At 38.4% G+C, this 109,145-nt stretch overlaps 9 protein-coding genes and 1 pseudogene across 17 annotated transcripts; 6 read left to right on the top strand and 4 right to left on the bottom strand.

The window, feature by feature from the left end:
• Nucleotides 1–5,181: 5,181 nt before the first annotated feature.
• Nucleotides 5,182–14,429, top strand: LOC127969155 (guanine nucleotide-binding protein subunit alpha-13-like). 2 transcript variants are annotated; one of them, XM_052570925.1, is made up of 4 exons: nt 5,183–5,507; nt 9,436–9,662; nt 10,743–10,793; nt 12,645–14,429. In XM_052570925.1, the coding sequence occupies exons 1-4, from the start codon at nt 5,228–5,230 to the stop codon at nt 13,215–13,217; spliced, it is 1,131 nt and encodes a 376-aa protein (XP_052426885.1). In that variant the 5' UTR covers nt 5,183–5,227; the 3' UTR covers nt 13,218–14,429. The 2 variants fall into 2 exon arrangements, with proteins under 2 accessions (XP_052426886.1, XP_052426885.1); XM_052570926.1 differs by lacking the exon at nt 10,743–10,793 and having other exon boundaries at nt 5,182–5,507.
• Nucleotides 14,430–14,767: 338 nt separating this feature from the next.
• LOC127969153 (archaemetzincin-2) lies at nt 14,768–41,813 on the top strand. Of its 4 annotated transcripts, none has more exons than XM_052570920.1 (9): nt 14,768–14,915; nt 15,324–15,606; nt 15,695–15,868; nt 16,736–16,864; nt 17,603–17,766; nt 18,256–18,432; nt 18,569–18,739; nt 18,941–19,792; nt 34,661–41,813. In XM_052570920.1, exons 1-7 carry the CDS (start codon nt 14,796–14,798, stop codon nt 18,695–18,697), a joined length of 1,176 nt encoding a protein of 391 aa, XP_052426880.1. In that variant the 5' UTR covers nt 14,768–14,795; the 3' UTR covers nt 18,698–18,739; nt 18,941–19,792; nt 34,661–41,813. The 4 variants fall into 4 exon arrangements, with proteins under 4 accessions (XP_052426880.1, XP_052426882.1, XP_052426881.1 ...); XM_052570922.1 differs by having other exon boundaries at nt 18,569–19,792; nt 34,661–34,861; nt 35,832–41,813; XM_052570921.1 differs by having other exon boundaries at nt 18,569–19,792; nt 34,661–35,969; nt 39,101–41,813.
• Nucleotides 26,672–30,205, bottom strand: LOC127969147 (uncharacterized). The gene has a single exon (XM_052570909.1). It carries the CDS (start codon nt 28,858–28,860, stop codon nt 27,052–27,054), a length of 1,809 nt encoding a protein of 602 aa, XP_052426869.1. The 5' UTR covers nt 28,861–30,205; the 3' UTR covers nt 26,672–27,051.
• LOC127969160 (monocarboxylate transporter 7-like) lies at nt 35,724–44,406 on the bottom strand (annotated as a pseudogene).
• A 637-nt stretch (nt 44,407–45,043) lies between these two features.
• Nucleotides 45,044–52,431, top strand: arsg (arylsulfatase G). Of its 2 annotated transcripts, none has more exons than XM_052570918.1 (12): nt 45,044–45,149; nt 46,739–46,969; nt 47,046–47,233; nt 47,433–47,480; nt 47,969–48,080; nt 48,187–48,321; nt 49,961–50,157; nt 50,247–50,327; nt 50,536–50,644; nt 50,721–50,841; nt 50,943–51,033; nt 51,824–52,431. In XM_052570918.1, the coding sequence occupies exons 2-12, from the start codon at nt 46,746–46,748 to the stop codon at nt 52,099–52,101; spliced, it is 1,584 nt and encodes a 527-aa protein (XP_052426878.1). In that variant the 5' UTR covers nt 45,044–45,149; nt 46,739–46,745; the 3' UTR covers nt 52,102–52,431. The 2 variants fall into 2 exon arrangements, with proteins under 2 accessions (XP_052426878.1, XP_052426877.1); XM_052570917.1 differs by having other exon boundaries at nt 50,533–50,644.
• A 345-nt stretch (nt 52,432–52,776) lies between these two features.
• LOC127969149 (uncharacterized) lies at nt 52,777–62,634 on the bottom strand. 4 transcript variants are annotated; one of them, XM_052570913.1, is made up of 7 exons: nt 62,349–62,634; nt 60,316–60,370; nt 59,979–60,065; nt 59,373–59,473; nt 56,683–56,778; nt 56,314–56,544; nt 52,777–56,226 (listed from the first exon to the last, which is right to left on the bottom strand). In XM_052570913.1, exons 2-7 carry the CDS (start codon nt 60,337–60,339, stop codon nt 55,185–55,187), a joined length of 1,581 nt encoding a protein of 526 aa, XP_052426873.1. In that variant the 5' UTR covers nt 60,340–60,370; nt 62,349–62,634; the 3' UTR covers nt 52,777–55,184. The 4 variants fall into 4 exon arrangements, with proteins under 4 accessions (XP_052426873.1, XP_052426874.1, XP_052426871.1 ...); XM_052570914.1 differs by having other exon boundaries at nt 62,453–62,634; XM_052570911.1 differs by lacking the exon at nt 62,349–62,634 and adding an exon at nt 60,469–60,854.
• Nucleotides 62,635–62,686: 52 nt separating this feature from the next.
• On the top strand, nt 62,687–69,027 carry LOC127969148 (tubby protein homolog). Its single transcript, XM_052570910.1, has 13 exons — nt 62,687–63,706; nt 63,781–63,824; nt 63,908–64,064; nt 64,161–64,400; nt 64,491–64,610; nt 64,740–64,874; nt 64,966–65,150; nt 65,954–66,112; nt 67,268–67,380; nt 67,454–67,568; nt 67,667–67,765; nt 68,279–68,450; nt 68,568–69,027. Exons 2-13 carry the CDS (start codon nt 63,783–63,785, stop codon nt 68,699–68,701), a joined length of 1,671 nt encoding a protein of 556 aa, XP_052426870.1. The 5' UTR covers nt 62,687–63,706; nt 63,781–63,782; the 3' UTR covers nt 68,702–69,027.
• Nucleotides 69,028–69,233: 206 nt separating this feature from the next.
• LOC127969157 (syntaxin-4) lies at nt 69,234–77,440 on the top strand. Its single transcript, XM_052570927.1, has 11 exons — nt 69,234–69,570; nt 70,204–70,311; nt 70,516–70,615; nt 70,734–70,808; nt 70,901–70,971; nt 71,089–71,197; nt 71,425–71,498; nt 74,696–74,833; nt 74,992–75,102; nt 75,192–75,273; nt 76,387–77,440. Exons 1-10 carry the CDS (start codon nt 69,541–69,543, stop codon nt 75,270–75,272), a joined length of 897 nt encoding a protein of 298 aa, XP_052426887.1. The 5' UTR covers nt 69,234–69,540; the 3' UTR covers nt 75,273; nt 76,387–77,440.
• A 554-nt stretch (nt 77,441–77,994) lies between these two features.
• Nucleotides 77,995–84,000, top strand: LOC127969151 (calcium-binding and coiled-coil domain-containing protein 2-like). Its single transcript, XM_052570915.1, has 14 exons — nt 77,995–78,163; nt 78,517–78,719; nt 78,818–78,920; nt 79,945–80,105; nt 80,272–80,397; nt 80,917–80,997; nt 81,102–81,217; nt 81,294–81,363; nt 81,565–81,720; nt 81,831–82,016; nt 82,148–82,234; nt 83,155–83,317; nt 83,402–83,427; nt 83,507–84,000. The coding sequence occupies exons 2-14, from the start codon at nt 78,543–78,545 to the stop codon at nt 83,666–83,668; spliced, it is 1,614 nt and encodes a 537-aa protein (XP_052426875.1). The 5' UTR covers nt 77,995–78,163; nt 78,517–78,542; the 3' UTR covers nt 83,669–84,000.
• Nucleotides 83,350–87,001, bottom strand: LOC127969158 (vacuolar-sorting protein SNF8). Its single transcript, XM_052570928.1, has 9 exons — nt 86,972–87,001; nt 86,702–86,782; nt 86,566–86,616; nt 86,337–86,475; nt 85,614–85,718; nt 84,693–84,765; nt 84,477–84,618; nt 84,326–84,400; nt 83,350–84,243 (listed from the first exon to the last, which is right to left on the bottom strand). Exons 2-9 carry the CDS (start codon nt 86,753–86,755, stop codon nt 84,106–84,108), a joined length of 777 nt encoding a protein of 258 aa, XP_052426888.1. The 5' UTR covers nt 86,756–86,782; nt 86,972–87,001; the 3' UTR covers nt 83,350–84,105.
• Between the last annotated feature and the right edge of the window lie 22,144 nt (nt 87,002–109,145).

Raw genomic sequence — 109,145 nt, 5'->3', positions numbered from 1 at the left:
ATTATCAGAGATGGAATCATTTATATTTTATTTTGAATTTAGTAATTATTTTATTATTTATACATTTAAATGTATGCATTTATGACATTTTATGTTAATCTCGAGCATTTACAGAACGCTATTATTTAAAAAAGTATTATAGAATGTTTAGTAAAGAGATCGAAATTGAAGCAAAAAAATGAATATAATCGAAATAAAAAAATATAACCAATAATAATAGGCTAATAATAATAATAATAATGTACACATATTACATGGGAAAGACTATCAGTTAATGGACTTACAAGACTGTAGGATGGATAAAACATGTCGTTCCCTCAACATAAGAAGTCATGGCCACGAGAAATGGATGTTGTTGTAACGATCGGGAACACGGGAGACGAGAGATCCAAAAGCAGTGTGAGTTTATTAGGGTAATCCAAAATCCAAAAACAAGCAGGGTTCAAACCAAATATCAGTCCAAAACAAACAAACAGGAAACAAGAAACTAGAACACAAGGAACGTGAGGAAACTGGGTGACGGAAAGTAAGGACTCCATGACACAAACAGAAACAGACCGGTTTAAATAGGCAGGATAATGACTATGAAGTGAAGACACCTGAGTGCAATTAACAGGAGTGCAATTACTGTGATGAAGGGACAAGGCCTTGTGGGAATTGTAATGCCTGCGGTGAGGTGCCTATGGGGAAGTGAGACCACTAGTGGACACCCAGGGAAACACAGACCAGACACCGTGACATTACCCCCTCCTCTACGGAGCAGCTACCAAATTCTCCACCCGAACACAAGAACAAACCAAGGAACACAGAGACCAGGAGGGAGGTGGCCTGGAGGAGGACCAGGGGGAGGGACGGAGGGCTAGGCAACAGAGACAGGAAGTGCAAACAACAACAAAAAGGCTCGAGGGTCAACGGGTACCTGACCCGACTCTGGAGCGTCAATGGGAACCTGACCCGACTCTGGAGGGTCAACGGGCACCTGAATCGACTCTGGAGGGTCAACAGGTACCTGACCCGACTCTGGAGTGTCAACGGGAACCTGACCCAACTCTGGAGGGTCAACGGGCACCTGAATCGACTCTGGAGGGTCAACGGGCACCTGAATCGACTCTGGAGGGTCAACGGGCACCTGAATCGACTCTGGAGGGTCAAAAGGTACCTGACCTGACTCTGGAGCGTCAACGGGAACCTGACTCGACTCTGAAGGGTCAACGGGAACCTGACTCGACTCTGGAGGGTCAACAGGTACCTGACCCAACTCTGGAGTGTCGACGGGAACCTGACTCGACTCTGAAGGGTCAACGGGAACCTGACTCGACTCTGGAGGGTCAACTGTGGCTGTCATCTTGTGCAGAGGCGCTGGACAGGCGGCCATCTTGTGCCATGCCTCTGGGCCAGAGGCCAGAGGCCAGAGGCCATCTTGCGCCGTGGCGCTGGGCTAGTGGCCACCTTGTGCTGTGGCACTGGGCTGGCGGCCATATTGTGCAGTGGTGCTGGGCTGGCGGTCCACCTGTCTGTAGACCCCGGTCTAGAGTCGGTGTGGCTGGGGTATCCCAGGGAGACCAATGTTGTAGGTAAAAAATGAACCCCCAAAAATCAAAGGCATCCAGCTGACCCATTTCCCTTTCTGGAACTGGGTTATCCAACGGGATAACCCCTCAACATAGCATCTTGAGGCCACAACATAAGGATGTCATTACCTCGGCAAAATGATCTAGTGGCCACGACATAATATGACATTCCCACGAGTTAATATGACGTTCCCACAAATTAATATCTCGTGGCCACGACATATTATCACGTTCCCACGAGTTATTATTTCGTGTCCACGACAAAACTAAGTAAACTGAACAAGTCACTTTACAGGCACCTTAATATAAAGGTTAAACTCATTGTTGTATGAGACGTTGCATGAAATTGCATTTGCACTAAATGGAAGTGAAAGACTACTAATGGGCTCATTCAACTAACTTTAACACTAATGTTATAGGTTTGATGGAATCATGCATAAATATTATAAAATCACTGTTAGTCTAAGTTTAACATTTTGTTCTTACATACACATCAGTTTTTACAATTATGCCAGAATATGATTACAGTGATATCTGATAATGACATCAAGACTCTTAAAAAGAGAATACTTGCACTAAGTTTTGTCACATATCACTTATTTCAAATATATATTAGGGGTGTAACGGTTCACAAAATTCACGGTTCGGTTCGATACGATACACTGATGTCACGGTTCGGTTCGGTTCGGTTCGGTTCGATACGTTTTAGATACAGCAAAATGTAAAAACATCTCAACTTTTCAGAATGCCGCAAGCGCACCGCGGGTCATGTGACAAGAACCAACCAATCAGCTTCATCCTTTCCCGTAACAACGTTGAGAGCTCAGCCAAGATGAAGGATCAGCTGATCATAGTTGTATATGGATTGCAATTTTGAAATAAATTTAGTAGCAGAGCTACTGCAAGCGATTTTTAGAGCTGCAAATCCATTTATCCTTCGCTGAAATTTCCGCGTCTCATGGAGAGAGCACGTCATTGTTGCTTAGCAAAGACAGACGCCTCATGAGCGCTTCTGCCCGAGCGCTTTGGAAAGGAGGAGAAAGACGCGCTTAGCGTTTTCCATGCGTTTTTAGGCACGATATGTGAACGGCCCCTAAGGCGCTCGCTCACTCAGCACGCGCTGAAGGCTCGTTGCAAAATGTCGAATGCATTTAACAGACCAGAAATATAAGATCCTAAAATAACCAACAGGTCTGGTGTTTGGGTTGGATTCCCTGTAAGCTATAGTGTCTAAATGCTGCAGGGATAGTTTGCTGCGTGCATGTTTCTCCTTTTTTTTCGTCTTTTCCCAGATAGTACTGACGCATATATCCCAGATATTCCCGCTGGTGTTTTTTTTATTTTTTTGTATTCCCGCTGGTGTACCCTGTCATGTTGCAGATGCGACATACCGTTGTTTTTTTATCCACCACTCTCTTGCCATCACCATTATAGCTTAAAGGGAATCCAAAGTGCACCCAAACACCAGACCTGTTGGTTATTGGAGGATCTTCTCATTTCTAGTCTGTTAAACGCATTGGCTATTTTGCAACGAGCCTTCAGCGCGTACTGAGTAGCCTAACATAAACATATAAGATGGTGTTTTTTTCTTCTTCGGGAGTGTCAGGGGCGTTGCCTGTTACGTTGTTTGGGTTATTGGGCTACCTTGTTGAACGCATATCATTATATTTCTATCTCTCTCTTTTTTTTTTTTTTTTTTCAAATATAATTAATTACTCCAACGAACCGTTCGGTATACATAATGCGTACCGCGTACCGAACCGAAAGCGTCGTACCGAACGGTTCAATACGAATACGCGTATCGTTACACCCCTAATATATATATATATATATATATATATATATATATATATATATATATATATATATATATATATATATATATCTGAAACAAAATGTGTGTGTATGTATGTCTGTGTGTGTGTGTGTGAACATGCTTATAGAGTATTAATATACAAGATTAATCATTTAATTTCAGTGTGTGTACCTGGTTCAGCTCAGCTTCTAAATCTGACTTCATAAGACTACAGAGGGTAGTCCGGACTGCTGAGCGAATCATCGGTACAACCCCCCCCCATCTATTCAAGAACTGTACTTATCCAGAGTGAGCAAAGGGGCTGTCAAAATCACTCTGGACCCCTCACATCCAGCACACTCTCTCTTTGAACTGTTGCCATCTGGTCGACGCTACAGAGCACTGAGCACAAGAACGACCAGACACAGGAACAGTTTCTTCCCTCAGGCAGTCCATCTTATGAACAGCTGATAATAACTGTGGAACACACTACACTATTTATATACACATACACTTATTTATCTAACACACATACTTAGAGTACACTTAAATTTTGCACTTAATATACATGTACATACATAACTGCTTTACCTGCCATACAATTGTCAATTTGTATATTGTCATTCCTTACCTACTTATTTGTATTTTTTATTCTTTTATTATGTGTTTTTTTGTTCTGTCGCTGTCATTCTGTTGCACTGCGGAGCTTCTATCACGAAAACAAATTCGTTGCATGTGTAAACATACCTGGCAATGAAGCTCATTCTGATTCTGATTCTATGTGTTGTGACTCTGTGAGCCTATTCTCCATTTTGGATGTATTTTACTGTCAGCCATACATCCAGGTTGAACAAGACCACCTCAAAGGCCTTAATGTGCTTGAACACTGCTAATCGCTGCTTGCAGCTATATTTTCTTATTGTGATTGTCGTATATAAAAAGTTTTTACTGTGCCGAAAAAGAAAATCTGCGTGTGTAAAATGTTACTCTTCTTTTTGATCATTAATAAGTTTTAAATGTCTTCTTTGTTACCGTTTTGAGCTTTAGTCAATATTAAATGATTATTAAATAAGTTGAAGAATAAATTGTGTGGATTTCTTTAAAATGTGTGAATTCTGTGTAATGCATGAATTCTTTAAAATGTGAACTTTTGATTGGAATTGATTTGCATTGAGATTATTTATCATAGAAAATAATCAGTGTTTTTTCTTCTATATCAGAATGCCATCAGCCAGAAAAGAGCGTCGCATCATATGTGTCTGATATCAAAATGGGAACAGTGACTTTGAGATGGACACTGATACAAGTGATGAAAGTTCCACAGTCAAGTTATGAAAGTTCTTCAGGTTCTGTTGCTAAAATATAATCTGAGCATATATATATTATTTTTCATAATAAATAATCTTTTAATTCAAAAATGACTTACTGTGTGGTTATTATTGTATATATTCATATAGGACACTGATTTACACAGGTTACAGAAGCATAGGAGCCTGCAAATGAACTTTTAGATGTCCTCAACATTTGCTCAGATAGTGAGAAGAAACACTGAATTTCTGCTACCCAAGAGCCCAACGTTGCAGTATTACAACATTTCCCTGTATCTTAATAAAATGTAAAAAGAAAAGAAAAAAAAAGTAAAACACCATTTATTTCTGCATTAGAGACCTCATACAACAACATTTTTAAATGTGAAATATATATTCTAAGTATCTAATAATAATAAAAAAGAACTGATTAAACAATAAATAGTTGTCCATTTTTAAACCACACCCGTGGTATCCGCCTATTTGTAAAGAACACGTGAACGCGCCTCGCGTGGCAGTGCGACTGATGTATCCATGAAGTCGTTACTACAAAAATGGCGGATTTCCTGTCCTCCCGGACTGCTATAGTTTGTATTCCCAATTGTCTTATCTCAAGCGGCGACATTGATCAAATTAGAAAGTCTAAGGAGATCGACAAAAGCCTGTCTAAGGATAAGAAGTATGCGAAGAAACTGGTGAAGATCTTGCTGTTAGGAGCAGGCGAAAGTGGCAAGTCAACTTTCCTCAAACAAATGCGCATAATTCATGGGCAGGACTTCGACCAGCGGGCCAAAGAAGAGTTCCGGGCTACAATCTACAGCAATGTTCTCAAAGGTACCAAGCCCGTAGTTTGAAATCGAAAGAGACAAGTGCATTATATATAAAAAAGCTACACTTCGATAAAAGCTCAGCTTTATTTTAGCTGTAGGTGGAAGTGTTTTATTGATTTCTCTCTCTCGTAACTTTCGATTGCTCACCCAGCCTTTAGACGACGCGAAGGACAGGCAGGTTTAAATGTTGGGTTTGTTGAAGTCCATTTCTTCATATATCAGATAAAGTATTTGGACTTTATACGGACACGACGATTTCGAAAACATTTACATATGTTACCTATGTTCAAATCTCACTTAAAACTTTCAGTAAATTGGCGTCTCGAGAGAAAAGTACACACTGTACAGAAAGTACAGCGCCTTCTTTGGCGTTAGTCATCTGGATATGTGATTGCTTTATAACATTATTCTGATATATGCATTTCAACTGATTCTTGAGACACTGCTGACAAAACGGATAAAAAATTCTACAGATGTTAGGAAGGAAACGTAAGCTTTTTAGTCTTGTTTAGGTTTGATCTCCTGCTTCCACTTTATTATAAAATCCTTATTTTTCCTCAAAATTAGTCAACACCTTTCAATATAAATATTTATTTAATAAGTATTATAGATATCCACATGAATTAATATAAGTATGAGTTCAGGGGTTAAAGTGTAAAAAATTCCTGAGCCTGAACTGTTTTTTTGTGGTGGTGTTGGAGAGAAACTCCACAGACAGGTTTAATTCAAATATTGACGATAATAAAAAAAAATACAGTAACAACAGCTTAAAGCTGCAGTAGGTAACTTTTGTAAAAATATATATTTTTTTTACATATTTGTTAAACCTGTCATTTTGTCCTGACAGTAGGCTATGAGACAGATAATCTGTGTAAAAATCAAGCTCCTCTGGCTCCTCCCAGTGGTCCTATTGCCATTTGCAGAAACTCCATCGTTCCCGGTAAAAAACAACCAATCAGAGCTGCGGTCCGTAACTTTGTTTGTGTTCAAAATGTAGAAAAATGTATATAATAAGCGAGTACACCATGAATCCATTTTCCAAACAGTGTTTTTAGCTTGTCCTGAATCACTAGGGTGCACCTATAATAAGTGTTTATATTCGGACTATTTTAGATTGCTTCGGGGGTACCGCGGCGGAGTAACCCCGTACCTTTGTGATTCTTCATAGACATAAACGGAGAGAAGTAGGTCCGGCTACGATGTTCTTCCGCAAGAAGTTCTGTTTATTAACCGCTAGAGTGTCAAAAGTTACCTACCGCAGCTTTAAGTGCTTAAAAAATGATAAAAAGACTTAGATAGACATGAATCTCTTCAATGATTATGTTTGGCACCATTTATTTAAAAGTACTATGTCAAATAAAGTGTTTTCTTCTAAACAATAACAAGTGCTTAAAGTGCTTAAATAATTAAGTGCTCAACGTGCTTTAAGAACTGAACGACTAAACTGAAGATTAGAAGTGAAATCAAGGCTATTATCACTTTTTTTCTGCGATGTAACTCGCATGTTGATTTGAAATCAACAGGCTTGTTAACACTTTTTTTTTTTTTTCTGCCAGTTTTCTACACAGGGTGGCCAGTGGCTGCGAAATTTTGCATGACAAATCATGTTCTGGTATAAATGTGCACAAACGTATTTTTTAAATCGCAGACATGGTCAGTCATAGACAACGGTGTGTCAGCTAATAGTTGCTCCCGGCTCGGCGCCACCGAGTGCGGCTCGGGACAATATTTGATGGGTGAATGCGGACGCGGGCGGCAAGATATTATTGTGTGCTGGTTGCGGGAAAATAAAATTATTTGCGGGACTCCCGCAAAGTGGAAATATCTAACAAAATAAAATAAATAGAAACACATATACCTTTATTTATAATATGATACCATAGACAGCGACGTGTAATTCGATTCCGAAATAGCGAGATATTTAAGGGTCGAATTGGAAGCACGCAAACCGGAAGATGTCCTCCAGTGGTGGAAAAGACGCATTTCCGAGACTAAGCAAACATCGCCATGTACTTTGCATTCCAGCTAGCGCAGGGCTTTCAGTATTTGCGGTTCCATACTGGAGCAGAGACGGATTAAACTGAAGCTCTCAACAGTGAACGACATGATATTCCTGCATGGGCACAAGTAGTCGTAATTTTTTTTTTTTTTTTGTAAATTCAGTTTTTATTTATTTATTTAGCTAAATATTTAAAATTGGTCTATTTTGTTATTGAGGAATAAGGATATTTTTTTGTTACGTGTTTGAAGGAATTGCGCAGGCCCCATAAACTACTTTTCCTTTGAACATGAAATAAATCCAGGTTTATTATTATTATATAATTTATTAGGCTATATAGGCTAATTATTATAGGTATATATTTTTTATTTACATTTCTTGCTTTTTTACTGTATTTCTATGTTCTAATTTCCTTGTTCATGTTTATACTTTTAATTAAACACACATAAAACGAAACATTTGTTTATTTTCAGTTTATTCTTTTAATTTATATTCAACAGGGAGCAAGTGAAAAAATAAGAGTAGCAGGCAGAATATGAAATGTATTAAAAAAAGAAAAACTGTTATACGTTTACCCGCGGGATTTTTCGGGCGGGAGAAAACAACACATTTTTTTGCGGGAGCGGGACTGAAAAATCCCTCCCGCGCAGGTCTCTACTCCCGGCAACGTCATGGTAAGTTTGAGTGCACGGGCAGCGGCTCTATGACCAGAGTCTGGTGCTGCGTTCCAGACAGGTTTTTGAGCTCCTAAGTCACTATTTCAAACCACGAGTAACGACTTTGTACCGTTCCAGGCAAGTCACGCCAAACTTTCTGAGCGCAAGGAAATTTAGCTAATAATTAATTTCATTGCAACGTTACATTGTCCTAAAATCTATTTTTAACGTGTACCACGTGCATAAACACTGCATCCGTAGGCAGTGTTATCTGTAGGGGCTGTCACTGTTGTTTCACGTGCTGTGTGACGTCAGAACTCGGAGTACATCGATCTAGTACGAGCTCACGGGTGGGAAGTCACGGGTTTGACTGCCGTTCCAGTGCACTTTCACGGGTTTAAGGTTGGAAAACACGGGTTGCCTGGAACGCAACATAAACATAGCAACATAAATCACTTTCTTACCGCTGCTGGCATTCAGAAGCTTCCTCGAGCAAATCATGCAGAAACAAGCCCAGAAACAAGCTCTGTTTCTTGCACCAACTGCCAAAAAGTGCCATTTATTTTTGAGTCCTTTATCTATTGCTAGGAGTCTAGGACATCATCCCCAGGCTTCATCAATTTGCGCTCCATTTTTTTTCTCCAACAACCCTAACGTGACATTGACGTGTGGGCGTCAATCAAACGGTGTTGTCACAGGCCCTTCTCTGCTTCTGATAGGCTTGTAACGTTAGTTAAAGTTGCGTTCCTCTCATATGATTGGTAGAAGAAATAAATTGGCTCGAAAATATTAAACTGCATGCGCAGGCTCTCAAATATTATTAAATATGGTCAAAATAATTTTTAAAACTATTAAATTTCTGTTTTTCTAGCTACTACATAAAATTCAGGAAAATTAGCTCTTAAACAATTTCTTTGCCATTTGGGTGCTGCAGTCGACATGCATATTATTACAATAACTTCATATAATAAGTAATTTTTGTTCACTTTATAATAAATTTTTGAATGCTGTATATTACTCTTAGTTATAGAACTCACAGTAGCCCATCTGACCTCATTGACCTCATAAAAAGGGGATATATATATAAAAATAGGCTAAGGATTTTCATTTTTATAAGTTTGAAGTTGACACAAAAATTACTCATAGTAAAAACATAGTAAAACAATGCCATTTAATTTTCTTTTTAAAGTACATCATGTCAGCAGCTTCGTATATTTTTATAGTAACCTGATTAATGTAATATGCCAATATATGTCATTTCTGATATTTCTGTTTAGGTATCCGAGTGCTGGTGGATGCCCGTGAGAAGCTGCACATTCCTTGGGGAGATCCTGAGAATCAGGTTCACGGGGAGACCGTGATGGGCTTTGACACCCGCTCATCCATGATGAGCAAAGGGATGGTGGAGACCAAAGTCTTTCTCAACTACCTGCCCTCCATCTGTGCCCTGTGGCAAGACAGTGGTATTCAGAATGCTTATGACAGACGGAGAGAGTTTCAGCTGGTAAATATAAAATTATTACTCATTTTATATTTATTATTAATTAATTTGCATCGTTTGACATGATAATTTCAGCGGTTCATGGTTCTAAAGTTTTGGATATAGAATCCACTAAATTTTATTTTAAAGGATTTATGTAATTGTGGGGATTGTGAACTTGAAGGAATGTTGACCTGCTGTTAAACAGCTTTGTATTATAAATCATAGCAGATAAGCACAGTGGACTTGCATAATTATTCCTATTAAGCTTTTGCACTAAAGTGTTAATCATGGTGAAATGTTTGCTTATATATTTAATATATTTGGAATGTAATTAAGCAGCCATTTTTTGATATTATTGAAATGATTATGCACAAGAAATCATGTTTGTTGTGTGCGTAGCGTGGGCAATGGTTGAAACCTGAGAGTAATGCAAAGGTATGAGTTGCACACAAATGAAGTGACTCCTGACAATGGGGGCATTCTGTCTGTGCATGAATGTAGTTTGCATTTCAGTTATGAAGATAAGAGCATGCATGTTCAGGGGGTAGAACCCTTGTGACTGAGATTAAGATTTAGCTCAAATTTTCCAACTAAAATCTGCATTGCCACACAAGTTGTGATTTTAAGACATGTTTATCTGTATTTTTTTAGCAATAAACATTCATTTTTGGTGACCAAGTCACTTTCTCTACTTACTGCTGATTTGCATACACGAAAAAAAGCAAGCCAGTGAGCAGCCATGCTGCAGAGCCTCATTTTCCTGATTTTGTGTTAGGTAAAATTGCTTCTGAATAAGGCCAGAGTAACCTTGTATATCATAGTAGGGTCTGCTTTGGACCAGAATATCTGGTGTAAAATATTGTGTGGTTATGTTGTATTGTTTGTGTGTGAGTGTAAAAAAAAGAAAAAAAAAGTGAAAAACTAGTAACTCACAAGTATTTTTATTTTATTTATTTGATTTTTGAACAGGGATGTATAGAGTAACAGGAAATGGATAAAATAGGGAAATTGGGACACAGCACAAGACAAATTGTTCAGAGTTGCACCAAAGCTCACACGCTGGAGACCTAATAATGATTTTGTGTATCTTTATCTTCTTAGGGTGAATCTGTGAAGTATTTCCTGGACAATGTGGATAAACTTGGACAATTGGTAAAAAAAAAATAGCATTTTATAAATGTTAATGTCTTCAGGTAACTAGAGCACAAAGTAGTTGATCGTGAGATGTACACAGAATTGCAGAAATGAAATTAAACCTAAAATTCAGGCTGATTTTTTTGTTATCCATTAGGAAGGCTATTGGTAAATTTTTGTGTCGATATATTGGTTACTGGTACTTATTGCATTGTACCAATAATACATGTTAGGGGTGGGCGACATGATCAAAATCTTATCACAATGATGATCCCATTTCACAAAAACTATATATCACAATAGTTATTTTTGATTGGAAAAAGGTTATGATATCAAAATTTGAATTAAATTGATAATTGATAATTCTCAATACAAATTTGGATATCACAGCAATTACCAATAATAGCTTAAAGGGTTAGTTCACCCAAAAATGAAAATTAGCCTGTGTTTTACTCACCCTCGAGGCATCCTAGGTGTATATGACTTTCTTCTTTCAGACGAATCCAATCAGAGTTATATTAAAAATTGTCTTGGCTATTCCATGTGTTATCATTGCAGTTGGTGGGTGGTTTTGTTCAACAGTCCACAAGACATTGAATACTAACTAACTGTCATACTTGCAAGTCGTTCTGGGCGGATGATGTAGGACATATGTGTGGCGCGTGCGCCTGTGACATATGCTAGTCTTGCGAGTTTGTTTACAGGAGCAAAAGAAGTAAAGTTTCCTTACTTTAGCAAAGGAAAACCAGTCTCTTTTAACAAAATCGTCCAACATTTTTCTTTACAAATCCTCGTTTTGTGCTTTTAATTCATGACAGGCGTTTTGTTTTCTCTTCGCGTTTGTCACTAATCACACAACGCCGACATCTTTCATCATCCGCCGGAACGGCTTCCGTTTATGACAGATAACAGAAGTGAGAGAAAAGTGTTTATTATGTTTGAAATAAGGATATTTGTCTTACAAAAATGCATCGATTGGCAGCAGGAGGCCTTTATTCACCCCCCAGAGCCGTGTGAACGTTTTATTACAGATGCACTCACTTTATTTGATGTCTTGTGGACTGTTGAACAAAAGCACCTGACCACTGCTATGATAATGTATTGAGAGATCCAGGACAATATTTTAATATAACTAATATAAGAAAGAAGAAAGTCATATACACCTAGGATGTCTCTCGGGTGAGTAAAAGACAGGCAAATTCTCATTTTTGTGTGAACAAACCCTTTAACATGATTAAAAATTTCTCTACTGAAGGCAAGCAAACAGTAACAAAATAAGAACAAAGAAGCTAATTATGAACAACAGGACAAATAAATTAAACGAAAGTTTTTCAAAAAAGTCTATCAGATATAAGAAATACTGCAGAAATTGAATAAAGGATAAATTGAAAAAAAAAACCCTGCATAATCGTCACCATACAATTTAAATGTATATAGATCCTTGTTAAAGGTAAAGTTATTCAGTCAAGTGTAATGTTTATTTTTTCATTCTTGCAATAATACCCCCCCCACCAACTGTTTGTTCCCTTAAATACAGGCAAATGTTTGCATGTATACTAACCGAGACAGATGTTTTGACATCACATTCTGTGTATTTGAATATTTAATCACAATAAACTGCAAAAGAGAACTCAAGTTAGTTACTTGCATGATGTTTTCTGTTTGCGCACTTTGGTTGAAATAATAAACGTTTGTGACAGCGCAGCACTGCAATGTGACATGAGCGTTACCGTGATAGAGACTGAATTCACGTATTTCTACGGATTTATTGTGTCCGAGTAATACAAGCACTTCATTTTTATAAATGTGTAGGGTCGTCTCATGGTAGTAGTATGGTAGTCTGATTTTTGTTTTTCATTTAATCTGCAGGACTACTTGCCCAGCCAAAAGGATATACTGCTGGCACGAAAGCCCACCAAGGGTATCCATGAGTACGACTTTGAAATCAGGAAAGTTCCTTTCAAGATGGTGGATGTGGGGGGACAGCGGTCAGAGCGCAAGCGATGGTTTGAATGCTTCGACTCTGTGACCTCCATCCTTTTCCTAGTCTCATCCAGTGAATACGATCAGGTGCTCATGGAAGACCGTCAGACCAACAGGCTCACAGAATCGCTCAACATCTTCGAGACTATCGTCAACAACCGCGTCTTCGCCAAAGTCTCCATTATTCTCTTCCTCAATAAGGCAGACTTGCTGGAAGAAAAAGTTCAGAATGTGAACATCAAGGACTACTTCCCCGAGTTCACAGGTGATCCCCACAATCTGCAGGATGTTCAGAAGTTCCTGGTCGAGTGCTTCCATAACAAGCGTCGTGAACCGCAGCAGAAGCCCCTTTACCATCACTTCACCACCGCCATTAACACAGAAAACATTCGTCTCGTCTTCCGTGATGTCAAAGACACCATCTTGCACGACAACCTTAAACAGCTTATTTTAGATTGAACGGCACCGATTGGCCTTTAAGAACATTCCATTTAAATTAGGTTTTTACTTAATTTAATACAAAGTACAAGTGGTTCAATACTTATTGTGGTTGAAGAAAAATAGATAGTATAATTATGCAACTTACATTTTTAAAAAAAATATTATTAGAGTCATATATGCAAAGAATTTGATATCAGAGCAACCTTTTTAAGCTGCTTGTAGCCATATCAAATATGCAAAGAAATGGTCCTCAGTTATTCACCAAAATGTAGTTCTGATCGTTTACTGTATGTTTATGAGTGCATATTTTTGTATAATAGAACTGTTAACACTCCTGTAACCCATTGTCTTAACACCTGGATTTTGTTAAGCTTTTCAAAAAGAAAGTGTGAGAACTCAGGGCTTTAAATATTTAATTCAGAGAGCTCTTCTGCTCCAGTCAGCAGTTTGTGGGCATGATGTATCTGGCCCCACTGTCTGTTTTTTGAAAGTAGAACATGGTTTCACTGCCTTTGTCTTCCCACACTCAAAGTAATTTTTAATCATGACATTAAATTAGTACAATTAAGGTACTTTTTATGAAGTGCTTATTGTCATATTACATTTTTTCAAATGTAAAGGTAAAGTGTCTTTGCCGTTTAAGCCTGTACAGAACATCTGTACAATTTCTTTTGCTCTGACATTTCACCCCACCCCCAAGCTTTATATTTTACACACTAACATAACACCATACATTTATTGTATGTATTCTAGAAGGCCAGAAGTTTTTTTTTAAAATTCTCATTAAAAACAGAAAGTAGCCTTATGTCTTTGTTCCTGTGTAGGTTAAAGTGGACAGCTTTAGCTCAGGGTTTTATAAAATGACTGTTAAAGCAGTCCAGGTATATTTCTGTGTATTGTTTGCTACAGACATATTTTTAAATGGGCCAAGAAAAGTCACCTTTGCCTTAAATGTCTCTAGATCAATCAAAGCTGGTTTAATGCAAGATCAATTAAAATGTGTTGATGGAGTGACTAAGTCTTAATGTAATCTTAATGAAAACAAGCACTGTAATCTGACTGTTGGTAGAAAATTGATATGAACTGATTGCCTGAATTTAGTTGTTGTGAGCTCATGCAGAGCTATCTTTCTCATGGCCACAATCACTTGCTTTTTGTATAGTGTGCTCTCATTGTTTTTTAATCACATTTGTGTAATACTGTTTATTAAATCTGATTGTTTTATCAGAATGGTTGTGTATTCATTTTACTGTTGTCCTCTCATTTCAGAAAAGAACAATATATTAGGTGCAAGGCTATATTGACCCAGCATCCCAAAAATTTAAAGTCTAGCACTTTAGAATACATACAGAATTTAATATGGACTTCTAAGTTATATCCAGTAACACATTTATGAAATATTACGAATTATAAATGGGGTTAATTATTCATCCAGGTCTAATAGTGTTACTGTTTACAGTGTGTAGATATAATATGCTTTTATTATGTGTGTATAGTTAAAATAAATAAAACCAATTACTATGTATTGGTTAAAAAAATGCATTGAGTGGGACTTTCCGTATGAAAACCACAATGGCAGCCGAAGTGAATATTTAAATGCGACAGGCAGCCCAGTTTTGGCGTTGGTTATGGTTTCTGTTTACTATTTCCAGCGTTTTATCTGAAACGCATCAACTGAGTCCAGTCTTCGACCTTTATTCTAAAACACATTTAAAGGTAGCTTTGCTCTATTAGTATGTGTTGACATGGGCTTCCTCTTTAATTTAGCGTAACTTAATCTTTGAGCGCTAATCAATGTTATGCTAATATCAAGTCAGCTCGAACTGTGTTGTCATTCAGTTTAAGTTTAAGAAGTCGTGGTGCTAAATATAAAAACGGCGTTTGTTAATTAATAACGTGACTTTATCGCGTGTATCGGGTGACGTTATATCGATTACGTGATACAGACAGATATAATACACTCCCCCTAACAGCTGTAGCTAAAACAGTGCCACAGTGAACATGATAGTACATTTTAACACCAGTTTACCCAGAACAGTCATTTTAGTTTCTTATTTTGTGTTTATTGGCTACTTGCTTGATTAATATTTTACTTTGCACATGTGTGTGTATTTGTATGGACAGATGCAGGTTATTGAGCATCCTGTTGAGAGACTGCACACTGCTCTGCTGTCCACACGGAAAGATCTAATAGAAACCTACCAGCAATTCAGCAGACCAGAGAAGACACTTTTAGAAGAAGGACTCCTGCCTGGCAATTCACTTTTCAACCCCATCACCATTCACTCAAACTCAGACTGGATTCCTGCGCATCCAGAGGATCCTCAAGACTTTCAGAGTTTTTACATCAACCCTTACCGCCGTTCTCCAAGCAGTGGGCATAATACCATCTACATTCAAACTATTGGTTAGAGCACTTAGTATGTAAAACAGCTTAAATGTGTCTTTTATTATTAGTAGTATGTTTACATTTGTAATTTTATCCCTTTGCACAGGCTCTTTTGGGGAAGGAGCGGATGTGGCAGTGCAGTATGTTGAATGGCTGAAGGATTACTGCCAGGCATTTTATTATGGACTAGTGGTCAAGCTTTTACCACCGGTAACAGTTGCTTCAACAGCGTGTTCATTTCGCATCAACGACAACACGCACAACCTTCAGCTTCATGCTGGTTAGTACTGTTGCTACTGAACACAACCAGAACCACTGGCACTGGCTGAGTCTGGGACTAGGAAGCTCATTTATGAAATGTTTGTCAGCATAAAATCAAAATTCACACTGAATTAATTTACTTAATGTATTTCTTGGTCTTATTTTGAACAAACAAATATATACATATTTTTATAGACACCACCTAAAAATCAGTGTATTTTTTAAAAATGTTTTAATTAGTAGTAAATTAATCAAAAGTGACGGTAAAGACATTTGTTGCAAAACATTATAATTCAACAAATAATCAATTTTTCAAAGTTGTCTTCAGGACAAAATCAGCATATAAAAAATTATTTCTGAAGGCTCTTGTGACACTGAAGAATGGAGCAATGCCTAATGAAAATCAAGCTTTGCCATCACAGGAATAAATTACATTTTAAAATATATTAAAATAGAAAACATTAATTTTGAATCGCAACAATATTGAACTATATTACATTTATTCTATCAAATAAATGCTGCCTTGGTGAGCATAAGAGACTTCAAAAACATAAAAAAATAACCAATCCCAAACCTTTGAACAAATGTACATTTGTTATTTAAATACATTGATAATCTTACATTTTAATCAAAATAATTTGCTGTTCCTCTGAAAACTTTTCTGCTGATGTTACTTTTAGTAATTAGTAATAGTTATTTAGGCAATGTTTTAGCAAGACTAAATGAAGTCTAAGCTATATTTTGGTATGTAACACCAAATTTATCCAGTCAATAAATAAAATCTGTTTTACAAACTATAGAGTATATTATGGAAATAAGATTAATTGCAAACAGCAATTCACATTGACTTGTAAGTAAACTTAATGCTTTCTTTATATGTTTACAGGAGAGCTGTTAAACTTCTTGAAAAAGAAGAAGCCCAGAGATGCTTTTTGCATTGTGGGGATCACCATGATCGACTTGTACCCCAGAGACTCATGGAATTTTGTTTTTGGCCAGGCTTCTCTCACTGACGGTAATTCTTAAATTAAGTAGCCATTATCTTGTTAATGCTGCAAATTTTATTGTAACTTGAAAGCAAAGTTGTTATTGTAGCACAGTGTCTTTTTTTATTTAATGGGATAGTTCACCCAAAAACACTCTCATGTCATTCCAAATAATAATAACTTTACAGATTCATCTTCGGAGCACATATTAAGATATTTGTGATGAAATCCGAGAGCTTTCTTACCCTCCATAGCCAGAAACCACCACCTAATGCCATTTTGGAGAGTATAAAAATGTATACACCTGCTTTTCCTGCATGTAAACAATGTATGCGCATGGTGCTGCTGATGTAGAACACGCATGCACTGTACCTTGTTTACATTCAGAGGAAAGCACGCGCATACATCCTGATGCTCTCCAAAATGGCACCAGGTTGATGCAGAGGAGAAGGTTTGTGGAATAAAGTTGCTATTTTTGTTTCCTTTGCACACAAAAAGTATTCTCATAGCTTTGTAGAATTACAGTTGAACCACTGATGTCACAGGAACAGTTTTAATGATGTCCTTACTACATTTATGTGCATTGATTGTGGTTGGACCCTTGCTGTCAACAGAGGGTCAGAGAGCTCTCGGATTTAATCAAAAATACTTAAAGGTTTGGAACAACATGAGGGTGAGTAATTAATGACAGAATTTTCATTTTGGGGTGAACTATCCCTTTAATAAACCTTTTGTTATTTTTAGCACACATTTTTTTGTTTCTACAGGAATGGGAGTATTCAGTTTTGCCCGATATGATGATAATTTTTACCAGAGAAGCTATGCAGGACGGCTGAAGAAGAATTTAAAACTAAAGCTAGGAGACTACTCAGTGTTTGAGAATTACTACACTCCTCCAATCACCAGCACTCTTCTCCTCCGCTCCTGCAAGGTGAAGTTAAACTGCCCAAACCCTCTCATAAAAAAAAAAAATGCATTAATGTTTTTCAAGATTTGTAATATGCCCTGTGTTTCGAAAACAAAACTATGGATGCTTGGTAATTGCCACTTTTTAATCTCACAATGCTGACTTTTTTTTGCAATTCTGAATAATATCTCACACAGTTCTTAAGAAAAATTGCGATTAAGGCAGTACTGCAAGATGTTAACTCACAGTAGTGAGAAAAAAGTCTGAATTGCGAGATGTAAACTCACAATTACAGGTTCTTAACTTATAATTGTGAGATATAAACTACTGCGGGAGCAAACAATTCAAAATATTAAGATGAAAACTGAGAATCAAGTGTTGTGAGAGAAAATTTCACCCTTATCTTTTCATTATGTGAAAGAAATAAGCTTTCATAGAAAACATTTTATAAATGTGCTAAACATTTTATTTGAACTCTTTTAATCACAACTGTTATTTACACATCTGTGGTAGACCCTGACACATGAGATTGGGCATATATTCGGTGTGAAGCATTGCCAGTGGCTGAACTGTGTCATGCAAGGCTCCAATCACTTAGAGGAGTCTGACCGTCGACCTCTTGACCTCTGCCCCATCTGTTTGCGTAAACTACAGTCTGCCATTGGATTCAAAATAGCTGACAGATACAAGGTAAGACCACACCCTTCCAGAAATGACTGTAGTTTGAAGCAGTAGATATAAGTATTTGAACCACTCTCTGGTGAACCCATGTAATTGAACATTTGAGCATCACTAACTTAAATAAGTATGGTATGTTACTCGACAGGCCTTGCTGCACTGGACTGAAGATGGAGCTGCCAGCAGTGAACAAAATACAAAACCCACACAAGCCTTCCAAGAGTATAAACACTGGTTGTATAAGTGCTTACGAATATTGAAAGGTGAAAAATCATGATCCAGCCAGTATGATCTTTTGCTCCCTACAAGCAATGTTAAGGCAAGTGGAGACATGCTATATGCACATTCATGAAAAGAGCTTTGGTGAGAAAGCTTAAATAACATTAAATAACATTTTATTTCTCTCTTTTTGTTTAAAATGTGAGTTAAATCAGAAAACAATTTTCAGACAACAGTCTAAATTTATTTTTAATTTTAAAATCTGATGTAAAGATTTTGATTACAGTTGTCTGTTGTGCAGAAACAGAAGACCTCTCAAGACCACATATGCTCATCCCACTGAACAGAGCAAATATAATTCCTTTCCATTATATAAAAATCCAAGTCATGTGACAGTATTTCATAACTAATATAGTTTTACTATAGAGGTAATTGATGAAGCAGTCTTATAAGACACTTTCACATTTGAATTTGGCATTGCATTACATTGGGAATATTTGTCTTGATTTCAGTTGTACAACCTAAGCTCTGCAAAGCTTTGAATTCACAGTTATCTTTAATAATAGAGATGCAAATGTAATCCACACAGTTGATAACATTGCATCATGATCATGTGGTGGAAAAATTCATTTAACACTGCTTCTGTATGCCTATATATGCATGTATTTTCTTAGAATTGCTGTGTGGGTTCAGAGGGGCGACATCTGGGGGGGAAACAGATGTCTGAGGATGACCTGAGGGGGTCACCTAAGTCCTAAATGTGTGAGAAACCGCCCATAGAGAGTTTTCCTTGTTATGTGTGGAAATTTACAGCTGCTAAGACTCTGTAACCTTGACGCAGCAAAGGGATTTAAGGTGGAGGACTGCCCTCTTCCTGGGTCGGTTTCACTCTGCAGGAACTCAGTGTTGCTGTATGACTGTCTGACCATCTTTGCAAAGAATAAAAGCTTTCTTTTTAATTATACCTGAGAATGAGTCTGTCTCTTATGCTGATGAGAGTTGATTTAAATTTTGCCACGACAATTTGGTGTCAGAACGTGGGATTCTTTGGATGTGTCTTCTGGACCTGTGAGCGGATGGTGACTGATCATCCTGAACAATAGAAGTTCAGCCCTAACCCCGATTAGAACCTGAGTGGCAACAGAACTCTCGGGTAAGAGACAGTTCATGGTATTCTAAATTTTAGGTTTTTAGAAATAAGGTTTGGAATCTAAATTTAAAAGAGGGATGAACCATAGCGGTGGGACGTTCTCTGTGGGAAGCACAATCAAGAGGATGAGGGGATCCGATTGTGAGAATACTGCGGCACAGTTAATACATTTCTAAGGGGAATTGAAACTGCTGCAACTGGCGTGATCGTAAATTGAGTTAGAAATTGAGATCAAAGCGATCCAGATATTTCGAAACGATAAGCTGAGATCATGCGCGAGTGGTTAACATATTTCTAAGAGGGGAAGTGAGACTGTGCGAGTATTGCCTGTCGAATTGGCAGAGAAAAGTCGGATCTGTTAGAGATGTCTGGCAGATTATAGGCGCGCCGAAGAGAATCTCCACAGAGAAGGAAACCAGCAGATAAGGGAAAGTCTCAGAGCAAGCTCGCTGTATATGATACACCAGTGTTTAGACAAATGAAAAAAGTGTATAGCCAAAAATGCATGCAAGATATGGGGAAATTAATCAAATACCATGGTTTTACCAAAAGAGGGAATGTTGAGTGTTAAGAAATTAAAAGCTGTGAAGGAATCAGTAGAAGAGGGAAGCGATGGACAGAAAGGTTGTTGTGTGAGGCTGTGTGAGAAATGTGAACGAATTGTGAATTGTTGGATAGCGGTAGCAGATAGGAGAGAAAGGACAACGATGCAGAAAGAATTAGTAAGTAGAAAGGAGGAAAAGAAAGTTGAAGAATGTGAAGAAAGTGTAAATGCCTCACATAGACCTACTAACCGCTCTGATGTTTGTGTTTCTAAACATGTACCTCCGATCTATACACACTTTATGTGGCTGAGCTGAAGGCCGTGAAACTGGACCCTGACCTCGACTGCTCTCTGCCGAGAAGACCAACAGCACCGTGGGCAGATCCAGAATGGAGACTAGAGACAGAGGAAGAACCAGAAATCATTCCTGAAAAAAAAGGAATTGAGGAAGAAACCTCGCAGAGCACCCCCGACAAAGAAAAGATAAACAAGACAAACAGCGAAATAAGAAAATGTGAGTATAACAGCTCCATTGATTGGAGTTTTAGGTCCTGACGGGCCTGTTATGGTCTTTAAACCATGGACTATAACGGACATGAAGGAAGCGATGGCTCACTTGCCGAGCCCTGAAGGAGCAGGTGATAAATTTTCTACCGAATTAGTCACCTTCTGCCAAGAATTCAGCCCTACTGTGTACGAACGGAGAAGGCTGCTGCTGGCTATGCTGTTTTAGCACATGCTTTGCATGCAGAGGAGATGCAGACGGCGAAGAAGGAAAGAGTTAAAGCCAAGACCAACAGAGAGTGACAGCTGGCTTTTGAGCAAGCCGTGTTGAAGCCGGGGGGCTATTCTGTGCAGGGAGACCAGCAATCGAAAGGGGGAAGATGGAAAAGAGGAGTAGGAAGATATCCGAATGAAACTGAAAGAAACTCTGAAAGATGGGGTTGTTGGATCTGCGAGACAGATGACCACAAGACATTCAGGTGTACAAGACGCAGACTGTGCAAAAAGGACGGTCATTGGGCCGAGGATTGCCCGGAGAACCAGCGAAATCAACAAGCAGACTGAAGCGAGGGAGACGGAGAGCAGAGAGGAGGGGTCCAGGGCGAGCAACCAACAGTCACAAGTCAGGGAAGTGAAAATTTTCTAACCACAAACACACACACATACACTAATGTACTTTCTGCTCTCTGCAATGAAGAATATGCTTGCTTTCCTTTGTGTATGTCTGATTCTGTTGATAAGCATCCTGACAAATGTGCTTTTATGTTTAAGAGTGAAGCTTTTATGAAAATGCCTAAATATCTTATGCTAGTGGAGAGGATATTGATTGAGTTTTTAGTTGATTCTGGGGCCGCACGGTCAGCTATACGGCCATGTGATTTGCAGTGCCAACCACAATTAACAGCGAAATTAATGAGTCAGTTTCTGCATCAGGGCACGTAATCTGTGAAAGATTCACAGTGCCTCTGAATTGTAAACCAGAAAGGGGTGAGGGCCTGAGGCATGCTTTTCTCTACACCCCTGCATGCCCAGTGCCTTTGATGGGGAGAGATTTATTGTGCAAACTAAATCTGACACTGATTGCAGACTCTGGGGGTGTCCGAGTTGCAGAGAAAGAGCAGATTTGCTTTCTGCAAGCAGAACCAAAATGGGCATATGAATGGCACATCATAAATTCTGATTGGGCTGGAATGATGTGTGAACTGGCTAAAAATCGAACAAAACAATTAGACAGAGAAATTGCGTTGCCTGACAAATTGCATTTCATGTCATATGTTGTAGTACAACGAGATGACCAGTATGAGAAAGACTGGTTTCAGGGAGGAAAAGGAGAAACTTTACGTTTTGAGAAAATGTTTTGGACAGAAAATGTGTGTGCAGTTTCAGTTTGCCCGACAGAAAAACAGCTTGAGTTTTACTCAATGGCAGAAGATTCTGTGCCTCGCTCTCCAAGGCCAGCAGACAGGGCCCAGATTAGAACTGTTTGTGAAAAGCTGTGGTTGTGTTACAGACCGAGGAAGATAGGGGAGGGGGTGAAACACAGTGAGAGTCTGGGAGTGTTTATGTCAGAGTGCAAGCATGACATTGAGACAGAGAGAGTTGTGGTACCCATTGACAAAAGAAAAAGGGAAAATCATTGCATGACAATTATTTGTGCCTCAGATATACATCCAGCATTAACAAAAGTGCCATCAGAGTTATGGGCAAAACACAAATATGATGTGGGTTTGATTAAAGGATGTGAACCAGTTGTGGTCACCCCAAAATCTGATTACAGACCATGTCAACGTCAATACCCTCTAAAACAAGAGGCAATTCTTGGTATAAAACCAGTATTTGAGTCACTATTAAAAGAGGGAATAATGGTGCCATGCAATGATTCTCCAGTTTGAACTCAAATTTTTCCTGTAAAAAATAAGGGATGAGGGTCAGCCCACAGACTGGCGATTTGTACAGGATTTACAGGCTGTAAGTGCTGCTGTCGGGCAAAGGGCTCCATCAGTACCAAATCCATATACAATTTTGTCACAAATACCACAAGATGCAACATTCTTCTCAGTGGTAGATTTGTATGGAAGCAGTGTAGTCTCAAATATAATTCACGCAAAAAACACGATTCACACATGCGTAGACAATTTCACATGAATGAAACCTAATTCACGTACACACAAAAAAAATGTACGTGCGTGAAATAAAAAAAAATTCACGAAAAGCAATTCACATGCACAAAATAAAATTCTATATTTATAAAATACATTTCACAAATGCAAAAAACAATTTGTAGATATACAACTGTGCACAAAAACCTTTGAATGTTTAAAATGTACTTAAAATTTACTACGAATCCACTCGGATTTGATTGTGTGTGTTTTTGAGACTTTCCTGGCAGAGCTCTCTTCCCACGTGGGTCCGTCGTACTCTTTAGCCAATCAGATGCTAGCTTACCATTCAACCAATCATATCATAAGCCACTGAGTGCATTCAAGGAGTACGATTTTGCGCACCTTTTGCGCAATATGGATTAATTAGAACGGAAATTTAGCCTTTACATCAGTAATCCAGCATGGCGAATGAAGAACGGGAAGCACGGGTAAGAGTTTAGTTTATTTCATAGAAGTCTGAGTTTTCACATTTTATCGTTTACACATTCAATCAAAATACAGTTGTAACAGAACAGTTACAGTAATTATAAATTAAACTGCAATCAGGATAGTAAAAACAAAGACCTGTAAAGACAAAAGTAACATTTTGAGAGTTGGGAAATTATAATTCTAAATAATCTTGTTTTATAAATTGATGTCTGTTAGGTCAGTGTGTACTTTCTTACAGTAATACATTTTAAAACATGTAGCCTAGTCATTGTTAACCACTACTTGAAGCAATGTAGTTCGATCAAGATAAACAACATCAGATATTTAGAAACGTTGTTTAATTTGTAAATATATTGTCGGTACATTGAAATGCATCTTTCTCTTCTTATAATTCAGGAATATCTAAAGCAGTATATTCTTCAGCGACTTCATGATCGTTTAGTTCAGGGATTCCCAAAGGGTGGTGCGCGAGAGGAAAATGTAATGGCGGTCTGTTTTTTTTTTTAAATGGGATTTTTCCATACAATAAAAAACATGAACAGTAAACATTTCCTTTATAATCGCTTTTATTTAAAAAAAAAAAAATGTATATATATATATATATATATATATATATATATATATATATATATATATATATATATATATATATATATATATATATATATATAATGTATTAGTTTTCGATGGAAACGTACAAGACAGATGCTGTCTTCAACGCACTGTTCTTCTTTTATGTACTGCAGGCTAATATGCGTGCCAACTCGTTTCATTCATTCCATTATATATATTATAAATATGCTTAACTGGCTGAAATCAGAGAAACTGTCAAGTCGGACATCTTATGATAAAGTTGTTAGACAGGAGGAGAGGGGCCAAGAGAGAGTGAGGATTTGGAGGCAACAGTGACGAAGAGAATAGAGAAAGAAAATTGGCAAATAAAAAATCTTGAGGAAATCTCTCGCTGCATGCTGAGTGACTTTTGCGCTGCACTCGAAATGTTCCAGATGCATCCTCTTTCATTTTATTTATGTTTGAGCCTATGCTCTTTGCAACATAAGTATGTTGTGGATCGTGTGTAGGTTATTTATTGTCGCACTTGGAAAGTTTCAGATTGATCCTCGTTTTTATTTATTTTAAATATTTCGGAGCTTATTCTCTTTAATGATGTGGATCGTTTGTAACTTCATTGCAATTTAATTCAATGTACTGTCGTTCTAATTTCCATAACCGTTATGTTATAGTGCAGCAGTTCCCAAACTTTTTTTCCTGTGCACCCCCTTCCATGTCCCAACCGGGTTGGCGCACCCCCAATCCCCACTTAAAAAAACGCAACAAAGCTGTCTTTTATCGCCATGTAAAGAGTCATGAACAAAGAACATCAACAAAGTTTCAATATAATGCAACAAAGCTACGCACAAGCTTCCACTTTTAAGAGGACGAGTGACAGACACAGGCTCAGTAACAGAAAGCACAGTTATTTTCAGCCGCGTAAAAGAAACAATATGCTAGGCCTATTAAATGACCATGGAGCTAGCAGCAGCATCCAGCATCCCGTCACCAATTCAAATGCGTCCCGCCATGCTGAACACAATTACATTTTTTTTTTCAGTTTTACGCACAAGCTTCCACTTTTAAGAGGACGAGTGACAGACACAGGCTCAGTAACAGAAAGCACGGTTATTTTCAGCCGCGTAAAAGAAACAATATGCTAGGCCTATTAAATGACCATGGAGCTAGCAGCAGCATCCAGCAGCCCGTCACCAATTCAAATGCGTCCCGCCATGCTGAACACAATTACATTTTTTTTTCAGTTTTACAATTATTATTATTTTTTACATTAATTTAAACATTTACTTAAATATAAGCTATAGCCTAATGTTTTTCTTATGTTAAAGTATTTTGTGTTTCATATATTATTTTCAGACATGATCAGACCTACTCGCATAACAATAGGTTACTGTCGTAACCCCGGTTCTCTGAAACATCGAGTGGAGAGATCCACCTATGGGAAGGGCATCCGTACCTGACCTCTGCAGAAGCATCCAATTGCACCAAGTCTGGCTAGACAGACAGAAGCGCGCAGTCAATGCCAGGTAAGGCCCCGCCCCCTTACCTAGGGGTATAAAAATGGCTGCAGCGCTGCTATTCTCCAGTAAGTATATTCGCTTCTCGTGTGGCAAGCGGGGCAACGCTGGTGGATCTCTCCACTCGATGTTTCAGAGAACCGGGGTTACGACAGTAACCTATTGTTCTCTTTCATCATCTCGTGTTCAAGATCCACCTATGGGAGAGACATGGACAGCTCCCCGATTGCCCAATACACTCACAGTGAGGTTCTGAAAGCCAGAGAAGGATGGTCGCCCCAAAGAGGCGGTGCCTGACACGTCCCATACTCATGAACCTGCAATACTGATGCACAATCGTGACTACTGTGCATATGCAGCACATGAAAACATTTTTGCATCACACACATGATAACCAATGTGCATATAATTACACCCAGAAAAGGACTGTAAAAACATGCTTAGTGACAGGGATGTGCATGGCCAGCCAGCCCATTCACTCCGTCATCACTTCCAACAGGGTGGCAGGGAAGGGCTAAGCAGACCCCACCCCTAAAACCGAATGTGCTACCGAGATATTGGTGACATCCAGCCGGTAATAACGCACAAAGGTATGAGGAGAAGCCCAACTAGCAGCGGAGCAGATGTCCTTTAGCGACACTCCCCTAAACAAAGCCCAAGAGGTGGCAATGCCCCTCGTGGAATGAGCTCTGATGCCCCCTGGTGGCTGCATACCCTTTGATTCATAAGCCAAAGCTATAGCATTCACAAGCCAATGTGAGAGGCGTTGCTTAGAAATAGGATTCCCTCCATGAGGGGGTGCCCATGAAATAAAGAGCTGGTCGCTCTTCCGGAAAGCACTGGTCCTGTTCATATATGTCCGTAAAGCACGGACGGGACAAAGAGCATTTAGCCTCTCATCCTCCAGCGAGGAAAAAGGTGGAGGGTGAAAAGCGGACAGCTCCAACACCTCCGAAGTGAACGCAGGCAAGCACTTCGGCATGAAGGCCGGATTAGGCCTAAGGGAAACCATATCTCTACTAAGAGAGAATTTAGTGCACGAGGGATGAACCGAAAATGCATGTAGCTCACTGACACGTTTGGCTGATGCCAAGGCCAAGAGCAAAGCTGTCTTGAAGGACAGCAGCTTTATTGAAATACTTCCAAGAGGTTCAAAAGGATATTGAGACAGAGCCTCCAACACCATGGAGAGATCCCACTCAGGAACTGTCCTCCTGATGACTGGCAAGCGGCGACGGGCACCCTTCATAAATCTGCGGATTAGAGGATGCTGCCCGACTGTTGAGCCCTCAAAGCCCACATGACAGGCCGAAATCGCAGCCAAGTAGACCTTAATTGTGGAAAAAGACCTGTCTTTTTCTAGGAGGTCCTGGAGGAAACACAAAATATCAGGAACTGAGCACTGATAAGATGTGAGACCACGCCCATCACACCACCCTTCGAACACTCGCCACTTACTGCCATACAAGGATCGCGTAGAAATGGCCCTGGCATTCTGTATAGTAGCAATCACACGCGGCGAAAGCCCAAGTGCGCTTAGGTTCGTCCTCTCACGGGCCAAGCCCAAAGAGCCACCCTGTCCGGGTGCGGGTGATAAATCTCCCCGTTCGCTTGGGACAATAGATCTGTGCGGGGGGGAAGGCGCCACGGCTCGACATATAACAGAGGGATTATCTCCGCCAGCCATGGTGCTTTGGGCCACCTGGGTGCTATCAGAATGAGAGACAGGCCCTGCCCTCTCACCTTGGCCAGTGTAGGAATTATCAGGCACAGGGGAGGAAAGGCATACAGCAGCACACTGGGCCACGGGTGGGCCAGTGCATCCACCCCGAGGGGCGCGTCCACGTCCTTTAGCGAGAAGAACATAGGACAATGGTAATTTTCGCGTGAGGCGAATAGATCCACGGTTGCCTGTCCGAATCTCATCCATAACACATCCACTATCTGCGGGTGAAGACGCCAATCTCCGTAGATATAAGCCACTGTCGTGGTATTGTCGCAGCGTACGAGCACATGATGTCCCTGCAGGCGAGGCAGAAAATGATTCAGAGCTTTCCATACGGCCATAAGCTCTAAATAATTTATGTGCGCTGAACTTAGTCTGCTTGGCCACAGACCGTTCACCGTTCTGCCCTCCTGGGTGGCGCCCCAGCCTGTTAAGGACGCATCTGTCGTCACAACTTTCCGCATAATAACCGTCCCCAGAGGGGTTCCCTGTGCGTAAAAGTCTGCGCTCTTCCAGTGGCGCAAGGCTGCCGAGCAGGCGCGCGTCACTATTACAGAGCGGCAAAGATCGCGCATCGGGCTGAAATGTAGTGACAAAACCCATTTCATGAACGCTCTCATTCTCAGGAGTCCCAGCGGTACAACCTGGATCGATGAAGCCATAAGACCCTGCAGCCTGAGGCATGTGCGATATTGTACTTTCGCCCCCTCTCTGAACTGCGACAGACAGTTCATTAGAGAGAGAACGCGCTCTTGAGAGAGACGCACTCGCATGGAGACTGAGTTCAACTCCAAACCCAGGAAAATGACATTCTGACTGGGTGTAAAATTGCTCTTGCTCACATTCACTCTGAACCCGAGAGATGTGATGTGCGTGTGCACACGGCAGGTGTCCTGCAATACTTTCTCTTTCGATTCGGCTATGATGAGCCAATCGTCTATGTATGTCAGAATCCTCAGACCTGACATTCTCATGGGTGCTAAAACCGCCTCCGCACACAGACAGAAACACCGGGGGCTCAGACTGAGCCCAAACAGCAGAACTGTGAATTCGCAACATGTGCCTTGGTAGGCGAAACGAAGAAACTTCCTGTGTGGCGGATAAATGCTTATATGGAAGAAAGCATCTTTCAGGTCGACCGATGTGAACCAGTCGTTCGGTTTTATGGCGCGGGCGAGCGAGCCATGAGTCAGCATTCTGAAATTGTATTTCCTCAAATGTTTGTTCAACACACGAAGGTCCAAAATAGGACGGAGAGCGCCGTCCTTTTTTGGGACCAGGAAATAACGAGAATAAAATCCCTGATTCATCAGACTGGGGGGCACCACCTGAATCGCTCCCTTGTTTAGGAGGGAGGATATTTCCTCTTTCAGAATGTGTGAGGCGTTCTCTTCCATGTGTGAAGAGAGAACGCCGTTGAAATGCGGGGGTTTCATTGTAAACTGCAATCTGTATCCCTGCATTATAGTACGCATCACCCACTCAGGAGCCGAAACAGTTCGCCAAGCCCATTCGTGACTTGCGAGCATTCCCACCCGAGCTGCAGCGGGGCTGTATAAGTCCAGCTGGTTTATTTGTGATGCAATGGCGCCATCTAGTGGACACACCAGGGGCACCATGCAGGGGTTCAGACAGATTTCCTCTCTCCGCAGGGAGATGGACTCTCTTCATTTGATTCGTTTGTTTTAATGTGTTTTTTGTTTTTTTGTGTGTTTTGTGTTGTGGAAACACTGGGGCCGAAGCCTTTATTGGTTGGGTGAGGGGAACAGAGTGTATGCGGTGTGGTGACACTGCTTTTGCACTTTTCCTCACAACAGGCCCCCTGAACGTGAGGGGGGAACACACACCGTTCATTAAACACATGGGCTAGGCAGCCTCGAACGGGGAGGAACCGATCCATCCACGGGAGACCCTGCGTCTTTTGAACGGGGGTCCTGGGACAGCAAGAGAGTCCGAAGGCCCGTGAACGCAGACTCGATGTCCCTATCAACCGAACATCAGGCAGGCCGCTTACATTTCGAGTCGATGGGGGAAGGGTTAGGTGGTTCCCCAGTGCTTAGCAGGCGGTGGGTTATTCTGCCGTTGTGGGGGTTTGTTTGCTGGGCCTTTCCTTGCCCCGGTGGAAGTGTCGTCCCATGGCTGGAATGTTAGGCAAACGTGCAGGGGTTGTCTGGCGTGGGGCCGCCTTCCTAGGGAGACATAATTTGAAGGCCTCGTCCTCCTTTTTGTCGTCATACCGTTGTTGCATCAATGCGACGGCGGGACTGAAGAGAGCCCGGCCGGGCTCAACCGACGCGCCCGCGATGCTCCGCTTCTCACTGTCAGGAAGGCCTGACAGGTTAAGCCAGAGCGAGCGCTCTCCCACCACAGAAAGCGCCATAGAGCGCCCGGAGGCTTGGATGGCCTGCCGAGCGTTACGAAGGACGAGGTCATTCACCGTCAGGATATCCTTCCACAGACGTTGAGGGCCATGACAGCCAAGGCCGAGGACTTGTATGCGGCCTGGTGAACTGAGGCAGAAAAACGGTCCATCTTGTTTGGCAAGAGCGGCTTAGGGGGAGCGAGCAGCCCGCCCTGAGCGGGGTTAAGGTGCCTGGCGATGGACGGCTCGATAGCGGGGGGGTCACCCATACCATGAGCTGCATGATATCCTTTACTTCAAGCCCTGAAAGGCCGTGTTTGAAGTCGAGCGGGTCGCTCCAATTGTGCCTCATATGCTTAGCGCACGCTGGAAGGACGGGGAAGAGTTGTTTCCTCGGACCGGGAGGAGGTCCCAACACTTTTCCGTCATAAATATCCCTCTCCTGGTTGGTGGCGCTCTGTGGAGCCGGCCACTCAATGTTGAGGCGAGCAGCCGCTCGCTCACACACTTCCAGGAGGATGGACTGAGGCAGGGCTGCGTGGCCGCTAGCCTGGGGAACACCAGAGGGCAGGATGGCCTCCTCGTCCTCTGAGACCCCGAGAAGGGCCACATCATGCTCATCGCCGGAACCGGCCGGTCCGTCGGCGAGCATGAGGTTGCCCGCGAAGATGTCCTCTTCGGGGAATGCGGGATTGGGCTGGTCAGCCCAAACAAGTGAGGATGCGCCCCGGGAGTCCCCCGGTAGCGCGTCGACGTCACCGTGTCCCCCATCTGAGTCAGAAAAACAGAGCTCGGCGCACTGGGTCGCTGCAACTTTAAGATGGCGTCGTAAAAGCTTTCTGGGCAGCATAAGGCAATTATTGCAATTTTCCGGGTTCTCCAAGGCTTCTTGAGCGTGTTTACGGCCCAAGCAAACCACGCAGAACGGGTGAAGATCCTTAGCAGCGATTAGCGCTCCACACGCGGCCGGGCAGGCCCGTGATAGGCTATTCCCCGGAGAAGCGGTAGGTTTTGAAAGCGACATACCGGAGAAGAAATCGGAAAAATCCATGGCGGGCAGCCGTGTGAGCAGGTGAACGACGAGAGCGTGGGCGGCTCTGAATGCAGAACACAGCAGAAAAAGGCTGAGAAGACGACAGTCACGTCTGGCGGAGGCTGATCGGTCGATATGTCCTCCTGAATACACGAAGGTGAGCTGCGTGATCCAACCGAACTGTGTCAATGCAGAGATCGCGAGAACCGAATGTCAACTGGAGAATAGCAGCGCTGCAGCCATTATTATACCCCTAGGAAAGGGGGCGGGGCCTTACCTGGCATTGGCTGCGCGCTTCTGTCTGTCTAGCCAGACTTGGTGCAATTAGATGCTTCTGCAGAGGTCAGGTACGGATGCCCTTCCCATAGGTGGATCTCGAACATGAGATGATGAAAGAGAACATTACTAATTTAACGAACACATACAAGCGCCCACTTTGGCAGAATTCAATCAACAGCCATTAGTTCGGTAAAATTGAGCATCATAATGGACAAATTTGTTTTTAAGTGAGAAATAAAAGAAATGTGAAAAATGCCAGCGAATGAACACGTGGAAAAAAATAAAAGTCGCAGTATCAGTAGTGAAGGAGAGTGCTGGATTTTCGGTTTGCCCCGCATTTTACTTGAAGTTCAGGCAAATGGGAACACCATATATTACATAGCAATCATCCTTAATTGAAGAAATGTGGCAAAACATCTCTGGAGAGAACATTATATTATTAAATTCGAATGTGCTTTCCATATTTGGACCAACATAGGCTACATTTGTGAATGCACATTTTCTGCAATGTCGCGTCAAGTCTGCTCCTGTGCGAGTCTTACAGGCTGCATCTTAAGCCATATGTTAAACTTTCCTCGTCCGTGGGGAGACCATTATGGACCGCTAGGTAGGCGTGACGTAATCATCATCATGGGAGAGTGCGTGCGGAGGCTCTGAGAGGACGAACGCGTACCTCCCATTTTTTTATGACCGCGCGGACAGGTGCGTGTGGTCTGTAGGCTTCAAAAGCTCAATTGCACATGTGGAGGCAGTGTGAAGAAGCCCATTGCTACTCGAACCTGTGCAATCCGCTTGCACTTGGACTTGGACCATACTGCGGCCCAGTGGAAAAAAAGGTTGAGAACCACTATAACATATATAGTTACAAATTAAATAACGGTTCTAAATATCTTATGTTGTTTATCTTGATCGAACTACATTGCTTCAACGTAGTGGTTAACAATGACTAGGCTACATGTTTTCAAATGTATTACTGTAAGAAAGTACACACTGACCTAACAGACATGAATTTATAAAACAAGATTATTTAGAATTATAATTTCCCAACTCTTAAAATGTTACTTTTGTCTTTACAGGTCTTTCTTTTTACTATCCTGATTGCAGTTTAATTTATAATTACTGTAACTGTCCTGTTACAACTGTATTTTGATTGAATGTGTAAACGATAAAATTTGTAAACTCAGACTGTTATGAAATAAACTAAACTTTTACCTGTGCTTCCCGTTCTTCATTCGCCATGCTGGATTACTGATGTAAAGGCTAAATTTCCGTTCTAATTAATCCATATTGCGCAAAAGGTGCGCAGAATCGTGCTCCTTGAATGCACTCAGTGGCTTATGATATGATTGGTTGAATGGTAAGCTCACATCTGATTGGCTAAAGAGTATGACAGACCCACGTGGGAAGAGAGCTCTGCCAGGAAAGTCTCAAAAACACACACAATCAAATCCGAGTGGATTCGTAGTAAATGACGATTCGTACATTCAGACACTTGTACATTTTAAACATTCAAAGGTTTTTGTGCACAGTTGTATATCTACAAATTGTTTTTTGCATTTGTGAAACGTATTTTATAAATATATAATTTTATTTTGTGCATGTGAATTGCTTTTGGTGAATATTTTTTTTTTTCACGCACGTTAATTTTTTGTGTGTGTACGTGAATTAGGTTTCATGCGTGTGAAATTGTCTACGCATGTGTGAATCGTGTTTTTTGCGTGAATTATATTCGAGACTAAACTGCTTCTATAGATTTGGCAAATTTTTTTCCGTGCCAGTTGATAAAGACAGCCAATTTTGATTTGCATTTGAATTTGAGGGCAAAGGTTACAACAAAAGCCCTAAGAAGGAGTTTGGAACCTTTGACCCTTACAGCAGATACAGCTTTGTTACAGTATGTGGATGATCTTTACATGTGTGCTCTTAATGAGCTTTAATGTGTAGACTGACACTGTGACCGTCCTGAAGCATCTGGCTCAGGGGGCCATAAAGTCAGCCTGACAAAAACTGCAGTTCGTAAAACAACAGATTACATTCCTGGGGCATGTAATAACACCAAATAGCAAATCACTGTCTGAAAAAAGGGTTAAAGCTATAAAACGACAAAACCATTAACAAAGAAACAAATGCTTAATTTTTTGGGGATGTGTTCCTATTGTAGAACATTTATTCCAAATTATAAAATTTTTGAGCTGCCCCTGAGAGCCCTGAGAGGGAAGGGGTTGATTTTATATGACAGGATTGAGTGGACAGAGAAAGCGGAAGAGGCATTTCTGAACATGGAAGTTCAGCTGTCTGTTGCGCCAACTCTGGGCTTTTCTCGTCAACCCTTTACTCAGATGGTTGATGAGAAAAATGTATTTATGACTTCTGTATTGTTGCAACATCATGGAGACAAGTTGAGACCTGTGGCATATTTTTCCAGCAAATTAGACGCAGTTGCAGCAGGCCTGCCACAGCTGCTGAGAAGGCCGTAAGGGCTTCTAGAGAATTCGTAGGTTACTCTGATTTGACATTGATGGTGTCTCACGCAGTGTCCATGATTTTGCAGGAACAGAAAACATCACACTTATCAACAGCGCAATGATTAAGATATCATACTATTCTGCTTTATGTGCCTAATATCACTGTTAAGCGATGCACAACCTTGAATGCTGCTACTCTTCTTCCAACAGAAGAGGATGGGGAAGAGCACCATTGTTGTTTAACAGCACTTGAACAAGTGTGTACGCCAGGTCCAGACCTGTCTGTCGTGCCACTTGAAAATTACCTCTTTGTGGATAGCTCAGCTTTTAAAGATCCACAAACAGGCCTGAATAAAGTTGGTTATGCAATAACTGAATTTGACATTGTGGCCTCTGGCTCATTGCCATCAAATGATTCAGCACAAGCAGCTGAGCTTGTGGCATTAACAGGAGCATGCAAACTAATGACAGACAAATGTGTAACGATTTACACAGATTCACGCTATGCATTCGGGGTTACTCATGATTTTGGTGCAATGTGGAAACACAGAAAGTTTTTGAAGTCAGATGGGTGACCAATTTTAAATGCACCCCTCGTGGCAGATTTGCTAGACGCTATTTTGCTGCCAGAAAAGATAGCCATTTGTAAATGCGCAGCGCATACTAATAACAAAGATTCTGTATCTACAGGAAACGCCAGAGCAGACGCAGCGGCGAAGGCTGCGGCATCTCAGCAGACAAAATCACCAGAGTGTACTTTGTTATCTGAAAATAACTCTGACCTTTCTTCATCTTTACAGGGCATGCAGACATTTGCGACAGGACAGAAGAGAGAGAAATGGAAACAGTGTGGCTGTGAGGTTGTGAATGGAGTATGGATGAGCAGAGATGGCAAGCCTTGTTTACCTAAACACTTCTTTTCTCACTATGCTAAGTCGATGCATGGCAAAGACCAAGCATCGAAAGGGGGAATGCATAATTATGCATAATTTTTTTGCAAAAAGTTGTGTCATTTGTAATACACATAATGTGGCCAGAGGCAGAAAAATGTCTCAGGTATCCCAGACGGCACGGATGGGGCCCTTCGAATGTTTACAGATGGATTTCATTGAACTTGATCCAGAGTAAACCTGAGCCCTTTTGAAATTCTCTTTGGCAAACCATCATTTATGGGTAAAGGAAGTAGGTAAAACAACAGCTGCCATCTACAGGTGTGTGAGCATGACACGTTGAGTTATTGCAAGGAAATGTCTTCTCTGTTGTCTAATGTCTGTGTTCAGGTGAAAGCTGCTCAGGAGGAGGTTGCTGAAACACCGTTGCATAACGTGAAACCAGGAGATTTCGTGGTGGTACGAGACCTGAGGAGAAAGAGCTGGAAGGCGAAAAGGTGGATTGGACCGTTCCAGGTGCTTCAGACCACTCACACGGCTGTAAAAGTAGCAGAGAGAGCAACGTGGATCCAGGCCAGCCACTGCAGAAAGGTCCCACCTACATCAGACTAAACAATACTCTAAACAGACACTATTTGCATTAATAAAGTTGTTTACCTGGTTTTAGTACCATTAAAGAGACAGATGTTGTAGTAGTTGAAAGTTGACCTGAGGTGAGCTGAATATGCTCAATCCATTGCTCTTTTGCAAATATATAAACAAGGTTCCTTTTAAAAATAAAGTATCAAATACCTCTTTCTAACAGTTTTCTATAACATTTACATAGTTTAACCTTAGTTGCTGAATTCAGCCTTATTATTGGTCATTGCTTTACCCATCAGTGCCTAGTAATCACCCCTTGCCTATAATCACTAAAACTGCAAAAATGTGGTTTCCTGTTACACAGTGTGTGTGTCTTTTGCATCTAGGATTCTAATCGACAAAATACTTAATGTTTAGTATTACAAATGTCCATACATGTGTTTTTTCAAGCCTAATCATAGTTTTCTTGACAGCTACTGCTAATATAGTGTACTATGATCATCACATGTATGATCTCGGTGTAGAAACTGTTGTACATCTTAAAGGGTTAGTTCACCCAAAAATGAATTCTGTCAACATTTACACAACCTCACATGGCATTCCAACTTCCAAACCAACAAGACTTTAATTTTATTCACATATTAACATCAACATACATACATAGAGCACCTAAAATATGTGAAACGTAAACTCAAGAGCACTTGAGGAAAAGTGAGAAAAGGACCTAATTGGTTCATGTGGGTCAATGATGACTGAATATTCATTTTTGGGTGAACGAACCCATTGAGTGATTATTATGAATCATAATGTTGCTATGTTTTAGTCATAGGTTTGATAGTACCTAAAGTTCTGCTAAATTTCAGAAAGGAAGTCAAGACTTAATATCTTGATTATCCACTTCTAGAATTTCCTCCAGTTTGTCTTTGCACACTTGCTCCACTATGGGGTTATTCTGTCTATTCTTCCTCCTCGAGCACAGTTGACCTGTCTTAGATGGACGTACGAACCCAAGGAAGATGGCACCTAGTCCCATTCCAGCAGCACAGGAGTAGAATGCAGCCCTGTAATTTTGCGTAACATCCACAAGGAGACCTAGAATATTTGAAAGGGAAATGCAGTAAGTTGCTAGTTTGGGGAGTTTTTGCTTCTTAAAATTAAGCTTTGCCATCACAGAAATAAATTACATTTCAAGAACACTGCTTAAAAATTTAAAAGGGAACACTTAAATCATGCATTTGATCTCAATGAACAAAACTGTGTAATTCGTTGAGAACAAAATTATGTGACAATGGTCAATGGAAACTCAAATAACAACCCACTGAGGGCTGGATTCCAAATTGCACCTAAAATCAGGGCCATGCACAGACATTTTGAGGGGCAGTGGCCCAAACCAAAAAAAAAAAGGGGCACAAGGAGGGTGGGTGCTTGTTAATAGAAATTATCCAGTTGTTACAAATATACAATTAAAAGAGAAATCAGCACACTCTGTAATAACTGACTTTATTGTAGATGTTTTGATAAGAGTGGGCTCTTCCTCACTCTCTGAGCCTGCTTCTGCCTCATCTTAAATGGAAGTAGGGGAGAGTGGGGTAAGTTGAGTCAGTGGGTAAATTGACCAAACCCCTGCATGTTAGCAAATGTACACTTTTACTGTCATGTGACAATGTATTTTGCTACCACCCATCATTTCAGCCAGACTGTATAAAAGAGAAACACATTGGGGTAATGAAAGGCATCATGGCCGTAGCCAGAGTTTGAAAATTAGTGTGGTCTAGGTGGGAATTGTGCTATAATTACCCCACTTATTATATACACTAAACACTTTGAAAGAGACCGATACAGTATGTAGATGTTTGTGAAAGATGTTTAATCTGTTTTGGAGGAATGAGCACTGTTAAATTATATCACATTTCACAATTAGGTTAGGGGTATATAATTGTATCAGTTGTTTATTATTCATTAAGCAATACATAGGCCTATTACTGTTATAGTTTTCATTAATAACGATTGCTAGAGTATATAATGTAAATGATAACATTGCCCTTGGCATGACTGAAAATGTAACTACAATATGAAATAGCATAGATGTAACATACTTGTTCTACAGATCTCTGTAGTGTTATATGCTACTGTTTTTGATACCGTTGATAAAATGTATGACTGATAATATCAGGAGTTTTTTTTTTTTTTTTTTTTTTTTGCGTTTTCCTTACCGAATGTGGTATCCTGTCAGCAATGTCTGTGGGCTCTTTTGATTATGATCGGTTTAAGTTCTGGCCGTGTTGCTAGATATTGCTATGAAAACAAATAATAATAAATAAATAAAAATATCTTTCCACCTGTAGTCACTAATGGCCAACAGACTCTCTGTTTAGTTTAATTTATGGAAGGCTACAACTTTGGTGTTCAACATATTGTTTCAGAAACAAACAATTAAATATTGAAATGTAAACTTCATTTGGTTGGTTTTATGTTGTTAAAGTTAACTTCAAGAAAATAAATATGACTGTCTGTAAAAGGAAATTATTAAATTAGTTTTTAAATTATCTATTTCACATTGGATCAAATCAGATTTGGTCTGATTACTAGTAATAATTATAAAAAAAAACAAAATTGTCTACAAATTCTGCCAACAACAGCAAATTTGGTGTTATCTATATTAGATCTGTTCAGGTACAATCATATGATTATACATTCTAATTCTAAGAATGTGCACATTTAGAAGGCCAAGTCATTACCAACAAAAACAAACAATCTACCAACTAATTCAGCGGATCAACCACTGACTAATGTGGATCGTTATAAATCTACCTGGGAATGCAACTACCTTCGGGTGGTCTCCACTCTCCAGAGAGTGGAACACAGAATTTGAGTGATGCTGCGGAGCTGGCGGTAAACACGGAGCAGATTCGAGGAATCAGCGGATCTTTAGCGGAGCCGTAACAGACAGCTTTGAGATGGGGTGATGGGGGGCATAGGTGAGAGGGGCACCTCAGCAGATGAGGGCAAAGGGGCAGCCACCGGGCCACCCCCCTGTGCATGGCTCTGCTGCTTAAAATCAAAGTAAAAAACTGATATTACAAGTTCTTAGAACTTGCATGAATTTCCTCAAAGCATCTCATAATGCAAGTCAGCAGTGTGAAACGCCCCCACGTGCCGGTGTGCACTCCCGACATCATTTAGGCATGTTCCTGATGAGATAAAGAATTTCCTGGGACATCTCCTGCAAGAACTAGATCAGGGCATCTGTGAACTCCTGGACATTGTCCTGGTGCTCTTCTGTAGCCTGGGATGCTCTAATACAATGTCTAATACAATGTTCTCAATTGGATTCAGGTGCGGTCAATTGAATCAATACCTTTGTCATCCAGAAACTGCCTACACACTCTAGTCATGTGTGGCCAGGTATTGTCATGCACTAGGAGGAACCCAGGGCCCACTGCACAAGCGGAAGGTCTGACAGTGGCTCTGAAGATCATATCCCGGGACTTAACAGTAGTAAGGGTACTGATGGCTAGCAAATGGAGGTCTGTGCGACTCTCCAAAGACATTCCTCCCTAGACCATCACTGACCCACAAGTCAGAAACGTACACCAGTAGCCTGATTGAGACCATTTTGGAGGGCTCTGGCAGTGCTTCTCCTGTTCCTCCTGCTGCTGGGCCCTCCATACCCCTCTATACCAGTACTTCATATGGCTCTGTCCAGCTTTCCTCATGTAATGGCCTGTCTCCAAGTTATGTCTTCCATGCTCACAAGACTTTGCTGGGAGACCCACCAAGCGTCCTTGTGATGGCATGTATGGATGTACCATCCTGGGGTATCTTTGCAACCTGATTGGGTTGCTGGTACTAACAAAACACAAAACTAAAGACAAATCAGTCAGGAAGGAAGGATAATGAGAGAGCAATTGTCTGTGGCCACTAACTGCAAAACCAATCACTTTTTTTGGGGCAGTCTTGTTTTTGCTTCTCCAGTGCACCTGTCGTCACTTTCATTTGCACCAAAGCAAGAGAAACTGATTCTCAAACACTTATTCTTCCTAATTATACAGATTTATGTTTAAATTACTTGATGTTACACTGTGATGATTAAGTGTTCCATTTTTTTGCAGTTTACATTACAGTAGAAAATTAATTCATTTAGAATTTAAAAAAAATGTGAACATTAAAAAAGTTTTTCACCAACTCCAAAACTTTGAATGGTGGCGCAAAACATTGAATTCTTCTTACCTCCTAATGGTGGACCAGCCAGTCCTGCAAAGCTCTGAATACAGACATAGACGCCTACAGCTAAAGGCATCCTCTGGATCCCTACGACATCATCCTCGGCCAACATCGGGATGTGCATGGATGCAATGTTCCCAAGTAAGAAGCCGTAAAGCACACAGCACACCGCCAGCCCCCAGAAGCCATTAACCACAGTAAACAACACCAGCACCAGGGACATCAGTGACACACATCCTAGAAGTATGAAGATCTTTCTGATATGACCCCAGTTCAGGGCCCATCCAATGGATAGACGTCCAAAGATCTCAGCAATGGCCATTGTTGACAGCATATAGGCCGCCTTGCCCCTCTCGGTACACAAATTTGCGCTGAGCTCCACCACATACAGCTGCAGAGTGAAAAAGCCCAGTGTTGCAAAAAGGCCAAAGGCTGAATAACATAAGAAACTCCCTTCTTTTAGTACAGTCAAATCCAGGAGCTTATTTTTGGTTGACACGGCTTGTTGTTTTGGAGAAATCTGAAGTGGTTCCGCTTCTTTCTGTTCCTTCCCAGATTTGAGACCCTGTTTCAGCTCATCAAGTGACTGTACACCTGAATCTTTAAAGCAAGCAGAGCCTTGCATTTGTTCTTCAGGAAAAGAGCATGTGATCTTCTTGTCAGTTTCTGCTGGAAAAATCTTTGGTTTGATGACTATGGGATGGAGCAGAGCCCCACAGATAATAATGGTGCCCTGTAACGTTCCAATCACCACCATTGTGTACCTCCATCCAATTAAGTTCGTAAGAGCTGTGAAAGCTGCAGAAACAATTGGACTGCAAAACATTGGACTCTGTGTGTCACAATTATGAAACATTTATTTTTAACATGATGCATAATATGTGATGATATTACATTGGAGATGAGCATGCATGCCCTCACCTGGAGCAAAAGCAAATATAGCAAATGACTCTCCAGTGGAGGCCATAGCTGTGACCACAGAACGACGCCTGCTGAAGTACTGGGACAAGATTGTGATGGTTGGCAGAAATGTCAGACAGTAGCCCAGTCCTGCAGAAAGTAGGAGGCATCTAAAAATCATTTAGTTAGTAAATCAAACGTCTTAAACATAATGCATTACTATTTTTTATTGTAAAATGTACATACTTACAGACAATCCTGTACAGTTTAGTTTTAACATTAAATATGAGCATAATACAGTCAATTGAAAATAAAAAAAATGAATGAAAAGGGATCCAATGTTCAGACTTATACAGGTACGATATTTCCTCTGCATACATTTCTGTTCTTGCTCTCTTTACTGTGATCCTTCAGAAATCATTCAAATATGATCGATATGGTGCTCAAACAACTTGTCAATGTTGAACATGACTGTGCTGCATAATGTTTTTGTGGAGACCCTGATAAATATGTTTTTCAAGATTCTTGGAAGAATAGAAGGATCAAAAGAACATAATTTATTTGAAATAGAAAATCTTTTGTACCATTATAAATGTATTTACTGTAACTTTTCATCAATTTAAAGGGATGGTTCAACAAAAAATGAACAATATGACAATATGTTTAGTCTTAGTCTTGCGATCGAGAACCAAGTTTTGTTTACAGCAAAGGAAATCCAGTCTCCTCTGGCTTGCCTTGAGGGTGAACTATGCCTTTCGTGCATCCTTGCTGAATGAAATATTAATTTATTAAAAAAAAAAACTTACTAAATAAAATGTTTGAATAGTTGTGTATAGTTCAAGGCTTTACCTACCTGTCACAATCCCAATAGTGAGGTACATCTGACTGATGGAGCTGGTGAATGCTGTTGAGCAATGACTGTGGAGAGAGTGAGCAGCACCAAGTTCCTGGGTGTCACAACAGCGTCTCTACTTCCTCCGCAAACTGAGGAGAGCCAGAGCCCCACCCCCCATCATGTACACCTTCTACAGAGGCACCTTCGAGAGCATCCTGACGAGCTGCATCACTGTGTGGTATGGCGCCTGCAATGCGTCCTGCCGAAAGACTCTGCAACGCATAGTGAGAGCAGCTGAGAAGATCATTGGTGTTTCTCTCTCCTCCCTCCAGGACATTTATGGAACACGTCTCACCTGCAAAGCCCTCTGCATCGCAGGTGATCCCACTCACCCATCACACAGCTTTTTTCAGCCTGCTACCATCAGGGAGGAGACTGCGGAGTCTCAGCAGACTGAAGGACAGCTTCATCCACCAGGCTGTCAGGAAGCTGAACTCCCTCCCGAACCTGCCCCCCCTCCCCTCTTCTTCCCCAGGCATCTCTGAACTATGAACCCCCCCCCACACACACACACTAATTATTATATGATGGCATGCACTAGTCAATTGTGCAGCATTGGTCTGCTCACTACCTCATTCGGCATGGAACTGACGTCATTCAACTACCTCATCAGTCAGTTAAATAACTGCTCTTGGTCACTTGTCACTTTAATCAGACTTAATAAAATATTTTTAATAAGTGATTTTTTTGCACTAAAAAATCTTTTAACTGCACTGTTGTTCACTTCATTAATTTTATTATATGTATTTTTTTATATTATATGTATCATTCCCTTATTGTATAGTTGTATCTACATTTTATATTTGATCTATTTATTTTTGTTTAGGCTTTAATGTTAATGTTAACTTTATGCACCGGGGTCTGAGAGTAACGCAATTTCGATTCTCTGTATGTATGTACTGTACATGTGGAAATTGACAATAAAGCAGACTTGAACTTGAACTTGAACTTGAGATCATTCCCAGAGATGTGAGAAATCCTCCAAACATCACAACTGGCTGGAAGCCAAATCGATTACTCATCACTGATGATAAATGTGCTGAAGAGACGTGAATAGCAAGGGTACAGAAATGAACCCATATATATATATATATATATATATATACAGTGTTGGGGCTAGTTACTCAAAAAAGTAATATATTACATATTACATATTACTCTCAAAAATAGTAATGCCTTACTTTACTTTATTACTCCCTGGAGAAAGTAACTAGTTATATTACTAGTTACATCTTTTTTCTTAATTACTCTATGATTGCCTGAGATGCATCAGATGGAGGGAGAACATACAAAGGAGGAGTGTTCTTTAGGGTCTTTATCAGTGGCGGCTCCTGCCAATTCTCTCAGGGGGGGCAAATGTTTGCTCTATTAATGAGGATAGGTCACTCATTCAATTGATAAATTAACGGGTAGTTAAAGATGTAAAGGGAACCGAACTACTATAGTATTAATTAAAAATAAACTGACATTAGGAATCAATCTCTTGCACTCCTTATTTTTCTATATCCGTGTTAACACTATTCAGCAGCATATGAAGACTAACACCAGGATGTGGTTTTTCCAAAAAATACTTTTTACTTTTCGATTTCAGTTTAATAAGAAATAATTGAAGTCACATAAATCACTGTTTACACAACTCACTTATATTACTGCTCGTCAGTACACCTGTTCTCTAATCAGCGGTTAATTCCCTCAGGTGCGTGATTTCACATAGAGCAGCTGTTACTACACAGAGCCGTTATTAACTGAGAAGATGCGCAAATCCACGTTCATTTTCAGCGTTTATTGGCACGGTTGTATGAACATATGGTTCACGCACCTGATGGAATAAACCGCTGATTAGAGAACCGGCTTTACTGAGATGCGCATTAACGAGCGGCCGATCGTGATCGGAGCACTCCTACAAAATAATTACTGAATCTCCACCCGTCGAAACTAGCTTTCTGTTGCTGGGAACCTTCCTCTGAAAAAGAGCTTGCCGTTGTTGACGCTTCCATTTTTCCCCATCTGTCTGAGCGTGCCGCTCTGCTGCCGGCAGGGTTGCCAGGTCCCAGAAATATTTCCAGCCCAATGGCAACTCAAAACCCGCCCAAATGGAATGAAAACTAGCCCAATTTTTCAGTGTCCAATCAGATTAGACAACGGCTGGATTCCCACAAAGGGCCTTAAAATAAATTTATATAAGTTTAAGTTTAAAGTATTCGCCTTTTGTCTTACCCAAATTATTAATATCACACACTGTTTTTTAAATACACAATCTCAGGTGCATTATTTCTTAGAAAGGAACTGCCTGTGTCAAATAATGTTCTGGCATTTGAGAAAGGAGCCGCATTTTTTTTTTTTTTTTTTTATGTTTTTCAGTCGCAGCATGAGCTACCACATCACCGTGGTGAGCTCTTACTTCACATTTGCAATATTTGCAGAACGCTATTCTATCATCATTTGGAACACTTCGAATCCACTCCTTTAATCCTTTCTCTGTCTCCCATTCTTTGCGATACTTCTTTCCATACTTTCCCCATTTACCTGACATTTTCGAATGCTGCTTGTACATCCACAGACAACCGAACCGACGCTTCTGACTACAACGCTCTCATGATGAGAGTGACGTGATGATGATGCTTGATTTGTGATGTCAAAGCACATGTGGCGCGCGCGCAAGTATTAATACTACTCGCAAGTATTAATTCCTGGGGATCAACCCCCACTAATAAAAGGTTCACTTTTATCTTTGTCCACAATTGTTTTATTTTATTTATTTTTTTGCGGCCACGGTACATTATAAATGTAGCCCAAAAAACCGCAACCCGCAACTCTGTATTTTTTCCCGCAACTCCTTTTCTAAAATAGCCCAATTGTGCGGGAAAACCGCTACCCTGGCAACCATGGCTGCCGGCTGTCGACCAATCAGTGATGCTAAATGATACCTCGTGCCAAACCCAGACCAATCACTGTTCCATTCACGCCCTCCTTCCCTTCCCTTCTGTTCTCTGTGTTGTGTGCCTTGTGTGTGATGAAGGTGCTACTGGCAAATGTAACGCAAGTAACTAGCTTGGGAAAACTGTAATAATATTACCATTTTCAGACGAGTAATGCCTTACACTACTAGTTACTGAAAAAAGTAATATTATTACAGACCCAACACTGTATATATATATATATATATATATATATATATATATATATATATATATATATATATATATATATAAAAGAGTAAACATACAGCTAAGAGGAGTCAAGCAAGCAAGTTATTTTTTTACATTTCTAAATTTAAAGTAACAGTTACAAACCTACCTGTGAAAGTCATAACAAAGACACATATTGAAATGATCCATGATACTCGATTGTCACCCTCGCCAAACTCACTCATTAAGTCCTTGAGAAAAATCCCAAAATGTCTGATAACCCCGTAAGTGAACTCCTCCACCAAGAAAAAGGCTACAGCCACAATCCAACCCCAACCACCATCTGGGACTTCAGAGTACACTGTAGAGCCGAGGCAACCTTTTATTCGGAGAATCCACTATGCCATTTTGATCTGCAACCTGTGAATGTGACAAAAAAAGGAAAGATAAAGGTAAGCTATAGTGAGTAAATAAGTGAATTAATTTTTACAGCTACTCAGATGGGGCACAACCGTGATCATTCATACTTGTAAAGAGTCATTTAATTGTAAAGTAGACTTAAACTCAGATGTACATGGTTAATCATTTCATAAACAACTATTTTGTCACAAAATTGCAATATCAGCTATTAAATTATTTTAACCATTTCATGTATCAGGTTTTGGGACAGGTTTCTGTTAAGTTGAATTTCTGTGCTATAGAGACCAGTGTTGTCAAGCTGAAATAAATTGATCATATTGATCATATTATCACAATATATGTTAATATTGATATAAATGACTCAACTAAGACTGCTAACTGAAATGAATGAGTACCGAAATGACTAAAACCAAAACTGTAATAAAAATAAAGTATAAATATTTTAAAATAACAATAACTAATAAAACTGCACAGAACCAAATTAATAATAAATAAACTGAATATATGAAAAATTATCCGGGGGGGGGGGGGGGGGGGGTGTTGTGTTACTGCATAATTTATAGATATACCTATAAAACAGGTATAAACAATTGAACAACTATAGCGCAAGGGGCGTTACCAGAGGGATGTTACGTCATGATAGGGGAGGCGGGACAAGAGTGTCAACAAACTGATGCGCAAAACAACGACTGGAATATTTTCATTGATTCAAATCATCGCTCGGCTTTAGGTGAGGAGTAATTAATCTCATAATATTATTATAAGTCATAATATAGCGTGTATAAAATGCATATCGAATCTGAAGTAAATTCCTTTCCCAATGTTAGGGCAGCGACGGCTAACATTAATTTAGAACAGCTCCATTCCTATCATATTCTGACTAACCTTACAAAACTAAGTCAAAAACGTTACTGCTTGAACTCCTCAAAGCATCACACCTGTGGTATGACGCAACTGTCACAAATGAACATTCATTATATTAAGTTTCTATATGTTTTAATACGTTTGTTTTGTTCTACATCACTGCACGTTATCAAAAGTAAGGTGAGTCACCATCATGATTCTAGCGTGAACGTGTTTTCTCAGCTTCTTTTCACGTGGTCGTTTATATGGTCAGTAACTCTATACAAATATAAACGTGTGCGTTTGTGTCTTCCTGACCTGAATTTATACGTGTGACGCGCGCACTACCCGACCCATGTGAATTTTTTAACTTCTTAATAGTAGTAGTCATTTAACCACTGATAAATTGTAACATTGAACAGTCAGAGCTAAAAAAAATTAATAATAATAATTATAAAAATGCATACCTTCTCCTGTCAGGGAGAGGAATGTTGTTACTCCACTGCTGTACTACTGTAGTCATGTGGTGCTGCTTCCACTGTCTCAAACACTGAGCTCCTCTGTGGTGGGAGGTTACAGCTGTTGAGCAAGTTGAGGATTGGTTTAAAGTCAGTTTTGAATGAAAGGTCACAACCCCCCACTTCCCTTGAGCTGGAATCTCAAAGGAGCATGCTGTCTCTTCTCCCCATCATAGAGTTAAGTGGGAGCTGCAGGAGAAACTGTACTGAATGTTTACAAGGGACTGGTGCATTAGGTAAAGTTTGTTATATAATACTCAGCAAGATCTGGGCAAACCCAACAGTGAAACACTCTCCCCAGAGATGTCCAAAGAGCTTTATGGCATGAAAAACTGCAACCTTAGCGTTTGGTTCCTATGAGATTATAGCTTAATGTTAGTTTGACAGATTATTACTGATCATATCATTATTACATTCTACATTACATGCTGCCTAATGTAATTCATGGATCTTCAGTCTTCTTCAAGATGAGAAATCATTGGTGGATGATAAGATGAAGCAGGATCCATTACATATTCTATCAAATGTCTGAAATATCATCCATATAACACCATATTAATGTATATTAAAAAGTTAAAATTGTAAAGTTACTTAATGATCAAGTTGCTATGTTGTTAAAATAAATATTAATGATGTACAGTCATATTTCTCTACATTTCATTTTAATTTTACTTAATACTTTGAATGTTTGGAGATAAATTAACGTGTTTAGTTTTTATTGAAGTTAACATAGTATTATATTTTTGTTTAATGCATGTAATTGTGTAAAATGTTTGAATAGTTTTAACTTTAGTTAACTATAACAACCTCCATTGAAGATATCTGGGTGCCTGATTTATTAATCATGCTGTTTTTATAGTTGTTATTCCCCTTGACGGAGTATGCTAAGTAGCAATCAGTGTATTAGTAATTAAGTATGTCGAATGAATCATCATTTAAATGTTGCCTTGTTTTTTAGATTTAGCATGAAAATGGCACAGTTTGGATTGTGTTTACTGCTTCTGTACTCTGGACTGATTCATCACATCAAAAGCCATATTAAACAGGAAGACAAAACTAGTGAAAAGGAACGACCCAATTTCATCATTATCCTAGCCGATGATATTGGATGGGGTGACCTCTGGGTGAACAGGCCTGACAACTCCACACCAACACCCTGGCTGGACTCATTAATGCTGAAGGGCAAAAGGTAGAGTTATCATTACAGACACAGTTTTGTGCATTATTAGGTCTAATTGTTGGTGCTTGTGTCTGGTGATTTGCAGATTCACAGACTTCCACTCTCCTGCCTCCACATGCTCGCCGTCACGTGCTGCCCTCCTGACCGGGAGACATGGGCTACGCAATGGGGTCACTCATAATTTCGCAGTGGGGTCAGTCGGAGGGCTGCCACTCAATGAGACAACGCTTGCTGAGCTCTTGCATGAAGCAGGTTATTACACAGCCATTATCGGTAAGCACAGAAACTCAAAGAACATGCAGAGAACAACACGATTAACATCCTGAGAGCAATGAACTCGACACAGTGCTTTGATTAGCTCCTGATTAGCAAATAAGCATCGTCGCCTTGGCAACTAATAAGCCTCCTAAGCTAAACTTATAATATGTAATAATATTTCAATTCCAGTTGTCTTATATTGATTTTAAAACAGGAAAATGGCACCTTGGACACAACGGTTCCTACAATCCTGTACATAGAGGTAACTAAATTATAATTAATTTTAAAATAAAAAAATTGTAAAATGATAATTAAAAATGTAAGTATTTTTTTTTTATTGTTTTAATTTGTAGATTTTATGTTCATTTTAATTTTAGTTTATTTTTTTGTAATTTTGTTGTTGAGTTATTTTAAAAATGCCTATATAGTTTTTACTCATTTGTATTCATTTATTTTTATTCATTTTTATTTCAGTTTTAGTTTCAGCTATTTTAGTACATTAAGTTAAACCTGACGAACAAAAAAGAAAAAGTTTTTATATTTTGTTTTAGTTAACATTTATTGTTAACTAATGTTACTTAAAACAGTGAATTACAAATCTATTAATTAAAATGTATTTAATTTATTTTCAAAAAATTTTCCACATTAAATTACATTTTTATATATAAATTTTAATTAGTGTCTGACATTATGTATTTGTTTGAAGCCATGTCATGAGGAAATGCTCACTTTTCTGTGTTAACACTACAGGTTTTGACTATTACTTCGGTATTCCTTATAGTAATGACATGGGCTGCACTGACAAACCAGGTCTCGACCTTCCCAGCTGTCCTCCCTGTCTCCATAGTCAGTATATTACTAGGTTTGTGTTAGTATTCAGGTTATATAGGTCAAAACACACATCAGGTGCCATATAGCCTGAGATTTTGTATACATCTCAAATATGTTGAAAAATCTTCTCTCAACAGGAAGCATGAAGAATGCTACTCTAAAGTGGCATTGCCTCTGATGGAAAACGAGATAATAATTGAACAACCCTTGGACACATGGAGCCTTAAAGACAGATATGCCACAGCGGCAGTCAATCAGATATTCACAGCCAGGTTGGTTGACCACTTTTTATACCTTTTTTCTGATTTCGATACTGATATAAAACTCTAAAATAGCCTGCCTTCCGTTAAATTGTGCTTGTATGTCTAATAACTTACTTTCTGTTGCACATATTCTTTTCTCCCCAAAAATTCTGTATTATTTATACTGTTATTAAAGGTTATTAAACCACTTGAACTTCCTGGTAAAATATATGTCAAATCAAATAATCTAAAACAGGTTTTAGGTATTAAGTGTGAAGCCAAAACATTCTTGATTAAAAGTGGATTATAAAAACAATTTTGCGACACACACAGGACTTTGACCAGTCAATAAGGTCTCTAGTCTGTAAACAAGTTTACTGGGCAGGCAAAATTGCAGTGTTGACCTCTGGCACAGCCTAAGGATAAATCATCATCTGTTGGGCTGCACGTGCAACCAAGTCTCATCAATTTCTTTTTCCAGCTGTGTATTTGTACAGAGACCTGTGACCGTGTCAAAGCTAGTACCACTGCAGACCTCACATAAATCAGTTTGAATCAATAGATTATATATTTACATTAAAATTCAGTAAACTATTTTCATGTTAGGGCTTGTAGCAATTAAATCATATATAATAATAATATTTATTATTTTGTATATTATATAGGTAAGGGATAATGCATGGTTAGCTGTGCATTAAACAATTTTAACGTACAACGTGGAGGCCAAGAACCACCTAATGTAAAGCGCATCAGTGCATTTAAATCATTTAAAGCACAGCTAGCTGTGCATTATCCTGCTAATACTAGTCATTTGCCCACATTGACAACAAGCTGTTATTGATGTTTGGAGCGCAATATTTGACCGGAAGGGTATAAATTACGGTTATTTTGTCAGTTACTGCATCGTTGGTGATATTCTTTCTGCTTCAAATTGGACTCCGATAGTGTGGTTAGATCACATTTATTTGAATGAATTACAGCATTTATTTGAATTAATTACTTAGAAAGAAAGAGGGATGACAGTTGTGTGTGTGTTACTTGGATCTGCGCATCTCTCTACAAACAATGAAACTGTCTTTAGTTACTTAGAGGTCATCGGATGCCCATTTTCCACAAGTTGATATGATTCTTTAGGGTCTTAATGAAAAGTCGGTAACATAGTTTGGTTAAATTTCTCAATGGTAATGTAAAAAACACCTTTTTTACCCTGTCAAAAACAGCTCTTTTCAGAACAAGTTTTGTAGCATTTTCCTTTAAATGTTAATGAGTTCTGATGACCCCGCCCCCCCTTCTGATTTGCTCTCTGAGAGACCGTTTACTTTTGCCGCATTTGTCATGAAACTTGCTAATTAGCACATTATTAGGAAAGGTGATTTGCAAAGATTCACTAAAAAAACCCTTACTAATCACTTTTTCTGTTGGTGAAGTTGGACCACGAATGATTGGCACAAAGATAGACGCATTTATGTAGATAGGGGCGCATCGCCTTCAAAAGCAAAAGTAATCCACCTCGTCTTCAGTGTGCTCAGATGTCGGGAGTAAATGATGACTGCTGTGTTCATTATTACATCCAACAACAACACCTCAATCGCTTAGGAGACATTCTTGTGTACATCTGCTCCGGCAGTCACAAAATGATGGACTTAATTGTGTTAATGTGTCTGTGTAGCATTTCGAAGAAGCAGCCGTTCCTATTGTACGTGGCTCTTGCTCACATGCATGTCCCACTGTTCCACAACGCCTTCCTAAACGTTACGACACAAGACCCTTACACAGCCAGCCTCAGTGACATGGACTCTTTGGTGGGGACAATCATGCAGGCGGTCAGCTCTGAGCAGCTGGAAAACACATTGATATGGTTCACTGGTGAGTTATTTAAAAAAAAAAATCACTCTAAAGGCTCAGTTGAGTTGAAAAACATTCCTTGATATTAATACAATGCATCAATTTCTAAGGTGACAATGGCCCATGGGAGCAGAAGTGCCAGTTTGCTGGGAATGTTGGGCCTTTTGTCGGAAAATGGCAGACGAGCAGAGGTAATGAAAATAAATGTCTTTTTTTCTATTTTTATAAAATGTCATACCTTTAATCTGCCATAAATAGAAGATGTTAAATGAATGAACATCCATGTTTTTCTGTTAATGCAGATATCATGCTTACTTGTGGCTTCTCTTCAGTTGTTTTAGATAACAAACCCACTAATTGAATTATTATGTAATAGTCTTTTTTCATTTTTCGGAGCAGGTGGCGGCTCAGCCAAGAGAACCACATGGGAAGGAGGTCACAGAGTTCCCACAGCGGTCACATGGCCTAAGAAGATTAAACCCAACAGCACCAGCAGCGCCCTGCTGAGGTGCTGGAAAATGATGAACACTGTGTAACATGATTGTTTGGTTTTCACTGTATGATAACTGGCTTTAACTCCTTAGTGGTCTGGATATCTTTCCAACTATTCTCTCCCTGGCTGGTGTAAAACCTCCATCAGATCGACGCTATGACGGCATTGATATAACTGACATTCTGCTCAACGACTCTGACACAGGCCATAAGGTACGGTGTGTTTAGATGACACACCACTTTTACAGAGCAAAACAAACATTTGTGAAGTTTGCTTTGACTGGCTTTCGGTTAATTCTTCTTCCTGTCGTCAGAGTCTCATGCATCCAAACAGTGGTGCTGCGGGACAGTTTGGCGACCTTCAAAGCGTCAGGCTGAGACATCACAAGGCATTTTACATCACAGGTAACTGTTTATGAAGGACTTCCACTTAAAAATACAAATTAAACAATCATTGTATTAATTCAAGAATATAACTGCTAATCAATATATCTTTAAGTTTTAAATTTTTTATTGAGGACTTAATTTCCAGTTAATAATGAAAAGAACATTTCCAATAAAATGAAAAAATCTATGTATTTATTTAAGAATAAAACTGTAAATACAAAAACATACTTATTTGAGTTTATTTATTTTGTTTATTATTTTAAACTTGATTTAATTAGTTTAAATGTATGATTCATGCAGTTAACTCTAACTGTAAAATCATAAACTATAAAGTAAACCTGTTTTTACAAAATACCACATATTATTATAAATTACATTTATCAAAAATGTCAAATTTTTAAATAAAAACAAACATTTTAAAGTATTCATTTACATTTTTAAAAATGTAGTTAAATGTAACACTAAATAATTAGTATATATTTTTTCTTTAAATTGAGAAATAAAAATACATTTTTAACTTTTACATTCATGTTTAAAAATGTATCAGTGAACAAATAAATTAAAACATAATTTTCTATAAATTGAAAAATAAATAAGACATTTTAAACAAATTATTTCTTGTTTTAAAATGTAATGTTATAGCAAAATGATGAATTAATAAATCTTTATTTTTTATTTTTTACTGTTTAAATTACTTTAAATTACCATAAAATAATAACTGACTTTGAACTTTTAGTCCAAAGTTCATTGACTGCTTTCATGTATGGCATTTTTGGGTGGGTGTAATGGTTTTGATGTGTTCTCTCAGGTGGATCAGTGGCATGCGGTGGAGGAAGTGGACAGCAGCAGTATCACAACCCCCCTCTGATATTTGACCTCTCACTGGACGAGGCAGAGGAGACCCCTCTGAACCCTGAGAGTGAAGTGTACAGATCTGTCCTGAAGGAAGTGGAGAGAGAGAGGGAGGCTCTGCTATGGGACATCGCCACAGATAAGGTATCATCGGCCGACTACACTGTGAATCCAGCTGCAGTCCCCTGCTGCCAGCCACACAACCCCGCCTGCAGATGTCACAGTTTAAAATGAGGTCAATGGGCTAGATCACATCAGCATATAGAAAGCAGTTTTTTCCTACACTGGGAAGAGCGTAGTTCAAATATTCAGCACAATGTCCCAGAAAACCACACTAGACTACAAAGAAGATATGTGTAAAGCTAAGACTGTGTAACAGGAAGCTATAGATTCGAAGATGTTGCCATAAATTTCTATTCTGTTTTTTCATTTTGAGCTTACAAACTGGGGTCAAACTGATTTTTATATTTCTAATGAAATCATGAGATTAATAATTTGATCATATGTGCATATAAACAACAAAATTATTGGAAAAGTGTTACATTAAAAAAGTATTATATCTGACTTTCACTTTCCCTAGTTTTAAACCATGTCTCCATCTTGTGGTGATATTGTTGTCATAACTGTGTCTGAAAAAAAAACATTAATTATATTACCAGCATTTCTGACAACTGGACATGAATCTAAAATATATGTCCAATTCATGTTTTAACACACATTTGAACATATTACATTAATAACTCATTTTAAAATGCAGATTTAGAACAAGTCCAACTTTCATTGGCTGTTTGAACTGTCCAGTGGCATTTTGAAAGGTATTTGTCAAGTTAATATACTGGTATTGGTCGGTATAGTGACTGCACTCATGGTTTCCAACATGTTCTCTTAGGTGAATCAGTGGACACTGAGTTTGATTTCAACCTCTTGTTCTTTATTGGTTTGCTGTTAGTAAGCACATTGGTGAATCCAAACATGCATACAGTAATAAACACGTGCTCTGGCACTCATGTACCTACAATGAAGTCTACCGACAGATGTGGCGCATATAAATGAAAATGAAAACGTCACATTACGACTGGAGCCGAATGAGACATTCGTATACCCTTCACAACTTACTGGTAAAAATGTAACGTTAACTTAAATCCTTTTAAAACAAATTAAAAAATAATGTAGGATGCTTTGAATTTGCAATGCTACTATGCATTCATATTTGTATCTGTGCGTAATAAAAGATCAACTTATCTAAGAAAATAAAGTAGTACCCTTTTCTGTCAATCAAAAAGAAATTCCCTTTTGAGTATGTTTCTGTTTCCATATTAGTATTACAAGGATGGGGAAAATAAAATATATTATCATTCCAAACAATGTGCGCTGTCATTTCCTGTGCATTTATGTTATTTTCCATAGCTTATAAAATTTCTGTATGGAAATTAGTGTTCTGACCATAAATGAAGCAACAAAGAAATTAGATACCAAAGACCCTGAAATATTAATATTCATTATTCGTTGAATATTCGTTACAGCCACACTAACACTAAACATTATATATTATTATATTGAAAGGATTGTTCACCCCCTAAATGAAAATTCTGTCATCACTTACTCATCCTTGTAATTTTTTTATAAATTTATTAAAACACAAAAGGAAGATACTTAGAAGAATGTTTCAATTGCACAGTGAAAACAACACTGGATAGAAAAACACTACCACATTTTTCCATATATCATCCTGTGGTCCACAGAAGAAAGTCATTCAGGTTTGGAAGAACACAATGGTGAGTATAAGATGACAGAATTTTCAATTTAGGATGAACCATCCCTTAAAGGGTTAGTTACCCTTAAAAAAATGAAAATTAGGCTGCGTTTTACTCACCCCCGAGGCATCCTAGGTGTATATGACTTTCTTCTTTCAAACGAATCCAGTCGGAGTTATATTAAAAACTTTGATCTATCTTTGATCTATCAAGCTCTATAATTGCAGTCAGCAGGTGTTGCATTGCTTCAGTCAAATAGACGTTAAATAATAAGCACTCTTCGATTTAAAAAGTGTCTCGACAGCTCCGGGGGGTTTAACAAAGGCCTCCTGTTGCGAATCGATGCGTTTTTGTAAGCAAAATATCCATATCCAATCTAGCTTGCACTCACTGATGTAAATGGAAGTTATTCAGCACAGATGACGTATGAGGTCACCTTTGCGCATGCGCCGCTCAGAAGTGATGCATGCGGAAACAGCGGAAAGATCAAAAACAAAACAACGGTTACTAATTAGAAGTACTAAACAAGGATTACTAAAGAAGAATGTGGGAGGATTTCGATATAAGCCAAGAGGAGACTGGGCTTCCTTTACTATAGTAAGAAAACTTTGCTTCTTTTGATCCAGTAAACAAACGTTGGTTTTCACGAGACTCACCGGTGTATGCGCAACACTGACCTCATACATCATGCCATTGGAACTGCCTCTGTGTACAACTGTTGGCGCAGGCTACATTAAAGTGATGTTTATGTTTTGAATATGGATATTTTTCTCACAAAAACACATCGATTCACTACAGGGGGCCCTTGTTCACCCCCGGAGCGGTGTGAGACACTTATTTTAAAGGAAGGGCACTTTTTATTTCACTTCTTTTGGACTGACGCATGTAATACCAGCTGACTGCAACAATAGAGCTTGAAAGATCAAAGACAATTTTTTTATATAACTCCAACTGGATTCAACAGAAAAAAAAATCCATATACACCTAGGATGCCTCGGGGATGAGTAAAATGCAGCCTAATTTTCGTTTCTGGGTGAACTAACCCTTTAAATTACCCAAAGTTCCAGTAGAGCAAACATGTGAGAGCAACATGGTTCTACAGTCGGGAGAAAAAGGAAGTGCCAGATAAAATCTGGTTTTGCTAAAACAGATCGGCAACATGTCATGGGGTAATTCCTGTTGCTAAAATCATACAAATACAGAAATATTTTGATTAAGGATGGTGAATATTAGAATCAAGGTGCCACAGTGATGTACACTGCTTTTTCTCGCCTGCTACAATGGATTTATAACGGTTCGATGCATGTGCAATTTGCTCACAATCCTGAATGGCACATTAGTCAGTGCATTATCTTGTGTTTGTTCACATTGTTTGTAGGGGAAAAACTACAGCTCGGTCTAATCACTCAGTGTATCTAGTCTGTAACTGAAAAAGTTAACAGTGGATCAATGCTGAGAACAGTTACATGCACTCATTCACACAGTAGAAAGACATCTTGGATGTTGACTGGGAATGAGCTGAAGGGAGTCCATCTATGTAACCCTGTCCAATCTATGACTGTACTAATTCCCATGGGAATTAGTCTCTGTTTGGTGTGTAGTGATGATAGGAGGAATGTCCATCTCGTGACATTGCTTTGAATCCATCTCTATGGCTTGTAAAACAAGTGTGTTGACATCAGCAGTATTGGCATTGAGGTTACTGACAGTCACGGGGGGCGTTTGCATGCTCACCGCTTCCTTAGATCCCTCAAGTATCAAAAGGGCACTGCCAGGTTGAAGACATTTTGCATTGAGCTTGTTCACTTCGCCAACATGCACCTCATTCTCATTTATGGCCACTTCCTGAGCAACAGCATTGTCGTCACTGACTCCATTCTCTTGGACCACATGCTCCTCTGTTATCTCAGCTTTATCTTGATCATCAGTATTTGATGTGCTCTCCTCGCAAGCATAATGGAGCGCAACATCTTCTGCGGTTTCAAGTACCTTCTCAACATCAGCACTGAGATCAATAGTAACTTCATTTTTATGGATCCTTTCTCCTGAATCTTCTTCATGAAGGACCTTGTCAGGGGTTCGTCTCACAGTGCTATCCAGTTCAAGTCCAACATCTTGACTTCCCTTCTTCGCTTCATTGATATCATCAATCTTTTTCTCGATGACTTCGTCTACTGAGGTGACTTCAACTGCGTCTTCGGCAACAGACGTTTCTTGATCAAGATCTTCTTCATTGTGGGCATCTCCTTGCTGAAGCTCATCTTCAATGAGTCCGGCAATTTGTGGAGCTAGATATTCACAATCATAACTTTGTAGATCCTTGGCATCTTCATCAAGCCTTTGCGTTTCTTTTGAGTAAATGTTTCCGTCCTCTTCCTCAGTTTCTACAGAAACAACAAGGTTTGGGTGGACTTCAACTACTAGTTTAATGTAACTCTCTCCCTCTTGAGGCAGCTGCTCATGGCCGATTCCGTGCTTCAGGTCAAGTGAAGACTGTTCTGCATCACTCAGTCTCCACTCAAAGTCTGAAACATCTGTAAGTTCATTTAGAGGCCCACTGGAAGTGGCTCCTGGACTTTGTAATGAAGGAAGGTGAGGAGCAGGGCTGTAAAGAGATGTTTAATCTTAATATTATATCAGAAAGAGCTTTATGTATTTGCAACTGTTTTTTATTTTAGTTTTTTATATATACCTCTCTACAGATTCATATGGAAGAGTGGTGGGCCATAATTTTTGGGTCTCGTCCACATCCCCTTCCTCCTGCACCCAGCCACGGTTAGAGGAAGCATAAGTCAGAATGGCTTCAGTAACAGTGTAAGGGGTGTGACCCTGCACACAATCCTCAATGTGCTTGACAGGAAGCTGAGTCTGCAGGAAAAGATGGAGCTGGCTATCTGACAGGCATACCGTCATGTGCAGCACTCTGTATAGAAAGACAAAATACTGCGAGTTAAAATTAACGTTTCTGTACTATTTTACGTGCTATTTTTAACTATGCCATTTTTTAAATGTTTGTAAGAAGCAAGTACTATAAGATTTTAAAGAAAGAGCTGGAACTGACTTATCCAAGAAGCTCTGAAGACCTTTTCTCCTCCTTTCAATTAATTCATCATTAATAAACGAGAAGAAAGTCTTTTTCGGCAGATCAGGAACAGGTCTGTGGGAAATACAGTGATGCATTATGGATTTAAAAAAAGGAAAACACAATGCAGATAAACTTCCTACTACATAGCAAATTGTTAATATTGCTTGTAGTAAATTTAAATAAAATGGGCGGCAGTGGCTCAGTGGTTCATGTAGGTTGTCTACAAACCGAAAGGTTGGTGGTTCGATCCCCGGCTCCACCTGACCAAGTGTCGAGGTGTCCTTGAGCAAGACACCTAACCCCAGCTGCTCCCGACGAGCTGGATGGCGCCTTGCATGGCTGACACCGCCGTCGGTGTTTGAATGAGTGAGTGAATGGGTGAATGTGAGGCAACTTGTAAAGCGCTTTGGATGGCCATGTGGTCTGTTGAAAGCGCTATATAAATGCAATCCATTTACCATTTACCAAAATCATAGGCGGAGGGTGAACCAACCATAGGGTAAGGCTAAAAGCAGGCAAATGTATTAACAGGGTGGCCACCACTAACGAAAGCGTGGCCACTCTTTTGGTCCCCCCCCACTCAAAACTGCAGTTTTTGTCCATTTTTTTTCTTGACAAGAAATGCATTTACCGTATTTTTCGGAATATAAGTCGCATCAGTCCAAAAATGTCATGAGGTCACACTGGACTATAAGTCGCATTTATTTAGAACCAAGAACCGAGAGGAAACATTACCGTCTCCAGCCACGAGAGGGCACTAGGTTCATGTCAAATTAATTTTGATAAGTCGCACCTGACTATAAGTCGCAGGACCAGCCAAACTATGAAAAAAAGTCAGACTTATAGTCCGGAAAATACGGTATTTAGACGCAGAACCGCCGTATCTCTTTAGTCTATGACCACATCAAACGAGATACTTTTCAGATGCGCACTTCACCTCAGCATCATGCGCGAGTCAAACGAGCGTGGAAAAGATAAAGCAGCCAAATGAGCTTCAGTAGAACAACTGTGAACTGCGGTCTGATGAGATATTGTTAAAATAAAATAACTCCTTTTATATTCTGGCATTCATGACGATTTATTTTGGCCTTTTTCAAATTTTTATCACTATGCATGCCTCATCCAGGAGTATGCAATGTTGGAGAGCAAGCATTTTGGAGTTTCTAGAAGCTGAATAAACAATAATGCTATAGTGAGCCCCTTTATTAAAATACCTGGAGGTGAGGAATAATACAAAAATTGTCATTCACAAAGTATTACTTGATCTAATTTACAAATATGTCAATTACAGTTAAGTAGAAATTCATTGTATTTAGTTGTGTTTTAGGCACTAAAACAGTCTAGTAGCCTACATTATAATCAAACATTTTTATATTGAAATAATGAAGATTTCTGTGTCACTACAGACTGATTGCTGGTCCCTCCCTGGCCAAGTATGTGAGTGGAGTGGCAACAATTTCCCCTTCGCGCTCAGAGCATTTAATAATCACTCCGCTCCGGGTTCACAATTTCCTGCTCCCGCTCCACTCCGCGCTCAGTGATACCAGAAACACCGCTCCGCCTTCGCTCCGTGGCTAAAGTATTTTAGTATGTTTGAAATGTTATGTTCATAACGTAGCCTATATAAAAATAAAAAATAATAACAGGAGAGTTTCAAAGTGGCTTAGGATATAGTGTGCAAACTTTTTTTCCTACCACATGAAAAAAAAAGCTTGAGCTTAATTAAATTCTTCTGGAGCAGTAGTTCTCAGTATTAAACATCATAAACACGTCTTTTTTGGCAAGAACCAGACATGGGTGTCATGTAGGGTAAATACTTTTTTTAATGGGACATAATTCGTATTTAACGAGATTGCAATTTAATAGTAACGCCAGAAATGTAATTATATAATTTTTCCTTTCCACGATTATTCAAACAGCGAATAAATTATATTTAGAGAATAACATTATCACTAACATTGATCTATTGTGAGTTTAAGCCCTCTCAAGATTCAAGATTTAAATTATTCTTATAGTTATTGTTTCAGCAGATTTTCTCAAATAAACTAAACTATCGTTATAATCACTAAAGCTGTATAAAGGGTGAAATTAATCTCTTACTTTGTACATACATCTGCTCTTTGTTGTTTATGATGAGGGAAATCGCAATAGTCCGGAATTCAGTCAGTGAACGCACACGTGCGCAACAAAACTGATGAGTTTCAGCGGGGACTCATCTGAACGTTTCTGCTTTGCCATTGCATTCCCAAACTCAACAGAATTGTGTGTGATTGGTTAAAATGTGCAACACTGTAAAACGCCTAAAATAAAATATGGCGCAACATGAAAAGATCTTAATTTAATGCCGCATTCGACACTGTCTAATGTCTATTCACATTCCCTTTGCTAGCAACAGACGTAATAGATTATATTTGTTTGTGCAGGGGCATTTTTTTAAGCCTTCCCCAGCCTTACACATGCTCCGCCTATGAATAAAATGTAAACAGAATATATATATATATATATATATATATATATATATATATATATATATATATATATATATATATATATATATATATATATATATATATATATATATATACATACACACACACAAACACAATTTTGACTGGCTGAGACATGTATGCAGCTATACAGTCATGTGTTTGTGCAAAGGAACTTACACTAGACCAGCATACTTTTGCAGTTTTTTCTTCAACCACACAAACTCGCTGAATCGCCGCCTCACACAGGATGTTTTGGCAGTGAATGCTTTGCTGTTTGTCTGGTGAAAAAACCAAGTAGCCAGATAAGATAACACAAGGGCATTTAAAAACAAGTGTTGATCAACAGAAGTATAAACATGCATATAGTGAAAGACTGATATATCGGCCAGTATTTGGCTATCAAGATGGTGTGTGCTTATCTACAGAAGGTTCATTTATCTTCAAAATACCAGTTTCAGTAGAAGCAGTTTTGTGTGCATTTTATTTGCTGTGCACTAAAATGCTTAATGTACAATATATCAGACACAGCCAGTTCTGCCCTCTAAATATCATTATAAATATCATAAATTATGGTCACTGAAATGCAATGAACTAAAAAAACCTCATTGTAGCATTAATCAACGCCAAAACTGTAGAATTATATAAATTATAACTTATTCATTATAAATTAATCTTAACATTTTAATGAGTTTTCATGTCTAAACAAGTATTTAAAAAACTTTGGTAGTTGGAAAGGGTCACATTATTAGACTATAATCTGATAATACTAAAAAAAATACTCACATGAAGGAAAATTTTGAAGTCCACATATGAGTTCCACGACCCTTCGTTTTGCACGCGAGGATCCTGAACTCTCACAGCAATGAACTCCTTTTAAAAAAGTTAAAGAAACATTTTCAAGACCAAAACGTTTATGATATTTTATACCTTCCAAAGGACAATCATGCGGTCCCTTGTTGTCAACAGCAAAACCTTTAGTGTCAAATCAGCTGTTTTGTAATCTGCTGTCTCAATATCTGAATGACTTAAACCCATAATAACTCATTGCTTACGTGCAATATTTAGATCTGCCATTGCATATCACACAGACAAACTGGAAAGAATAAGAAAGAGAACTTACATCTTGCTCTTGACTTCTGATCATCCTACCAGAGGTAACACGACACAATGGGCATCTGTGGAAAAACAGTCACTGCAGCATGAGTCATCAACCACGATCTAAACATCCCTTATCATGCATGTTCTGATACATGTTTTTTTTTTTTTTACTTACATGATTTTGTCTTTTCTGTCTTTGTTTAGTTTTGCCATAACTTAAGGAAAGCAAATGTTTTCACAAATCCATAAAGGGAGAAATCAACAGATTCCTCAGACCTCGTACGGTCTCCTCTCCAAAACATCACTAATTATTGATTTAAGTGTCTAGGGGACAAATATCTCCAGACTTGCTCTTTAAACCCCTGTGAGGAATAACCTGCCCCTCCTCCTCCTCCCCTAAACGTCCATTAATCAGAGGAGGGGGAGACTGCAGACCTGGAGCAGTTTTACCCCCCTGCTGTTCCTGATGCGTCCAGCAGGGGGAGGCTGTATATGAGCCATCAGAACAGAAGCCACACGAATGATCATGCCTCGTCATTGCTTACATAATCACCTCAGTAAAACTCCCACATGGCAATACTCACATTTCTATTCTTGATATCCTATGTTCATACAGTTTAAATGAAATTAAAACATTTTAATTATGAACCTGCCTATTTATTGTCAGTGACCAGAGTTGTCGTGTTGGGGGGTCAGCAAATTCAAATGTTTTCTTTCTGTTGAAATGCAAGGCAGTGGCCAAAGGAATATCAGATTCACATTGTTTTTAATGTCAAATAGTTTATCCATAAGGTGAAACCATTGCTCTAAAAATAATGTTTTTTTTTTCCCTTTCTGGTTATTGTAGAAGAGACACTTTTCATTTTGTTGTATAAAGCTAAATATGTGAAATGGTACTTGGCAACTTGGGGTGTGTGATCAATCTCAATTCTTTCTCTGGTTGTCCATTATCTGTGCCCTGGCTTTTGTGTAGAATCGGTGCATCCTAAAGGCTGAGGAGAAATTTCTCTGAGGACCTGTCATTTACATAAGTTACTGTAAGGATACTATAAAGGAAAACATGTCAAACTATCCAACCTTTTTTTTTTTTTTTTAACCAGTGAGTGGGAGCATTTTGACCGGCGGACTGAACAACAAATAAAAGACATTCATCCTAGTTCATGTTTTTAATAAATTTTTGTACACAAAAAAGTTTGTCTTTTTCTTCTCAGATGGTTAAATGGCCCTTTGAATTTTAGAAAAGGGTGAATTGTATGTCTTTATCAAATGCTTTGTAGGACACTATTCTGTAGCTGTATGACAACCAGTAGTGTATATTAAAGCATAAATAAATATTCAGTATTTAACTGATGGTCCAAATGATTACACTGTTTGTCTGATGGGCTAAATATCTGAATGTGACTTTATATATAAATTCACAACAACATATATATCATTCCATCACCTGTACATATGAAAACCTACAGTGAATCTAATAAGGCTACAGTAGATTACGTATCATTACATTGTCCATTTGATCCAAATTTGTGTATTATTATTTTTTCAAAAACACAAATTCAGTTGTCTCCTGTAGGCTATGTATGTAGACCAAAAGTGAATACATATAGATATTTGAATTCGTTAGTGCAGATCATCTGATATCTTAATGTAATGTTTATATTTAAATTCACATGCAAAAACAACAAAAGTCTCAATTAGTCAATGTCTATGGACGGGACGGTTATTAATGAAGTTTCGAGCGTCGGTTTAATCATTTCGCTGTATATCCTCCTCAGGGGCCGTAGATCTGTCTGCTACAAACCAGGTCCTGTCTGCAGCCTTCCCGTATAGATTAATCATGATTATTTGTTAGTTCTGTGGTTAATAATGTCATTTACCCGTGATTACAGAGGAAATGAATTGAAACCTGACATACTTAGCAATCCTGTTAAGAGGAATACTCTGGCATTAGTGTATAGTTAGTGGCCTTTAATTCGTTAACTTGTCTGCTCTCTGTCACACACTTTTTAGCTCAAGAAAATAACTAAAAGATACATACATTGGTATGATACTTACTGTAATAGTGCTTTATTTCCAGGTTGAACTTCAGGTAACGTTAACGTTAGCGCAAGTTAATGTGCTCATAGCTACGAATGTCAAAAATAAAGTAGAATTCGTACCTTCATCCCATCCGTCCGTAATAAATTGTGATTTTTCTTAAATGTCACTTAAACTGTATTACACAAACAGATAAAACAGATTAGAAGTATTAAAAAAAACACGTCAAAACATCGTTGAGATTATGCGAGTTGAGTAACGTGATCAGTTTCGTTTTTCTTCAGCTGTGAATATATAAACAAGCTGAGGGGAGATACTGCCATCTAGGGCACGGGTGGTTAGTCTGCTTATGAGTTATGCTTATGATGCTAAAACTAGCAATGGGGGCACTAGGTTTTGAGACACAGAACTAATAGATAACATAATTTTCCGTTTCAACGAACGTTAGTTGTTTTGTATTAACATTTATTAAAATATATTTCCTGAAATCTGGAGGAAGTTGCATAAATTTAACCTCTGTGATGACCCTAGACTGGTCAACTAGCAGTTAGCCAAGGGCTAATCGATCATATTCTTTGGACTTTCTATGTAACTGACGTAAAGCTATAACCAGTCAAAAAAAAAAAAAAAAAAAAAAAAAAGATCACTAACTTGTAAGACTATTTTGCAACTGGCCTGAAAAGCTCATAAAGGTTCAAAATCCTTGTTTTATTACTGCGTTAGAGTTAAAAGTTTCTTTAAGGGGGAACTTTGGATAAGTCTTTATATTACTCCATTAATTTAAACAATTAAATAAATAAAACACATTTTTAAGTGTGAAACGTTACATAAGTAAGGCAAGTGATACGTTAACAAATTTTAAGAATATAAATAAGAATAAAACTGTAAAGTGCTGCACAAGTCAGTGCATGAAAAAAAAAACTAATTTAAAGGAAACATCTTTTAAACATCTTTTAAAAATAGCCTATGTATTGTAATTGAAATTTACAGACACAATAGTGTATTTAGGATGTTTTCTTCCCACAAGTCAAAAAAAAATAGACAAGTTAAGGAAGCAAAATCTCAAAATCGACAAGTGCCTTAATAAACAGTGGTTAGTCTTGCATTAAATGCTTAATTTGACAGGAATTTGCAGAAATATATATATTCGTTTTTGGTATTACACTTAATATTGTGACACTGGTGCGGTTTTCAGTAAGGATGAAGGATCTGTTCTACATGACGTCTCAGTGGAGTGTAAGAACTTTATCCGCTGTAATCTTCTTTAGCTTCTGTCGCATGCAGGTGGGGATGTCATATGGAGCTGCAGAGACAGACGGAGACAATGAGACATCGCTTCGATAGCTGATAGCTGATTTGAGCCGGCATTCTGACTGGTGAGTTTATGAAAATAAAAACATGGAATCTTTGTCAAAATGTTGATAGCCTATTTCTTCTTTTCCAACACAAGAAATGGAGGACGCAGGTGTCCGACAACAGAAGCTGGACAATCAGGTAAGTATCTCAGAAATGAATGTCTTTGGATTAGACTATATATATATCTGTTGCAGCAGTTCATATCATGTCAATTCTTACAGCGTTCGCTATTAATCAAGAAACAACAAAGAAGAAGGACAGATGCCCGGATGATCACTGCGAATCGAGACATTCGTCCCAAGACACGCAAACAGAAAGCTGAGTCAGATGATACTGCTTTATTGATAAGCCAATCTCAGAGCAACGTTTCCCTCAGTGGTTTGTAATCACTTACTGTGTTGTATTGTTAACATGTAATGTTTTTTATTAGTCATCCGTTTTACAGAAAATAACACCCTGCCTTTTTATTGTCAGACACACAGCCCGAGCAGATTTACGAAAACACGGTGGAAGAGATTTGTTTAGGAGAGATGACCATTTCATCCAGGACAGAAGAGGCTTCTGAAGAGGTTGCTCAGTCTGTTCCGGTCATCCCTAAGAAAATCGATCTAGAGATCAGCCCACGGCACAGCGCTAAATGCACTTTAGACACAGACGGACAGGCAGATGGAAAGAAAACTAAGAAGAAGGGTGTTAAAAAAGGGCAAACAAAATGTGAGTTTTTTATTTCTATGTTCAATTATAACCTTTGTATCTGCCTTTCGCGTGACATGCCTTTACATTTAGTTGAATTGCACATTCTAGTACTTGAGGCCAAACCTGCATTAGAAGTGGAGGAAAATGAGGGGAAAGAGAAAAAAACAGTGAAGAAGAAGGATAAGACAAATGAATCCAAGGAGAAAGTGAAGACAGAGGAACATGCTTGTAAGTGTACCGGAGATGTGTTTCCATTGTTAGAGGCCGTTTCCTGTCACACGGCCCAGTGCCTCATCCATAAATAGGAAATAAGCTGACATTGGCATTGTTAACATTCCAACTCTGGGTATTTTCCAGCGATTCAGACCATTCAGACTGATTCAGTTGTGGAAATCAACATTAATGAAGAGAAAGAACCTGAATCAGAGAGCGAGGACGAAACAAAAGACTGCGTTCCTCCAACACCAAAGAAAAAACAACATCCCAAACCGAGTATAAAATCATACATGTCTTAACCTTTTTGTTTCATGATGGTTTCGTTTGATCTGGCCTGATTGGTAATATTAGTTTTCTGTCGTTGTAGTGAGATGTCATCTCAGTGATAGTGAAGAAGAAAAAGAGGACGAAGAGGAGGAGGACAAAAAGAGGGAAGCCAAAAAACCACCAAAGAAGTCTAAAAAAGGAGCAAAAACTGATGACAGTATTGCTTCTTTAAACTCCAACTATAAGGAGCCCGTCTCTGATAGTGATTCTTTGGACATGGGAAGAGTAAGATGTAGTCTATATTAATTTGTTTAGTGTTATATACACTGTGTGTGTGCATATTATTTATAAATATTAATTTTCCATTTAAATTTGAAAGCTAAAAAGTCATTTTGTTTTGCCCTTTTTATGAGATAAAGGTGCTGTATGTAAGTTTTTGACTCTACTAAAGCATAAAAATAGAATAACATGTTTTAAGATATTTAAGAAACATGAAAAACAACGCTACAGTCAGTTATTCTCCTTTGAAAATGTGCGTTCCTGGCCGGAATGTCAATCTTTGTTTTGGTTTGTGAAACCCGCTCACTGTCGGTTTACCCAATTGTATTTCGGCACCCTGGGTTGCCAGTTGGCGGAAACCTCAGTGTATTTAATTTCATTCATCATCAAGTGCGCTCGTTCCTGTTTGTGTCGTCGATCTGGCAACCTCCGTGTGTCAAGTCTGAGGAGGAGGGACCGGGTGAAAAAAACCCTCTCCAATATTTTACATCTGGACCACAAAACCTAATTTAGCCACTCGGTGTGAATCCTACATACAGCACCTTTAAACATGTATTTATAGTTATTTTTTTTTAAGTTCTTTATTTAGACTGAGTTGTTTTAGTACTTCAACTTAAACTAAAAGTTTATTATTATTATTTTGTATTTCACTTTATTATTTCAAGCAAAGAAAATTATATATATATATTTATATATATATATATATATATATATATATATATATATATATATATATATATATATATTTATGGTTTAAGGTTTAGTTGAAGTTAATACAATAACCCTGATCTTTTTTCTTTCTTGTGCAGTCCTCTCCGATGTCTTTGGAGGATCTGGAACAGTTTGCCATGCGTCCTGCTCCAAGAGATGTGACCATTCAGTGCAGGATCACCAGAGACAGGAGGGGAGTGGAGAAAGGCATCTTTCCCACATATTACCTCCATATGGAAAAGGAGGATGGGAAAAGGGTTAGCAGAAATGTGAATAAAGAAAAATACTAGCCACGTTTCCACTGTCGAGCCAAAAGCGGGTGTGCTAGCGCGTGCCAGGGCCAGTCTCGTTTCCACTGTTACCTCTGGGGCTTGATCGTGCCTCGTTGGTGCTTCCTCGGGGCCAATGGCCCGGGTTTTTTGGCCCAACGAAAACCTTGGGCCAAAGCGGGCCAGCTGGGGCTGGAGGAGTGGTCATGAACAAAGATTTCTTGTCTGGAGAGCTCAGCGCTGCAAATCGTTTCAGAAAGCTGAAAACTTCAACACCAGCATTAAAGACTTTTGAAAATAAGTTGAGCTCAAATCTCACTTTAGTCAGCGGCGAGTTTTGAAATAACTTGATCTGATGGATTATAATCAGCATACAAGGCAGAAATATTTATAAGCGATGCAAAAGACTATGCACACTAGGCATTAACATTACCATAGTAAACATGGTAAATATGACCACTTGAAGAAATCAGACGTCAGCGTCTTATTCTCCATCACAATCGTGTATTTATTCAGTAACATATTTTATCTGTCATAAGTCTCGTCTTGTTTAGTTTTTGTTTGGCAGCTTTTATAAAAATATGGAAATTATCATTATTTCTAAATGTGATGTATATAGGCTATTGTGACTTCAAATAAACAGAAACAGACTCGACTGAATGACAGATACATAATGTTCATAACGCTTTATTTCTGTGTGACTAATTTTCAATCCTGATAAATTAGTTCATTATGATGCATCACCTTATTATAGTAAAACATCGATGCTTTTGGATTTAAATATTTAACAAAGCCTGCAAACAAACGGCAGCTTTTATAATGTTTGTTCTGTGATCGCGCTAGATCCTGTGACTTATTTCTTATTCTGACAACTTCTCTTTGTTGGTGAAATGATGGGGTTGTATGATGTTGTTCCTGAGAGGCATGTAAAGGGCGTGTTTTAGTGAAGTGCAGTGGAGCTTCAGACTCGCCTGTGGAAACCCTGTGCTATTTCGGCCTCGGTGCTACTGGCCCGAGGCTATTAGCCCTGCATGGCCCATTTTAAGCCCTGGCTCGCACTGGCCCGACAGTGGAAAAGCTGCTAATGTCATTTTCATTGCTTAACATATCATTGTTCTCTTGTCCAATGTTTCGAATGGGCAGGTCTTTCTGATGGCTGGCAGAAAAAGAAAGAAGTGCAAAACCTCGAATTATTTGATATCAATCGATCCTACCGATTTATCCAGAGATACTGAGAGCTACATTGGCAAACTAAGGTCAGTACCATTACAGTGCCCTATTACAAATATTGTTTGCAATTCTGCCCATGCTAAAAATGTGTCTCCTCAGATCAAATGTCTTGGGGACTAAATTCACTGTGTATGATAATGGCGTGAATCCAGAAAGGAAACCATTCATTAAAGAAACAGATACGCTGAGACAAGAGCTAGCAGCAATATGTTATGTAAGATGCCAACTTTGTGCTGTTTTTTCTTTAGATGTCTATGGTTTATGTGTGTGTGTATATATATAAACGTTAATTTGTTCTTTACTGTCACACAGGAGAAAAATGTTTTGGGTTTCAAAGGACCTAGAAAAATGACAGTAATTATTCCTGGTATGCATGAGAATGATGAGAGAGTTGTTATTCGACCCAAAAATGTGAGTATTATGTTGGTGATCACATTTTATTTATTTATTTTTGATAATCAGTCGCAATATTATGTTTCTTCCTTTGGATATGTATTACCATTCAGAAGTTTGGGTTCCAAATTCCAAAGTCTCTTTTGCTCACCAAGGCTACATTTATTTGATCAGAAATAGAGTGTAATTGTAATAAAATGTGATGTCAAAGCTGGCAAATTCTCTTGTCTTCAATGTTACATGATCCTTCAAAAAATTGTTCTGATATGCTGATGGATAAATATGAAGATCAAAAGAACAGCACTGATTTGAAGTGTGAATTATTTTGTATTCTTTTAATGTAACATTTGACCAATGTAATGCGCTCTTTCTGTATAAATGTAGACTCCAAACCTTTGAATGGTAGTGTTTTTAATGTCTTGGAAATTTTTGTCACGCTTCCCTGAGATAAAATCTAATTATGTGTTTGGTTCACTTATTACACCATGTTTTATATATATTTCTGAAAGTAATATCTCTTGCATGTCCCAGGAGCTGGAGTCTTTGCTCACCCGATATGAGAACGGAAACAAAGAGAATCTTGTCACTCTTTTAAATAAATCACCCAGCTGGAACGAGCAAACTCAGTCATATGTGCTAAATTTTCATGGCCGGGTTACTCAGGCATCTGTGAAAAACTTTCAGATTGTCCACCCAGATAATGGTGAGTGGTTCTTTTTACTCATTTTGTATTTTTAATTGCTATATTATATAATATATAACAATATTACAATTCCTACTTCTAATTCTAAATCTAATATCAGTGAATATCTCTCTCCAGAGGACTACATTGTGATGCAGTTTGGGCGAGTAGCTGAAGATGTGTTCTCCATGGACTACAGCTTTCCCATGTGTGCTCTGCAGGCTTTTGCCATCACTCTGTCTTCCTTTGATGGCAAACTGGCTTGTGAATGAGCCTCATTCATCTGTATTTTCTGTTCATTCAAAAAGGGAAACTTAGCTTTAATTTGATATTTGAATGTTCTTGCAGTCCTTTTAATGAATTTTAGAATTTAACTATTATCCACAATATTATCCACAGGTTGCAATGTACAGTAGATAATTTATCTGTTTTCCTAATTATGAATCTACAATTAGACATGTATGAATTTATTTTGTATTTATTCACGCTTTAATTGTTAATTTAAATTGCCTGCTCTCCAAGATATTTTCATTTCCTTCGTTTACATGAACAAAGAGAGATTGACATTGTTAAATAAAAACCTGTTGAATTCATATAAGGCTATATTATACAGTTATTCTTCCTAAAGTTACATTGACCAACTTACAGACCTTCTTTACGCGTTTGCTTTCTTAATGAGATTCTTGAGATCTGAGTGGAATATGGTATTTTGCCAAAGTAAAATAATAAACATAGTAGGCCTCTATATATCTTTCCAGCGAGGGGCAGTAAAAGCCTTGGTCGTTTTTCATACCTCCGCAAACTATAACAGAAGAAGAAAGCGACAAATTCATATACATCTACATCGCTCCATTTTGAACTCGATGCATAATTGAAGTGCATCCATATTAGTTTATTATCGTCATTTTGACGCCTCACAGCGCCCGTCAACAGTCTGCTCTCAAAGTTATTTGTGGAAGTTGGCTGGCGTGAAATGTGACTTTGAATGGAAACTCCCTCTTTTTGCTTTTGAGTTTTGCTAAATTGAGTTTGCAGATAACTTAGATGAGCTAACGTTACGCCTCTTAAGACAGGAACTTTTCATCGGAGTTGAATACAAGATACATCGAGAATGCGGGACCGAACGAAAGAGTTGGGCAATGTGAGTACAAAGTAGGGCAGTGCACTCAGGAAACCGGCTAGCGTGCTAACAGGCTAACCAGCGGATACTGTACCTTACACACAGCTGCAGCTGCGATTTATTAACACTCTCACATATAATCTCGCAGTCTGTTGCTATGTGTCTATTTATGTTTCTTTATAGCGATTCTAAAAAAAATAAAAATCAGTCAAATACAACAAATCGGAAGCTAACACTGCACCACCATCGATATAGTTTTACAGCGTAGGTGGGTGTAACTCTATTTAGTCTACAAACAAACTAGCTGCCAATGATGTTTGCAGGTGATTCAGTGATTTTATATATATATATATATATATATATATATATATATATATATATATATATATATATATATATATATATGATTGTTGTAGTGGAATTCATTTCACTTATATTTAGCACTGTAACTGTTGTAACAGTTGGAACTGTGTAACTATGTAAGTTTAATATCACATATGTTTATAGCACTGTTTCTTCCCATAAAACTCTTAATTTTGTCTGACACGTTTTCTCTAATTTGTAACGCAAGTAAGTGAATTAAACTGCTTATAAATAAATATTTCTAACGTATAACTTAATGTACTTTATACCTTTTTCTTCTCTTCTCACTAGACTGCTGATGCATCAGATGAAGATGAAGAAACCACCGCTCTCATGATAAAGCCCGGATCTGGGAGCTCAGCAAACGAGGAGAAAGAAAACGAGTCTTTCTTTAAAAAGGTTTACATAAATTATTAGGGAACTGTGGGATTGATGTGTAAACGGCTCCAGAAATGAGTCACTACTTCCAAACTTACAAGTACTTGTGGCATCAGTTGTTCACCATGATTACATTTTTGTTACGTATTTGTGTGGGTTAGGATTGCAGTGTTTTCTGAATCAAACATAATTAACTTAATAATACCATACTTGTTTTCTACATAGGTTCAGGAAATTCACGAGGGACTTGAATCGATTAAAAAGAAGGTGTCTGAATTGGAGAACAAACAGAAAACGGTGTTAGGAGTCGCACTTCCAGAGGAAAGTGAGTGGCTCAGTTTAGGTTTGGGTGTTTGAGATATTTTTTTTTCATGCAAGTTTTATGATCCAACAAAATGTTGAAATCTATAAATATATTTTAAAAATTCTCCCTGCCAATAAAGGTATGAAAAAGGAACTGCAGTCCCTCAGAGAAGACATCAAAGTCATGGCCAGCCAGATCCAAAAGAAGTTAAAAAGTGAGACTGATAAATAAACACAGGTGGATGTTATTGAACGTTTTCTGCTGTCCTTACTGGATGTGAAAAATGAAACGATTAATTTGTCACAGGCATTGAACCTAAGAAAGCTGAAGGTGAAGACAAATATATTCCAATAAACGTTAGAATGCGGCGAACCCAGGTCAGTTGCTTTTTAATACGTATATTATAAATATTTGTAAATATAATACATGGACACTCTTGTTTTGGCTCAGAATAATCTGCTCCTCTCTTTTTTCCCCTCAATACCCTTTAAAAGCATGGTGTCTTGTCCCGTGAATTTCTGGAAGTGATGGGTCACTGTAATACAATTCAAGCCCAGTACAGAGACAGAAATGTGGAGAGGATACAAAGACAACTCAAAATCAGTATGTGCTTTTTCTGTCTTGTTTTAGTCTATTGACAATACTTGCATTATCACACAGGTCTCTCATTATTATTTCCCTCATTTTAGAGTTTCCATTTGTATGATACACAATGCTCGGCATCAGTACACATGCTTGACTACTGCATTATTAGACAGTGCAACATAGCTTTCTTTTGCATTATTTGAACAAGATAAATAAAACTAATGTGAATGTGGTTTCCTTTACAGCTGGTAACAATGTGACAGATGACGAGCTAGAATCCATGCTTGAGAGTGGGCAAACTGATGTTTTCACACAAAATGTGAGTGTGTTTTATAGTGTAGTGTGCATGCATTGATTTGAATGCACAAGTGCAAGTCTTGCATTGTGCCAATTCATATTCAGTGCTTTTTTCTTCTACAATTACCTGAAGAAAATGGTCCACAATGGGGGTCTGTGATACATCAAATGTTATCTCAGTAGTAGAGATACACTTACGGGGCACTGCAATTATTTGCACTCCGAAAAGAACATTATTTGTCTGTGCTTTACAGCTTTGCTGGTTAAACATTTCAATCACATGCTGTTCCTGCATGCCAGGTAGGGCTGGGATAAACTATTATTTTTTAAACGATTAATCTAGCGATTATTTTTTCGATGCATCGATTAATCTAATGATTAATTTTTCCAGACCGATTCGATTTCGATTATCTCCCCATTAATAGACTACTAACAATTTATACATGTTGATTTACATATCTGAATGAAAAAAACATGAATTCCTTAACATTGCAATATATGTTTATTGCTCTTAAAATTACAAAATAAAAGACTGACTAAGAATGCATTACTTTGCACTTGTATAGAGATAGCATTCAATAAAACCTTGAAGCCTTGAAAACACATAGCTTACTGAAACAAGCTTACTGAACACATAGGGCCTAGCTTACTGAAAAAAAGTTCTTCTTTCAGATGAAAATAACAACAACTTGATGTCTAGCATTCAATAAAAAAGGTCACCCAAAATACTTGTTTAGAGAAATTGAAAGAATACAGTAACCAGTAACGAAACCGGAGTAACAGTAACGAAAGAATACAGTAACTTGAGGGCTTTAAGCTAATACAGCTTTTCCAAAAAAAAAAAAAAAAAAAACTAACAATGGGAGCCAGCAGCCTGTTGTGGAGAAAAAAAAATCTCTGAATGCTCCACATGAAACTTTGGCGTTCCACCCTTTTTCTATCGTGTTTAATGATTTTGATTAATATGCACAAGGGAGAGAGAGAGAGCAAGAAGCGCTCGTGTTGTTTGAAAACTGTGAGTGCGCGCACAGCCGGGGCTCTCTCTCGTATGCGCCCTGTCAGGCACAGCAGTCATTCTATTCTACATCACTCACCGATCAAATAAGGCTTTGACAGCCGCCCAAAAAAAAAGATCTATGCACAAAAACCCCTGGATTGGTTATATAACGTTGGACAGAATGTTGATCCGGCCATCGCGTATATTCAGCGCACATAAGGTAAACGTTTTGCAAACGTTTTTTAGAGAAATAAAAACAGGTCGACGAATTGATGCGCATATTTTGCGTCTACGTATTTTTTGCGTCGACATCATCGATGACCTCGACGCGTTGTCCCAGCCCTAATGCCAGGGCTTAACATTAAGGATTTTTTCTAATAGCGTGGTCGGGCCAGTGGTTCAAATTTTTACTTGCCCTGCCAACATTTTCAATGGCCCTGCCTCAAAAAAATAAAATGGTTGCTGTTATCATTGTTTTTAATGTTATCTTGTATTGCAATAAATATTCTTATATTACAATTTTTTAGATATCAATTAAGTTTTACAATTCTCAAAAATGTGCAATCTTTGATTTATATTAGACTGTATAATTTCAAAATGAAGCAACAAACAGAATGGACTTTCGCTTTGCAACATTATGCTGCATAAAACATTGCACGAAACCGAAACAGCAGACCGGCTGAGTGAGATGCAATTTCACTCTCTAACACCAGGTGGCACTTAACAGCAATAATATAGTGTTTGCTTGGTTACCAACGTTAAACACAACAGCACTCCACTAATTTAAATGCATTATAAGGAGGCAAGATGAAAAGGAAACACCATGTAAACTTTTCTGAAAACAAGAAGTTCTCCTCAGGAACACATTCATATAAAATTCAGTATTTGGATTTTCTTTAAACTTTTTGCACATCGTGAACTGTGAACTTGTTCTGCCTGCTACAGTATTTTCTCCTCTTTACGTCTGTCTTCAACATCTCTGGCCTCTGTTAGTGGCCTTTACAGACTAATTATAATAATAATAATAACGTAATATTACCACACAAATGGCATTTTGCAAAATGATTGCAGTGCAGTTGGTATGCTAGCATGGATCAGAAGACAAAAAATGTCCAGTCGATCAACACATCTGTACTCTATTGTATAAACGAAATATAGATAAATCCTTGTTAAATCTACAAAGTTACTTGGCAAGATGGGTATTTAGACACAGGCTACTTTTGTATGTATTTACCCATTCACGTTGCTCTGTGCGTGCGCTGTATACATAGAACACAGCTTGCAAGTACTGAATGGAGTTGTCTTTCACGCCCGAATGTTTTTTTTTTAATTGAATTTTTTAATTATCAAGGCTTAAAAAAAACACATGCAAATGGCAAACTCTTGTTATGATGCTGCAGTGGCCTGATTGGGCAATTGACAAATCTGTCTACGGTCCCGAGTGTCCTGAGAGAAAAGTTAATACGTGTCTGTATACAGACACATGTGCAGGTCTTAAAGTGACAGTAGACTAATAGTCCTAAACATGTTGATGCATGTCATTAAAGGGATAGATGACCCCAAAAACCTCTACAGTGGACTACAACAGAGTGATGATATCCTGTCTTCTGTTAGACTTCTGATTACTTAAATGTAACATTTCTAGTTTTCTCTTGCTTTCTTTGGTAAGATCCTTTTGAGAACTGTTCCAGCTAAAATGTAATTTCTTGTTTTTGATGAAATTGTTTAGCCTATCCGGCTATTTAGTGATATAATAAATAGGGAATTTAGAGTTTCAGAGTTTCTTGTGAAGCTGTAAAAACTAGAAATATTAGGCAAAGACCTACAGTTTGAACTAAGATTGCCGGGGGCACCTTTGGACAAAGTATTTTTTTTTTTATTGTTATTGCCTTTTTTATTCCAGATAAAGGAAATCTGGGTTGTCAACATCATTAAAGGAAAACACCACCGTTTTTCCGTGGCGTTTTCCTTTTAAAGCAATGCTAGAAGTAAATGCCCCTCATTTTCAGTACCTCCTTTATGGATTTCCACTTCTCTTTTAGGCTTTTGATTACGGTCATTCTTGCCCTTCAGCTCATCTATTCAGAACCCTTACATCCCCTTTGCCTGAAATGAAGCACCATGAAACTTTTCACCATAGTGTCCTATATATGTCACATGATGTGATCCCATTAAAAATCCTGTTCAGTGTTTTGAACCCATTTAAAAATTTCGTCTTGCAGATTTTGAATGATGCTAAAGCTACGAGACAGGCTCTGAACGAGATTGAGTCACGACATGATGAGATCATCAAGCTAGAGAAAAGTATTAAAGAGCTGCATGATATGTTTCAGTACCTTGCAATGGAGGTGGAAGCACAGGTGAGATGAACACACTGGTTAGTTCATTCCTCAGATATATTGTCAATTAAAAACCATGATTTATCATTTTGAATTTTTTTTTTGTTTATTTTAATGTTATGTTTGTCCATATTTAAATTTAAATATGTATTTTACATTAAATAAAATAAAAAATTCAGGGTGAAATGGTTGACCGGATTGAGGAGAACATTAAGAGTTCCCATAACTATGTGGAGAAAGCTGTTGCCGACACAGCTGCTGCTGTAGAAACTTCAAAAAAAGTTCGCAAGGTGAGTAACTTATTAATGATTATTTATTTTTTGACATAATATCATTACGTTATTGGCCAGTGTTGAATTATCACATTTCTTCTTCACAGAAAAAATTATGGATTGCCATATGCCTTGCTATTTTAATTATAATACTAGCCATTATCCTGGCTGTCACTTTTGGCACTTGAGGTAAGTTCCATCAGTTGAACTGAATTTGAATGTTACCTTTATGCAAGCTATTTAAAGTGATTTACTCACCCTCAGGCTATCTAAAATGTAGGTGATTTTATTTTTTTTCAGTAAAACAGTTTTTTAGCTGAAACCATGGTCCATGGTGATTCATAACATGCAACTCCGTAGACGCCCATCTTTAAGAATAAAAAAAAATCTTATCAAGGCACACCAAATTAACACCTGACGATATATTCCGGTCTTATGAAGCGATACAATCAGTCTGTACAAGAAACATTATCATTAGACTCCGGCAACAGAGAAATCAATTATTTTGCAAAATAGTTTTTGTTTTAACAGGTTGTTTCAATTAAATGGTTCAGTTCACTAGTGATTTTACGTAATCACACAAGGATATGACATACACAATTGTATTTTTAAAGCACCCAATAATAATGTGAAATGTGGATGTTTTACATGTTTAATGCATAAGCAACTTGTCTTCATCAGCTAAATGATTTAATCTGGGTCGCTGAGTGAGTTGGCAAAAAACATCATATAATCATATAAACCGATATATTGGCTGATTTCAATTCGGAATGACCGTCAGTCCAAAAGTAAATTTTGATTGTGTAACTTGTAGTTCCCACAAACTGTTTCAGACAATTCAGTTCAAGCAGTTCAAAAGAATGATTTGTTTGCAAACCGGACATCACTCAGGACCGATTAACTGAGGCTTTGGATTACAGGTAATGTTGTAAAAAAAAAAAAAAAAAAGTTTAGTTTCATGCACAGACTGATCATTTCGCTTCATAAGAACTCAAAATATAGTCAGGAGCCATGGGTATTAATTTTGTGTTCCTTGATATGCCTTTTTTAAATTTGCAATGTCAGGCAGCAACTGCATTTTATGAATCATCAAGGATCACAGTTTCAGCCAAAAATCTAAAATCTTATTAATTGTTCTTCTGAAGAAAAAAGAAAAAAAAAGTCACCTACACCTGAGGGTGAGCAAACAGCAAATTTTCATTTTTGTGTGAACTATCAATTTATGCCCAAATATTGTTACAGTTCTGTCATTTTTATTAATATTTATTTGATATTTAAATCATGCATCCATTTTCTTTACAGTGTTTTCCTTTAATAGACTTCTTTTTGCCCAAGCACTGGGTTTTGTCTTCCTGAAGTCCCTCTAACAAACAACATGGCCATGTGTAAACATGACCATTATTGGTTTCCCAACTGTTTTGGTAGCTACATTTGTTTAAACCTTTAATTGTGGATCTGTTGGTTTAGCTTCTTTGTCCTACAATTTCCTGAAAGTGTGTCTGCTGCACCACTTGGACATTTAAAAAGTTACATGGTAAAAATGTTTTAAAATAACTGATTGCTTTACTGACTGTATTTCCAAGATGGTGGACTTAATTTGCAACACCAACACTAAAGCATGGCGATATAGGGTAGATGAAGAAAAAATGCTAATGAGATTCCTAATATATACCGCTTCCATTCGGAGACAAGCTCAAGAACTCTGGGTGATGGGCTATTTGCCTTTGCCGTAATATGTTTATAAGATGTATTTTGTGTTATGTTGTGATTTATCTTTTTGTAATGCCATTTCAAACTTAAAATTAGCTTAAATAGCATTAAAGGTCATCTGTGTATGTGTGTGTGTATATGTGTGTATATATATATGTGTGTGTATATATATATATATATATATATATATATATATATATATATATATATATATATATATATATATATATATATATATATATATATATATATATATAAAATATGTGTATATATAACACACACACACACACACATAACAACTAATTGTATACTCTGCTTTGCATTATAATGCAATACTACTTCTCTTGGTCTTACGTCATGTCGCATATGTATGTTTATTTTAACTCATTTGTGCTCTGTCCCAGTGAAGACATGCACTTTTAAGAACTGATTATGTACATTACTAGTTTTTTAGTGCCTCAACCTTGGTGCCTTTTCTTGAACCGTAACATATGGAGTGCCCACTGTGTGGCATGATAAATGCCGAGATCACCAAGAATGCAGTTGCAGTATTTGGTTTCAGTTCACAGCCTGTAGACATACTGCCACACATTTCATTCATTCTGATGTAAAACTGTAATTTTTAAATAAAGTACGTATTATATGATTGTTTTGTAACGTTTTTTCTTATCCTATTTTTTTTTATAATTTTGATATCTGAATTCCCATTTTATTGTTCGAATCCAACTGATTGGACATAGTTGAAGTCAGAATTCAGAATCTGCAAAATGTTAATTATTTTACCAGAATAAGAGGGATCATACAAAATGCATGTTATTGTTTATTAAGTTCTGTCCTGAATAAGGTATTTCACCTAAAATGTTTCCATACAGTCCACAAGAGAAAATAATTTGAATTTATAAAAATGACACCATTCATTTATTATCCATTATTTTTAATACCTTGTTCTTACCTTTTTTGTTGTTGTTTTAAGTGATATTTGTTCATTAGTCCCTTGTTTGTCCCTAACAGTTAAACTTTTAACGTTCAGGTTACACAAATGCTTTGGTTTTCTAGCATTTTCGTCTATTTGAACGATTTCCAACAATGACTGTATGATTTTGACATCCATCTTTTCACACTGTGGACAAATGAGGGACTCCTATGCGACTATTACAGAAGGTTCGATGAGGCTGTAACTCATAGCTCTAGATGACATAATACACGGGAATCCCCTGTAGTTATATTTGGACCGTCGTAGGTGGCACCGACCTGCGCATAGAACTACATCTCCCAGATAGTGTTTACTAGTTTGCTCCCATTTATAGCAGCTGCTGTGTATCTCGACGCCTGTTCAACACGGTCTGGACTGCGACAGAAGGAGGTTCAGGTAACATTTTATTCATGGAAGTTGTTTATTGTGAAAATATCACCAAATTAACACGCCAAAGCGTTGGTTTGTCCAATGTTTTATACTGATTTTAAACTAAAAAGTTTTCATTTCAAGATTACAAGCCGTATCTCGTTTACTTAAACACTTTTTTTTCTCTGTTTAAACAATATTTAGATTTAACTACAGACCTATGTTGCTAAATCAAATAAATCTAGCATGATGTCAGTCGAGTCGCTTTTGTTTGTCCTCCTTACGCCCTTAGAAAAATGAAAGTGAAAGAATAACTCAACAACTGCAAAACAAAGCTTAAAGAAGCTTTTGACTAAAATAATCTTTTGGGGCATTGAAAGGTGACTGTGTCCACGTAAACACCGGGATGAATGACGGAACGGAGGAAGAGACGGCCCTCGTTATAGTGGAGACCTCATCGTACTCGCAGGTAGTTTTCAACGATGTTCCTCCATCATATCCGCCGAACACCGCGGTTACTTGCCGGTACACTATCACCGGTGCTCTGGAGCCAAGCCAGAGGGACTGGATCGGTATCTATAAGGTGTGTAAGAAGTAACAGCATGCACTATATTTCCTGTGTTGTATTAATCTCAAAAAAAATAAATAAATAAATAAAATGTAATCTGTCAAATGGCCCAGGTTGGTTGGAATTCAACACAGAAGTATTATACCTACGTATGGGTGGTACCTTCCCTGGACCACGTCGGACCTGAACCACTTGTGCTAGAAGTGGTTTTCTCAGGTAGGAATCACAATCACTGCACATTTTAGGTTTCTGTTTTACCCATCAAATCTTTCCAGTATTTTGCCCCATTAACTGAGTTGCGTTTTAGTGCCAGAACCTAAGAAGCGAGACCGAGGTTTACAACAATGTCTGAAATATTATTATAAATTGTAAACATGGTTGTGACATGCAAATATTCAATACGGCTGGAAACTGAATGTAAAAAGGGGACTTGATGTGTCCCCCTCAGGTTATCTTGTTATCATGTCTTTGGTAACTTTAGTTGTAGCCCTAGTGTAATTAATGTGCACCAATGCTGTGGATGTGACGTTGTGCTGCTATTTTAAAAGGCTGAATCACGAACTTCAGAGGTCCACGTCTAGGCTAGGGTACTGCTCATGTTACTCAGGGCAAGGGTCCTAAATCAAGTGATCTTGTGATGTTTCAAGTGTCTGAAGGATTTGATTTCCTTGTGCCACTTTCTTGGCAATTAATTATGTGTGGGATGCACATGGTGAGGATTACTTGAAAATGGCAGGGCAAGGGCAGTTTATATATATATATATATATATATATATATATATATATATATATATATATATATATATATATATATATATATATATATATATAAACATTCAAATATCTCTCTTGGACTTGAGTGAGAGTAGACTTTTAACTTTAAAAAACTTTAAGACCTAAATATTTAAATATAAATTATAATAAGATATCCAAAATTAACAATCAAATACCCAATATCAAACAGTAGTACAGATAGATAAAAAAACTACTGGATGATAATAACCAATATGGTGTATCCTTATATCAGTCTCAGCTATGTGGCTTAGGCCCACTAGTACTTTTAATTATTATTAATATAATATAATAATTATTAAATTAATTAAACTGCTTTTGTGGTTAATTACTTATTTTAACACTGCCAGTTTCTGTTAATAATTTATTATATAGAGGGCCATTGAATATTGTGGTGTGAACCACTGTCCTATATATTAAACTCTAATGATAGTGATTTTTCACTCAGAGAGCTACCTGCCCAAGGATGATGGGGAGTTTTACCAGTTCTGCTATGTGGATAGCTTTGGTCATGTCAAAGGAGCCAGCACCCCATTCTGCTTCCAAAACCCAGCAGAAGCAAGCCTTGACTGCAGCTTGGAGAAGGACCTGTTAGTCATAACTACACAGGTACATCTCCTTTGGAAGTTGATGTTTGATATTTGATATTTTGGTATTTGAGATTTTTGATATTTTGATATTTGTACTTTTATTGTACCTTTACTTTCTGCTAGAAGCTTAAAATTAATATTACTAATTGGCCAAAAAAGCATTCATCGAATGTCCCTGTGAGTAGGAGCAGGCAGAAAAGCTAGAGAAGGAGAAAGAAGACTTTGTGAAAGAAATTGAGTCTTTAAAAGAAACAAATGTGATCCTGAAAAAAGAGTTGGGTGAAAGACTGCATGAGATCTGCCGTCTCAGGGTTAGTCTGACTCTCTTTCTTGTATTAAACACATATGTAAACACTTATTATTTGCAATAGTTTTGATAGTATTTGTGATTTCTGCAATGAAAGCCAATGCCTATTGTTTTTTGAGTACACACACACACACACACACATATATATATATATATATATATAATTATTTGTATATATTATTTATATTTTATTATAGTATTTATAATAGCATTCAATTAGCTTTTTATATTTTCAGTTGTTAATTTAATTTAGATTTTAGTTGTATATAGTAATTTTATAAATTTTTGTCTTTTGTAATTTCTGTTAGTTTTTTTTTATATTTCTGTAGCTTTAATTGATTTTATTTTAATGTATTTATTTCTCAGTTTTGGTTTTAGAACTTAACATTTATAATTTCAGTTATTTGTCAAGGCAACATTTCAAATTTAATTTAAGTTGTGTATGTAATATTTATATTTTATTTAATATTTATTTCTTAAATTTTATTTCTGGTTATAAATGTGCCTTTATACTAAACTGCAGAGCACCATAGAGGATTCAAAGTCAAAGGATAAACCAGAACCACCACTGCCAGATGTTCCCAGTTTAAACTGCACTGAAGAGGTAAAGAAAGAACAACCAGTGGAGACACTGACACAGCTGGATATTTTAGCTACAGTGTCTCTGTAATTTAATCTGTATGATTTTATAATGAAAACTCTTCACAGTCACTGACATCTCTGCAAGAAAAGTACGATAGAGCTGTTCAAAAGATCTGCTTGCTTAAGAAAGGAAGGACAGAGTTACAGCAACAGCTTGAACTCAAGAATGGGGAAGTCCTCAGGTGAGTGTCCTCAATATGGAAATCTCCATGTTTTATGTGCATCTTTATGTGCATATTTGTATCTATATTTCTCCAGGCTAAACACCTTGTTGAAAGAAGCAGAGCAAAATTACAACAAAGTACAGGACCAAGTCAAGCTGCTACAGGTTTGCAAATGTGTTCTTGATATGTGTTATTAATGTTAATGATAATTAAGAAAAAAATAGTGCCTCTAAACAAAGACGCTTCGTAATTCATGACATTACAAAAACCAAGACAAAGGCAGAGTAAGAATTGAAAAGAAAACACAACCAAATGAATGCAAAAAAGGTTGTGGTCTAGGATGCTTCACATTTATTCTGTTTTAGGTGGATGTGCAAAGCAGCAAGAAAGACTATGAGAAATTGCACGCTGAAATCCAGGAGCTCAGGATAAAAAAGACTCTGGAGGACCGGAGGGCTGAAAACAAAGCATTACAAACATCCTTAGAGCATGAAGCCCAACAGAAAGAAGATAACTGTAAAGTGAGGCTTGTCACTGAGGCTGATCTATTTGGAAGTTTGAAGACTTCAAACCATTAATACAAAAAACCCCCCCTCTATTTTCATGAAGTATTGTCCTCTTTGTGACTCAGATACAGGTTCAAGCGCTGCTCAGTCAGCTGACAGAGGCCAGAGGGCTGCTTCGCTGTGAGGTGCAGAGTTGCAAAGACGCCTGCAAACGTGCGGAAACCGCCGAGCAGGAATTGAAGGAAGTGAAAAGGAAGCTTGAGGAGATAACCTTGAAACAGACAGAGGATGAGAAATCCAATCAAATCCAGGTATTTTTCAATTCAGTGTCATGTTTTTCAATCTTTTACCTCCTATTTTCAACTTTAGTTTGATTTTGTTAGTACGTTTAGGAATAATAATCAAGATTTCGATCCTGATTCCACACAATTTGTCATTACAGGTACAGCTCCAGCAGGCACAAGACAAAATTTATGAAATGGCAGAGACATCAAGATCAGACAGAGAGAAGCTTGTGGAAAGGAACGAGGTGATCTGTTTTGATATGACACATTAAACATCACTGTTAGCTACACTACACGTTCAAAAGTTTGGGGTTGTTATGAAGTCTAAAACTATAATGTGAAATATTATTACAATTAAATTTTTTTTCATTTTTAATGTAATTTAAAATGTATAGAAGCCTGTTTTTGCCAATGAATAAAAAATAAAACAAGGTAATTTCAACTTTTTATCTCACAATTCTAACTTTTTTTTTTGCGAGTTTATAGCTTTGCAAATTTGATTTTATAACTTGCAGTTGTGAGTTCATATCTTGCAATTCTGACTTTATAACACACAATTGCAAGTTATAAAGTCAGAATTGTGAGATTAAAACTCAGAATTCTGAGAAAAAGGTTTATATCTCGCAATTCTGACTTTCTTTTTTTTCTCACAATGGCGACTTCATTTTCTGACTTTTTTCTCACAGTTGCGAGTTCATATCTCACAATTCTGCGAGAAAAAAAGTCACAATTACCTTGTTTTATTTTTTTATTTAGTGGCAGAAACGGGCTTCCTTAAAAAATGCCATTTATTCCTGTGATAGAAAAGCTTAGTTTTCAGCAGCCATTACTCCAGTCTTCAGTGTCACATGATCCTTCAGAAATCATTCAGTTATGTTGATTTGCTGCTCAAGAAACCTTATTATCTATGTTGAAAATGTTTTGCTTCTTAATATATATATTTTTTCAGGATATAAAATTTTGTAACATAAATGTATGTACTGTCTTATAAAATTACTGTTTGCTGAAATGTTTTTTAAATTATAAAATAAATCTGACCCCAAACTTTTGAACAGTAGCATATTTTAAGACATTTCTACAAAATATTAACACCAAAGATGTTGTGGGGCACTGAACGACATGCCAGTCAATTATTTCATGAAGACTTTTTTCTTTTTATCTTTAGGAACTGCAAGCAGAAATAAATAAGCTTAAAAGAACAATATTTGACTACCAGGTCGCATCTGTTGCTGCAATGTCTGATCAGATATCCAACCCTCAAAGCCAACTGGACTCCCTGGAGCAAACACCTGACTCTCATTTCTATGACAACATTGATGACATGACAGGTTGGTATAAGAACAGTCAACGAAAAAGGAAATTGAAGCATTTCTCCAAGTTTATTAAACTCAGATTTCATTTCTGCATTATAGAAAATCCTTCTGATCAAGATAAACAGGTAATTACTTTTTTAATGAATGCAGTATTTCAAGAATGAGGTCAAAATGATTCAACTGTATGCATTTCCTTATGTGTAGATTAGGGTCTGCCAGCATTGTCGGGTGGTCTTTCCTGGCATCAACGAGGTTGAACTGGTAGAACATGAGCAGTCTCACAAAATCTGTCCACTCTGCACTCTGATCTGTGATGATATGGAGCAGCAGGAGTTTGAAGATCACGTCTATAGTCATGAGGATTAGTCCATTTTTTTATTCATCTGCTATACTGTCTTTGGGAAAGTAAGGTTGCACTGAATAGTCCAGGATTTTCTAGATATGCCGCGCTTATCTTTTATTATTAGCTGTTACTTATCTAAAATAGGGACGATTTTTCTTATTATTAGGTCATGGTTCTAGTATCACTGAATAAACTGGAACCACATTTTCAATATACATCTATATATTTTTTTTATAGGAGATATAATACAGATTGCACTTATACAATTACAACAACTGGCATGGTCTTATTTCCCTAAACTTTTTCCAGTGGTTAATAAGGCATTGGAATAATAAACATATTGTGAGAAATGTGACTGAATAGATGTTTTTATTCTCCATTTTTATTGCAACATTGCGACATTCTTTGACCTTGGACTCTATCCACCAAGACAACCTATTTACAAAATAACGTCTTATTCTCAAGGTGTCATTTGGTTGGCCTCCTCAGGCGTAACGTCCCGTGATAACAGCTCCGAGAACAGAGCAGGAAGCCAGTACTGTGGCTCTCCCGCAGCTTGGGAGTCCAGCCATGCTAAGCCTTCCTTCAGCAGGTGATCCTGAAAAACAGCGCAAAAGGTATCATTACTATATGATATAGAAAGCATTCCGAGCGGCGTTTGGTTTTTCCTGTACACTTACAAGAACGTGACTGGCCCGCTCTCTCTCCCACTTGAGGCTGTCTCTGATCTCGCTCACTGTCACGTAGCCCTTTTTCTGTAAAACATGGCCAATAATCAGATCTGACGTCATGGAAGTGTAAAGGTCTCAGGCTTTGTTTGGTATTGATTACCTCTGCTAGTTGAAGGACAACAGTGTGATCCATGTTGAGCTCTGCTGGGACCGACTGGACTAGATAAGAGCCTCCAACAGGAATCATCCCGAAGCCGTTTCCCATAGCCTTGAGCTTCTTGATGGCCCGCACCAAGTCATCCCTGAGTGACGATGATAATGGTTGGTAAGAGAGTTCATGTGTTCAGAACAGCTAGAGAACACTATATACACTCACTGGCTCACATCCTGTGCAAACTTCCCTCTTCCTTTCAAGACACGGTGGTGAAGTTCATCCAGTGTGATGAGACCTGCAAAAATAAAGTAATTCATTGGTTAATATTTACATTTATATGTTATTTTCATAGAGATAGTTTTAGAAAGTCATATTAGACATTTGTGACCCTGGTCCACAAAACCAGTCATAAGTGTACATTTTTTTTATTGAGATTTAAACATAATCTGAAATCTGAATGAATAACTTTCCATACATTTTTGTTTTATTAGGACAATATTTGGCTGAGATACAACTATTTGAAAATCTGGAATCTTACGGTGCAAAAAAAAAAATCTAAATATTGTGGAAAATCACCTTTGAAGTTCTCCAAATTAAGTTTCTTAGCAATGCATAGTATAAATAAAAAATTAAGCTTCGATATTTATGGTAAGAAATGTAAAAAATATCTTCATGGAACATGATTTTTACTTGATATCCTAATGATTTTTGTCATAGAAGAAAAATTTCATTTCAAATTTCATATTAAAATCATTTTGCCCCATACAATGTATTGTTGGCTATTGCTACAAATATACCCGTGCTACTTATGACTGGTTTTGTGCTCCAGGGTCACATTTAGATTCATTACTGTCAAACACTGACAAGCTGATCGGGTCTTTTAATGTGTTTTTATATACGAAGAAGGAAATCATGGTCATCATATTTTAGAAATATATCTGATTGCTGAAAGCATGATTGAATAATGAGAATCAAGAATACCAGAAAGCCGTTTATTAAGTATTTAAAATATATGGAAGATGAGAATATGCAGTTTGTTTTGTGACACACATACTATCTTCAAGATAAAAACACAGGCCTGTAATATTGATAATATGTAAAACTGAATTATCACTTTAACACTTTTAAACTGGCAAAACTTACCGCCATTTCTGTGTTTTAGAGCCAAACAGACTTCAATGATCTGTACACCAAGCTCATAGTAGAAATCTCCAACTCCAAGCATCTCTGACCAAAATCCTTTTCCAGCTGCACACATACAGCAAAAAAAAGTTCATAAGGACATATAACTTTTTCTTTGAAATTATGATTAATCATTATATGAATTATTTATCATTTTAATCGATAAATTAAATTATACATAATAATCAGTTAATTATAAATCATCCACACAGGTTTCATTAAAACTGAAAAGAATGAAATATAAGCAATTATAAATACATCTTTAATCATGTACACTAGTTTATTAGTAATTATAATGTATCCGCATTTTAATCCCTAATAAATCATACAAATTCTGTATAATTATAATTACTTACAAATGGAATATTTATTATTATAATTGACATTAATGTTATAATTAATTATAAATATAATTTATATAATAATTAGAATACATCCACACAGTTTTCATATAGGGTCAAATATGAAAAATGGTTTGCAAGTATCAACCCAGAAGTTCCCCCCCATTCATTAGAATGTGTCCTGCTTAATTGTGTGTGTATATTTTCCACCAATTATGTATTTATTTATTTCTATATATTTATTTCTGAGCAAAAATGAGTCGTGCCGTCTTTGACCCATGAACATTTAAAAAAGGCATATCAATTTCAGGTTCATGGGGAACATTTCTGATAGGACACGTACATGCCAGTGGGTCGACTCCTATGGTGGCACACATCTCTTGGAACTGCACCCTGAACTGAGAGTTCTTACGGATTTCTTGTTTGTGTTTGCTGGCAAACTCTTCCAAATGGGTCTTAAAGGTTTCCAGTTGTTTTGACATCTACAAGGGTAACACACAGGGTCTGATTATAATGGGGTCAGTGCTGTTTTAAGTTACATCCGTGTGGTTTGCTCAGTAGACTACACGCACCTGTGCAATTTGATCCTCAGCAAGGACAGTTCCTCTCTCTTTATACTTTGCCTGTGACAGTAAACAAATAAGCTTGTATGAATATGCCAAAAGATTTGCCTAGTTCCCAAATCTCGCAGAAGTGATGTCATCATACCTCTGCAAGTTTCTTTTTGGCGATCGCTCCAGCTCCTACTCCTCTTCTGTGCATGATGCCTCAATAAAAGCCCCTACAATACTATAATAATACAAAAATGAAACTGTTTTATTGCCCTGTTCTGATAACTGTAGTAATTTACCTCCTAGTCAGCTGAACAGCTCACGAGCTACATAGTTACACATCGAGACAGAATACGACAAAACAGACTAACTAAATTAAATATATTACAATAAAACAAACTAATAGGGACGCTCCCTTTCAATTAACGTTATGCTCTTCTTCTCTACAACGTTCCAAACAAACCAGGAAGAAAACATTCACGTTCTGTGCTCTCTCTTCTAAACACGACTAAGATCTCGACAGTAATATTTTGGTGAATGTGTCCGATAACGCCACCCGTCGGTCTGGAGAACAACGTCTGGGTTTGCAGGGTATGGCCCTGTCCCAAATGGAACACTTCCATGTTCACTTTTGGTCACGCGGATTTACAGTGGCCACTGCGTGTCGATAGTCCACGGTAGGGTGTCCTATCGGCCCAGGCTGATTAGGGGTCCGCAGAGGGTGACTTTTAAATTAAAAAGAGTTAATGTATTCTTCTTAATTTTATATATACTGCAGGCTTTTTAAAGTAAAACGAGGCAACGTATTGTTCTTAATTTTAAACAACAAGGACATTGTGTATGAATTTGCTCAAAGAAAGGTAATTCAATAAAACTAATTACAACTAAAATGTGAGTAGTGAGTAATTTTTATTTAATTTCTTTCAGTCTTTCTACATTTTGGGCCTCTGTGCCAAGAGTAGGCTATGTTTGTGTTAGTAAATGGCAGTGTTTTTGTCATAATATTTTCAGAATAAAGTCAAAATTACGAGATTAAAGTTATTTTGCACAAAAAAGTTGATCAATGTGAAAATTCCATGTACTCAAAAAATAAATAGCCTAAATAAACAAAATATGAATAAATAAATAAAACGATGTTCGCAAAGTTATTTTGTTTGCATTTCGGTAAATATTATGTTAATACAACTGTTATGATGCTGTTTTATTGACAATTTTCAAAACACTGATTGATCGATTACAGGAGACATTTGTTTTGTTTAAAATGTTCAGATTTTTTTTAATAAGTCTTCTGATTTTTGTTTATTTCATGCTGTAAACAGTAGAAAAGAGGAAAAAAGGACACACTTACCTACTAACGTATAGTAGGCCTTTGAGAAAAACAGTAGGCAATGCGAGTAGTATGGTGTTATGGGGGATCATATTTAGCAATAAAAATAAGCATGATGGGTTTTCAGCTGTTTATTTTTTATTCAAATCAATTAATTTCCTTTTTCTGTTAAATTCACATTCAAGTTTTTTTTTATGTTTTACAAAAAAACAATTTTACCACATAATTTGTTTTGTTACTTTCCGAATGGCATTTATTCATATTGTTTTTAATATTTTATTATTTGTTATTCAAACTATTAATTAACTACACAACGTTTAAAATTATGTTCTAAACAAAGAATAAAATAAACAATTTCTGTATTTATTAGCCTATTTGAATATGATTCGTATGAAATTTTTGAAAATATCCTTAATATGCAGGGTTACTGCACCACAGCTATTTTCTCTCTTTCTCTCTCTCTCTCTCAAAAAAAAAAAAAAACCTTGTGAGTTTGGTAGCTGACTATTTGAAAAAAACAACACAGCTGTATCACAGCTTCAGTGACACCTGCACCATTTTAATTCTCTTTCTTTCATTTTAATTTTCTTTTCTTGAAAGACTATCGAAAGAAGCCATTCTTTCAACTGAGAATATACACAAAGCCTTAAATAAAACACCAAGGACATAGCAGATCAATTTGCTGGGAAAAAAAAGGCCCAGAGAAATTAAACACATTAATTTGTTGTATTCTGTGATAAAAAAGGTTGATGTAGTTGTAGTAAGATGTAATTCCTGAAAAGCGTAAGAGAGTGAGTGAAATGATCGTAGAGCTGGATCTGAGACAAGAAAAGAAGGAAAGAAAGACTGAATATGCAACTCCACCACCACCTGTAAAAGATGAACAGTGGAGCCAACGATGCAAAAGCCACAGATTAGAAAAAAAAAGGATAAAAAAGACAATCCCAAAAAAGCAAGCAAAATTGAAGGTACAAATGTAGAGACATAGTCTACGGGAGCCTGAATGCAGTAGCAAAATCAACCAGCAAAAGGGTTTTCTCCTCATTGGTAAACTGGCAGAGAAAGAGAAGATTAAAATCAGAAGCGAGGAGAAAATAGAAACTGTACAATATGTCAGTGATCCATCTATGAAACACCTGCTCATCAGCGAACACAACAGGTTCATTAAGTCATACAGTACAGAACCTACAGGATGAGCTCCCTCTCAAAATTTGAGCATCAAGAACATATACAGCTGGTGGAAGACAAGAAGAATCACATCCTCCAGTAAATAAAAAAATTATAAATCTGAAGGCAATCAAGTTTTTTTTTACCTCATTGTTCAAGTGTTAGAATGTGCTGCTGCTGTCTTACACTGAAAAACAACAACATTTAGGTCACTGAAACTGTCTGGGTTCAAAGTGAAACGTATTTTTAATATGTGGCCTTTTCACCTGTAGCTTCACATGGTCACCACTAGATGTCCTACCAGTCTAGTAATGATTTCTGAATACTGATGCGATGTGCTGAAATGAGTTTAAATGTTTACTTCATCAGTTCTACCACATCAGTGAAAGAATGTGTATGCAAGGCCAAGAGAATGTGAATGAGCACAAATTTACAGCGTTTATTTATTCATTTTAAATGCATGTGCATGGCAAGGTTTACACATCAAGCCCACCCACATTGTTCTGGATGGTTCAAATGTATTCCATGTTGGATATATTTCACAAAGTGGTTAGGAGAGGATCAGTAGTATATGTTCAAATCACAAATGACTCCGTTTTGGGTGACTAATATTAATGATAATAAAGTACAAACCATAATTTATGATACTGAAAAATTTAATTAGAATTAAAGGGGGGTGAAATGCTCATTTTCACTCAATCTCCTGTTAATCTTGAGTACCTATAGAGTAGTAGCTGCATCCTTCATATCTCCAAAAAGTATTTAGTTTTATTATATTTATAAGAGAAAAATAGTCTGTGCCGATTTTTTACGGAAAAACACGAGCCACTGGAGGCGTGACGTGTGGGCGGAGCTAAAGAATCACGAGCGCGAGTAGGCTTTTTTTGCGTTGAGAGCGTTTGGAAGCTGTGACATTACCCTGAGGAAAAAAAAACATCACCCAAAACAAACCATGGCTAACAGTCAGATTCAGCCGTTTATTTATGATCCAGAATTAGATCCCGAGGCTGAAACTGAACGAGAGCAGCAGCAGCAACGACTTCAACAGTGTCTCTATGTGGTATGTATTGAAACTGTATATATTTGCTTATGTAACCCCTCTCTCCAAGTAACCCCAGAGAGCAGTCTGGACGATGGTGCGGGGCGACACTTCGAGGCATTTGTTTTCCCCGCCTTTGACATTTTGCTCCGAGCCAGCAGGGGGCAGTTTGCGTTGAAACAAACAGAACGGTGGCAACTGCAGCAGCAGAGTAATAACACTAGAGCATCACAGTATGATCCAGGGGGCAAGGAACATGACCGGAAGTTGAAGTCGGGTGGGGGCTGCCATCTTTTAGCAGAACTTCACTTGCGTTAGCATTCCCATTGACTCCCATTCATTTTGGTGTCACTTTGACAGCGAATAACTTTACATCTGAGGCGTTTAAAGACTCCGTTTGTCCATTATTTATTTCTAAAGATACACGACAATGTATAAAGGGCTCCATTACCTTCTATGTTACATTATGGCCCCATATAAACAGTTTTTGTAAAAAAATAGGCTAACGATTGCGTCATAACCACTCTTCTCTCTGTCACATTACCGTACAGACAGGAGGAGAAGCTCGCAGGCAATTAACTTAATATGGCGTATTGGCGTTACATTTTAAAATACTATACACAATAATTAATCAGAATACTTACTCCTGCTCACTCACGATAAAGAACTCCCCGCTCAAGCTCGCCGTCTCTGCAAGATTAACGATGGCAGTTTGCACGCACAGCTACTAGAAGATTTACATCTGGCAGACAGGTTGCTGACGTCAAGCTTCGTTTGAGTCTGCGCGTCAGAAACAGGAGTGCTAAAAAACGCTAAAAATGGGCTTCACTTGTCTCAATTGAGTTCCAATGGGGTCGCTGTGTCCATTTCTTTTACTGTCTATGGTATGATCACAGTCCCGCCCACAGCCTGAGAGAGCTCTGGTGCCGGAAGTAAATTTCCCATTCATTTCTCCCATTGACTTTCGGAAAAAATCCGTATCTACAGAGTTTTAGAGCATGTGTGAGGGTAACCAGCTATGGCTGAAACTCATAAGCATATAACATATAATTTCGAATCAAAAAATTAAGAGAAAATCCAAAAAGAGTCAAAGGTACAAGACTGTGTACATATTTTCATTTCGAGCACAGGAACTACTCATCCCATAAACCACCGCGCCTCATTGAATTCGACTGAAGCCACAACCGCGAACGAGGCAACGAGCCTTTTGACCGACATCCAAATCTGATGATGGCTGCCCGCGCAAACTTTTTCTCTAGTGAATTTAATTTTATATAGTGAATTTACAATCGTGTAAATAAATAGTGTTTCATATAGGTATTGTGTATTGATTTTTATATTTATCATCGTGTCTTTTATATAATAATTGTTATAAATGGCTCATTTTATTGTTCTTTGCGGATTGTAACAAAAAACTCTGTACATGGCTTTAGTTCCTAGGTTTGATTTTACAGAGGTATGCCATTACATTTGTCAAGTTATTTGAACAGACATGGATGATTTTTGTGTGTATATTTTATTTTAAAGGATGACATGATCAGAAGGTGGTGGTGTTCTGTTCTCCTGGACAGCTTCACTCTGCAAATGTATGTAGCTTTTTGAATGTTGCTACATGAAACTCTAATGTTGCTACTAGTACTCTGTACTATATCTAGCAATATACCTACCTCTTGACATTTGTTCTTTTAGAGCTCAACCACTGAGGGGAGGAACTTCACCATTCAAAAGACAATGTCTTCAGGCAGAGTCCAGCAAAGCAGGTTATTTGTGCACATACATTCATTAAGAACTAATAATTAAATGTGGGTACATGCAGAGGTATTTTAGTTATTACAGCTACATAGTTGTTCAGATATGAAATAGGTATTATGTACAAGTACTATATTGGTCAGCACTGTGGATTATTTAATATATAGCTATCAGTTAACATCAGCATCAAAGACATTTAAAAACATTTCAGCTTAATTCATTACATAAACAAAAATACTCCTTCAAACGTACAACTTAATTTTTGAAACTTTGTCCATGTTTAGCATGGGAATCCAACTCTTTAACAGTGTAAAAAACTCAGTATGCATGAAATAGCATTTCACCCCCACTTTAAGAGATTTTCCTTTAGAGTTTCAGTACATTGATTAACTAAACATTTCCAGTGCACTCTTCAAATCAAACTTGGATTCGGTCTGTTCTCCAAGCCACTTTAGAGGCATGTTCTGTTAAGCATTATTGATTCCTGTTGGCCGGGGAAGAAAAATATGGTAAATGCATTTTAAATGGTAAATCACACTTGCAGAAGTCAACTTACTTGAATGCATCGCCTTTTCTCTGAATCCACATCACAAACTCTTTTTTTAGCAGGTCATTGAAGATCCGGGTGTCTGGATCTTCTGTAGTTGTTCTGTAGAAACGAGATCTTGCCTGTTACTTTATAAAACCTGAATATTGTAACATACATGCTGCCCATTTCCCCGGACTTACTCGCTTTTCTTCTCCCTCTGACTGAGCAGAAGGTTTACAAAGTTTTTCTGAACCATAGAGTCCACAATTTTGCTGATGTCACTCGCAATGGTTGATTCAGCATAACGGCGGCTAAACTTCTGGATCTCATTTCGTGAGCTATTAGTGAAATTTTAAAAACAAATAGAGCATAAATTCAAAACAAAAGCTTCTCTTTAATTGTTGTGACTTCTGTTGTCTGTACATACACATTTTGGTAACACCAATGTTAGTTAATGCATTAAACAAACTTAAAAATATTGTTCACACAAAAGTGTAAATTTGTAGAAAATGTGCTCACCCTCAGGCCGTCCAAGATGTAGATGAGTTTGTTTCTTCATCAGAACAGATTTGGAGTTAAACTTTACATCACTTGCTCATCAATGGAGGAAGTGGCATGGACCATTTTGGTCTGAAGGGGTGGTTTAACATAACACGTATTAAAGATAAATTTGTTTATTAAAAACACATAGCTTTTGGATAACTTGCATTACTTGTGGAGTTTTGTATTGCATTTATCAGCTTTTTGGACTCTCATTTCGACGGCACCCATTCACTGCAAATGGATGCATTGATGAGCAAGTGATGTAATGCTACATTTCTCCAAATTTATTCCCATGAACTAACAATTTCCTCTACTTCTTGGATGGCTCGAAGGTGAGTAAATGTTTAGCCAATTTTCATTTTTAGTTAACTATGCCTTTAACTACTTCTGTTAACAAATGGAACCTTATTGTAAAATGTTATTACAGTTTTATATGCATACAGTATGTAAATGTATAATTTAAAAAAGATCTGATACAGCAGAATTATTTTCTTACCTGCTATCAAGAGCCTGGGACCCCGTGCATGACCATGCACTGCCCAGGCATATCAAAACCAGCGCAAATACTGCAACTTTCATTTCTCCTTTAAAACTTCAAACCAAATGATAATAGATATCAAAATAGATATCAAACATTCAGTACCTCTGACAACAAAACAGCTGATTGCAAATAGATTCAGACCTACCTTTTCTGGTTCTGGTCTGGTTGTGATGGTTCTGCTTCTGGCCCCAGTATTGGCTAAAACTGATGCACAAATCTACAGCAAATTGCACTGGTCTTTTATTCAGTGCGACTGATATTAACACCAGAACAACAGCTTATTTCCACATCATTAAAACAATTAATAATGACAGTAATGCATAGACATAAAAGCTGATAAGGCATTTTTTTCGTACAATCTAGGTCTATTTACATCTTTTTTGTTTGTTTTAGACAAATAACATGTTCGTGGAACTGAAAATAGATAAATGACCCAATTAAAACCATTCGTTTTTAAAGGCAAACATATTTTCATTATGCAAATCAGACAAGTATTGGCTGATGTAAGGAAATGTTCCAAGGTAATGACTCGAGGTGTACATTTTCAGGCATTTAAGAAAAGTCAACAGATTATATTTTCCATAATTTCCTATGTCCTTGTGGCAATAATAACAGTGGTGATGGATATGCAGTTATTATGGCGATGGCTAGTGAAAATATATTTTTAGACTTCTGGAAAAAAATTGAAAATATACTATTCATATTTCTACTTCATATTTTAAACAGGATTGCCTCACAAAAAGTAAGTTCATTCATTCATATAGTCTACATACTCTGTATTAATGCAAGCATGTTTGTGACATTGTAATGGTTCAGTGCTTTTTTGGACTGCTTGTTTCCTAAGCTTTTATTTTGAAATCAGAACTTCCTCTGTGAGTAGCTCCAAAAAAATCTTTCCCAGCATTCCATTTGGAAGAGCTGCTCCCTATGCCTTAATCCCTTAATCCCTTCAAAGGGTTTACCCTCCGGAGGGAGAGCTTCGAAGGGTGTAGGGGACCCAACAACTGTTTCTTAAAGGGCCTGTCTGCATCATCATCCCGTGTCCAGACGGAGGCGCAGTCATTTTGCAAAGAATCTGCGCAAAGGATCTTGGGAGCCCTTAGTGTCATTCAGTTTTACCCTTCGAATTGCTTCATTTCGAAGTGGCCAGTTTTGAGCACTCCAGTTTGGAACAACCCTTCAATATGGCAGCCATGATTGTTTTCACTCCAAAGTGCCCTTCGGAGGGCGATAAATATTCTGATAATAATTCTGAATGTACATTGTCTATAGAGTCAAATGTAGTGTTTTTGAAAACAGATACATTTGTTACAGTTGCTTGTTGTTAAAATATACATTTATTAAAATACCCAAGTCAGCGTAAGTTAATAATTAATGCACAGATATCGCAGACTGAGAAAGTTATTTAATTCGTAGATAAGATGGATGGAACATCAGATTTGTTGTGGTTGGCAATGCAGTTGTGCTTCTTGCAATTGTGGACTTCCAATGGGCGCCGTGTGCGCATGTCCATTAAGTCCACAGGGTGTCATTCGTCATTAGAATTCAAAAGGGTGCTCGCGAGTGTCACCTTTGGGGCCGTTATGTGCCATCGATTCGCACTTCTGCCGAGCCCGCAAAGCAGCCGCAGCAGACTTCTACCCTGCAGTCAAATCGGCATTATATCACGAAAGTGCGTAGCCAGAGGAAGACCACAAGGGTTTAAGGTAACATTTGCAACAGGGCCTTCATTGGTACTTTCGGTTTTACGGACTTACAATGGCTGCCGTACCTGTGCACCCATGGGGCGATCTCTGCAGCAGACTTCTACCCAACAGTCAGAGCAGCATTATGTCATGAACACATCTTTGTTATGGATGTTGGTTTGCAGGATGTTGAGTTAACAGTTGGTTAGGACAAAAACTACATGGAAAAGATACTTTTATTGTCACGTCTGGTTGGGACACACAGTGTTAGAGTTTGATCCCTCAAAATAAATACAAGTATAAAAATATTAATGCTGACAAATCTAACAATTGAATCTGCAACTAGGGAAAGTGGAGAGAAGAAATCCAGTCTGGAGATGAGCAGGAACAGTTGATCTGCATGGCAGACATGAGATCCAGATTTTTGTTTGTTCATATGTTTTTAATATTCAACAGGCAAAGTTCTTGTGTATCTATATGAAAAAAAAATGTCATAATTGTTTGAATAAATCTGACTTCTGGGGGAATCTGAATATTTATCTTGTGACTTGTAGCCCCTGGTTGTTCCTCACTCTTGCCCTTGGTTGTTCCTCACTCTAGCCCCCTGCTGTTCCTCACTCTTGTCGCTCCTAACTCTAGCCGTTTCTCACTCTAGCCCTCGGTCATTCCTCAATCTAGCCCCTGGTTGTTCCTCACTCTAGCCGTTCTTCACTCTAGCCCCTGGTTGTTCCTCACTCTAGCCGTTCTTCACTCTAGCCCCTGGTTGTTCCTCACTCTAGCCGTTCTTCACTCTAGCCCCTGGTTGTTCCTCACTCTAGCCGTTCTTCACTCTAGCCCCCGGCTGTCCTTGAAAAGAGTGAGGAACAACCGGGGGCTATAGTGAGGAACGGCAGTGTATCTGCTTGTTTGTTTTTTCTCCGATCACAAATACAGACATGGTTTTATGTTTACATAAAAAGACAGTAGAAGTCCTTATAATCTGTCTAATTAGAAATATATTTGTAATGGGTTTTATTGTTTTTGTCCTGTGCACCAGTCTTCTGACTGGGACACGCCATTACAGTTTGTTAAGGGGGGTAACATTTCCGTCAAATGCTTGAAGCATTCGGCCAATCACAATGCACTGGATACACAACCTCACTTTTCAGATCAATGAGATTTGTACAAAATTATGCGTTTCATGAAAGTCAGGGAATAGAGAAGGAAAAATAATGTACAGTATGTGGAATATAATGTGATTTTTGAAACTTAATCCACATAAACACATTTTATTACACCAAATACACCAAATAATGTTCTTTCTAGCAACATCATATGACCCCTTTAACCAGTATCAAGAGGATACCTGGCTTTTGTCTACAATGTACACCATCATTTTTTTTTAACCGAGTCTCTTATGATGTAAGTATTATTACAATTTAAAATAACTGTTTTCTATCTGAATATATTTTAAGATGTAATTTATACTTTATATTATATGATATTCTAATATGCTGATTTGGTTCAAGAAACATTTCTTATTATTATTATCAGTGTTGAAAATGATCGTGCTGCATACATTTTTTTTCAAGTTCAGAAGAAAAAGAATGGTGAAATAGAATTGTTTTATAGCATTCAAAATGTCTTTACATTGTAAATGCTATGTTTGTTCAGTATAATGCATCGTGTCTAGAATGCAAGGTTCAAGTCTTACACTTGTTTGCTTTGTATCTTGCTTTTCTAGTTTGTTTTCAGAGAAACGCAGGATGTGTTGTAATATCTTGATGATATATGACCCATACAAACAATTGCAATGTTTTCACTCCACCCATAACCAACATTTAAAAATAAAGTTTATTTAATAGTCTGCAAACAGTTCTGTTAGGCAGGTTCACTTCAATATTGTAGTTTCACATAGTTTCAAATGTGCACCTGTTTGCATTATCGCATGACATTTGTTGATTATTCAGATGGATAAAAGACATTTTCTGTTTGATTAGCATACACTGTAACAACTCAGTGGTCATGTTAGATAAACTCAACATTACATTACATGGTGAAGGTTTCAGGCTAATCTCTTTTGCTGTTTGCCAATTGTTCCTTTAGACCCGGATAAGCACATCATGCCTGTACGAATGTGAGGTTTATATATATATATATATATATATATATATATATATATATATATCTATATATATATATATCAGTGTATATTAGGGGTATCAGTCAAATTACCGGTGAGAACTAATCAAAATCAGAAAACAAATTAACCATGATTTTATTACACTGACATTTTGACCATAGACTATATTTGTAGTCAAACTGTGGGTTAAAAAATGACAATCAATCTATGTTTACTGTAGTTTTACTATAGTAAAACCATTTTAATGTAAGAGAAAATTCTAGGGCTACATTTTACTTTTTTTCCCAAGTATAATTATATGCTACATAAATATCCTTAAATGTAAAAGTTTACTTAAAATATGCCTTGATGAACGAAACCATAAAATATTTTAATTCTAAGAGCATAATGGAAATTTCTGCTGTGAACATGACTATTAAATATATACGTGCTAAAAAGTTGCTAACACTACTGTTTACGTTTAGTAATATGAAAGATAATAAGGAAAAAAAATGTAATAACTTAATACTGTTCTTCATTATATTATGTAAAAACACAAACTTCTGCAGAGAGTAATATTCGCTCTCTGTTTAATATAGGAAAACATGAACCAGGTCAATGTATTATTTGTAATCAGGCAGAAAGAATAGAGCATTTTTTTTTATAAAATTTAAAAAAATATGAAAAATAAATATTAAATCTCTTACTTAATAAAGTAAGAAACATGGGTGTTAAATCAATTAATTTGTCAAGCCTTTTGAAAGAGCATGCAGAACAAGGTAAAATATATGGTATTGTTAAATACATTAGAGAAATAGAATTAATCAGGAGTATTTTATATATATATATATATATATATATATATATATATATATATATATATATATATATATATATATATATATATATATATATAAATGTATATATTCGTTGCTTATTAGTGCTTTACACTCCAGTCCAGTTGGTGGCGGCAAATGCACCAAAAGTTGGTTTAGCATCCGCCATAAAAATGTATTAGAAGAAGAGTAATATTCGCGCCGCAGTTTTGTAACTGATCAGTAAATTAACACAATATCGATAATTGTTGCTTTGAATATCACGGTTATCGTCAATACCGGTATATCGCGACACCCCTAAAAAGCATGATACAAAAAATCACATTCCACAAGACAAAATAACAACTGAATTTATAAAAACAACCCCATTCAAAAATGTACACGCACCTAATTCCCAGTATTGTGTTGTTATGATCAACGACAGTTTTTTTGTGTCCCTAATTAAACTGCTCACTTTTATTCAGAAAAATCTTCCAGGTCCTCCACATTGTTTGGTTCCCTCTTGAGGCGGTAACTCAACATTACGTCAGCTAAGACGTATATGGGTACTCTTCCCTTCTCCACTTTCACTGAAATCTTATTGGCTAACGCCAGCTGGGGACAGCTGGCCAATTGACGCGAAGCATGCAAATACTGGCGGGTCAGCGGTCAGTATAAAATGCATGGGCGCGAAAATTACGTCAGAATCTCTTTCTTCACGCTAGAAGTCTTATCTAAGTCATTGTGGAAGTTGCAATAGAGGACTACTCACCCTGTTTTCCTCTCCGCATCCGATGGCTGCTAATGCTAGATTCGGACCTTCACCAAGTCTGTGGGACCTGCCTGGGTTTCTCACACGGACCACATGTGCGCCCACTGTGCCGAGCTGCCAGTGCGCGCCCTCAGAGCCAGTGGCTCGGAAAATAGCGGGAATGAGGCCCACTGCTGCCAGCGAGCCGCTGGTGGGCCCTCCCCCGCCCGAAGACGTGGTGGACTATAGCTTCCGCCCCGCGAACTTCGTCCTCTTCGGAGCTGGCGAGCAAAACGACTCCATGTCGCTTTCGACGTCGGAAAAGGTTTGGAAAAAAGACCGCCCCGACCAAGAGGGCCCTGCAGACCTCCAGGAGGAGCTCATCAGGGTCTTCGGAAAGGCGCCATCACAGAGCTGGGTTTCACTTACAAAACGCACCTGACGCGCCTGTGGAAGGTAACTGGACTCGTGGCTCCTCCAGTCGAGCTGCTACCAGACGGCATTGAGGCGTGCGAGAGCTCGTGGTGAAGTCGTGGGCTGCACCCCAATCGGCTCGCACCCACTCTGCTACGCAGGCTATGTTCACGCACGAGGATGGGGCGGAAACCCTCCCCCCGTCAAGGAGACCGTTACCGCACCTGTGCCCGTCTCCCTCTGCATTTGGTTCGGACCACAGCCTGCCTTCCAAGCCGTGCAGCTCACGGCCCTTAAACAAAGCCTATACTTCTGAGGGAAGACCGCTTCTGTTCTTTATGCCAGGGCAATACTCAAGGTGTTTCAGGCAGACGGCGGCACAGTAGCGCTGACGTCATCAAGGATCTGCGCGCGACAACTGATCTCGCGCTGATGGCTACTAGCGCTCTGCTCAGCCATTTCATGGGACTCATGGTCGTCCTTACAGGCACCTAGGGCTAACCCTAGCTGTCCTGAAAGACGCGGACAGTAAGATGCCCCTAAACGTTCCAGTTGCTCCCTCCGGCCTCATTGATGACGTCATGGAGCTTTTCTCAGAGACGCAGAAAGCGCGCCAAGGCAATGAGCCACGTGATGCCCCGTCGCTCACTCCAGTCTTCTTCTGCAAGGTTCTTATGCACCTCGCCAGGCTCTAAAACCAGCTAAAATAGCCCGCAGTGGCACCCCGCTCTGAACTGGACGCTCGTTTCAGCCGAAACCAGCAGTGGTAAGAGCCTGGGAGGAAACGTCAGGGTCAGTTGAGGACGAGGACCCCGCGCCGCGAGAGAGCCACCGCGCCATCGAGCCGTCTCCCTGACGGTGAAAGAGTGAGTGAGCGGGAGGCCCCGCCCCCAAGCGCCATGTTCAAATGCATCATGTCCCCCATTTCCTTCGGGCGACGATTGCTATGTGTGTTTAATTGCCGTTTGTGTGAGTTCCACAATAGAAGCATGTAAACAATCAACAAAAGAGCTTTTCTTCTCTTACACTCAACACTGTGTCGCTCACCCTGTCTCATAGCAGCACTGAGCCACAAACCCATGATTATAATGGCCTCGCGAGAGTGCCAACACCACATAAACACGGTGTCACCCTCCATGTTCAGATGCATCATGTCCCCCATTTTTCTTCGGGTGACGATTGCTATGTCTGTTTAAATGCTGTTTGTGTGAGTTCCACAATAAAAGCATTATACAATCAACGAAAGAGCTTTACTTCCTCTTACACTCATCACTGTGTCACTCGCCCTGTCTCAGAACAGTGCAGAGCCGCAACCTATGATTATAATGGCCTCGCCAGAGTGCCAACACCACATAAACACGGTGTCACCCTCCATGTTCAGTTGCATCATGTCCCCCATTTTTCTTCGGGCGACGATTGCTATGTCTGTTTAAATGCTGTTTGTGTGAGTTCCACAATAAAAGCATTATACAATCAATGAAAGAGCTTTACTTCCTCTTACACTCATCACTGTGTCACTCGCCCTGTCTCAGAACAGTGCAGAGCCACAACCTATTATTATAATGGCCTCGCGAAGGAGCGAGAGTGCCAACACCACTAAGACACATGCATCATGTCCCCCACATCACTATGGGTGACGATTGCTATATGTGTTTAAATGATGTTTTTATGAATAAAAATTATACTATAGAAGCATGTATACTAATTATTGCACCCAGTATTGTGTCACTCGCCCTGTCTCAAACAGCGCAGAGCCACAGTCAATGATTATAATGGCCTCTCGATGGCGCAAGAGTGTCACACCATTACGAGACGCGCCCGCCCTCCCGCCAGTGCTTCCAGCCTCGCGGGGGCGGGGCCCTGGTCAAAATATGCCATCAGTGGCTGTAGACTTAACGCGTCAGCGGTGTCATCTCATGGACGGAATCCCGGGCGTTTCACCGTGGATACTGGGAATAATTCACGACGGATATTCTCTCCAATTCAAACGCAGACCTCCCCGCTTCAATGGCGTGGTCCCGTCACTAACTTTGCCCCAAAACCATCCTGTTCTGCGACAGGAAGTTCTCAGTCTGCTCGAGAGAGAGCGATAGAGCGAATTTTCCCCTCAGATCGAGCGGAATGCGCATGTTGAATTATCTGGACGATTGGCTGATTTTAGCCCACTCAAGAGATGTGCTATCAGTCACGTGGAAACAAAGCTTCGCCGTTTGGATACGCTGGGACTGCGTGTGAATATGCAGAAGAGCGTGTTTTTACGAGTCGGACTGTAACATATCTGGAATATGTTTGGACTCGATGGCGATGCGAACCCATCTTTCTCTAGAGCATTTCATTGACTCTGCGCTGTTTAAGACCGGGCAGGTCATTTGCACTGAGGGAATTCCAAAGGCTTCTGGGGCTGATGGCGGCGGCTTCTTCGGTGTGCCATCTGGGTCTGCTACATTGCGGCCGCTACAGTTTTGGCTGTAACTCGAGTTCCGCTCGAGTTCCACCGGTGACCCATACTCAGAATTTGTGCTCTGCATTTAACCCATCCGAAATGCACACACACAGAGCAGTGAACACATACACACACACTGTGAGCACACACCCGGAGCAGTGGGCAGCCATTTATGCTGCGGCGCCCGGGGAGCAGTTGGGGGTTCGATGCCTTGCTCAAGGGCACCTAAGTCGTGGTATTGAAGGTGGAGAGAGAGCTGTTCATGCACTACCCCCACCCACAATTCCTGCCGGCCCGGGACTAGAACCCACAACCCTTCGATTGGGAGTCCAACCCTCTAACCATTAGGCCACAACTTCCCCTTAAATATGTTCCCCTTAAATATGTTCAGCCCAGAAGTTCTTTTCTCTGCGAATGCGAATCTAGGCTGGAGAGCAGTGCTCCTGGGCCTGTGGTCGGAGTCACAGAGATGGTGGCACATAAACCGTTTGGAATAATGGAAGCGGTGTCCTAATGTCCCCTAAAGCGCCAGGACCCTGTTAGGGTTTTACGGATGTATGTGAATTGCTCGGCCGCCTTTCGTCAGTCGGACCAGCTGTTCGTGTGCTTGGTGGATGTAATAATGGATGTGCTGTTTCTAAACAGAGACTTTCTCACTGGATCATGGACGCTATCGAATGCCAGGGGAAGGATTATCCCCTCAATATCAGAGCTCATTCTGCGAGGTCAATATAAATGCTTCCTGATGGGCCTGGTCTAGAGGTATGTCTGTCAAGTATTTATGTTTTGCTGCTGGCTGGTCTTCCCAGAACACAATCGCCAGGTTTTACAAGCTGGATGTACCCTCTGTAGCGTCACATCTACTTTCGGTGAGTTAAGTTTTATTCATTCTGTTATAACCAGCTATACAGTAGTTACCATGGCTGCTAACTCTGTGTTATGGATTATATGGTTTATGCAGTAGTCACCGCAAACGCCGTCGACTCTGTTTAACTCTCATGCTTATTGCTTTGTGTCTGCCCTGGCTAGTGCAGATTTCGATATATTGCTTGAAATTATGCTAATTTAGTTAGGCTTGGAGCAGATGTCTCATTGGTCTAGTTCCGCCTATCAGATGCAAGCACTCTTAGCGACATGGCCATTGGCTAGAACTGTACTGCTTATGCGAGGGGGTGATGGACTCCGTTCAGGGCTTATCTTCACTGCTCTCACGGCGGGATTTTATACAGTTCCCATATACGTCTTAGCTGACGTAATGTTGAGTTACCGCCTCGAGAGGGAACGTCTCCGGTTACTATCGTAACCTCGGTTCCCTGAGAGGTGGGAACGAGACATTACGTTAGCCGCCGTGGTCGCTGTTTGATCAGCTGTGCTAGCGTTCAGTCGTGATTCTGACGTAATTTTCGCGCCCATGCATTTTATACTGCCCGCTGACCCGCCAGTATTTGCATGCTTCGCGTCAATTGGCCAGCTGTCCCCAGCTGGCGTTAACCAATAAGATTTCAGTGAAAATGGAGAAGGGAAGAGTTCCCATATACGTCTTAGCTGACGTAATGTCTCGTTCCCGCCTCTCAGGGAACCGAGGTTACGATAGTAACCGGAGACGTTTTCCAGAATCTTTAGCATATTTAAAGGGGTCCTATGATGCTTTTTTAAAGATTATTATTTTGTGTATTTGGTGTTACAGAATATGTTGACATGCTTTAATGTTCAAAGAACATTATTTTTCAAATACTCTACTTTTTTAGTTCCTCTATGCCCCGCCGCTTTTAAACATGTAATTTTCTACAAAGTCCCTCCTTCTGACAAGCGCAGTCTGCTCTGATTGGCCAAGTGACCCAGTGCATTGTGATTGGCCAAACACTGCAAGTACTCATCAGAAATGTAACGCCCCTTTCCATAATCGCGAGCTTGATCTATCAAAATTAATGTAAAGACAGTTAATATTGTCCTTAGTTTTACCATCAGTTCAAGTCCGAAAGGGGAACGGAGTCGTGTGACAGACACAGTGATGAAGCTCGTATGTGTTTGCAGTACACAAGCCACAATTAAAACAGCTGACTCCACTGGGATGTGACCATCTCTCTCTCTCACACACCCACACACCCACACACACACACACACACACACACACACACACACACACGCACACACACACACAAACATACACGCTTGTGCATGCTCGCACAATAGCAAATACTTAAACTAATAACAAAACATATTTTCTAATAGTAGCTGGTTCAGAAGCGCCAGATTGTCGCAAGAAAGTCAGAATTACCTCTTCTCCTAGGTTCACAAAATGGTCGTTGCTTTTCGGTTGTAAGTAATCTTAAAGATTTCTAAATGCATCTACTTTCAGAAGGCCAAATAAAGGATTTTGCTTTTGCCTAGATACACACAGCATGCATCTCCCTGACATGGCTGTTTCAACACTAACTGTGGTTACTGAAACCACGCCTTCTTTCTTTGTGTGACCATTTGAGGGGCATTATGCAAATATTTCCACATAGTGATGTAGTCATGCACTGTACTGGCTCCCTATCAAACATTGTATAGATTTTAAAATATTGCTTATTACTTATAAAGCCCTGAATGGTTTAGCACCTCAGTATTTGAATGAGCTCCTGTTACATTATAAATCTCCACGTCAGCTGCTTTCTCAAAACTGAGGCAATTTGATAATACCTAGAATATCAGAATCAACGGCGGACATTGTTCGGGAGGCAGACACACTCTTGCAGTTTAAATCTAGATTAAAGACCCATCTCTATAACATACTAATATGCTTTTAATATCCAAATATGTTAAAGGATTTTTAGGCTGCATTAATTAGGTAAACTGGAACCGGGAAAACTTCCCATAACACCCAATGTACTTGCTACATCATTAGAAGAATGGCATCAACGCTAATATTAGTCTGTTTCTCTCTTATTTCAAGGTCACCGTAGCCACCAGATCCAGTCTGTATCCAGATCAGAGGGTCACTGCAGTCACCCGGATCCAGTACGTATCCAGACCAGATGGTGGATCTGCACCTAGAATCAGAATCAGAATCAGAATCAAGAAAGGACCTCTACAGACCAGGACATCTACGTAGAGCCCCAGATACAAATCCCCTGTAAAGACCTTGTCTCAGATGACCACCAGGACAAGACCACAAGAAACAGATGATTCTTCTGCACAATCTGACTTTGCTGAAGCCTGGAATTGAACTGCTGGTTTCGTCTGGTACGAGGAGAACTGGCCCCCCAACTGGGTGATTCTCGCGAAATTAGACTTATTAGGTGTCATGAAATATTTTGATGATAGAAGTAAATGCTATCAGAATAAGAAGGATACAGTTATAAACATATCTTTTCTGATCTCCTTTCACTTAAAAAAAAGGGGGGGGAGTCGTGGCCTAATGGTTAGAGAGTCTGACTCCCAATCAAAAGGTTGTGAGTTCGAGTCCCAGACCGGCAGGAATTGTGGGTGGGGGAGTGCATGTGGGTGGGGGGAGTGCATGTGCAGTTCTCTCTCCAACTTCAATTCCACGACTTAGGTGCCCTTGAGCAAGGCATCGAACCCCCAACTGCTCCCCGGGCGCCACAGCATAAATGGCTGCCCACTGCTCCGGGTGTGTGTGTTCACTCCTCTGTGTGTGTGCACTGAGTATGGGTCACCATACTTGGCTGAATGTCACGTCACTTTCACTCTTCATCTACTATTTTGCATAAATACCAACTTTTTTTTTGTTCACATTTAAGGAAAATTTCTCATTACCGCAACGTATCCATGACTGGATTTGGCTTCTTTGAGGTGGAATTTTTTATAATTCAAAAATAAAAAGTGAATGTTATACTAGTTTACATTTACAGTAAATAAACATGGTATTTGGTGATCATTGGTAAATGTAGTAAAAATAATAAGGAATATAAATGTGTCCAAGACCAATTTTCTCATCCTCCACAACAATTTTCAGTCATTGTTAAAGTCCTCATGGAACTTACATTTTCGAGGAGGGACATCATTTACTGTGACACTCAAGATGGCTACCAGGTAAGCAGTTCTTATTTTTTTTCTCCAGATAAAAGTAAAAAATTTGTTTTTCATAGTACCTACACAACTTTTTAGTTCTCATTACCGAATGAGTTTGTGAAGTTTTAAAAAATGTTGCCGTTTTAATTTTTTGATAACTATATACCCCATTATGGTCTAAATATAAAAAGAGAGGGAAAGTTTAGCTAACCCTCATTTAGCTTCCACAGTAAGCAAAAATGTTTAAGGTCACTCATCCTCCGCAACACCATTATCATTCACCGCAACAATTGAAGGCCTGTTGCGGTGGAGATACTCTCGGTAATGAGAAACAGACTTATGAAGGAGGTACGTGCACTATAACTCTTGCTAATTTCAATATAACTTGATATTTGCCTTAAACACTTCTTGAGGAGATTGCGTAAACAAAATAGCTATTACAACCCCCCAGGGGTCACAAATTTTTCATTTTTATGAAGTGCTTCCACAAAAAGCAGTATGAATGCAGTATAGGACACCTACTATAAATGTAATATTATTTAATATTTTTACGGTGACATAATGTATTTCTATGTCTTTTTTTTTTACGAAATGTTACATTCAATCAAGATGGATATTATACTGTATATTTTGTTCCAGGCAAGCATCAGTTGAAGGCAACAGTGAAAGACAGGCTGGCAAAGCATAGCGAACAAAATATACAGTAATTCAGTGTTACTTGAGGAGTACAGAAGAAAGGAGAGAGAAAAGTCAGGGGACAGGGTGATAATAGGGAGAAAATATAACTTGGATTAATTGTTTTGAGCAACACTTGCACTCATTCCCACACAGACGCACACACACACACACACACACACAGATGCTGACATGAAAATGTGAAGGCTGACATAATTGTACAGTATATACTATATTGTGGATACACACACTCTCTTTCACACACATCACACACAGACGTGTGTGTGCATGCTTACACTCACACGCGCATGCACACACACACACACACACACACACACACACACACACAAAGTTTGTATTTATGTCAGTGCTTACTGCATTTCACCTTTCATAATTTTTTATTTTTCAGGTATTAGAAACGTAAAGAAAATGGTTAAATGAAGACTACTCAGGACCTCACAAGTAGGCAGCATTAGAGAAGAAAAAAAAATTTGGAAGAAAAATTTGGCAAAATATTACAGGAAAAAAAAGCAAGACTTCTAGATCTAACCCCAACATCTTCATTACATGAGACAGAAAATTCCTTTGGAAATTAAGAAAATAACAGACAGGAACTAGACACAAATAATGAAAGTCTGAACAGAACACCAGCAGAAGAAAGTTCAGACCTGACAGGGCCAATTGAGGCATCCACCCCCTAGAGAACACGGCCAGTCATTAAAAAAAAGAGCGGGCATCAAGGACTGGGGCCACATTAAGAGCAAAACTATAGTATGTTGAAGAGAAACTTGGGGCAAAGACAACACAACTGCTGACACTAAAGAGAAAAATTAGAAGGCTGGCGGCTAATAGATCAAAAAGTGCAATGCTACCAGCAAATATTTCACAGAGGGTCAGTATCAGAGAGGCTGAAAAGGGACTGTGACAATCAATAGCAGGCGGAAATAACTTGGCATGGTTGTGAGCATGTTCCTACATTGGGATGATGTCTCAACTATCATAAATGGCAAGTCTGGAGAGATTTGTAGCAAGGGACAAATTTATACAAAAGAGCACTCACAGACATTTTGGCAAAACTCCATCAACGCTTCCTTGTTGAACGTCCTGAGCAAACAGTGTCCAAAGCTCATTTCTTTAGATTGAGGCCATTTTGGATTATTAGGCCTAAAAGTTAAAGACAGAGAGACGTGTGCATGAAAAAGGCACGAGAACATTAGCTTTAATTAGAAAGAATGCAACAACTGGGTATCATTTAAACATCAAGCCCAGAGGATCTTTTGCAGTCCAGTGTGTGTGACACTGGCAACATGTCCTGCATGTACGGCAGACGTCAAAAATGCATTGAAAAGACCTTTCCCACATCCTTAGATCCTCTCACTCAGGGGAACACCGTCATCTGGCAAGAGTGGATCACAAGGTCTGTCACTGTAACAAAGACCCTCAAGGATGGATCTACAGAGGAAAGACGGACAAAGAAAACAGTCCTCGAAAAGCGTGCCTCATCCATTGAGCGGGTGCTGGCCCTAGCAACAGAACACCTTCCTGGTTTTGCCATTCACATGTTTAATGTTGCTGCTATTTAAGTTCTTCATATTAAATTATTCTCAGAAAAAGGTTGTGTGTTCAATGTCAGGACCAAAGAGTTTTAGATAAACTAAAATCTTTTTACAAGAGCACATGATGCTGTTACATTTAAATGTTTCTCAGGACCACATGATGATATATAACATTGAAAAAGTTCTCATCACATAGTTGTATGTTTACTAAGAATGATGAAATGTATACTGATTGTTGTATAATTGTTAGTACTACAGTGTAGGTTACATGACATGATTCTTAAGAAGATGATAAGATTGTAACTTGTTAACACAAGGCATGGTACTGTGATGATTACGATAAATGAGAAAATGAAACACTGTTTATCAAATAAATGTTCATTTAAAAATTGTATGCGTTTAAAGGCATCAAATCTCTTTGTCAACAGTGAATGTGTGAGCTGAATCTAATTTCTGAAACGTTGATCCTCATTAACGAAAAGGCATTTTCATTACCGCAACATGTTTATTTTTTACAAATTAAGCAATAATTAGATAATCATATTTTGTTTATCATATTATACAACACTACTTATTTAAGGTATGCTACATGACAAATGTGTATGGTATCTTTTAGTAAAACTATTAAATAAAAGAAATGTTTTGGTAATGAGAGAAAATAAGGAAATTACAAAAAATAATAAATATGAAAAGTAGTCTCTCCACAGTTTTACATAGCTATGAGCCTGAGTAATATAATTTAATTACAATTTTAAATTTAATTTACTTCAACATTAGCCAAAAAAAACAAACAAACAAAAAAAACGAACCATATATTTAATGTAATGCCATGATGCGGTAATGATAATTTTTTATGGACTTCATCTAAAAAATGTAAAAAGTATATAGGAATTTATTTTTTTTAATTTTCTAGAAATAATGGTTATAGTAAGTTCAGACCTCCATCTTATATGTGCAAAAAGAAAATTGGCTTCAAGGGCATTTTAAAAATTCTGATGCTAGACACCTTCTATATCTAGATTTCATGAGAATCACCCAACTGAGCCTGGTTTCTCCCAAGGTTTTTTCTCCATTCTGTCACAGATGGAGTTTCGTTTCCTTGCCGCTGTTGCCTCTTGCTTGACTTCATCTACAGTGATATCATTGACTTGATTGCAAATAAATGCACAGACGCTATTTAAACTGAACAGAGATGACATCACTGAATTCAAAGATGAACTGCCTTTAAGTGTCATTTTGCATTATTGAC

The sequence above is a fragment of the Carassius gibelio genome, chromosome B12, assembly GCF_023724105.1.
Source record: "Carassius gibelio isolate Cgi1373 ecotype wild population from Czech Republic chromosome B12, carGib1.2-hapl.c, whole genome shotgun sequence".
NCBI classification, from domain to species: Eukaryota; Metazoa; Chordata; class Actinopteri; order Cypriniformes; family Cyprinidae; genus Carassius; species Carassius gibelio.
Note: the sequence above shows the minus strand (reverse complement) of the source record. Positions and strands in the feature narration are given on the sequence as shown.

What these genes read in the sequence shown, in the direction of transcription:
- LOC127969155 (XM_052570925.1), top strand. Translation starts at nt 5,228, where the DNA reads ATGGCGGATTTCCTGTCCTCCCGGACTGCTATAGTTTGTATTCCCAAT. An exon ending in CTACAGCAATGTTCTCAAAG is followed by an intron (nt 5,508 to 9,435) that starts GTACCAAGCCCG and finishes ATTTCTGTTTAG; the next exon opens with GTATCCGAGTGCTGGTGGAT. An exon ending in TGGATAAACTTGGACAATTG is followed by an intron (nt 10,794 to 12,644) that starts GTAAAAAAAAAA and finishes TTTAATCTGCAG; the next exon opens with GACTACTTGCCCAGCCAAAA.
- LOC127969153 (XM_052570920.1), top strand. Translation starts at nt 14,796, where the DNA reads ATGCGACAGGCAGCCCAGTTTTGGCGTTGGTTATGGTTTCTGTTTACT. An exon ending in CCAGGCTTCTCTCACTGACG is followed by an intron (nt 16,865 to 17,602) that starts GTAATTCTTAAA and finishes TTGTTTCTACAG; the next exon opens with GAATGGGAGTATTCAGTTTT. An exon ending in AAATAGCTGACAGATACAAG is followed by an intron (nt 18,433 to 18,568) that starts GTAAGACCACAC and finishes GTTACTCGACAG; the next exon opens with GCCTTGCTGCACTGGACTGA.
- LOC127969147 (XM_052570909.1), bottom strand. Translation starts at nt 28,860, where the DNA reads ATGGTGCCCCTGGTGTGTCCACTAGATGGCGCCATTGCATCACAAATA.
- arsg (XM_052570917.1), top strand. Translation starts at nt 46,746, where the DNA reads ATGAAAATGGCACAGTTTGGATTGTGTTTACTGCTTCTGTACTCTGGA. An exon ending in CTACAATCCTGTACATAGAG is followed by an intron (nt 47,481 to 47,968) that starts GTAACTAAATTA and finishes TTAACACTACAG; the next exon opens with GTTTTGACTATTACTTCGGT. An exon ending in CACATTGATATGGTTCACTG is followed by an intron (nt 50,158 to 50,246) that starts GTGAGTTATTTA and finishes TCAATTTCTAAG; the next exon opens with GTGACAATGGCCCATGGGAG.
- LOC127969149 (XM_052570911.1), bottom strand. Translation starts at nt 60,506, where the DNA reads ATGGCAAAACTAAACAAAGACAGAAAAGACAAAATCAT. An exon ending in TCAGAAGTCAAGAGCAAGAT is followed by an intron (nt 60,066 to 60,315) that starts GTAAGTTCTCTT and finishes CTTTTTTAAAAG; the next exon opens with GAGTTCATTGCTGTGAGAGT. An exon ending in ACTTCAAAATTTTCCTTCAT is followed by an intron (nt 59,474 to 59,978) that starts GTGAGTATTTTT and finishes TTTTTTCACCAG; the next exon opens with ACAAACAGCAAAGCATTCAC.
- LOC127969148 (XM_052570910.1), top strand. Translation starts at nt 63,783, where the DNA reads ATGGAGGACGCAGGTGTCCGACAACAGAAGCTGGACAATCAG. An exon ending in AACAGAAGCTGGACAATCAG is followed by an intron (nt 63,825 to 63,907) that starts GTAAGTATCTCA and finishes CAATTCTTACAG; the next exon opens with CGTTCGCTATTAATCAAGAA. An exon ending in GAGCAACGTTTCCCTCAGTG is followed by an intron (nt 64,065 to 64,160) that starts GTTTGTAATCAC and finishes TTTTATTGTCAG; the next exon opens with ACACACAGCCCGAGCAGATT.
- LOC127969157 (XM_052570927.1), top strand. Translation starts at nt 69,541, where the DNA reads ATGCGGGACCGAACGAAAGAGTTGGGCAAT. An exon ending in GAACGAAAGAGTTGGGCAAT is followed by an intron (nt 69,571 to 70,203) that starts GTGAGTACAAAG and finishes TCTTCTCACTAG; the next exon opens with ACTGCTGATGCATCAGATGA. An exon ending in ACGAGTCTTTCTTTAAAAAG is followed by an intron (nt 70,312 to 70,515) that starts GTTTACATAAAT and finishes TTTTCTACATAG; the next exon opens with GTTCAGGAAATTCACGAGGG.
- LOC127969151 (XM_052570915.1), top strand. Translation starts at nt 78,543, where the DNA reads ATGAATGACGGAACGGAGGAAGAGACGGCCCTCGTTATAGTGGAGACC. An exon ending in GCTAGAAGTGGTTTTCTCAG is followed by an intron (nt 78,921 to 79,944) that starts GTAGGAATCACA and finishes TTTTTCACTCAG; the next exon opens with AGAGCTACCTGCCCAAGGAT. An exon ending in CAACATTGATGACATGACAG is followed by an intron (nt 83,318 to 83,401) that starts GTTGGTATAAGA and finishes TCTGCATTATAG; the next exon opens with AAAATCCTTCTGATCAAGAT.
- LOC127969158 (XM_052570928.1), bottom strand. Translation starts at nt 86,755, where the DNA reads ATGCACAGAAGAGGAGTAGGAGCTGGAGCGATCGCCAAAAAGAAACTT. An exon ending in CTGAGGATCAAATTGCACAG is followed by an intron (nt 86,476 to 86,565) that starts GTGCGTGTAGTC and finishes TTACCCTTGTAG; the next exon opens with ATGTCAAAACAACTGGAAAC. An exon ending in TCTAAAACACAGAAATGGCG is followed by an intron (nt 84,766 to 85,613) that starts GTAAGTTTTGCC and finishes TTATTTTTGCAG; the next exon opens with GTCTCATCACACTGGATGAA.